Source organism: Dendrobates tinctorius, unplaced genomic scaffold, assembly GCF_039654945.1.
Source record: "Dendrobates tinctorius isolate UK_male_01 unplaced genomic scaffold, ASM3965494v1 ptg000073l, whole genome shotgun sequence".
Taxonomy (NCBI): domain Eukaryota; kingdom Metazoa; phylum Chordata; class Amphibia; order Anura; family Dendrobatidae; genus Dendrobates; species Dendrobates tinctorius.
The window spans coordinates 37,137,029-37,257,500 of NW_027361741.1; the positions used below are offsets into that span (position 1 = coordinate 37,137,029).

The window sequence follows — 120,472 nt, forward strand, 5'->3', positions numbered from 1 at the left end:
TCTATCCCTGTGTGGCACAGTCAAAAGTTTTACCATAACCAGGTTTCCCCGCATCATGTTCCCACATGCTTTATGCATCCATTAGCCCTCTGTGTCTGTACTGTTACACACTTAACATTATGGCTGGTCCGTACAATCAGGGCAACTGTTACCACCCACCTTTCGTGTCTACCTCTTTCCTCATAGACTGTAAGCTTGCGAGCAGGGCCCTCACTCCTCTTGGTATTTGTTATAATCTATGTGATTATTGTTATGCTGTAATGTCTATTGTCTGTACAAATCCCCTCTGAAATGTAAAGTGCTGCGGAATATGTCGGCGCTATAGAAATAAAATGTATTATTATTATTATTATCGTAATCTAGCACTCACTGACAAAATTCTTGGGAACAGTGGGGATCCTGGTCGTCACAAGGGCAGTGATTGGGTAGTTTCTATCCCTTGGAGGATTTTAAACTTGAGACTACCACTTTAATAGAAACGCATCTAGAAATGGAATCATCTGAACAGATTGCTACTGTGTAGGGCTGTATTCTGTCCACTTCAGCTGAGGGCAGAGCGGAGAAGTTACTCCTGGGCTCCCCCGGTGCGGGCTCTGTGCTCAGCCCCTCTCCCACATTCCGCCCTCAGGGCTGACTAGGAATGCCGCGCACACAGGTGCAGACGTGTTGGTGCTGCCTGCAGCAGGCACAGCCCAGCGCTGACCAGCAAGAGACGCCCTGTCCATGGGCAGGAACAGAGGCGGGGCTAAGCTAGGGGGCGGCAGGACACAGGTACGGATTGAGCCTTACCGGTCTCCATAGAGTGACGTCGGCAGGTGATGTCATTGTCGCCGGTGTGTGTATGAGGCGGGAGCGGCCGGAGGAGACCGGAGTGGTCGGTATGTAGGAGGAGACGGGGCTGCCTGCACCCGTGTGCTTAGAACGCTTGTATCATTCCTGTGTAGCTGCAGCCATAGCAGTGCTGTAATATTGAGGCCATCTGCACCATTACTTGTGGGATGTTAGCTATTGCTCTCTTTTATCAGCCAGTTGAGGATGAATCAGAGGCTGACTGCAGTGTAAGCCCTGAAATGCCTGATGGTGCAGCCATATTCAGTATTGCTTTCCAGCGTAAGCGCTCAGTGCCTGTGTGCACGCTCCTGTAGCGGGATGATCATGCTGCTACAATCCATATTTCTGCCCACGCTTTGTTGTATGGGGGACGTTTCTTTGGGGTAAGGGTGCCCGCTGTGCTATGGCGTAGTAGTGTAGGATCAGGATCCCCCCCTGGGCTGGGGTACACATCCTATTTTTCAGGAACAAAGTGAAAATTCCTGATGTTGGAAAGGCTTTGTTGCAGCGCCGCCTGCTGGTGCATTCCTGCCACATCAGGACTGGTTTTAGCGAAAAGCTCCAGTTACCAAGAATGAGCAAATTCTGCTCATTACTAAGCTGCTGCATTACTTGTGGATTTGCTTACGCCTGCCACTGACATTTAGATAAAAGATTTCACTGGGAAAAAACTTGCTTGTATTGTAGTTTTCTCCAGGGTCCAATAATATCATTAGCTGGCTTTCATGTTATGAAATTGCCCTCGATTAGACTAGGGCCCTCATGGCCATGGTATGTACATGCCCCACGTTGTACAGAATTAAGATGTAAGCTATAGCGGTGCTTCTCTGGATGTTGTTTTCTTTGTATTATGTCTCCTGCACCTGGTGACACATTCCTTTTTAAAGGGAATCTGTCATCAGGTTTTTGCTAACACGTCCGAGAGCAGCCTGATGTAGGCAAAGAGATCCTGAATCCAACTAAGTATCACTTGGCTTACTGGGTGCAGCAATTCTGATATAATCTGAGTTTTTAGATCTGGCAATGCAGCAGAGCTGCGAAAGCTAACCCCACCCCCACCAAACTCTGTATGTACATTGTCTATTAACAGTGAGCTGCTTATCACAGGTGGCCAGACAGCTGCTAGTCATAGCAATGGTAATGTCCTGGTGATAAAATCTTCATTGTAAGTAAACAGCACGAAGCCCGATAAGTGACACATCCCTGATTTATGTGTTTTAACCCCTACAGTGTGCTGTTTTTAGACTACATGGCAAAACATGTTGACGGATTCCATTTAAGGGGAATGCTCAGTTCGGTTATAGCTTTGATAGGAAGAAATCTTTAAAATATAGCCCAAACTCTTACTTGCCCCTTTCCGTAGTGCTGACCTCCTGTCATATAAAGTGTATGCTTTTTAATTAAAGACATCATGTATGAGCAAGGTTTGTCCCGCTTGCTCCTCGGGTGTTGAGCAGTGGCTGCGGCCCGATTCTCCAGGTACGGTATATATGGAGCTGTTCTTCATGTATAGCTCATGAGCACCTTCCAAGGAAACCACATGGAGCTTCACATTATTGTGCAAGTCTTGCAAAATGACAAGTAACTGGGCAGCGTTCCAGGGATGACAGTAATAAATGCGGCTGGGGGCAATTATAACGTGGCACGTCGGCAGGCGGCTTGTTCTGTGTTGTTTAGGACAAGTGCCAGTAAAGCTGTCGTAGCTCTACGTCACGTAATGAAGTGTGTCCAATGTGTTGTAGATATCAAGACTTCATTCACAGGAGCGCAGTTCGTGTTTGTCAGTGTTGTAGGCTGCTAAGTATGGAGAGAACTGCTGCATTCACTAATATTCTGTCATTTCTCTATGGAAGTCACTAGACGGAAGAATACATTATTGGCAGGATCCAAAAAGCTCGAAAAGTCACTATAGATACTGTACAGTCAGGCCTCTTTCACACTTCAGTTTTTTGCATCAGTTCAAATCCACCAAAAAGTCATTCAAGCGGATCCGTTGTTAACTGATGTGAACGGATGGCACAGGATCCGTTTTTAGCCGGATCCTGAAAATGGGGAAATTTAAAGGAAATGCTGGCTGGGGAGAGAGAGAGAGAGACAAGCTCCTCCTCAAAAAAAACGGATGCAACGGACAGCAATCCGCCATTAATGCAAGTCAATGGGCAAAAAAACGGATCCTCAAAAAAAATTTGAGGATCCGTTTTTTTCAAAACCTGGCGGATTGTGACTGTAAAAAACGGAAGTGTGAAAGAGGCCTAACATACAGAATACTGCCCAACATCTTCTATGCATCATACATGTGTTTGGAAACACTGTTCACTCCTAAGGCCACCTTCAGTGTTTTGGTCAGTGCTTTACCTCAGTGTTTGGTCAGTGCTTTACCTCAGTGCTTTACCTCAGTGTTTGGTCAGTGCTTTACCTCAGTGCTTTACCTCAGTGTTTGGTGAGTTTTTTACCTCAGTATGTGTAAGCCAAAACCAGGAGTGGGTGATAAATCCAGAAGTGGTGACGTGTTTCTATTATACTTTTCCTCTGATTGTTCCTCTCCTGGTTTTGGCTTACAAATACTGAGGTAAAATACTGGCCAAATACTGAACAGGTGAACGTGGCCTAAGGCTCATATTGGACACTGCCACTTATCTAAGAAAGATGTTTTGTTTTATATTTTAAATACCATGATGACAAGCATAATACCAATAAAGCAACGCTGTCAGCACAGAATGACTGTTTAAACCAAGTACTTCAGCTGGTGCTTCATGGTCGGCCAGTCATTTATACACACCTTCCCACCCACCTCTTCTTTGACAGCTCTGGCTTCACAGAACCAGAGAAGGGGAGAAATGGAGGGCAAGCAGGTGGGAAGATGTGTATAAATTATTGGCGCCTGTACTTGCTTTGAACAGTCATTCTGTGCTGACCGTGTCCCTAGCTAGCTTCTAATCACTGCATTGATGCTGGCCATGATCGCTGGAACCTCATGTTATCTCTAGAGTACTTGGGTATTAAAGGGAACCTGTCACCAGAAAAAATGCTATTAACCTTCAGATATGGGGATAATCTGCAAGTTAATAGCGCTATTAACCTGCCCAGCACCGGCATTTAGCCGAACACTGCGGGTAGAAAATTAAATTTGTACCCCCGGCAGCATTCCGGGTTCAGTCACTACTCTGCGTATACAGTGCGGCCGCTGTAACCACATCCCCCGCACTGACTGACACTGGCTCTGCACTGGGGCTGGCTGTCAGTGCGGAGGACGCGGTTACAGCTGCCATTCTATAAATTCTCAGAGCAATGACTGAACCAGTGCCTCCTCCATGACTGAAACCGGAATGAAGTTCATGTTCTCCCCTCAGCTTTCAATTAAGTGCGGGCACCGGCAGGTTAGTAACGCTATTAACCTGCAGATTAACACATATCTGCAGGTTACTAGCATTTTTTCTGGTGATCGGTTCCCTTTAAGTACTTACAAGTGCACTAGAAAAGAGACTGTGTCGGTCTCCATCGCGGTGGTCGGTCTCCATCGCAACGAGTGGTAATATCTCAAAAAACAGCTGCAAACTTCGGCAGAGCTTGTAAATCTAAACAATTGTGCAATTTGCAGCCTATCTGACAATATCCTTTCTAGTAAAGAAAAAAAACAAACAGTTTTCATACACCGGATCCTTTGTGTAAGGATAAGTTCACACTGGGCGTTGTTGCTGCATTTTTTTTTCTGCAGCAAAACCTGATTTCTTGTTAGGAAAGAAGTTTTGGTAAAAACGTTTTGCTGTTAATGGAAAACGCAGCTGAAAATTAGCATAAAAAAAGCAGCAAAAGCGCCCAGTGTGAACATACCCAAAAGGGTATGTGTACACGATCAGGAATGGCTCAGGATTTGACACAGGTGAAATCTGCACGAAATCTGCATCTGAGGTCACTGGCAGGTCACCTGCGTTTTTAATGCGTTTTTTCCTCATGCCTTTTTAGATGTGTTTTTTTTCACTGCATACCCTTTTTTTTTTTTTTTGTCACTTGAAATAAAGTTAATTGAAAGTTGGCTTCTGGGAAGGAAAAAAAAGTGATTTCCTATCTGCAGATATATTGGGGTTTGTTCCCATGGTCAGTAAACACTGCGGGTTGGACTACAGTAAGCGCTGTTCCCTGGCAGCTGGTGTTGAAAACGGCTCTCATCATTCTCCCCTGCGCTGCCAGCGATCAGCTCGAGCAGAAGAGAATGATGAGCATTATATTAAAGGGAACCTGTCGGCAGTTTTGGCGGATATAAAATGCGGCCAACGCCTTTCAGGGCTTATCTACAACATTCTATAATGCTGTAGATAAGCCTCCGATCCGACCTGAAAGATAGCAAAAATAAGTTTTATTATACTTGCTCAGGGAGGCGATCCGGTCTGATGGGTGTTGCAGGTCCGGGTCCGGCACTTCCTATATTCTTGCGATACCACCCTCCTGCTTGCGTCCTCGTTCCCATCCTCTCACTTCTGTGCAGGCGTAGTTCTCTGCCCTGTTGAGGGCAGAGCAAAGTACTGCAGTGCGCAGGTTCTTGGAAAGGTCGGAGAGGCCAAGTGCCTGTGTACTGCAAGAATTTGCTCTGCTCTCAACAAGGCAGATAAGTACGCCTCTGCAGGAGCGCGATGCTGGGAGCGATGAAGCAAGCAGGATGGCAGCATCGCAAGAAGATGGGAGGCGCCAGACCCGTGACACCCATCGGACCGGACCGCCCCCCGTGTGAGTCAAATAAAACTTATTTTTATCTTTCAGGTCGGACCGGGGGCTTATCTACAGCATTATTATAGAAAGCTGTGTCTGGTCATTAACCGTCCAGCAATGTTAAACTGTGGTTATATATTTCACATACATCTAACCACACATTTTAGCTTATGTCAGTATTCATTTATTGGATCGCATATAATGTCGACCTTGAAACTTGAAGATCGATACCTAATAACTAAATGGAAATTATTCTTCACAAGGCAATCCTGCTTTTAATCTAGCAAGTTATTGGCTTACATGGTCGATCAACATAAATAATCCTATTTCTGAATGCAAATTACATCATTAAATAGATCTTAGACGTAATGAGACTGGTGTACTTTCCATGAAAATTTATATCTGGATAGCTGTGTACAGTAATGCCTGAATGCTTAACATGAGCATACTGTGAGTCCATCAATTTTCATGGTAAATACACTAGCGGTGTGAGAGATCTAATTAATAATTATACAATTTGTATTGTAAAATGTAGTGACTAATCTGCTTTAAAGTGTTATATGTGTTTTGTTTGTTACTCTTATGATGGGGCCCCTACATGCAAGACATAAAATTATGAAATAGGGTTGCTAATTGCTTTACCAGGGAAAACATATCTGGTTCCCTATTTTGTTATTGGAGGTACTTTCTTAGCTCAGCTCAGATTACAGCCGAATAAACAGCTTGGATTCACCCCTCATGAATGGGGAAAGCATCCAGTATAACAAAGGCCAGAAAAGCAAAGCGACAAACTGTATGGACGCCAGGTGACTCCGGATTCGGAACGATGTAATGGAATAGTGAGTGCAGATTCACATTTTCTTCCACAAAACCCTCATGTGATTCTTGTGGACTTGCTGTGAATCTCACACTTTGCAATGCAATTGGTTAGAAATTTTGAGATATTGTGATGTGTGAGGTTCTGTTCATCCCCTTAAGTCCCTTCTGCTCTACGTGTATGGGCTTGTTCCCACATCACTTTTTTAAAGGGAACTTGTCAGCTGATACATGCTGCCCAATTCATGGCATTTCAGAGAAAAACTTCCATTAACAGCCACCTGGGACTGAGACAGCGATGTAAACTGGTGTCTCACCCTGGTGTCTTCTCCCCACCCTCTGCCAGTGTAAGGGAGGGACAGGACTGTAGTCGTGACCTGAATAACCGTAATATCTATGTCCAGTCCTTCCCCTACAGAAAATGGTACTCTTCTCTCCAGCATACCTGTATCTCCAGATTTAGCTTCCTCTGGACACTTCCCAGGCGACGACAGTCCCTCTTTCAGGCGACCCCCAGCAATGGAGACACAGTTCAAGTTAACTTTAACACTTTCTTTACTGAGTACTTCACACGTTACATCCACAGTTGGTATGGGTCGCCCTCCCAGGGCTGTGGGGTACTCGGTACCGGGCCGGTGTCAGCGGGATGTGTCACAGCAGCGGTGACCCGGTCTGTGTCTCTGTGCGCCCAAGTAAAAGGAAGTTTGAATGGTGGAATGTAGTTAATTGAATAATAGTTTGTGACGCCACCAGTGGTGTTCGTCAAGGGAGGTGTTAAGCCGACGCTGCATGCAGATCCGCTGGGACTGATGGTATGGTGCAGCAAAGATGTAAAAGCTCCCCACAGGTGGAGCTGTAGTCCCAGGGCATTGTAGATGTAATTGACACGGGGATATAGCGGTGCCGGAAGGGTAGGAAGCAGACAAGACACAGCGGGGTGCAGTTTCTGTACCTTTACTTGACAAATGCAGTCCAGGGTCCTGATTACAGATGGTACCGGAGCAGGCTAGCCTGGAAGCAACTCAGGGATTCTCTCTCAGCAGATGGGCTGTGCAGTCTCCTTCCTAGCGCTTATTTGGGTGAAGTACTCCTAGTACTGAGTTACACTGAAGTTCCTCCTAATTCTCTTCTACTAGCACTCCTCGTATGGCAGACAGCTGTAGCTGCTATTCCTCTCTTGGCTCACTCCGTGCTGTTGTGCCTCCGAGTCTTAGATGGGGTAGTGCATTTACAGCCTCTTACTCCTCTGGTGTCTGTTGCAGGATCCTTAGTACCCATAGAACCGTGGAGACCAGGCTCCAGTTCATGCACTCTCGCTGGAGATGAGCCTTTCCTCTCTGCTCAATCTCTGCACTTCACCCTCCTCACACTAACTGACTACTCCTTCCTCTTGGCCCTCAGAGAGCACTTCTCCCCTTAATTCTGGTTCAGAGTCCCCCCTGCTGGCCTGGATTGGAACTGTGTTGCATGTATGGGTTAACTGCGAGAGAGACCCTTCTGTGCTTCCAGGCATGACATCACCCTCCCTGGAGGAAGGCAATGCCATTGTGGCGGCCATACTCCTGGGGGCGCCACAGGTACATCGTGACATTTACTTGTTTCCTCACCTTTCCCTTTCTGGCTGTTACTTCTGTGCAGTACACGCCCGGACCGGACCGTCCTAGACTGCTCCCCAGTTCCTTCCTAGCCTGACCTCGCCATGATGACAATTCCTTCTGCCTGTTTCACCCCAGACTCTAAATTATCAGTCACCAGGTTTGGTTGCCTCTGGTAGAGCATCCGGCCCGTCTGTACCGATCTTGTCGACACTCCAACTCCAAGCCCAACCGACTCCTGCCCAGGCGATAAGTCGCCACATCTTTCCTTTCCTACACTTGCCCACTGCTATGACACACAGTGGCCGTGGGTAACGTGGGCTGCAGTGCTTGAGCGTTGCGTGGCTGCCAAGCTGTCCGGGCCTATAGCCTGTGTGGACACTAGGGCACTCTGGCCCCGTCTGACCTAACTTCCTACGAGGTCCCCGCTTACTACCCGGCAGCCCCTCCTACACTTAACCCTCTATGAACGTCCCATCAGCTATACCTATAGAGTCCACTAGTATGGCCCCATCTAGTGGCCCGCAACAAAACTACACTTACCCATGACTATGTAAACTATATACTAAAGTGCCCTCCTCTAATGCCCCCCCCCCAAAAAAGGATGCTCTGACTTACCCTAACTGTATATAAACATTAATCACACATATTTATACCAAAGGAACATAAGGCGATATAAAACAGTAATGGTAACACAGATATACTTGTGGCAATAACATAAACGACGAGCGATAATACATATTTCTATGTAGCAGTACCGCAGGCATTTGTCATAAAGATTATCAATTAGAAATATGTACATATTAACATTCGAAGAGGCAATCCGAGGAAGGGAAGCAAGAAAGACATCATATCTCACTCCCTTACACTAGTGACTTACAGGTCTCTGCTTATACATGCACTTAGGCAGAAACCTGTTAATCCAGGGCGGCTATTAAAGTATGTTTTTCTCTGAAACTTTGTCGCGTTTCAGAATTACACACCTGGCTGAGATGGTACAGCCGGTGTATAATACATGCTGCCAGTGGATTGGGCAGTGTCAGCTGTCGGGTTCACTTTAAATCTACAGCATGTCAATTCTTTCAGCAGTTTTCACCTATTTAAAAGAATGGGGAAAAAAAGCCCTAGTAAAAAAAAATGCATAAAAAAATTCTCATTTTTTTTTTTTTTCCCTGCCAATATTTTGGCTGTGCAAATAGCTTATGACAGCTTTGCTTTTTCTATTAAATTTACATAAAGCGATAGCGCAAGCAGGGTTCGGGTACATCCTCATTGGTTGCATACACTGACAATTACCTGTCTGTATTTTCCTTGCCGAAAATTCCACTTTGTGAATTCGTCTTTACATAGTAACATAGTTATTAAGGTTGAAGGGAGACTTTAAGTCCATCTAGTTCAACCCATATCCTGTTCTAACCTGCCCTAACATGTTGATCCAGAGGAAGGCAAAAAACCCCAGGTGGCATACAGTAAGCTTCACATTGGGGAAAAAAATTCCTTCCCGACTCCACATACGGCAATCAGACTAGCTCCCTGGATCAAGCAATATTAAGGAAACTAGTGTATATACCCTGTAATATTATACTTTTCAAGAAAGGCATCCAGTCCCTTCTTAAATTTTAGTAGGGAATCACTCATTACAACATCATATGGCAGAGAGTTCCATAGTCTCACTGCTCTTATAGTAAAGAATCCGCGTCTGTGAGTATGCTTAAACCTTCTTTCCTCCAGACGTAGAGGATGCCCCCTTGTCCTCGTCACAGGTCTAAGAGTAAAAAGATCATTAGAAAGGTCTTTGTACTGTCCCAGCATATATTTATACATTGTAATAAGATGACCCCCAAGCCTTCGATTCTCCAAACTAAATAACCCCAAGTGTAATAACCTGTCTTGGTATTGCAGACCCCCTAGTTCCCTAATAAACTTGGTCGCTCTTCTCTGCACCCGCTCCAGTTCAGCTTTGTCTTTCTTATGCACCGGAGACCAGAACTGTACACAGTATTCTAAGTGTGGTCGCACTAGTGACTTATATAGAGGTAAAATTATGTTCTCCTCATGAGCATCTGTGCCTCTTTTAATGCATCCCATTATTTTATTTGCCTTTGCAGCAGCTGCCTGACACTGGCCACTAAATGCGAGTTTGTCGTCCACCCATACACCCAGGTCTTTTTCAGTGACCGTTTTGCCCAGTGTTTTACAATTAAGCACATAATTATACATCTTGTTCGTTCTACCCAAGTGCATGACCTTACATTTATCCCCATTAAAGCTCATTTGCCATTTATCAGCCCAAGCTTCTAGTTTACATAAATCCTCCTGTAATATGAACTTGTCCTCCTCTGTATTGATTACCCTGCAGAGTTTAGTGTCATCTGCAAATATTGAAATTCTACAAGGTCATTAATATGTTAAAAAGAAGCGGGCCCAAAACTGACCCCTGTGGTGTACCCCACTGCTAACCGTGACCCAGTCCGAGTGTGCTCCATTAATAACCACCCTTTGTTTCCTATCCCTGAGCCAGCTCTTAACCCTCTTACACATATTTTCCCCTATCCCCATTGTTCTCATTTTATGTATCAACCTTTTGTGTGGCACCGTATCAAAAGCTTTTGAAAAGTCCATGTACACCACGTCCACTGCATTCCCTTGGTCCAGTCCGGAACTTACCTCTTCATAAAAGCTTATCAGATTAGTCTGACAGGAACGGTCTCTTGTAAACCCATGTTGATATTGGGTCACAAGGTTATTCTTCTCCAGATACTCCAGTATAGTATCTCTTAGAAAACCCTCCAGGATTTTACCCACAGTTGAGGTTAAACTTACTGGCCTATAATTTCCGAGTTCAGTTTTTGTCCCTTTTTGAATATTGGCACCACATTTGCTATACGCCAGTCCTGTGGTACAGACCCTGTTATTATGGAATCTTTGAAGATTAAAAATAATGGTCTATCTATGACTGTGCTTAATTCCTGCAGTACTCGGGGGTGAATCCCATCCGGGCCTGGGGATTTGTCAATTTTAGTGATTTTTTTTTTTAGACGCCGCCGTACTTCCTGCTGGGTTAAGCAGGTGACATTTAATGGAGAATTTTTATCTCTGATCGTGTTATCCGTCATGGGATTTGTGTAAATACTGTTAAACAAAAGTCATTTAGCATATTGGCTTTTTCCTCATCCACCATTTCACCCAGACTATTTTTAAGGGGGCCAACACTATCATTTTTTAGTTTCTTACTATTTATGTAGTTAAAGAACATTTTGGGATTATTTTCTCTGGCAATGAGTCTCTCTGTCTCAATCTTTGCTGTCTTGATTTGCTTTTTAGAGAATTTATTTAATCTTCTGTATTTAGTTAATGCCTCATCACTACACATACTTGCTTTAATTCTCTAAATGCTTTATTTTTATCTCTTATTGCGCCCCTTACAGCTCTATTTAGCCATAGTGGTTTCCTCCTATTTCTCGCATGTTTATTCCCATACGGTATATATTGTGCACAGGTCCTATTCAGGATGCTAATAAACGTCCTCCCATTTTCTTTGTGTATTTTTATTGCTCAGGATATCGTCCCAGTTAATTGCACCAAGATCATCTCTCAACCGTTGGAAATTTGCCTTCCTGAACTTTAGTGTCCTTGTAACCCCTCTACTACACATCTTATTAAAGGATACATGAAAACTTATTATTTTGTGATCACTATTACCCAAGTGACCCCCAACCCTTATATTTGATAGGCGGTCTGGCCTGTTGGTTAATATTAGGTCTAGCAGTGCCCCCCCTCTTGTTGGGTCCTGAACCAGTTGTGAAAGGTAATTGTCTCTCATAGTTGTCAAAAACCTATTACCTTTGCTGGAACTGCAGGTTTCGTTTCCCCAATGTATTTCAGGGTAGTTGAAGTCCCCCATAATAATGACTTCTCCTTGAGTCGCTGCTTCATCTATTTGCTTTATGAGGATATTCTCTGTTGCTTCCATTATTTTTGGAGACTTATAACAAACCCCTATCAGTAATTTATTATTTTTCCCCCCTCCCCTTATCTCTACCCACAGGGACTCTACATTTTCATTAGATTCATATATATTATCACGAAGGATGGGTTTTAAGGATGATTTTACATATAAAAACACACATCCGCCTCGCTTATTTTTCGGTCATTTCTGAACAGGCTATAGCCCTGTAAATTAAGCGCCCAGTCGTGGCTCTCATCCAGCCATGTCTCAGATATCCCCACCATGTCATAATTATGTTCCAACAACATTAACGCCAGTTCCTCCATTTTGTTGGCGAGGCTTCTGGCATTAGTATACATGCACTTTATGTATCTCTCTGTACCTCTATTCTTTCTTAAATTATTAACTGTTCTAACCCCACCCCCCAATGTCATTATTTGGGCCCAGGTCTCTATCTGCACTGTCTTCCCCTCCTATAAAAGGAATACCCTGCCCATCCCTAGTTTAAACACTCCTCCAACCTTCTAGCCATTTTCTCCCCAGCACAGCTGCACCCTCCCCATTGAGGTGCAGCCCGTCCCTAGCGTAGAACCTGTAGCCAGCTGAGAAGTCGGCCCAGTTCTGCAGGATCCCAAACCCCTCCTTCCTACACCAATTCCTGAGCCACTTATTAACCTCCCTAATCTCCCGTTGCCTCTCTGGTGTTGCACGTGGTACAGGAAGTATTTCCGAAAATACCACCTTGGAGGTCCTTGCTTTAAGCTTACAGCCTAATTCCCTGAAATCATCTTTAAGGACCTTCCACCTACCTCTAACTTTGTCATTTGTGCCAATGTGCACCATGACCACTGGAACCTCACCAGCCCCTCCCAGTAATCTGTCAACCCGATCAGCGATGTGTCGGACTCGAGCGCCAGGTAGGCAGCACACCGTTCGACGATCCCTGTCTTTGTGACAGGTTGCCCTATCTGTTCCCCTAATAATTGACTCCCCCACTTCCAAAACCTGTCTGGCCTGCCCTGCTCTCCTATTTCCCCCCTTACTGGAGCAGACACTCCTCCGGCTTTCAGAGGACATGCCTTGCTGCAGCAGTGCTACTCCTGCACTAACACTCCCCTCATCTGCCAACTTGGCAAACTTATTGGGGTGTGCCAGATCAGCTGTTCTCATGCACTGGAAAACATTTTGCAGTGGGAACGTTCCCATGGAAAACCAAACTAATTTACATACCGTAAATTCTGAGTGCGGTATGGGATAGCCGCTATGGGGTAAATCGAAAACCTTTTTCTACTACCACCAGTTTATATTTCCCCTAGTATGCACAGAGTACTTGTATATAATAATTAGCAGAGACGGTGCCTTCACCCACCTGCCATTGACGCTTCCAGCTAATTTTTGCTAAAGGGAGGGGGGGGGTGTTATGTTCTTAAAAAAAAAAAAACAAAACAATTTTTTTTTAGAAGAAAAAAATCTCAAAGTGTGGTCAGCTCTTATATCAACCTAGTTGAACCTGGTTGATAGGTGGGCTCCGGCGGTGAGCCCACTTCAAAGCCGCAACATGTCAGCTGTTTTCAACAGCTGACATGTGCCCATAATACGCGCGAGCGGAATCGCGATCCGTTCGCGCCTGTTAACTAGTTAAATCCCGCTGTCAAACGCTGACAGCGGGCTTTAACTAGAGCTTCCGGTCACGCGGCCGGAGATGAGCGCATTACCTACTCCCGTCACGTGATCAGGGGTCAGTGATGCGTTGTTATAACAATCTGAGGTCTCATAGAGACCTCTATGGTTGTTGATGAGGCATTGCTATGAGCACCACCCGGTGGTTGGCGCTCATAGCAATGCTGTTGTTATGCTACATATAGACGATCTGCTCATTGCCTATATGTAGCAGAGCTGATCGAGTTGTGGATTCTTCTAGCCTCCCATAGAGGCTATTGAAGCATGCCAAAATTAAAAAAAAAAAAAAAAAAAAAAAAAATTTTAAAAATATGAAAAAATTAAAAATATAAAAGTTTAAATCACCCCCCTTTCGCCCCATTCAAAATAAAACAATAAAAAAAACACACATATTAGGTATCGCTGTGTTCAGAATCGCCCGATCTATCAATAAAAAAGATTAACCTGATCGCTAAATGGCATAGCGGGAAAAAAAAATTGAAACGATATGCGTTATGCTATACCGATAGCGCTGATGATTCATCAGCGCTAGCGGTGACATGCTATACCACTATCTGTGACGGAGCCTCAGACGCTGCAGGCCGCGTCCGAAGCTCCGTCGGTGCTTAACTGCACATAATGGTGGTGTATGGCAGCATTACCGGACTGCGTTACACCGCGGTTTTACGCAGTCTGTTAAACGGAGTGCCATAGCGCAGTGAGAACCCAGCCTTACTTTTTTTGGTCTCCGCGACATTGCATTAAAATGCAATAACGGGCAATCAAAAGATCGTATCTGCACATAAATGGTATCCTTAAAAATGTCAGCTGGCACGCAACAAATAAGCCCTCACCCAACCCCAGATCACGAAAAATGGAGATGATACAGGTATCGGAAAATGGCGCAATTTTTTTTCTTTTTTATAAGCAAAGTTTGAAAATTTTTTTACCACTTGGGTAAACAACAACCTAGACATGTTTGATGTCTATGAACTCTTAATGACCTGGAGAATCATAATGGCAGGTCAGTTTTAGCATTTAGTGAACCTAGCAAAAAAGCCAAACTAAAAACGAGTGTGGGATTGCACTTTTTTTGCAATTTCACCGCACTTGTAATTTTCTTCCCGATTTAGAGTACAAGACATGGTAAGACCAATGGTGGTGTTCAAAAGTACAACTCGTCCCACAAAAAATAAGCCCTCACATGGCCATATTGACTGAAAAATAAAAAAGTTATGGCTCTGAGAAGGAGAGGGAAAAACGAAAACGCAAAACCGAAAAAGCTCCGGGGGTTAGGGGGTTAAATTGGATTCTATAATGTATGGGCAACCAGTGCAATGACTGCACAGAGTGGAGGCGTCCAATTAACGATTAGCCAGATAGATGACCCTTGCTGCTGCATTAAAGGGAACCTGTCAGCGGGTTATACATAGTAACCTACACATAGTGTCAGGTCGGGGCCGTTATACTGAATAAAATGATACCTTGGTTGATGAAATCCGTCTTGTGGGGGCAGGTCAGTGAAGGATCAATGACCTGTCAGCAGTCTGCATTATGAATACCTAATCGGATCATCACATACAGGAACCCCGCCTCAGAGCCTGAGAATCTCATTAAGGCCGGGGTCAGACTTGCGAGAAACTCGCATGAGTCTCACACATTAATACCTGGCACTGCCGCTGGCACTCGGATCGGAGCGTTCAGCTGCATGTATTTCTATGCAGCTGAAAGCTCTGAACCGAGTGTCGGCGGCAGTGCCAGGTATTGACGTGCGAGTTTCTTGCAAGTCTGGCCCCGACCTAACACAAAAATGCAAATAAAGATTACACAACAGCCACAAGACGGATTTCATCAACCAAGGTATCATTTTAATCAGTGTAATGGTGCAGACCTGACACTGTGTGTAGGTTACTTTGCATAATCCTACTGACAGGTTTCCTTTAACCTCTTTACGACGTTCGGTGTAAATTTATGTGGGCTCTGGCACTGAGCCCACATCTTTCTCGGGACCTATCAGCTGTTTTGAATAGCTGACATGTGCCCGGAATAGCTGCGGGTGGAATCGCGATCCACCTGCGGCTATTAACCTGTTAAATACCGCTATCAAACGCTGACAGAGGCATTTAACTTGCACTTCCGGCCATTGGGCCGGAAACCTGCCCACTGGTGACCCCTGTCACGTGATCGCGGGTCACTGATTTGTTGGAATGACAAACAGAAGTCTTCTGGAGAACTCTATGGTTGTCAGTGCAGGCTTGCTGTGAGCGCCACCCGGTGGTCGACGCTCATAGCAAGTGAGTAATTCTATATAGAGGCGATCTGATCATCGACTCTATGTAGCAGAGCCGATCGGGTTATGGGAACTTCTAGTCTCCCATGGAGACTATTGAAGCATGCCAAAAGTTAAAAAAAAAAAAAAAAAAAGTTCTAATCACCCCCTTTCGCCCCATTCAAAATAAAATAAAGAAACAAACGTACACATATTTGGTATCGCCGCATTCAGAATCTCCCTATTTATCAATAAAAAAAGATTAACCTGATCGCTAAACGGCGTAGTGAGAAAAAAAAGTCACAACGACAGAATTATGTCTTTTTTGGTCGTCGCAACATTGCATTAAAATGCAATAACGGGCGATCAAAAGATAGTATCTGCACCAAAATGGAATCATTAAAACGTAAGCTTGGCACGCAAAAAATAAGCCCGCACCCAACCCCAGATCACTGGAGACACTACGGGTATTGGAAAATGGCACAATTTTTTTTTTTTTTTTTTTAAACAAAGTTTGGAATTTTTTTTTTCACCACTTACCATATATATTTGTTTATAAGCCGAGTTTTTCAGCCCTTTTTTGGGGCTGAAAAAGACCCTCTCGGCTTATACACGAGTCATATGGCGGGGGAGCGGGTGAGCAGGAGACCTAATACTCACCCTCCTGGCGTCTGCATATCCGGCTCTGCTACATCTCAGTCCCGGCGTCTTCTTCCTGTGCAGTCGCATAGTACCGCTCATTAAAGCCATGAATATGGACGTGTCTCCACTCTCATGACTTTTATGAGCGGTACCATGTGACCGCACAGGAAGAAAACAGGAGGAGAGATGCAGATGCCGGGACTGAGATGTAGCAGAGCCTGATATGCAGACACCAGGAGGGTGAGTAGGACTGGGGGAGAGTGAACCATGCCATATTAACCTGTCCTCGTTCCACTGCTGCGCTGTCTTCCGGGTACTCTGGCTGTGACGTTCAGGTCAGAGGGCGCGATGACGTGTTTATTGAGCGCCCTCTGCCTGAACAGTCACTACAGAGAGCCGGCGATGCTTAGGAGCAGCAGGCAGCGTCGAAAGATGAGTATTTCATTTTTTTTTTTTAATCGCAGCAGCAGCATTATATGGGGCATATATTAATATGGAGCATGTTATAGGGCCACCATTAGCCTTTCTGCAGCATTATATGGGGCATATATTAATATGGAACATCTTATGGGGCCACCATTAACCTTTCTGCAGCATTATATGGGGCATATATTAATATGGAGCATGTTATAGGGCCACCATTAACCTTTCTGCAGCATTATATGGGGTGTATTTTAATATGGAGCATCTTTTGGGGCCACCATTTTACTTTTATTAGTTTCTATTTTTATTTTTTAAGTTTACCAGTAGCTGCTGCATTTTCCACTCTTGGCTTATACTCAACAGGGCTGTGGAGTCAGAGTCGGTGCTCATTTTGGTGGAGTCGGAGTTGGTATAAAATGGACCGACTCCGACTCCTAAAATATATAATAAATTGGGTACAGTAGTTCAATGCAGAATGTGCTGAATATTTTTCATAGGAATTTGGGAAAGTTATGAAATGTCCTATAAATCACTGTTCTATTCCTGATCTAAGGCTACATTCACACACAGCGTTTTTCTTTCGTTTTTTGAGGATACGTTTTTCAGTTGCAAAAACCGATCAGCTTTTTAAAAAAGCGCATCACCTGAGCTCATAGATAATGTTTTCAATAGCAGAAGCAGATTAGAAATCATATCTGTCTATCCATATCATATCTGTACTAAAAAGAATGAAAGCCGGATAGCACACTCCTTTTTTTTTTTAGCACCAGTCAGGTACACCTCATAGCTGCCCAAAAGGACGCCCAGGAAAGGCATTGCTCGTCTTCAGTAACATCAACATCAACTGATAGTTGGAATAAATAGACTGCATTCATCACCACATCTTCTAAGGTGCAGGCTTTATTTTCAAGTGTAGGGGTGTGAAGTATGAGGTTCTGCAGCAGCTGAGGTGTTCAGTATGAAATTCTGCGGAACAATATGAGATTCTGCCCCCCCCCCCTAGGTTTGATCCTGGCTACGCCCGTAGTGTGAATGTAGCCTGAGGATCTAGGCTTTATCTTAGCCGAGATAAGTCATAGTGTGTGTGTGTATGTGTGTGTGTATATATATATATATATATATAGTTAGTACAGACCAAAAGTTTGGACACACCTTCTCAATCGAAGCGTTTTCTTTATTTTCATGACTATGAAAATTGTAGATTCACTCTGAAGGCATCAAAACTATGAATTAACGCATGTGGAATTATATAATTAACAAAAAAGTGTAAAACAACTGAAAATACTGTATGTCTTATATTCTAGGTACTTCAAAGTAGCCACCTTTTGCTTTGATTTCTGCTTTGCACACTCTAGGCATTCTCTTGATGAGCTTCAAGAGGTAGTCACCGGAAATGGTTTTCACTTCACAGGTGTGCCCTGTCAGGTTTAATAAGTGTTGTGTTGTGCTGAAGTCTGGTGGATACACAGGTGATAGTCCTACTGAATAGACTGTTAGAATTTGTATTATGGCAAGAAAAAAGCAGCTGAGTAAAGAAAAATGAGTGGCCATCATTACTTTAAGAAATGAAGGTTAGTCAGTCCGAAAAATTGGGAAAACTTTGAAAGTGTCCCCAAGTGCATTGGCAAAAACCATCAAGCGCTACAAAGAAACTGGCTCACATGAGGACCGCTCCAGGAAAGGAAGACCAAGAGTCACCGCTGCTGCGGAGGATAAGTTCATCCTAGCCACCGGCCTCAGAAATCGCAGGTTAACAGTAGCTCAGATTAGAGACCAGGTCAATGCCACACAGAGTTCTAGAGAACACAAGGAATGGACATTAGACCAGTGGAAATCTGTGCTTTGGTCTGATGAGTCCAAATTTGAGATCTTTGGTTCCAACCACCATGTCTTTGTGCAACGCAGAAAAGGTGAACGGATGGACTCTACATGCCTGGTTCCCACCGTGAAGCATGGAGGAGGAGGAGGTGTGGGGGTGCTTTGCTGGTGACACTGTTGGGGATTTATTCAAAATTGAAGGCATACTGAACCAGCATGGCTACCACAGCATCTTGCAGCGGCATGCTATTCCATCCGGTTTGTGTTTAGTTGGACCATCATTTATTTTTCAACAGGACAATGGCCTCAAACACACCTCCAGGCTGCGTAAGGGCTATTTGACCAAGAAGGAGAGTGATGGGGTGCTACACCAGATGACCTGGCCTCCACAGTCACCAGACCTGAACCCAATCGAGATGGTTTGGGGTGAGCTGGACCGCAGAGTGAAGGTAAAAGGGCCAACAAGTGCTAAGCATCTCTGGGAACTCCTTCAAGACTGTTGGAAGACCATTTCTGGTGACTACCTCTTGAAGCTCATCAAGAGAATGCCAAGAGTGTGCAAAGCAGTAATCAAAGCCAAAAGGTGGCTACTTTGAAGAATCTAGAATATAAGACATATTTTCAGTTGTTTCACACTTTAATTATATAATTCCACGTGTTAATTCATTGTTTTGATGCCTTCAAAATGAATCTACAATTTTCATAGTCATGAAAATAAAGAAAACTCTTTGAATGAGAAGGTGTGTCCAAACTTTGGTCTGTACCGTATACATGTACATGTATACAGTGTATTACATATTTACAATTTATTACAGTTTTTTGTGTTCTAAAGTTGTATTCCAATAAATAGATATTATGTTCTATCTAAATATCTTGATTATTGGATCATAGAAATGATTAAAAGTCTGATGTTCACATTGTACTACAATAAATTTTTCACTTAAATATAAGCAATATATGTGGGAGTCGTGGAGTCGGAGTTGGAGTCGGTGTAAGGGAAATTGAGGAGTCGGAGTCGCAGGTTTGGCTTACCGACTCCACAGCCCTGATACTCAAGTCAAGTTTTCCGAGTTTTTTGGGGCAAAATTAGGGGCCTCGGCTTATACTCGCGTATATACGGTAGATAAAGAAACCTAGACATGTTTTGTGTCTATGAACTCGTAATGCAAAATAGAAAAAACACGGCACTCAGTGTGGAGGGAGGTGCACAAGTCGGGTATCCAGCCAACTAACAATTACTACTACCCTAGCCAAATTATCAATAGTAATGCTCACCACAAATTAAGTACAAAAATCCAAGATCACCTCCAATTGGAGTACAGATCAACACCAGAGCATTTCAAATGGTAAAATATAATTACTTTTATTAATACAAATATCAAAACATTAAAAGACATACAAGTTTCCAAGATCAGTGCAAAAAGAGAGGGACCTGCAACTCCCATTATATGTATTTTTCTGCTGCATGGTATAGAACCTCATAGCTAATAAGCAATCAGTTGATGTATGCTCCTGGAAAACTGTACTATAAATGTCTGCTGTTTACTCAAACATGCAGAGTATAATGACTACACAGCACAAGCTCATCGGCTCAGATAAACCAAAGTTATATAATAACATCCATGGTATACCTATGTAAACTAGTTAGCATTAAAGCTACTGAGGCCATTACCTGAATCCTGGCAGTGTTAATAGAAGTCCCCTGGGAGAAAAATCCTGGATGCCTTTTACAATAAAGGAACTGTCAAATCAATTTTTCTTTTGAGTGCCAAGTTTTTGTACTATATTATGAACTCGTAATGATCTGGAGAATCGAAATAGCAGGTCAGTTTTAGCATTTAGTGAACCTAGTGGGAATGCCCTTTTTTGCAATTTCACCACACTTGGAATTTTTTTTCCATTTTCTAATACATGACATGGTAAAACCAATGGTGTTGTTCAGAAGTACAACTCGTCCTACAAAAAACAAGCCCTCACATGGCCATTTTGACCAAAAAATTTAAAAGTTATGGCTCTGGGAAGATGGGGAGCTAAAAATGAAAATGCAAAACCAAAAATAGCTCTGTTCGTTAAGGATGGACTGGGGAGGGGAAAGTGGAGTGAGGGGAGCCAATTAGTAGAGAATTACAATAGTCAAGGTTGGAGTAGATCAGGGCAGCAGTGAGGGTTTTTGTTGTTTCCATGGTGAGATAGGGGCGAATTCTAGAGATGTTCTTCAGGTGCAAGTGACAGTAGCAGTCAAGAGATTGTATGTAAGAGGTGAAGGAAAGGTTGGTATCAAACAAAATGCAGGCAGCCAGCCTGCTGCCTAACCGTTATTGTGGTGCCACCCACGGAGAGTGAGATGTCAGATTTAGGGAGGTACGTAGAGAGCGTGAGCAGAAGTTCAGTTTTGGAAAGGTTGAGTTTCAATTGGAGAGCGGACATTATGTTGGAAACTGTGGGGGGACAGACAGTCACTGGTGTTCTGTAATACAGCAGGGGAAAGTTCAGGGGATGACGTGTATAGTTGTGTGTCATCAGCATAAAGATGGTACTGAAAGCCAAATCTGCTGATGGTCAGCGCAGCCTAAAGGCCCCTTTACATTTAGCGATGCACCAGCGATCCGACCCGGTCAGGATCGCTAGTGAGCTGTCACACAGGCAGATCTCGCAGCGATGCAGCAGCGACGCAGCGCACGATACTCACCTTTCACACACAGCGATCCTGACGTCCTCCCGCCCGCCTCCACGCATCGCTCGTCGGCGCCAGCAGGAAGCGCCCGACGAGAAATGGAGCCAGACATTCTCGCGCGATCAGCGATGGACAGCGGGGGAGCCGGTCGGAGGTAAGTATCACACATAGCGATAACGCTAGCAATATCGCTATAACGTTACAAAATCGGTGACGTTATAGCGATATCGCTATGTGTAAAACCCCCTTTAGAGACGACAGCAGTAGTCACTGAGGCTGTGCAGACTCCCCGCATGACCCGTGGTGAACTTGACAGCTTGGGAAAATGTTCAGAAACTTTCCCACGCTAATGAGTTCATGTCCGGTCAAGTGGGGAGGCTGCGCAGGCAGGTTTTCCTTCATTACACAGTGGTTTACAGCCAGACCGGTTGCATTAGCACTGCTCCTGGTTGTAAACTATTTAACCCCTTGAGATGGATTGCAGTGTGGGACTTGACTGTACGGCAGACAGGTATGGGATATTGTTGCTTTTTTATTTTGGATTTTTTTTTTACAGTCGAACAAGGGCTTTGATTGGATTGGGAGTTTAATAAAGATGGCAAAAATGTGTGTATTTCTTTAAAAGTTTTTATCCTTAATGTGTTTTTTTAACCCTTTCATACTATTGGAGTAATAATGGATAGGTGTCTTATTTACACCTCTCCATTATTAACTAGGCTTAATGTCACCTTACAATAGCAAGGTGACATTAACCCCTTATTACCCCATATGCCACCCGCTACAGGGCAATGGGAAGAGAGAGGTTAAGTACCTGAATAGATGCACCAGATGCACCTTTGGCTGGGGGCAGATGTTTTTAGCTGGGTGGAGGGGGGCAATAACAATGGTACCTCTCTAAGCTATTAATATCTGCCCTCAGTCACTGGATTTCCCTCTCTGGCAGAAGAGAGCTGCAGCTGCCAAATTTTACACACATACACTACTAACATAATTGGTGAGGGACATATAAAAATTAAAAATCTAACGGCTATGCAATGGTTTACTGTATGTAAACCATGTTTCCTATCCTGTCGGGTTCTGTAATGATTTTTACAGATGCCGACAATTGAATTATCACCTATTCTGCTATCTATCTCTATGGAAAAATAAATAAATAAATAAAAAAAATTACATATATATATATATATAAAAACACAAACCAATACTATGTGTAGGCGTGTATACTTGTATTCTATCTATTCTATTTTAACTGTCGGTGTGATTTTACAGTATAGCACACTGGTGCGTATTTCTCGCAAGTCATACCATGGTCCGTGTGTAATCTGTTTTTTTGTCGCACCCATAGACTTGCATTGGCGAGTCTCGGGCATAATATGGTGCAAATGCAATTTCTCCCGCACGTATAATACGGGTGAGAAAAAAAAGGATGATGGGAGCTGCCCCATAGATTAACGTTGGTCTGAGTGCTATGCGATTTTTTTTTTTTTATTTTTTATTTTTTTTTTTATTTTTTTTATTGCATGGCACTCGTCCATATTTCTCTCTAGTGTGACTCTGGCCGAAGAGAGGAGTCTGGAGACTTCTTCTTCTGTGACTGGGTCAAATGTGAAGAGTGAGCCAGAGGAGATGTGGGGAGGGATGGGAATTCTGGCACTTGGTGGCTGGGAGCGGATTTCCTGATGGATATTTTCTCTGTGAAGTGCAAGGCCAGATCATCAGCACAAATGTCTGTGATAAGGGCCTGTGCTTTCGGACTGAGGAGGAAGTGATCAGGGTGGTGTAGTAGGTCTGTTTGGCGAGGTGAAAGGGCAGAGTTATTGATTCTTGGCATACATTTATAATTGATAAAGTTTTCTGGTGTGCAAATTTTTCCTCCAGAGGAGTTCAGCACTCGTAGAGCATCTCTGGAGAAATTTGAGTTTGCGATATGAGCCAAGGCTGTTTTAAGGGCCTGTGACACTAAGTGATATCGCTAGCAATATCGCTATAACATCACTGGTTTTTGTGACATAGCAGCGATATTGCTATGTCTGATACTTGCCTCCGACCGGCTCCTCCGCTGATTATCGCTGAGGGCGCGAGAACGTCCTAGACCGTTTCTCGTTGTCAGCTTCCTGTGGCGCTGACGAGTGACGCGTGGACGCGGGCGGGGGAGACGTCAGGATCGCCTCGTCTGACAGGTAAGTAGCGATCCCCGACCCCTGCTATGTCGCTGGTGAGATCTGCCTGTGTGGCAGCTCACTAGCGACCACTTAGCGATGCACCAGCGATCCTGACCGCGTCATATCGCTGGTCGGGATCGCTGGTGCATCGCTAAGTGTGACAGTACCTTTACTCTGTGTTTGGAGGGTGAGGGGCGCTACTTGCTGCAGGGTGCTCATGAGAGTGTCATTGTATTGATTTATCGCCAGATCAGGACAGGAAAAAGACAGTGTAGGGAGTCTGAAAGTGCATGAGGGTTAATGGCTGATAGATTTCTAAGGCTATGTGCACACACTGCAGATTCACCTGCGGGTTTTTATCTGCAGAACCGTAGGTAAAATACCTGCGGTTTTACCTGCGGTTTGCCACCTGGACAATGGAATAGGTGGCAAACCGCAGCAGAATCCGCAGAAATAATTGACATGTCAATTGTTTCTGCGGATTTAAAACCGCAGCCTTTTCCGTCGATAAAAATCCGCAGCGTGTGCACAGCAGAATGTTAATCCCATAGGATAACATGCTACTGTACACTGTCTGCAGAACTGCTGCAGTCAAAACCGCAGCAAAAACCGCAGCGTGTGCACATAGCCTAAATGTGTGATTGGTAGGAGTGTGAGAGGCCTAGGGAAGTGGTTAGTGATAGAAGCTAGGATGCAGATTGGGAGGTGGGGCTGTTTATGGGGATGTTGAAGCTCCCAGGATAAGGGTTGGTAATTCAGAGGATATGAAGTGTGTCAGCCAGTCAGAGAAATGGTCAAGGAACTGGGTTGGTGAGCCTGGGCTACTCTGAGAGAAAGGATTGAGGAGCTGATGGTGTGAACCTCAAAAGAAGGGGAAAAAAAAGTGGTGGAACTGCGGGGATGACCTGGAAAGTGCATTGTGGGGACAGCAGTATGCCAACTCCACCACCAAGGCTGGTTGCGAGTCTCAGGGAATGGAAAAATTGTAAGCCACCATGAGAAATAGCAGCATGGGGAGACCATGTACTCCTGAACCCAGGTTTCAGGCCAACAGATTAAGAGAGATGAAAATCTAAAGCCCCCGTTACACATAGCGATCTCGCTAACAATATCGCTGTAACGTCACCGATTTTGTGACATAGCAGCGATATTGCTAGCGGTATCGCTATGTCTGATACTTACCTCCGACCGGCTCCCCCGCTGCTCATCACTGGTCGCACGAGAAGGTCCTCGATCATTTCTCGTCGGGCGCTTCCTGCTGGGCTTCCTGTGGCAGCGACACGTGGACGCGGGCGGGAAGACGTCAGGATCGCTGCGTCTGACAGGTAAGTAGCGACCCCCGACCGCTGCTATGTCGCTGGTGAGATCTGCCTGTGTGGCAGCTCACTAGCGACCACTTAGCGATGCACCAGCGTTACCCTTAGTCAAAAATAAACAATGTGTTCTTGACACTTCAGGTTTCTCATTCACCTTGCTGGCATCAGGATTGCTTCAGGTTTTTCTAGAAAATCTGCATGGGAAAAACGCATCAAATCTGCAATGTGTGCACACAGCCATTGGGGTCAGCCCAATTTTTTTTTTTTTTTTTTTAAATCCAGGACCTGTCAGATTCAGTTGCCATTTTTTTTCCAAATGTTGAAATAATATCATATGCACTAAAGCATTGTTTTTCTTTTGAAATCTTTACCATGCATAATCAAAGCGTATTTTAGGCTGGTTTCACATTTGCGTTTTTTAGCGCTGGAAAAAAACGCATATGTGCGCATGCGTTTTTTCCCCTATATTTAACATGGGTGCGCATACCTGCGCGCTTGTAAGCGCATGTATGCGATTTTCATGCGCTGCGTTTTTTTGGGGTGTGCGTTGGTATTTTCCAGACGCAGCATGTTGCATTTTTTGGCCCTGCAAAAAAGCGCATGCGCACGTTTTGCGCTAAAAATGGCCATTATAGCCTATGGATGCGCATATGTGCGCACTGGCATGCTCATGTATGCGTTTTTTTGCATATGCGTTTTTTTTTTTAACCATGGAATTTAGGGGTTTGGGTTAGAGTTAGGGTTAGTTAAGGGGGTTTAGGGTTAGGGTTAGGGTCAGGGTCAGGGTTAGGGTTGGGGTTGGGGTTTGGGTCAGGGTTAGGGTTAAGTATGGTTTGGTTAAGGGTTAGGGTCAGGGTTAGGGTCAGGATTAGGGTTAAGTATGGTTTGGTTAAGGGTCAGGGTTAGGGTTAGGGTCAGGGTCAGGGTTAGGGTTAAGTATGGTTTGGTTAAGGGTCAGGGTTAGGGTCAGGGTCAGGGTTAGGGTCAGGGTTAGGGTTAGGGTCAGGGTTAGGGTTAGTTAGGGTTTAGGGTTTGGGTTAGGGTTAAGTATGATTGGGTTAGGGTCAGGGTTAGGGTCAGGGTTAGGGTTAGTAAAGTCATGGTTTGGGTTAGTGTGAGGGGACATCCAATGTTGGAAAAAAACGCAAACGCGGTAAAAACGCACTAAAAACGCATACAAACGCTTAAAAACGCTGCGTTTTTTTCATGCATGCTCATAAAAATGCTTGAAAAAAACGCAGCAGTTGTATGCTTTTGTATGCGTTTTTCAATGCGTTTTTTTGCGGGAAAAACGCGCTGCAAAAAAAAAGCAAGTGTGAAACTAGCCTCAAGCATTTCTTTTAAATGATGGCGAACCTGCTTCAAAAATTCATGCAAAAAAATTGCCCTCATCTGTCCAGAATCATTTTAACATTAGTCATGAAAACCTCGTCAATTATCTGCTGCTGCAGCAAATAGAATGTCCATACAGTTGGATCTTCACAACCTTAAGGTATCGATACTGAAGTCCTCCTATCTTTAGGCCTCGTTCGGATGTCAGTGATTTTTCACGTATACTTCAAAAACAGACCATTTTTTATCAGATTTCCATCAGTTTTTACCATCAATTATTCTTTTAATTTTTGCCGTATGAGAAGTATTCTCATCTCTTATCAAATATGAAAATCGGACAGAACACGGATTGCACACAGATGGCATATGAGTGCTGTCCCATTTTTTTTTTTCACAGATCCATAGACTTGCAATGCTGAGTTTGATCTGAGATCAAAGTCAGAAATGTCTCCAAAAATACCACCGACATGTATGTGAACAGCCCCATAGACTATAAATGGATACGACTTCTGTCCATGGAAAACTGACATCTGAATGAGCCCTTATAGAGAAGATTGGTCTATAAAGGACTATTGCTTTATGCACACACTTGTGATCTATATTCAGAGATGGAACATCTACCCAGTCATATTTCCCTGTATACCGAACAAGAAGAACTTGTTCATCTTCAAATTCCTGCAATGTTGAGACACCTAAATAGACTTGTGCTTTTACTTGCAGAGAGAACACTTGGAGATAACAGTGGAAACCCCCCAGGATGCCCAAATGGAGGAAAGTGTATCACAGTAAGTGTTTTGCTATGCAAAAAATCAAAACAATAATAATACTAATAGGATAACAACAATGAGCAAATGCCCTGCAGTAAGTAAATAGAAATAGTGCATGTAACTAACATAGGGTGCTTAGTTGACCCTATTTGGATCAAAAAAAGCATAAAAGCCATCCCACAGTTGTACCCATCGGGACTATCCTAACCTGTCTCTAGTATTTCACCTCTATATGAGCCAATAGTCGGGGGCAGAGCAGGACCCAGGCCTGACTGTTTTGCACCTGCCTATGGACAGCTATAAGACAAGAGGTACAGCCCAAAAATAGAGAAACTCCCCTATATATACAGAGTATAAGAAACTAAAGCAAAACCAAAGAAGTGGACCTGTTGGCATAAGTGTAGGTGCATATTCACACTGTGGCCATTAACAGACAAAACCTAGGATAAAAACAATGCGCAAATACTCAGCAATTAGTAAGTGAATAAATATACAGAAAATTATTCAAATTAAAGGGGTTGTCCAATCCCAAATGATAAGTCTGCAGACACTGTGTGACTGCAGACTTATGAATCCCTCCCCCCCCCCCGTGCTCGCACTGTGCAATTTGGGGAGGCGCAAGTTTCTGAGCTGGGAACGGAAGGGTATGTATTATATAACTCATACGTACCCACCTGTCCTGGTTATATATACACTAGATGGTGGCCCGATTCTAATGCATCGGGTATTTTCTCTCTCTCTATCTCTCTCATCTCCCGACGGAGGTGTGCGTCGTTCGAATGCGCTGATTGCTCGCGCCCGGCCGGCCAAGACCAATCGGCGCCGCAGGATTTCTGTGACAGAATAAGACTGTTACATAGTAGATATATACACCCGCCAGCCAGAACCCGACTAGCGCTTCATACACTTGTACTGAGATTGAGTGAGGTTGCGCCCACTGGAGGGCCGCATCACCAGACGGAACATGGCTTCGGTCTATACAAGTGTATGGAGCAATGCCGCGCCCACTAGTTGGGCTCTGGTCGGGGGTACGTATAATACATATGTATCCTCTGGTCCCGGCTCAGAAACCTGTGAATCCCCACAGCGCACAGTACGTAGGTGGGATTCATAAGTCTGCACTCACACAGTGACTGCAGAGTTATCATTTTGGGCAGGACAACCCCTTTAATATGTTGCCTTATGGCGCCCCCTGGTGGTCTTTTGATTTCCACACTGACTCTCCACCTAATATTTCCAGTGCTGGCGAGAAACTGCTTCTAGTGTTCTGATTCTTGTTGGAGATCCTCTACTATAGCAGGACTCGCGACCATCTGACTGACCTACTGAGCATGTGTGACCCGCCCGCACATTGGCTGAATGTTCTAAAAAGGATTGAGGACAGTATGTAACAGCAGTACCCAGACACAGGAGCATTTTTCTTTTAGGACCTCAGTTGATATCGAATATTTTGCCTGATCTAATAGAGTAAATTGTCATTTATTTGAGGGCCCACCCCCAGAAGAGTGGTCATTATATAGTACGAGCCATATTAGTACCTATATAGTACTGGATATAGTAATCATATAATACTGATAGCTGTGGTGTATATACTTCTATGATGTAAGAAATAATTAGCATAATCTGTAGTGTGTATATAATATGCTAGTTATGAAGCCGATATCATACCAACTATAGTCCCTCCTGCTATCACAGCTGCTCCCTTCTCTCATGCATGAGACAAACTGCAGCTGCATCCCCCTCCTCAGCACTCCTCACTGTATTTGGCAGTGAATAGGAATCTGATCATCTGCAAAGAGCCTGCAAGCAGGGTCAGGACTACAGACTGCTTAGAAAGTGAGGATTTTTTTATGTTCTGAGCATTTAAAAAGATTATATTGTTCAGTGTGGCGTGGTTATCCTTTAATGTGCCAAAGAATAAGCGAAAGGAAATCCTGTAAAATCACAAAAGAATTTCATCACAAATGTTCCTGACTGTATGGCCAGGGAGGTGCAGGTGCGTTCTGCATTTATTCTGCCTTGTCTATCAACACCGCTGTGTTACACAATCTAACCACGCTGCCAAGAAATGGAGAAGGTTACAGAGGAATTGTGCTAAAAGTGCCCACATTCACCAGTATTTCCACACTCTGTAAATGTGTATTAACAGTGCATGGGTTTAGGTCACTTTTAGGCTATGTGCACACGCTGCAGATTCACCTGCGGGTTTTTTCCTGCGGAAGCGCAGGTAAAGTGACCTGCGGTTTGGCCTGCGGTTTCACACCTCTACTATGTTAAAGGTGTGAAACCGCAGCAGAATCCGCAGACACAATTGACATGCTGCGGGAAAAAAGCCGCAGCAAAACTGCGTGGAAAAAACCGCAGCGTGAGCACAGCGGTTTTGAAAACCCATAGGGTTACATGGTACTATACCATGTCTGCGGAACTGCTGCGGTTCCGCAGGGCCAAAACCACAGCGGAACCGCAGCAAAAACCGCAGCGTGTGCACATAGCCTTAGTATAAAACTGACCTATCGTTTTGCAGTCTACCTACTTTTTTTTGTTAATTACATGTACAGAAAGTGATATTTTTTTTTTTCTTTTCCAGAATGGACACTCGGGGGTGTTATAATTCATGCCAAAAAATTTGACGCCTGCAGATCTTAAATGGTGCTGTGGAACAATGGTTGGCAATCTCTTAGGGAGTCTTTATTCATTGCATGTTTTTCTTGTATGTAACAGGAAGCCTGACCCAGCTGTACTCTCCCCTGCAGAGGCCTGGACGTCACAGCCCGAGCAGTGTGTGAGCTGCAAACTGAGCCTGACCGGACCAGCCATGGTAATCCCTGCTAGCCCAAACCGCTGTTCATTCAGCACCACATGCATCTTGTGGCAGCCTCATTTTTCTGTAAACAGGGTAATGGCTTTGATTAGGTCCTTAAAGAATATCTATCACCAATCTGGGGCTGCACTGTTTATTTAAAGGGAACCGGTCTCCCAGAACCACCAGCAGTTGTCAGCATACGTAGACACTCTGCCTAACAGGCCCTGTGTTACTTTTTCTCAATATGTTTATATATGTAATGTAAGTCCATTTATAATAAGATAGTGAGGGTTTTGACTAGTCGATGGGTGTTGGTGTTAGTGCAGAGACCTCCGATCATGCGCAGTGCGCCTTCTGAAGTCAGTACACATACACCAGGCTTCAGATCAATGATGAGCGGGGAAGAAGCCACAAGGTAAGTATGGCGCTTGTTATGTCACCAAAGCTTATAAGTTATATTATCATGCGCACAAGGGCGTGATAACATTCTAAGTGGACTGACTAGTCTGGGGACACTAACGACCCCTCGACTAGTCAAAGCCCTCATTTACATATCATAGATGGACTTTAGAAATACTTTCTCTAGAGATCTGTTTATGTATGTAATGTAACACAGGGACTGTTAGGCAGGGTGTCTACATATGCAGTTTCTTTATCCCTGGTCATGTTACAGGCCCCCCTACTTCTTTGATGAACTTTTCTGGCATAATAGACAGATGGAAACCAAGCAGGTGGGAAGATCTATATACCGTATATACTCGAGTATAAGCTGAGGCACCTAATTTTGCCACGGAAAACTGGGTAAGCTTATTGACTCGAGCATAAGCCAGGTATGCATTGTCCCCTCATCCCTGTCCTGCTATGCATTGCTCGGCGTCCTCCCCCTTGTAGGCATGGCTCGGCGTCCTCCCCCTTGTAGGCATGGCTCGGCGTCCTCCCCCTTGTAGGCATGGCTCGGCGTCCTCCCCCTTGTAGGCATGGCTCGGCGTCCTCCCCCTTGTAGGCATGGCTCGGCGTCCTCCCCCTTGTAGGCATGGCTCGGCGTCCTCCCCCTTGTAGGCATGGCTCGGCGTCCTCCCTGTCCTCCTCATCCCCTCTTGGCGCGGTCTCTGCACTTCCCAGCTTCTCTGTTGTTGCGGCGAGGCAGCTTCTTCCGGTGTTCAGCGGTCACGTGGTACCGCTCAATAAAATAATATGCGCTACATGCCTAGGGGAGTGGAGACACGTACATATTCATTACTTTAATGAGTGGTACCACGTGACCGCTGAATACTGGAAGAAGCTGCCTCGCCGGGTCAAAAGAGATGCAGGGAGGACGTGCAGCGATTGCGCCAGGAGGAGGGCGAGTATGATTTGACAGCCGCTGGCTCCTGCCGCTTTCCCTCCCCTGCTAGCTTTCTGGGACAAAGACTCATGTATAAGCCGAGGGGGGCGTTTTCAGCACAAAAAAATGTGCTGAAATTCTCGGCTTATACACGAGTATATATGGTAAATGATTGGCCCCACTGTGATGCACCGAGTGCCTGGACTTTGTTTGAGCAGTCATTCTGTGCTGACAGTCTCTACACTTTTTATTTATTTTAACAAATGTGTTGGGTACATGATTTTGTGATACTTATTAACATTATTACAGGTTTTCTTTTTATTATATTTTATTATACTATGTGGAGACCTCTGGGGAGTGCATTATACTATATGAAGGACCATGGGGGTTGCATTATACTATATGGAAGTCTATGGGGTGTGCATTATATGGTATAGGAGCCTATGAGGAGTGCATTATACTATATTGAGACCTACGGGGAGTGCATTATACTGTATGGAGGCCTATGGGAAGTTCATTATACTATGTGGAGCCCTATGGGGAGTGCATTACTATGTGGAGGTCTATGGGGAGTGCATTATACAGTATAGAAACCTATGGGGAATGCATTATACTATACTAGCTATGTTGATAATTATGATCAGCTGTGAAAAAGTTCCTTGAGAAAGAAACGCGTCGCTGTATGCTTCATGTGCACTCTCACTATTGAGGAATTTGGTGAATTCATTTTATGGATCAATTGCAATTTTAAGGTCCTGGATCATATGCTCTTCATTTTCTTGGATACTACGGTATATGAAGCCCTATGGGGAGTGCATTATACTATAAGGAGGCCTATGGAGAGTACATTATACTATATGGAGCACTGGTATCTACCATTATATGGTCACTATATGTTGGTATTATCAGTGTTTGTCTTTGTATTGCGTTTTTTTTTTAAATTTTTTTTAGTAGAAACGCTGTCATCTGCTGAAGTTCTTTTACATCCACTATTAGGGTGCTCCACCCTAGTTGTAATCAGAGTTGCCTGGTTAGGGGCCCACTCAGAATTTTTGCCCCCCCCCCCACGCTCCTTCTTGCATAGTTGCGTAGGTTCAATAAAGACCTAGGTCTATCAACTGTACATTTCGTCACTAATATAACTATAACCCGCAATGTTATGTGTATCAAGCAAATCATCCAGCCCTTTTTTAACAGCTGATATAGTGTCTGCCACTACTACCTCCTCTGGTAGGGCATTCCACAGTCTGACTGCTCGAACTGTAAAGAACCCTTTTCTGTTTAGTTGCAGGAATCGCCTTTCTTCCCGTAATGAGTGCCCCCTAGTTCTCAGTATGGTCTTCGGAAGGAATAAGACATGTGCCAGTGTTTTGTACTGACCACACATATATTTATATATGTAAATGATATTTCCTCTGATGCGTCTTTTTTTCTAAGCTAAACATGCCCAACTTTTCCAACTTCTCATGAGAGGCCTTCCATCCCTTATAATAATCTAGTTGCCCGTCTTTGAACTGATTCTAACTTCTGAATATCCTTTTTAAAATGTGGAGCTCAAAACTGGATCCCATATTCTAGAGGTGGCCTCACAAGTGATTAATAAAGGTGGTAATACATTGGGATCGCGGGATTTTGTCTCTCTTTTTATAGATCTTAAAATCTTGCTTGCTTTTGCAGCTGCTGCTTGACATTGACTACTGCTGCTCAGCTTACTTGTACCCATGTCCTTCTCTTGATCTGTAGTCCCGAGTATACTCCCATGTAATGTATATGCATTCTGGTGACACCACTCCGTCCAGAATTGGTGTAATGTGTGACTCTGCTCCATCCTCTATATTTCTACTCCCATAGAAATGGACGGAGCAGGGTCACACTTTTCTAAGGGAGCACTACAATGGGACCCACATAGTGCTCCACATCATTTTTGGTGGTAACTGCACTGTGATTTACACGTGCTACGAAGAGCAGCAAGCAGAATAGATCGGAGGAACAGCAATGACAGGAGTGTGGCCGAGACTTCATCCATTGGTGACTATCAGGGCTGCGACCGTGAAGAGCTACGCATGGTGCTTTTGTGCAGAGGCAAAAGTATGAGGGGGATCCATGGAATATGTCTCTCATCCGCTCCCCTTTTATATGGTCTGCGACTAAAAGCTGTTTGATTTTTTTCATCTAATTTCCATGTATTTTAGGTGTGCTGAAAACGAAAAAAATATTCAAAAAAATCCTGGACTTCCGGATTTGCCACAAAATGCAAAATTCTCTTCAAATGTAGTAAATTTTTCTCAATTTTTTTTTTTTTTTTTATCTTAGGGTTTTGAAAGTCAAAATTACTATTAATTAATTCACATCAATGCATTGAAGATATACAATGCCATAAAAATATATCTTTCAAAGAAAAGAACTTGCAGAGTGAGCTAATGAAACCAGCATCAACATGTTGCAAGCTGAACGAGCGGTGTTATGAATGAGTCACCGGAGGAGGAAAAAACAAAAACACAAGCTAAGTCCAGAAAACCGGAGAGGTTGGTAGCTAGCGGATTGCAGACCCCTGATCCTATTCACCACAACTAACAGTAGCCGTGGGGGGTTCCTACGGTGCCCTAGACCCCTCGTCACAGCCGGAGAGCTAAATAAGCCTACAGAAAGAAAGGGGAAATCTAAACTGCCCCAGAGCAGACCCCAAAGCAATAGACAGCCCCCAACATATATTGTCGGTGAAAAACAGATGAAAACACAGACAGGCTGAGCAAATGATGGGGCCCAACTAACTAGATAGGAAAGGACAGAAAAGATGCTGGCTGCAATCACGCAAAAAACCCTGCCAAAAATAATGTCCAACACATCTGATAGAAAAGGCCCTGAAGTCACTAGACTTCAAAATCACTATATCAGCACTCAGGTATATTCTGAAGACAGAGCAAAGAGATCAACTGATCAGAGACAAAAATGGAGTTTAGCCCGTCCCAACCAGGGCAGGCTGAACACAAACACTAAGTAAACAGACAAAATCTCATGGAAAAATAGCAGAGCAAAAACTTAGCTTTTAGTAGACAGGAACTAAACTGGATGCCAGAGCTCAGAGCAGAAAGGATCACCAGAAACCCTGTAGGGCGTCGGCTGCCTTATATCCACTCAGAAATTCCGGATGTCCAATCACACTCCACCTGTTCAGATGACATTTTCTTCCCATCCAGATCAATTTCACTACCTCCTTTCACAAGCAGAGGGAGTTCATCAGACATCAGAGGTGAAGGAGAAAATGAACTCATCACAGAGCGGGCTCTGACATGCCCGGGCTTGTTTCAATTGTTTTATCTTGGTTCTCGCCTGTTCACACTTCTTAATCTCAGTTCGTGTTAGCTCGTCATATTCAACCGTGTTTCCCAAAATTAGCATTATGGCTCAGCGGAAGTGTATTAATTCGCCTGACAGTTTCTGTTACATTTGTGATGAATATACAGTGTTGAAGCAACAGCTGAATATTACAGACTTTGTGAAAAAAGTATACTTCGCATATTTTGGACTAAAGCTTGGAGATCAAGATAAAGCTTGGGCGCCTCATAAAGTGTGCAAACTGTGTGTTGAGGACCTCTGAAATTGGTTCAAGAGTAAGAAAAAAGCTTTCCGTTATGGGATTCCTATGGTATGGTGAGAGCAAAAGAACCATAGTGACGATTGTTACTTTTGTTCATGCGATGTGAAAGGGTATAATTCAAAATGGAAGCATTCCATTTCATACCCCAATATTCACTCAGCAATTCGTCCCATCCCCCATGGCACAGATATATCAGTACCCAAGGCCCCTGCTACGTTGGAAGAGATAACTAGCTCCGATGAAGGTGGAGTCATACCTGAACCAGATGATGAATCAAGTTCTGACTTTGAAGATGATACAAGACCAAAATTGTTTTCCCAGGAGGAGATGAATGATTTGGTAAGAGACTTGAATCTTCCCAAAGATGCCGCTGAGTTACTCGGATCAAGGCTCAAAAGCAAGAATTTATTGTTGCCAGGAGTGTCTTTTTCATGGTTCAGACATCGTGAAGACGAGTTCGTTCCTTACTTTGCCCAGGAAGATAAGTTGGCTTATTGCATCGATGTCAAAGGTTTGATGGGTCAATTCAAAAGCCAATATGATTCAGCGCAATGGTGTCTTTTTATAGATTCTTCAAAATGAAGTCTCAAAGCAGTTTTACTCCACAACGGCGGTTTTTATGCTTCCATCCCTGTAGGTCATTCCATACACCTCAAGGAAACCTACGAGAACTTGGAATTGGTTCTTCGTAAACTTAAATATGAAGACCACGGTTGGCAAGTGTGCGGGGATTTGAAAGTCTTGTGAATGCTGCTCGGGCCACAAACTGGGTATACCAAATACCCTTGTTTTCTGTTTCTATGGGACAGTCGAGACCGACAAAATCACTGGACCAAGAAGAATTGGCAGCCGAGGGTGCTCACAGTTGGTGAAAAAAATGTCCTCCGAGAAACTTTGGTTCCTCCCCATAAAGTTCTTCTACCACCTCTCCACATCAAATTGTGATTGATGAAGCAATTCGTAAAATCACTTCCAAAAGATGGAGAATGCTTCAAATACTTGGTCACCAAGTTTCCAGGCCTCTCGGAGGCAAAATTGAAGGGAAGGTGTGTTCGACGGACCAGACATTAGAAGGCTTATAGCTGATCAAGAGTTTATCAATACCATGACGCATCCTCAAAAAGAAGGGTGGATTGCATTTAAAAAGGTCGTAGAGAAATTTTTAGGCAATAACAAAGACCCTGACTACAAAAAAATGGTCGGACGAATGCTGAAAGCATTTCAAGCTTTAGGTTGCCTGATGAGTTTGAAAGTGCATTTCCCCGATTTCCACCTTGACAACTTTCCTGAAAATTTGGGAGCTGTGAGTGAAGAGCAAGGTGAACGATTCCACCAGGACATTAAAGAGATGTAAAGAAGATACCAGGGAAGATGGAGCATTACAATGATGGCAGACTACTGTTGGACGCTTCAGAGAGACATTACAGATGTTACTCACAAGCGTAAATGTACCAAGAGAAGCCTCACAGGGAAGAAGAATCGATTTTAGTGTGTGTTAGTGAGCTCATTGCAGTTAAAAAAAAATGATTTTCATGAAACATTTGTAATAAAAAATTAATTTTGAGTCTATTTTCATTTATTTTGAGGTATTGTCTTATTTAACATAGTTACTTAAATTGTCAGAAAACGTGATGTCCTATGACAAAACGGAGGTCATTTTCGGATTCAGCGCACTCAAAAACATAAAGATTATGTGGAATAACCAAAACAGCGCTTGAAAAATTTTTTTTTTTTTTTTTTCAGACCTGTGTATGCCATCTCTCTCCCCCCTTTGCATGCTGTCTCTCTCCCCGTCTCACAGCAGCCACACCTACAGCTGTGAATTCGGCAGCACACAGAGGCATACCCAGTTCATTGCTGATGCGGCTACAGTATAAGGGTGTGTGCACACGCTGCGGATTTTGCTGCGGATTTTGCTGCGGATCTGCAGTGTTTCTGGCCCTGCGGGTCCGCAGCAGAATCTGCTGCGTTGTACAGTACCATTTTACTCTATGTAAAATGGAAACCGCAGTGCACATTCTGCGGAATTTTCCACGCGGTTTTGCTGCGGTTTCACATTTGCAGAAAGAAATGACATGTCACTTCTTTTCTGCGGATTCCGCTGCGGTTTACCATCTCCTCCATTGTAGAGTTGATAAACCGCAGGGCAAAACCGCAGCCTAATCCGCAGGTAAACCGCAGGTCTTTTGACCTGAAATTTACCTGCGGATTTTACAAAATCCGCGGGGAGAAATCCGCAGCACGTAAAAACTACGTGTGCACATAGCCTTAGAGATAGGGCTGACCGCTGTCTCCTGATTCTAGGGGCTGCCGTATTTGCCGACTGTGTCAACCAGCGACCCTTACAGACCTGTAAAGTAAGATGGCAGCTCCCAGGGGCTGCATTAAACATTTATAAAGAAAAAAAAAACAAATATAATTTGGTAACTCTTAGGTTCAAACAACATGTTTATGTAAAAGATATTTTTAAAAAAAAACAATAAACACAGCACCTTCCTTAATGTTCTAACTACTAAGATTTTCAAATTTTGCTATTTTCAAGTTGTATGCAAAAATATTCTCTTCTAATAATTCAGTATTTTATTGCTGAAGGGAAAGATTTGTTACATTATTAATTTATGTACATATCTCATTTCCTATAAAGTAGTTTGTAGCAATATATTGGGTGTAAAATCTTGCGGAAATGGCTGCAATGTGTGCTTTGCTGCAAATCGTTCTTACAACGATGTAGGAATCTAAGAACAGTTCAGCTGTGCGTTCACGTCGCATATTGTATACCTTGTGATACTGAAATATTTCCACTGTCCTTCAGGTGGTCTCCCAGTACAAGTTCCACCCTGAATGCTTCTCGTGCTCTGGATGCCGTGCTGTGATTGAGGAGGGGGAGTCATTCAGCTTGGTCGAGAGCACAACTCTGTTCTGGTGAGAAGCCTGTAATGAAATATTCATAGACATATCCATATGCAGAAGTCAAGAGAGCGGCCGCAGCCCTGGCTTCCTAAAGTTCAGTATGTCCAAAGTCAGAGACAGAGGAGCTGGTGCTGATTGGATGCAGGGTTCACATGACATAACCTCACGTAGGTCCTGGGAACACGAGTGCCGACACCACTGGAACAGTTCCAGCAACGTGGTGGGAATAAAGATTTTTTTTTTTATTTTAATGGAGCCAAACATGAGGAATGAGAAGGGGTTGTCCAAGTAGTGGAGGGCCCCTTCAATACATTAAAGTGTCAAATCTGGTTCCTAAAGCATAGCTGATCAAGAGAATGCTGACTGACGGCAAATGGTGAAAAACTCCTGGATAATCCCTTTAATTCTGAAATTAAATGTGTACATTATATGAAGATTTGTACATGTATCATTGGTAGATTTGATTTTGTTCCTTCTGATTTGTCACTTTTCTAGTGGCCCATGTCACAAGCTGCTACTTCTACGACCACAGTTTGAGGGGCTCTGCAACGAATCAGCTAAAGAGCAACATCCCCACACACTAACCCTTTTACGGCTGCCTTCCCATACAGGAGGGAGTAGGGGCTTCTCTGTATCGGTGGAGGACATGAAGGTCACTCAGTGAGTTTCCAGAACATGGTTACTTTTATATTCCTTACATTTCCACCTTATGTATTTATAACATCTTTCTTCAGTGAACAATAAGTGCAAGACCATATTTTCCAATAGGTATATCTAAAAAAAAAAAAAAAAAAACATCTAGCACGGACAGCCAATTGATGAATTTACAGTTTTAACATATTTTCTTTTTATTTACAGGGTGACACTTGAAGCTCGTAATTTGCTGTACCCAGGGGATCGTATCTTAGAGATTAATGGCTCTAGTGTCAGCACAATACCGTCGAAAGAGGTTATGTCCTGTTGTGAGGATAAAGGCTAATGGGTCTCACTATAATATATCAGTAATTTACGGTCTGTTCATTATCGTTTCCTCCTTCACACTTTCCTTAGGCTGATGATTTGCTTACCTGTACAGACCGGGCACTGCAGCTTCTGATAGAACACAACCCCCCGATGACCTCCCCTGTGACTAGAACTCTCCCGAAATCTCCCTCCTTGCACCCACGTGAGGGAAAGGTCATTTCGGAAAGTAATGCCAAACGTGGCTCCATCCGGTTAGCATTTAATTACACGTTACTTTATTCTGCACTCTTATCTTTTATAGTTGCTTCCTTTGGTACGGAAACCATTAATCCAGGTTTTCTAATCCCCTAGCTGTCGTCTTCTCATGTTTCGCCTGTCCTGTTTTTTGCTCCACATCGATTCTCCATGTCACTGAATATTTTTTTTTTTTTTTTTTCTTGTGCTGTTTGTGCACCATTATTTTATTCACATTGTACACGTGTTTAAAGTGAACCTGTCAGCAGTTTTGGCCGATATAAGATGCGGCCACTGCCTTTCGGGCTTATCTACAGCATTCTATAATACAGTCCGGTCCGATGGGTGTCGCAGGTCCAGGTCCAGCACCTCCCATCTTCTTGTGATGCTGCCCTCCTGTTGCTTCATCGCTCCCCGGCGTCGCACTCCTGCGCAGGCGTACTTATCTGCCCTGTTGAGGGCAGAGAAAAGTACTGCAGTGCGCAGGTACCAGGAAAGGTCAGAGAGGCCCAGCACCTGCGCACTGCAGTACTTTGCTCTGCCCTAAAGAGGGAAGATAAGTACGACTGCTCAGGAGCGCGATGCTGGGGAGCGATGAAGCAACAGGAGGACGGCATCGCAAGAAGATGGGAGGAGCCGGACCCGGACTGCACCGGCGGTCCGCCCCCCGGGTGAGTATAATAAAACTTATTTTTATTATCTTTCAGGTCATACCGGGGGCTTATCTGCAGCATTATAAAATGCTGTAGATAATCCCTGAAAGTCAGTGGCTGCATCTTATAGCGGCCAAAACTGCTAACCGGTTTGTTCATCTATTTTTTGTAATATGAAAAAAACACTTAAAGGGAACCTGACAGATTCCCTATGCCTTTCAGCCCATTATCATTTCTATATTTAATAATAATATTATTATTATTATTATTAATAATCTTTATTTATATAGCGCCAACATATTCCGCAGCGCTTTACAGTTTAACAGTTTCAAAACACAAGTCATAAGTAACAACGCTAACAATACAATAATTAAAGCAAAATAAGACGAAATAAGACGACCCTGCTCGTGAGAGCGTACAATCTACAATGAGGTGAGGGAGATACAAAGTACAGGTGTGTATTTACAATGGTGTATTTACAATGAAGGTCCAGCCATCTTGCAGGAGTGAAGGATGGATGGAGATAGTGAATGGGCTACGCACGCAAACTTACACAGAGAATGACTTTGATTAGTGAATGTGATAGGCCGCTCTGAACAGGTGTGTTTTGAGGGAGCGCCTAAAACTATGCAAATTGTGGATAGTCCTGATTTCTTGGGGTATAGCATTCCAGAGGATAGGAGCAGCACGGGAGAAGTCTTGGAGTCGGGAGTGGGAGGTACGGATTAGTGCAGAGGTTAGTCGAAAGTCGTTTGCAGAGCGCAGCGATCGGCTAGGCCGATAGACAGAAATGAGAGAAGAGATGTAAGGGGGTGCTGCACTGTGGAGAGCTTTGTGGGTGAGAACAAGTACTTTGAATTGGATCCTATAATGAATGGGCAGCCAATGTAAGGACTGGCGAAGAGCGGACGCGTCCGAGTACCGATTACCCAGATGGACGATCCTGGCTGCTGCATTGAGTATGGACTGGAGAGGGGATAGTCGAGTGACGGGGAGGCCAATTAATAGAGCGTTGCAGTAATCCAGGCGAGAGTGGATCAATGCAACAGTGAGGGTTTTTGTTGTTTCCATAGTGAGAAAAGGGCAGATTCTAGAGATGTTCTTTAGGTGTAAGCGGCAAGAGCGGGCAAGGGATTGTATATGGGATGTAAAGGAGAGATTGGTGTCAAACATAACACCCAGACAGCGCACCTGCTGCCGGGGTGTTATTGTGGTACCACCCACGGAGAAGGAAATGTCAGATTTAGGGAGGTTAGTAGACGGCGGGAGCAGAAGAAGTTCAGTTTTGAGAGGTTGAGTTTCAGATAGAGAGCGGACATGATATTGGAGACTGCGGACAGACAGTCACTGGCGTTCTGTAGTACAGCGGGGGTAAGGTCGGGGGACGACGTGTATAGTTGTGTGTCATCAGGATAAAGATGGTACTGAAAGCCAAATCTGCTGATGGTCTGTCCAATTGGGGCCGTGTAGAGAGAGAAAAGAAGGGGGCCAAGGACTGAGCCCTGAGGTACCCCGACAGCAAGAGGAAGAGGAGATGACGTGGAGCCAGAGAACAAAACACTGAAGGAGCGGTCAGAGAGATAGGAAGAGAACCAGGAGAGTGCAGTGTCCTTAATGCCTAGTGACTGGAGCCTAGAGAGTAGGAGATGGTGGTCAACAGTATCGAAAGCTGCAGATAGGTCAAGAAGAATGAGCAGAGAGTGGTCACCGTTACGTTTTGCTGTCAGAAGGTCATTGGTCACTTTGATGAGTGCAGTTTCAGTCGAATGTAGGGGGCGGAAGCCGGACTGTGAAGGGTCTAGAAGGGAGTGAATGGAGAGGTAACGGGTAAGGCGGGAGTAAACTAGGCGTTCCAAAAGTTTAGAGATGAAGGGGAGATTGGAGACTGGTCTGTAGTTGTTTGTGCAGGATGGGTCGAGAGCAGGTTTCTTTAGTAATGGAGTAACGATGGCGTGTTTGAAGGAGGATGGGAAAATGCCCGAGGAGAGGGAGAGATTAAAGATTGTAGTTAGGTGGGTTGTGACGACTGGAGAGAGAGACTGGAGGAGATGTGAGGGAATGGGGTCGGTAGTGCATGTAGTCGGACGAGAAGAAGAGAGGAGTCTGGAGACTTCTTCTTCTGTTATGGGATCAAATGTGGAGAGTGAGCCAGGGGAGATGTAGGAAGGGATGGGAGTCACAGCACTTGGTGGTTGGGAGCAGATTTCTTGACGGATATTATCTATTTTTTCTGTATATTTCTTTCTAAATACTCTGCCTAACCAGCTCTTTATACTGTTTGACACATAAATAGAAGTTTTTAAAAAAGTATTTTCTTTATCGCTTCATTGGGGGACACAGGTAACCATGGGTGTGTGCTGTTGTCGCTAGGAGGCTGACACTAGGCAAAAAAGGAAAATAGCTCCTCCTCAACAGTATACACCCACCGACAGGCACAAAGCCCTTCAGTTTTAAGTTTAGTGTCTGTAGGAGGCAGACCTGGATCTGCTAACAGAACCGCATTTTCATTTTCATGTTCCCTGTGTGTGTTTATTAAGCTTTTCACTTTGTCTTGCAGGTTCCCTTTTTCTTAGGGTATCAGGCTGTAATTTCTCACCCTGTTTTCCCGTACCTATGCAACCGAGAGAGAAATGTGGTGTCACCCACATCGCCCACTCTTGGGACTGCAAGGCAGGACCTTATCCCCTGTCACCTTTATGAGTGCTTCAGGGTGATTCCAGGTGGCTGGTCCTTTGTCTTTTCCCCTCTTCGCCCCTCTCCTCGAAGAGGGCTGCGAGGAAGATGGTGGTCACCAGCTGTGGCATCCCCCCTTCTTGTAAGGGGTTGATGCCATCTTCTGCACCTTCTGGAGACAGTGCAGGAAGGAGGATCCCGGATTCCAGCGACCCTCTCCTACCAGAGGGCTCCTGATGTGATCCTCATCGCTGGAGAGGGACTGAGACTCACCGCAAGTATGTCTCTCCCTTCTTCCTCCGCAGCGGCAGGTGTCATCCCGGGGTACACTGTCCCTTCATCGCAAGGGTACAGGGCGGCGTTAGTAGTAGGGTTCACCTTGCAGCCATGGCCATTTTTCCCATGGCCGGGCTCAGCACTTGCTAACACTCCCCTTCCCTTTGCTGGCCGCACCCCTTCCCTGTCTCCCTTTAGCCAGTCACCGTCGCACGTTTAAATCACATGCTCTTTTTGTCCAATAGAAGGCATCTTCCTCCTCCTCTTTTGAGTCTCCCCACTACAGTGCACGCTTTTTCGTTGCGCTTCTTTCGCTACTATCACGGAGCTTCTCCTTCCAGGCTGTTCACGCCCCCGGCGTGTCAGCCTATTGGAGTGGGACCTTCTTTTTCGACGGCTGACAGATTGTCCTGGCTGTTCACGCCCCCAGCGTGTCAGCCAATAGGACGCTTGCTTTATCTTTTGCCAGCCGTCAGACTGCAGTGCTGTGGGACAAGCCGAGGAGACTCTGCAGTCCTACTGGCGCTTTGTACACGGGTTACACGGCTATATCCTGTGCTCTCTGCATTCCTGCGGACGCTCTGCACAAAGGGGGACACAGTTCTTTCTGCTGGTCGTCCCTGGCATTGGGTAGGCTCTGTTCTTTTTGTCTTGGCTCCTCCACAGCAGTATCCCCAAGGCTCAACTTATGCCCAACCCTAGAGAGCATCTTCTTGCTCCTCTAAGCCCACTGTGATTCACTACACCTGAGCCCTTTGCAAAAGAAAGTTGTCTTCAGGCCAATCCTCCCCTTTCTTCCTGTCCTGCATCCCCTCCACCATGTCTTCCCCAAAGGAGCCCTCTAACGCCCAGGATGAGAGCACTCCCCTCCCTCCGGTGTGGGCTGTTGCCTTGTCACAGTCAATCTCTGACCTGACAAAAGTCTCACAGTCCCTGGTCCAGGTCCTGGAACGACTTCCGCATTTGTCTACCGCTACTAGTGCTCTTATAACGCCTCTCATGGTGATTCGCACGCACCTGACCGCGACCTTCTCAGGGACAAATTGGGTACAAAGCAAAGGAAGCTGGCTCTTTCCAGTTATTCCTCTAGTTCTCCGGGCCCCTCTTCATCCTCCTGGATGCATTCTTTACCCCATGCCCCCTCCTCGGAGGCGGCTTTTGGGTCGGATGTGGATTCCCAGTCTGAGTCTGATATGGACCCAGACCTCAAAGATGCAGGGATATGGTCAATTGCCTTATTGTGGCAATTACCCAAAGTCTGAACCTAAAGGACGATGAGGCACCTGCTCAGGAGTACTCCATCTCCTTCAAACGGGTAAAACGCCCCTCCCTGAATTTCCCTCATCACAGGGAATTTTGAGCAATTATGTCCAAACGCTGTGAACAAGATAAGCGCTTCCCAGGAAGGAAGCAGCTCAATATTCTCTATCCCTTTAGCCCAGACCTCGTTGGTAGATGGGCTAAATCCCCTAACGTGTATCCACCGGTTTCTTTTCTAAGACATTCCTGTCTCTACCATATGGTGTATCCCTTAAGGATTCTACGGATAGACAGAATCCTTGACCAAGACTGGTTTCACATTGGGGGTTTTGTGTGCAGTGCATTGTGCACATCCATGCGTACCTATGTTTAACATGGCATACGCATGGTCTTGCGTTTGCATGCGTTTTTTCCAGGTGTGCGTCTGGACGCGCCGGACGCAACATGTTGCATTTTTGGGTCCGTCCAAAGCGTGTAAAAAAAAAAAAAAGCTTGCGCACGGAATGCGTCAAAACAACGCATTAGTCTATGGGAACGCAGGCCTATGCATGGACATGAGTACCCCTGCGTTTGCTTAAGAGTAAACATGTCTAGACACTGGTTTAAACCACCCCTACACAAAGAAGCATTTCACAGGATATTCCTCCTGTGAAATGTGACACCTAGAGAACGCATGAAAATAAAAAAAACGCATGCGCGTTTTTGAACAAAGACACAAATGTGAAACTAGCCTAAGTCAGCTTTTGAAGGAGCTGGCGCCTCCCTCTGTCCCATTTTTGCTTTCACTTAGGTGGCAAAGTCCATGTCTGCCTGGGCAAGAATGCTTTGCCAGGGTATCCTAGGGGCAGCTCTTCCGGATGAGATGGCATATTTGGCAGACCAGATTGCCCATGCCGGCAAATATCTTTTGACCGCTTCCTTGGATACGGACGGATGTTCTGCCAGGGCTACAAGCAATATCGTTGCTATTCGCCGCATTCTCTGCTTGAAATCGTGGAATGCAGATCCACCGTCAAAAAGTCCCTTACTGGCCTTGCTTTCCAAGGCTCTAGACTTTTTGGGTCCTAACTAGATCAAATAATTTCTGATGCTACCGGCGGAAAAAGCACCTCGCTTCCCCAGTCCAAGCCTAAACGTCTTTTTAATAAGAGGAGGTCACTTCAATTTCGTTCCTTTCAGCCCTTTTTTGCTTCAGGAACTTTTTCCCAGCAGGACTGCTCTTCCGCCCAAGGGGAAAGGAAGAAGCCGTCTTTTAAACCTACCCCTCACTGGTGTCCAAAAGGGTCATTCTTCCAAGTCTTCAGGGTCCCGTGCCAACAGATTCTCCTCTACGTGACAGGTCGCCCCCACCCGGGAATCTCTCGGGGTGGGAGGCCGGCTTCTTCTCTTCCGGGGATGCCTGGTTGTCGGTGGTCGACGATGCCTGGGTCAGAGAGATAGTCATGTCCTGTTACAAAATCCACTGGCCCCTGCCCCCCAGAGTGTTCACGAAGGTCATGGCAGCGGTCATGGCCATCACTCGCTCCAAGGGGATTCTCATAATTCCTTACTTGGACGATCTTATGATCAAGGGACCATCCCATCAAGAATGCGACCAGAGTCTACAGATAATTTTGGAGACTCTGGTCTGTCTCGGCTGAATAGTCAACTAGGAGAAATCCTTCCTGACCCCTGCTCAGCTCCTGTTGTTTCTGGGCATGAGGTTTGACACAGCCCAAGCCTGTGTCTTCATTCCAAAGGAAAATTTCTCTCTCTACCAGGGGATCTCATTCTAAAGCGTCCCAACGCCTCTCCCCCCTACAATCCTGCATGAGAGTTCTGGGGAAGATGATTGCCACCATGGAAGCTATGCCTTTTGCCCAGTTCCATACCCGTCCTCTTCAGCTGGCCCTCTTGTATGCTTGGGACAAGAGGACCGTCTCCCTGAACCCGACCCATGTTTCAGCCTCTGAAGGTGAGGCAGTCCCTGACGTGGTGGACGCTATCAGCATCAGTCCTACGAGGGAAGTCCTTCCTTCCTCTCCAGTGGCAGGTCATCACCACCGACGCCAGTCTTCTCGGTTGGGGAGCGTTGTTTCTACATCACCCAACGCAGGGTTGCTGGAACACCCAAGAAGCCACTCTCCCTATCAATCTCCTGGAGATCACGGCTATTTTCTGTGCCTTTCACCGTTAGCAGCTCCTCGTAGGCCGGCCGGTCCGCATATAGTCAGACAACACCGCCGCCGAGGCCTACATAAACCATGAGGGCGGGACTCGCAGCAAACAGGTTATGGTAGAGGTAGCAAGGATTCTGCGATGAGCGGAACGTCACGTTCCCGCCATATCGGCCATGCACATTCCGGGGGTGGAAAATTAGGCAGCCGATCTTCTGAGTCTTCAGGGTCTCGCATCAGGCGAGTGGTCTCTCAGCTCTGCCGTTTTCATCCAGATATGCCAGAAATGGAGCACACCGGACGTCGACCTGATGGTGTCTCTGATGAACCACAAAGTTCCTCAGTACGTAGCCAGGTCCCGGGATCCGCTAGCCATCGGTTGCGATGCTTTAGCAATCCCGTGGTCCCAATTCCAACTGCCTTATCTTTCTTCCCCCTCTCCCCTTGATTCTGAGAGTCGTGAAAAAGATAAAGGCAGAAGGGATTCCCATAATTCTGATAGCTCCAGACTGGCCAAAACGGGCCTGGTACACGGAGCTGATGAACATGCGCATGGACTTTCCCTGGATGCTTCCAGACCGTCCATATCTTCTTTCGCATGGCCCCTTCTTCCACCAGAGTTCACAGTCTCTGAGTTTAATGGCATAGCCGTTGAGGCCGCAGTCCTGAGGGAGGCTGGTTTTTCACATCAGGTCATTCAGACCATGATTAGGGCGAGAAAACCAGCATCCTTGCGTATCAACCACAGATACTGGAAGGCCTTCTTCGGGTGGTGTGAGGACAACAATTTGGTTCCTATGTCCTTTTCCCTTCCTGCCATCCTTGGTTTTCTACAAGCGGGTCTTGACTCGAGTTTATCACTCAGTACTCTTAAGGGGGAAGTTTCCGCTCTGTCAATTCTTTTCCAACGAAATCTGGTGTCTCGTTCCCAGGTAAAGACTTTTCTTCAAGGAGTCGTCCACCTGGCACCTCCTTGTCATCCCCTGATAGATCCATGGGATCTTAACCTTGTCCTTGGAGCACTCTAGCGCGCTCCTTTTGAGCCCATTCAAGACATTCCATTTTCACTCCTGTCTTGGAAACTTGCTTTCTTAGTTGCCATTACATCCATCAGTTGAGTTTCTGAGCTAGCGGCATTATCCTGCTGTTCTCCGATTCTACATCAGGACAAGGTAGTTCTCAGATCTGGTCCTTCCTTCCTACCTAAGGGTGGTCTCTTCATTTCACATTAATGAAGACATTGTCCTTCCTTCTCTGTGCCCCTCTCCGGTCCATCCCTTGGAGAAGTCCCTCCACAAGTTGGATCTGGTAAGAGCTATCCGAGTCTACCTTCAAAGACTGCTTCCTTTCGCCACTCTGTTGCCTTCTTTGTCATCTCTGAAGGTCGTTGCAAGGGGCTCCCAGCTTCTAAGTCCACTATTGCCCGTTGGATTCATTTTGCAATATTGGAGGCATACCACGTACAGGACAAACAGCCTCCTCCGAGGGTGAAAGCTCACTCCTCTCGGGCGGTGGGGTCTTCCTGGGCAGTTCATCACCAGGCTTTGGCTTTACAGATTTGTAAGGCTGCGACCTGGTCATCTTTGCACACCTTTGCGAGGGTTTACAGGGTTCATACTCATGCCTTGTCTGATGCAAGTCTGGGAAGGAAGGTGCTGAAGGCGGCGGTTTCGCATTGGCTGACCTACTGTAAGTCTATCTGTTCCCACCCTTGGGACTGCTTTGGGACATCCCATGGTTACCTGTGTCCCCCAATAAAGCGATAAAGAAAGAAGGATTTTTGGTATTCGCCGTAAAATCTTTCTTGGAGCCTTCATTGGGAGACACAGCACCCTCCCTAACTGTTTGCACACCTATTTGGCCTATGTGCCTTTGTTGTTGGATTGGTACATATGTTGCGTTTTGGTTGCTTCTCCTACTGCTTTAACACTAACTGAAGGGCTTTGTGCCTGTCTGTGGGTGTATACTGCTGAGGAGGAGCTATTTTCCTTTTTTGCCTAGTGTCAGCCTCCTAGCGACAGCAGCATACACCCATGGTTACCTGTGTCCAGAGCCGTATTTGGCCTTTAATCTTCCCTAGGCACTTTTCGTGGCCGCGCCCCTTAGGATATGATATGGATAGGATATGGGTTGAACTAGATGGACTTAAAGTCTCCCTTCAACCTTAATTACTATGTTACTATGTTACTGATGTCACACACTGAGTCTGTGCACATGACATCTATTTAAGGCAGATTTACTATGTAAAACGCTTTAAAAAGTGCTAATTAAACACTAAAAGAATGAACGTCTGCACTTGCTGCGCACAGGTTCAGTCTTTTGAGCATTTTTTTTAACACCTTCAGCTTTTCAAAGTCATCAAGAGATTAAAATAGGTGACCTAACCACTGCTTCAGTGAGAAGAGGCCTAGTGATATAGACATGCTATCTGCTCATTCACCCCTCCTCTTTACTGAAGGTGTTCAAAGGGAAGCCAAGAGCAGACAGGTAGCAGGTGTCAGAGCGAGCCTGCCGCCACATTGTGTGCACCCACACTGACACTTGGAGCGCGCTGCTGCACTCATCCAGTGTCGCTGGTTTCACACTTGCGTTTTTTTTTTTTTTTTTTTCAAATCAGGTAAAATCAGGTTTTTCAGCCATTCAGGATCCAGTTTTTGTCCATTCACTTTAATGGTGTCAGGTAGAATCCAGTCACTTCAGGTTGCTTCCTGGCACCATTAAAGTGAATTGGCAAAAACTGGATCCTGACAGGATCCGAATTTGGCTGAAAAACCTGATTTTGCCAGACTTGAAAAAAACACAAGTGTGAAACCAGCCTCAATGAGTAAGCGCTGATTTTACACAGCACTCACTTTTACTAACAGAGCGCTGACAATAAAGACAAGCTTTAGTATACAAATACGAGAGTGCTGCGAAACACCCTCATTTGCATATTACTGTAGATTTTACTTTATAGCACCAATAAAAACTTATATAGGAATATGCCCCTTAATCCCCATTTTACAGCGTCAGCCTCCCCCAAATCCCCAGCCTGCATAGCACCAGACTCTCCTGTTCACCAGTATATAGCAGCTCCAGCCTCCCCTGTCACTAGTATATAGCAACAGCCTCCCCTGTTCATCAGTATACAGCACAGCCTCCCCTGTTCACCAGTATACAGCACAGCCTCCCCTGTTCACCAGTACACAGCATCAGCCTCCAGTGTCACCAGCCTCCTCTCACCAGCATACAGCAGCAGCCTCCTCACCAGCATACAGCAGCAGCCTCCCCTGTCACCAGCCTCCTCTTACCAGCATACAGAAGCAGCCTCCCCGTCACCAGCCTCCTCTCACCAGTATACAGCAGCAACCTCCCCTGTCACCAGCCTCCTCTCACCAGTATATAGCAGCCTCCCCTGTTCACTAGTATACAGCAGCAGCCTCCCCTGTTCACCAGTATACAGCAGCAGCCTCGTCTCACCAGTATTAGCAGCAGCCTCCCTTCACCAGCCTCCTCTCACCAGTAAACAGCACAGCCTCCCCTGTCACCAGTCTCATTTCACCAGTATACAGAAGCCTCATCTGTCACCAGCCTCCCCCCATTATCAACTCTATGAGCACTCGCCTGCTCCTGTGTCCCCCTCCCATGTCGTCTTCCTCCTGTGCTGTGATGTCTGCAGTGAGAGATGATCGCATCCTCCTCACATGCACAGACGCAGCAGCACCTCGGATGCAGGAACCTCTCTGACCCCGGAAGTTGCGGCGCCACTACTTCCTGGGTCAGTAAGCTCCCTACATCGAGGTGAATATGGCGGTGCGCCCCCTCTCCTCCAAAATGACAACCGATTTCCTGGATTGTCTAACGGAGGTTAAAAAAAAGGGTAAAATAAAAAATTTTCTTCCCTGTCTTGGTGCCGCGCCCTAGGCATGTGCCCTCCAGTGCCTAGTGGCAAATGACAGACACTGTATCAAAAATCCCTCGTATACAGTCCATTTTTATACGAAAATTTCCTTTTGACTAGTTGATCGGGCGTTGGTTTCCCCAGATTAGTTGTCCTACTTGGCTTATCAACCCCTGTGAGCGTGATAACCTGATTTGTAAGAGCCCTCGTCATTGCCTGCTTTCTGTAAACCTTGCATCTTTCTTGGCTACACGTCATAACGCCTCTGAAGCCGGATGTACTCTTCTTGGGTTTAGAGGCGCAATGCGCATATATGGGAGCAATGGAGATGCCATCGTCCATGGAGGAGCCGAAAATCAGCCAGGAACAGAGATTCTTCGCTTCTGGATATGCACAGTACACCTTTGAACCAAGGAAACGTACACCCAGCTTCAGAGGAGCAATGACATGTAGGCAAGAATGTTGCATGCATGCATGAGATTTGCAGAGAGCGATTGATGACACGGGCTCTTGCAAATCATGTTATTACGCCCCCTGTGCATGATAACATGCTGAGTGGGACAACTAGTCTAGAGAAACAATCGCCCTTCGACTAGTCAAAAGATTATTTACATGCTAAAAACGGACTGTAAAAAATACTTTATTAGGCTAGTTTCACACTAGCGTTTATTCGACACGGCGCCGCTAAGCCCCGCCCCCTGCCGGTCCCCTGCCCGCCCTATCCGGTCATCGCCGCCTACTATCGCACATGGACGCTTGCGATCTGCGCACCCTATCTTTAGCATAGTGTGCGCAGATCGTGCGCTGGCCATGCGCTGTTAGGATCTTGGCATGCGCTGCGCACTTTTGAAGGTGCGCCTGTGCGCGCCGAACGCAGCATGTTGCATTTCGGTGCGCACGGCGCACCTTCAAAAGTGCGCAGCGCACGGCAAAATCCTACTAGCGCACGGCCAGCGCACGATCTGCGCACCCTATGCTAAAGATAGAGTGCGCAGATCGCAAGCGTCCATGTGCGATAGTAGGCGGCGATGACCGGATAGGGCGGGCAGGGGGCGGGCAGGGGGCGGGGCTTAGCGGCGCCGTGCTCTGCGCCGAATAAACGCTAGTGTGAAACTAGCCTTAAACATCTGTTAATGTGTCATCCAGGATTAAGGACTTGTCAGGCTGGACATTTATCGAGGAGTATACAAATGCTTGTGGGTTGGAGGGCATGGGGGCTTGTCAGGCAGGGCATTTATAGAGTATACAAATGCAGGAGGGCATGGGGGCTCTGTTAGGTTCCCTTTAATAAAAATATTGTTAGAGCAGATCATACATTTCAGTAGACGTCCATATCTCTCCAGTTTTAAGTGTGTTCATGACAAAGACGTTGACACATCTTTTTGTTCAGGCGCAGTAACAGCAACACTCGCTACTCTGGACCCTGCTCTCCCAAAGACACCCGTTGTGTGTCTCGCTCAGAGTCTCTTCGCTGTGCCGGTGGACCTCAGCAGATCTTCCGACCATGTGAACTTCTTCACGGTGAAGAACTAGGAAAAGGTTTCTTTGGTCGAGCTATAAAGGTAATTTTTAAAAGTTATATTTGTAAAGCGCATTTTGCATCCTGTGGACATAGCTTACTGTATTGCACTGTATTCTTTGCTTCTACAGGTCATACATAGAGCCACTGGCAAAGTGATGGTTATGAAAGAGTTGATACAGTTTGATGAACAGACCCAAAAAACATTCCTTACTGAGGTAGGTAGGATAATGGATCTGGTCTGTGTTACTTATAGTCTTGTTGTAGTTTTTAACCCCTTAACGGATATATTTGTCATGAGCGGGTGGGGTTGTGTGGAGTGGGCCAGGAGCAGATGCCTGGTAAATTTACTAGAGGGCATCTGTGTCTTAACAGCCATGGCCAGACCTCAGCTCTTCTCGCTGCAGTTAACTATTTAGATGCCACTGTCAATCTCTCTAACTGCATGGCTGACAGTGCTTGTGTGCATACTGGATTCCTGCTGAAGGCGCTTGTCGTTACCATCATGGTGAATTATAATGAATGGTTGTTATTGAAAACTACAACTCGTCCTAGAGAAAACAAGCTCCCATATGGCTTTGTCAATAAAAAAGTCACGCCTCTTGAAAGAAGGGAAAAACAATTAATTTGTCACACCAGAAAACAAATTATTTTATCTTTTCTATCTCCCAGGTCAAGGTCATGCGGTCACTGGATCATCCTAATGTTCTGCGTTTTATTGGGGTTCTCTATAAGGATCGGAGGCTGAACCTGCTGACTGAATTTATAGAATGTGGCACCCTAAAGGATTTCCTAAGAGGGGTGAGCCCCAGTGATGGAGTAGAGAGGACCTTTCTAATTAGAATAGTTTTCTTGCAGTAAATATTTAGGTTTTATTTGAGTACACGGTTTTTATGTTTATGTGGCTAATTCTTAAAAGGTTTTTGTTTCCTCCCCTCCATCCTGCCTTGTTTAGGACATGTGTCCTTGGCAGCAGAAGGTCTCCTTTTCCAAGGACATTTCATGTGGCATGGTAAGTCTGAACTCTTTACCTGTTATTTTGTTGTAAGTTTAACCCCTTAGTGACAGAGCCATTTTACAGCTAAATGACCAGGCCAATTTTTACAATTCTGACCACTGTCACTTTGAGGTTATAACTCTGGAACGCTTTAACGGATCCCGTTGATTCTGAGATTGTTTTTTTCATGACATATTGTACTTCATGTTAGTGGTAAAATTTCTTCGATATGTCTTGTGTTTATTTATGAAAAAAATGGAAATATGGCAAAAATTTTGCAATTTTAAAACTTTAAATTTTTATGCCCTTAAATCAGAGAGATGTGTCACATAAATTTCTTAATAAATAACATTTCCCACATGTCTACTTTACATCAGCACAATTTTGGAAACAAAATTTTTTTTTTGTTAGGAAGTTATAAGGGTTAGAAGTTGCCCAGCGATTTCTCATTTTTACAACAAAATTAACAAAACCATTTTTTTTAGGGACCACATCATATTTAAAGTCATTTTGAGGGGTGTACATGACAGAAAATACCCAAAAGTGACACCATTCTAAAAACTAGACCCCTCAAGGTGCTCAAAATCACATTCAAGAAGTTTATTAACCCTTTACGTGCTTCACAGAAACTAAAGCAATGTGGAAGGAAAAAATTAACATTTAACTTTTTTTTGCAAAAAATTTACTTCAGAACCTATTTTTTTTATTTTCACAAGTGGTAAAAGAGAAAATAAACCACAAAATTTGTTGTGCAATTTCTCCTGAATACGCCATACCCCATATTTGGGGGTAAACCACTTTTTCAGCGCACGGCAGAGCTCGCAAGGGATGGAGCGCCGTTTGACTTTTTCAATGCAGAATTGGCTGCAATTGAGATCGGATGCCATGTTGCGTTCGGAGAGCCCCTAATGTTCCTAAACAGTAGAAACCCCCAACAAGTGACTCCATTTTGGAAACTAGACCCCTTAAGGAACTTCTCTAGATGTTTGGTGAGCACTTTGAACCTTCAAGTGCTTCACAGAAGTTTATAACGTAAAGCCGTGAAAATAAAAAAATCATTTTTTTTTCCACAAAAATGATCTTTTCGCCCCCAAATTTTTATTTTTACAAGGGTAACAGGAGAAATCATACCCCCAAAATTGTTGTGCAATTTGTCCTGAGTACGCTGATACCCCATATGTGGGGGTAAACCACTGGGCGCACGGCAGAGCTCAGAAGGGAAGGAGTACCGTTTGACTTTTTCAATGCAGAATTGGCTGGAATTGAGATTGGACGCCATGTCGCTTTTGGAGAGCCCCTGATGTGCCTAAACAGTGAAAAAAAAAAATACAAGTGACACCATTTTGGAAACTAGACCCCTGAAGGAGCTGATCTAGATGTGTGGTGAGCACTTTGAACCCCCAAGTGCTTCACAGAAGTTTATAACGCAGAGCCGTGAAAATAGTTTTTTTTTTTTTTTTTCCACAAGTGATTTTTTTAGCACCCGTTTTTTTATTTTCCCAAGGGTAACAGGAGAAATTACATCCCCAAAGTTGGTAAATAGTGGAAACCCCTCAATTCTTGCTCCACCCCTAACCCCAACCCTAATTCTAACCCAAATTCCAACCCTAACCCGTATTATAACCCTAGCCCGAACCCTAATGGAAAAATGAAAACAAAAATATTTTCTTTATTTCATTGTTTACCTAACTAAGGGGTTGATAAACGGGGGGGCTATTTACTATTTTTTTTTTTTATTTTGATCACTATGATAGTTTATCATAGTGATCAAAATGAATGAATTAATGGAATCTGCCGACCGGAGCCTGCAGATTCCCAGCGGGCGCACTACGCATGCGCCCGCCATTTCCTCCGGATCCAAGATGGCGGCGCCCACCGGAGGAAGCCGCAGGGACCTAGGACCACCGGGAGGTACAGAGGGGGGATCGGGGACCTTATTTCTCTCTCCTCTGATGTGCGATCACATCAGAGGAAAGAGAAATTAAGTGCAAAATCGCGATGTAATAATAATATAGGGTTAATAAAGGCGATCGCAAAAGCGGGGTCGGTAAAAACTGACCCGATTCATGGCTGCCAGGGGTAGCTGAGACCCCGGAGAAAATCCGACACTGGGGGACGCTATTTACTTTCTCCACAGCGCTGTGAATTAACGGCGCTGTGATTTAAGTACCCTTAATTACCGCCGTTAAAAGGCGTATCGGTGGTCGTTTGGTGACATCTGATGAGGCTATTCCTGTTCCATCAGTTTGATCTGTGGCATCCTCTTCTGGGACCCACTCTGATCCTGAGGCTGAAGGGGCAACACTGACATAACAGCGGTGGGCTCCTGACCCATGTAGGGAAATGGGGCCACGCTGAGGTTCCCTGCACAGCAGACACTTGGGCAAAGCTGTGAAGGGGACGCAATGCTAAATGAACCTGGCAACTTTTTTTTATTCTCAGGACTGATGGTCCCGAAAACAGACCCTCAAAAATCACATCCTAGCTATATCGCTTTAAAAGATGGTTATACCCCTTTAAACTAATGTTAGAAATATGTCATTTTCTTTTTAGGCATATCTTCACTCTATGAGTATCATCCATAGAGATCTCAACTCGCACAACTGTCTCATCAAACTGGTAATATTTCATTTTCAGCAAAATTTCCCCCCGTTGCTCTATCTCCAGTTCCACTTTTTATGTTTTCTGTGTATAAATCTTGTTCTCAGCTAGTTTGTGCCCAATTCTTGTAGGATGGCACTGTGGTAGTAGCAGATTTTGGCCTTTCCAGGCTTATTGTGGAAGAGAAACCCAGGCCTCCTCCAGAAAAGCCACCCACAAAAAAGAGAACACTACGGAAGACTAACCGCCGGAAGCGTTATACTGTGGTTGGCAACCCATATTGGATGGCACCAGAAATGTTAAATGGTAATGGTATCAAAACCTTTTTGTGTAAGAAAACCAGGAACAATATAGTGCATATCTTGATTTTACTCTATTATTTAATACTAGGTAAACAGTATGATGAGAAGGTGGACGTGTTTTCATTTGGGATTGTCCTGTGTGAGGTATGAAGACTACTATTCAGGGGTACAATCTCCCAACATTTGCATTTTTTTTTCTTTTATAACTTAGAGACACAAGAACAGCTAATTTTATTATGCAAAAAAAAAAAAAACACGTAAAAGGAAGTTTTTTGTGTCATAGCAATCACACTGACCATCAGAATATAGTAAAATGAATAATGCCTAATTTAAAAAAAATTGTTCACTACTTTTACTCGTATGTTCATGACCTAGAGATGATTATCTGGCATCTAAGACCCCCACCGATCAGCCGTTCTCTTCTCGCCTTCAGATGTGGCTAAATGTCATCTGTGTATTGAATAGAATAGCACAGCGCCGTGCACTGTTTAGTGGCTGCCGCCGGCACTGCAGATCAGCTCCCATTCTCTTCAATAAGTTAAATAACATTTGCTATGTGTCTAGTTTTCATAAACGTCACTAAAGTGATTTAGACAGAAACTTTGACTGAACCTTTCATTATAATATGGCAGATCAAGTCACTTCAGGCTCCAGATGGCTTCAGTTCCAACAGTGGTGATTTAGAGATGTATGTCATGGCCGGACACTGCTGTAACATAGGCCATACGCCGTGCAAAGTGTCTCCATCTGCCTCATTAAAGTGAATAGTCTGCCGGGGCAATTGTCTGAGTCACGTATTTTGGAAATTTAGCTGGAAACCCCAACGTAAGTACTCATTGTAGAGCACAGGATAAATTCATGGCTTACTTTAATTTTTAGACCTAGGAATGGACCAAAAAAACAGCAGTTCAAAAAAAATTTTTATGAATTTTTTTTTTTTTTGTACACCATGAATCATGTTGTGGTAAAAATGATAAGACCGCTTTGTTTAGGTCTACGATTACTACAATGCTAGATTTATTTTACGGTAGTTTTTTTTAATGTGTTGCTACTTTGACATGCTAGAACTTTTTGGAAAAATAAAAATTTCTACCCAACCTAGTAAATCCAAGTGCTTGAATGTGGATTAAGCTGAGCTCTTGCGGTGGTCACTCTGGGCACACAAGCTTACTTATGTCCATGAATGGGAACGTCTTCCCAAATAAGATGTACCTATGTAGGAAATAGGTTAAAAAGTACATGTTCTTTCTGTTTTGGGTTACTGTATTTAGAGTGTTGTGACTTTATTTTTTTCCATCAACAGACCTGTAATGAGGGTGTTTTGTTTTTTTTGTAGAAAAGGCGATTTTTTTTTTTTTTTTTTTTCCAAAGACGCAATGTTTGCGAGACGATCTGATTGGTGAAGTTTACAAACTGTATTGAGGCTTAGGTTTCAGTTACAAAAGTAGAAATCTGCATTGTTGCTGCCTTAAATTTGTTTTTTAAAGAATCATAAAAAAACCTTTACATATAGAAAAGCAAGCACTCTGTACAGACGCTGCTGGTGAATGGGCAGGCACCAGGGCTCCCTTCTGTTCCCTGGCCCTTGCTGTGAAGGGAATATGCAAGGTCCTTGCCCTGACACTTGACTTTGCAATAGATAATTTTTTTTTTTGGCCCACGGTGATTGTCTTGACAGTAAAAAGAACGAGAAGTTGGGTGTGTGCCATGGCGCAATAACAAAGCAAAATCAATAAGTAGTCTACTGAGAGAGGTCTTATTTTTAGCCTCTTCAGCCCTGGTGTCCTATCAGACAAAATGGCTGAAATACCCTGTCACTAGCTCCAGAGTGCCTTTGAGTGCTCTGTAGTATCCATTTGTGCTTTTACAATTATATTTCATGTATGAATTGTTAGTTCTTCCTTAGAGAGCTAAAAGGAACAATTTAATTTTCCAGATTATTGGGCAAGTGTATGCTGACCCAGATTGCCTACCACGAACAATTGACTATGGCCTGAATGTCCGCCTATTCTGGGACAAATTTGTTTCAGAGGATTGTCCCTCGGGATTTTACCCCCTTGCAACATCCTGCTGTCAACTTGAACCTGACCTAAGGTAATGAGTCCCTCTTCTATCTTTGATTTTACTGTCTTTCCTTTTGACCTACAACCCGGTTTCTCTTTTTTTCCCATAGGCCAGACTTTGCATATCTTCATGATACACTTACAGCTATATCTCTCTTCTTGGGGGAGCTGGCAATCCCCTTACCCTCTGAACTCGAGTTTATGGAGCACAACTTCAGGTTGCAATATGGCCTGATAAAAGAACAACCCTCTCCAGTGGATAGCATAAGTCATTGATCTCAGAAGATGGCTGTATCAATTACCACCATTGTCTTCCATGTGAAAATGTTACATTCTGTGTCTCTCTGTGGTCAATTTTTTTTGTATGTTGATGGTTAATTGATTACACAGATCATTAGTCTGCACGATAGAGGCCAAAGCCGTGTACATGTTTCTACAATCCTTGAAGCACTGGCACCATCTTGTAGAGGTTGTCAGAGAACATAAGTTCTTTGATAGTTTAATTTAAAAAACAAATATAGTTTATGCCGTAGTGGCCTCCATATTCTACTCTTAAGGGAATTCGGATGCGATGCCTTATACTATGCTGCTTCCGGCTAAAGATCTCTGTGCTGAAGAGTATCAATGTCCTGGCTCTGGCTAATAGTTGTAGTCGTCAATCACTAATTAGAGACCAATAGAAATGGTCTTCGATCACTCCGACTCCTTAGATGTTGTGGTCAATAGCAAATGATAAATCTAAGTGTTAGACAGGGGTAGGAAGCTCCTTCTGTCAACTTGTCACTTATGGCAGCTAGGAGCCTCACAATCGCTGCTTCAAGTCTCTTAAGGGACTTGTTCACAGTAAAAGAATTCTTATTTGGATCTTCTGAAGTCATTCTGACCTGTAAAATGAAAAAATTAACTTGTTCTTTTTAGTGCATAAAATACCAGAAAAATTCTAAAAAAGAAAATAAAAACCTTAATCATATATACCTACGTCCTGCCAGCCAAATAACATTTTGTATTGTTTTTAAATTGGAAAGGTGCTCAGCAGAAAAAATTATTTTTTTTTTTATCTCGTACACCCAACAAAAAATTATTGAAATATAACCCCAAAACATACCATTTAAAAATAAACTACTGTATTTTGCAACAATACTTCCTTATACGGCTATATAGATGGGGGGAAAAAAAAAGTGATGGCTTAAAAAAAAAAAAATTGTATAGTCCCTATGTCCTAAAGCATTTGCAGTAACTAAAAGGGTTGTCCCAACTTGAGCAATTATTATATGTCCTATGGAAAAGTGATCATTTGTTGTTAGATGTCACAAAGATGGGGCTTGAAGTGTCCCTTTCGAATGGATCGATGGCTGATCAGAGCAGTCAGAAAGTTATCACCTATACTGTGAGTAGGTGGACAACCTCTTAAGTGGGAGTTAGGAAAACTGCACCATTAGGGAAGAGTCAGATTGCCATATAACTTGGACGAGGATCACAACGCAATGCTCGGACTGGCTGCATAGAAATACATGCTGTCACGCTCTGATCTGGAGAGCCGACGGCCAGTTCAGTCTGATGCTGCCCTTATTCCAATTTCAGTACTGGTTCTGCAGTCTAAGAAGCTTTACTTTTGCATTAGTTCCAACACAGAGAGACTCCTCTGTTCCATGGAGAAGGGGGCTGGATGCCTGACTCAGTTTCTAAATTAAGCCAGTCCCCTTTTCTGTCTCACCTGCATCAACAGAGAAGGGGTCTGGCTTAGATAAAGGAACGGAGACAGCCAACACCGCTGAGGAGAAAGCTCACTATCCAGGTTGGAATGAATGCAAGACCAGCACTAAAATATGGACAACAAAACAATTTAAATTGTTCTAGTTAGTTTATTTATATTTACTAAGCAACTCAAATTGCACTGTAAGGCTGTGTGCACACGGTGCGGATTCTGCTGTGGATCCGCAGCGTTTCGGGCTCTGCAGGTCCACAGCAGATTTAGGTGCGTTGTACAGTACCATTGTTTTCAATGGTAAACTGAAAAATGCTGTGCACATGCTGCGGATTTTTCCATGGGTTCAAATCTGCAGCATGTCAATTCTTTGTGCAGATTCACACCTTCTCCATTGTAGAGGTGTGAAACCGCAGGACTAATCCTTTTGACCTGAGAATTAACCTGCGGATTTTTCCAAATCCGCAGGACCAAATCTACGTGTGCACATAGCCTAAATGGGCATGTGTTTAGGCGTGTGGTTGAGGATGCCACTTTTTTTCTGGAATACAGAATTCTACATTACACTACCGTTCAAAAGTTTGGGGTCACCCAGACAATTTTGTGTTTTCCATGAAAACTCATACTTTTATTAATTGAATGAGTTGCCAAATTTAAAATCTAGTCCAGACATTGGACAAGGTTCGAAAAATATTTTTTTATTTGAAATAATAATTTTCTCCTTCAAACTTTGCTTTCGTCAAAGAATGCTCCCTTTGCAGCAATTCCAGCATTGCAGACCTTTGGCATTCTAGCAGTTAATTTGCTGAGGTAATCTGGAGAAATTTCACCCCATGCTTCCAGAAGCCCCTCCCACAAGTTGGTTTGGCTTGATGGGTTATTTTTGCATACCATATGGTCAAGCTGCTCCCACAACAGCTCAATGTGGTTGAGATCTGGTGACTGCACTGGCCACTCTATTACAGATATAATTCCAGCTGCCTGCTTCTTCCCTAAATAGTTCTTGCATCATTTGGAGGTGTGCTTTTGGTCAATGTCATGTTGTAGGATAAAATTGGCTCCAAGCAAGCACTGTCCACAGGGTATGGCATTGCAAAATGGAGTGATAGCCTTCCTTATTCAAAATCCCTTTTACCTTGTACAAATCTCCCATTTTACCAGCACCAAAGCAACCCCAGGCCATCACATTACCTCCACCGTGCTTGACAGATGGCGTCAGGCACTCTTCCAGCATCTTTTCATTTGTTCTGCGTCTCACAAATGTTCTTCTGTGTGATCCAAACACCTCAAACTTGAATTCGTCTCTCCCTAACACTTTTTTTCAATCTTCCTCTGTCCAATGTCTGTGTTCTTTTGCCCATATTAATCTTTTCCTTTTATTAGCCAGTCTCAGATATGGCTTTTTCTTTGCCACTCTGTCCTGAAGGCCAGCATCCCGGAGTTGCATCTTCACTGTAGACATTGACACTGGCATTTTGCGTGTACTATTTAATGAAGCTGCCAGTTGAGGACCTGTGAGGTGTCGATTTCTCAAACTATAGCCTCTAATGTACATGTCTTGTTTCTCAGTTGTGCAGCGGGGCCTCCCACTTCTCTTTCTACTCTAGTTAGAGCCTGTTTGTGCTCTCCTCTGAAGAGAGTAGTACACACCGTTGTAGGAAATCTTCAGTTTCTTAGCAACTTCTTGCATGGAATAACCTTCATTTCTAAGAGCAAGAATAGACTGTTGAGTTTCACATGAAAGTTCTTTTTTTCTTACCATTTTGAGAGCTTAATGGAACCAACAAATGTAATGCTCCAGATTCTCAACTAGCTCAGAGGAAGGTCAGGTTTATAGCGTCTCTAATCAGCCCGACTGTTTTCAGCTGTGCTAACATACTTTCACAAGGGTTTTCAAGGGTAATCTAACCATCCATTAATTAGTCTTCTTACACAGTTGGCAAACAAAAAGTACCATAACAACACTGGAGTGATGGTTGTTGGAAATGGGCGTCTATACACCCATGAACATATCGCATTACCAACTAGAAGTTTGCAGCTAGAATAGTCATTTACCATATTAATGTATAGAATGTATTTCTGATTCATTTAATGTTAGCTTCATTGGAAAAAACTGCTTTTCTTTCAAAAATAAGGAAATTTCTAAGTGACCCTAAACTTTCGAACGATAGTGTAATTAATAAGGATATCTCAGGGGGTTTGCCAAATGCTTGCATATTTATATCCTTCGAACCAAACTGCTTTTCTTTCAAAAATAAGGAAATTTCTAAGTGACCCTAAACTTTCGAACGATAGTGTAATTAATAAGGATATCTCAGGGGGTTTGCCAAATGCTTGCATATTTATATCCTTCGAACCACAGCAGACTTTAGGATTGATATATCACGTAATGTGTTTAAAGCACTTCTCACTCCTTTTACATATTTAGGTCTCCCCTTTCCTGTAGTAAATTAATTTCAGCTGGAAGATTGTTACATATTTATTCAACCAGAAGCGATTAATACAATTTTTGGGAAGTTAATGTGACTCAAAACCACTTTCTTGCATAGCACTTGGTGTAATTGCTGCATTCTTTTTTAATGTTAAAAACTGGAATTTCAATTTTACATTTGTACTTTTTTGACTGCATATTTCTTTTCCTTGATGTATTTACCATTGTTATTTGTATGATGCTTCCCTCAGGACCACCATAGGAATGCATTATCTCTCCTCCCCCCCCTCACAAAAAAAAAAAAAATCTTGTGCTTGAATTATGGCTTATTTCCAATAGCGTTTAGAAAATATATTATGTCCTGTTTTTTTTTTTTTTAAGCACAAATGACTTGGTGAGAAAAATTTAGGGTTAAAATACAGCGTTACAGTGGTGTAAGTGTAGCAATATAGAACAAATGGGGTACATGGCTGCTGCAGTGTGAAAATGATGGTTTTCGCCAACAGATCTTATGAGCGCTCAGCCAAACAATGTTTAGAGGTAAATATATTTGTATAACCACTAGAAAGAAACTCTGATTTTTATCATTTTAAGCTGAAGCCTGCTACCATGGTATGTGCTGAGAGTTGTAGAATCCTAATAGCTGTAGGGCTACACGTCACGGCTCATTGTTTTACAGCAGTGTCTCTAGAGCCTGGCATCTTTGTAATGGATAACAGCCTGGGAAAAAAGAATCAGTATCTGGTTGTCCCCTGCACAGAGTTTAAGCAAAGAATGATTGGAAAATACTCACAGTACTGGGGTAGTCTTCTAAGGGTACATCCATGGATGTCATACACTTAATGCAGAAAATATTTATAAAAAAAAAAAAGCTATACATTGCTGGTGAATTACCCGCCACTCACGGTCAGACCATTTAACGCAACTGCAATGATTGTGAATGTTTGGCAAGACAAGTGACAGCTGCAGCCAGTCACTGTGGGGTGGCACTGGTTTTACACAGAGTATAAAAAATTATTTTATGTTCTCTGATTAAAGACAAAGAAAAAAATCTAGACAACTCTTTTAAAGGGACTCTGGCTGCAGGTTTTTGCTATTTAATCTGAGAGTAGCATAATACAGGGAAAGAAGCCTGATTCCAAGGATGTATCACTTAGTTTACTGGTTGCAGCAGCTGAGAAAGCTAAACCTGCTTTCACTGGATTCTACATACATTGTCAATTAACAGTAAGCTGCTTATCACAGGAGGGGGCGTGGTCAGACCACATCACAAGTGCTGTAGTCCAGCAGTGATTCTCCATAATGAAAGTTTTATGTAGACAACAGCACACAGCCAAAAAAAAGGACAAATCGTTGAATTCATTGTCTTAGCTGCTACCTCATACTGTCCTCAGATTACATAGCAGACAACCTGCTGACAGATTCCCTTTAAGAGCATAGATAGTCAGGCTCAAAGATGGTATGGTTTGATATTCACCTACTGTATGGAGGAGGAATTTATAGATCAGACAGCACTTGTTATACATCAAGGCTATGAATAAGTTACTGTAATCTCCACTGGATTTATACAAGACTGATGTGACTGCCAGGCACTGCCTGAATTTCTTTTTATTTATAGAAAGAAAACAAACACTCATGTACCAAAAACAAAGAGTAATAAACAAGTTTCTTACAGTTTGTACATTATTTGTTCTTTACATACCTCAGCACCACATTAATGTAGGAAGGATAGTCATGTTCACCTATAAGCAAGCACTAAACTATAACCGTACTGGAAGAAGATGGAACTGAGTTACCAGCCAGAGCTTGACATTCACACACGATTGTCTGCTGCAAGCTCCACTCTTCCTTAAAATGTGCAGATTTGTAGTCAGCTTTCATTATGTAGAATACCTTAATCTCCCTGGCTTTCTTTATTCTTTGGAGTCTATGAGACTTAGATGCATAACGGAGAGCAGAGCTGCCCCAGGCAGCCAGAGCTACACAGTTGAATTGTACACACAACCCCCAGAAGTTTGTGACATGTGAAGTGGCCAATCAAGTTAAGGAATCTTTGGCCTCAAATATTTGCCATGAAATGGCAATCTTTACATGTTCAGCAGATATGCAATGTATCACGTCCCTTTTCATCAATAGGGAAGTAGCAGTTTATGGATATAGTTCTCCTGCCACAGTCCACTGGGCCAGTGCCGCAGCACGATGACATGTATGACACATATGACACCGCCATTATCTCTAAAGTGAAGTCCTCAGTCCATATTCAATATCACAAGGGATTTTTTTTCATGCACCTGGGGTTCCTGCACTGTCCATTAGAGGGACAGTACCTTCTTGCACTACATTTGGGGTGTGAGAAGATGACACCTCTATTGTGGTCTCATCTATTAGGTCACATGTAGGGTTTGAGAAGGCGGATAATGGAAGATTTATCCTCTGAAGCCGTCTGTCCTCAATCTCCTGGTCATGCTTTTGCTTTAAATCTCTGCCCCTATAAGGGAACAATGTAAAAGTTGGCACAATAGTACCCATGTATAAGAAACAAAAGTAAGAAAGACAAGTGCAATAAGTTAGGAACTGACCTTTTGTATATGTATCCCACAACAATGCCGCTCCCAATGGCTATGATTATTACAACCATAAGGATTCCCAGGACATAGCCTGTAACAGGAATAGGTAGGATTGGTCAATGACACTCACAATGCTACACAATATTTACCTTATGCACAGATCAGCGTTACCTAGTGTCCCCAGATCCTTCTTGTCACGGGTTTTGACTTGGACTCGCTCGCTGATGCTAATTACAGGCTGTGCCACATTGACTTGATCTGGCGCCTGGAAACTGTCCTGCTCAGCCGTTGTTGATTCCTCTGGCATTGCTGAAGGCTGCAGAGTGGCAGATATTTCCGGAATATCATGGTCATTACTAGGAGCTGTAAGCAGAAAGACTTGGTTTAGCATGTATGCTCTTCAATAAAAGGCACAAAAGTCAAACTGGCACCATGACTAATGACTATAAGGCTTTGTCTAATGGAATGGAGCAAGTAAAAAGAGGCAATAGGAAGCGCAAAACTAAAAAAAAAAAAAAAGCCCAGGTTTACTGTCTCAAAAGAAAATCATTTTGACACTCCCCAGGAGGGCTGATACATCAGAACATTGGCTCTGCCCTAGGCGACTCGTAATCACCCCCAAGGCTATTCACCAACATTTCGCAGTATACAATTTCTGAAAAATCAAAAATAATTGAACAAGATGAGTAAATATTGGTTTCCATCCATTTTTTTTTCACTGATTAAAAAAAAAACAAAAACTCAGCCCCCATCACTCAATGAAAAATTGACATCGCACGGATGGCATTTGAGCGAGTGAAAACCAATGTGTGAAAGAGCCATTAAAAGAATTTTATTCATATACACAACTGGGTATTTTTAGCTATGGACTTGTACCTATATACTGTCCAATCAGTGTAACGATACACACCCATTTGACAATGTGAATGGTAACACTCAATTGTCAACTTTCTAATACATTTCCAAGAGAAATAAACAATGGAAAGACAACTCGGCATTATAAGAATAGATGCAACAGAATTGATCTTTCATAAGGAAAAAAAGTACTAACACAGGCATGTCAGGGAAGCCGATGAGTTTGACACGTGGTCTGAACAATCGTAAATCTAAGGCCTGCTGGCCAAATCTGTCTGGCACCCCATTTTGTGTGGCCAGCAAAAAAGGTAAAGACACAGAAGTGACTTTTCATTTTGCCCATAAGGGAGAGTGGAGAGTCGGTCCTTTAGCAACTAGTGGGCAGCAGAGCATTGTGAAGATGCATGCCATCATCGTGCCTTTGCACAGAGGGAGGCGTCAGAACAGGGAGTGGGCACCATCTTGGATTCTGAGCTGTGTGCTCCTCCACGCCGCTGTTCAGCAATTCATAGGTGGCACAGCTCTGACAGATGTTTTCAGCTATTAATGTAATTAAGACTAAACACAAGTCACACATCACCAGTCTAAATTAAAAATCATATGCATGTCAGCCAAGAAAGCTAGCGAGCTCCATTTTAACCTCACGTTTGATGCTTGTGCTTTCATTTTGAGTTTGTTCTCTTCAGAACATGAACAATGGATGCGAATAGTGTGTGATATGAGGTTTCAGGTTATGGAACCATGTTAAGTAGTTTGAAGGCCACCAGAATGCAGATGTGGCCCTCGGTGACAAAGTTTGACCACCCTTGGTTTGGAGCGATGCTTCTCACAATGCAAGGAGTCTTCCATAGAAGTGATCATCCAGTGTGCAGCCTTTTCTGTGCCTGCAGCTGGATTTAGTTCAGAAACCTAACTAACTAGCTTTCTACTTATGTGATACTGGGACAGAATCCCTTAGTTTGTCACTCATAGTGATTTATGACAACTCCAATATTGGCAGAGTAAGCCATGTCCAGGATGCCTGAACAATGCGTGCTTTCTACACTGTGCCTTGGACATTAAACAGGTCAGTACTACCAGAGAAACGCGCTGCATGCGCAGCAACCCCAGGCAGGCACGCGCGCGCCACACCACACACGCTCGCCAACCCCAGGCAGCCACACACGCTCGCCAACCCCAGGCACGCGCGCCACACACGCTCGCCAACCCCAGGCAGGCACACACGCTCGCCAACCCCAGGCAGGCACACACGCTCGCCAACCCCAGGCAGGCACACACGCTCGCCAACCCCAGGCAGGCACACACGCTCGCCAACCCCAGGCAGGCACACACGCTCGCCAACCCCAGGCAGGCTCGCGCGCGCCACACATGCTCGCCAACCCCAGGCAGGCTCGCGCGCGCCACACATGCTCGCCAACCCCAGGCAGGCTCGCACGCGCCACACATGCTCGCCAACCCCAGGCAGGCTCGCACGCGCCACACATGCTCGCCAACCCCAGGCAGGCTCGCGCGCGCCACACATGCTCGCCAACCCCAGGCAGGCTCGCGCGCGCCACACATGCTCGCCAACCCCAGGCAGGCTCGCGCGCGCCACACATGCTCGCCAACCCCAGGCAGGCTCGCGCGCGCCACACATGCTCGCCAACCCCAGGCAGGCTCGCGCTCGCCAACCTCAGGCAGGCACGCACAGTACACAATGTGGTTCCCAGCACTGGATTGTGGATTTCTAGATTAGTTTTTGATTTTCTGCAGAATCCAGGTGGCCATATCCAGCCCCTATCTAGTTACACGGGGAGCCCTGCTGCTCAGTCCTCAGGAGGTGACAGAAATGCAGTCACCGCAAGCAGCCTCCATGGTGGGGGGCACACTATACAGGAAGTCTGTGGTCGGGGGCTCCAACTCCTCCACCAATAAGAAGTGCAGAAGCATCTCAGAGACAAGGAGCCCAATCCCTCCTCCACAGGGGCGGGGGCCAGCGCTTCTCCCCACCTCCCAAACCTTTCTGCAAAACAAGCTCATGTGACTAGTAGGTAGCCATGCGGGGAACAGGGGGTTAAAGGAGTTTGCAGAAATAAGGAGAGGGGGTACTGTGCAAATCCTCGGTACCGCCCTGGACTGTGTGCCTGCACTGGGTACATTGCTGGGGGAGCAGATAGCAGGGGTGAGAGGGCGCTGTGCCAGGGGTGCTGGCAGCGGACGGTACCTGGTGTGGCGCTCAGCAGCTGGCAGCCCAGGAGCAGGATGAGGAGCCGGGGCAGCACCATGGTCAGCCTGCAGCCTTCTCCACTGTCACTGATAGGACTAGTCTCTGAGTTGTTTTTCTCAGCGGCGGCTCCTCCTCACATCACAGAGGGCGGGGCTCCGGGCCGGAAGCGTCTGCACTCAGTGCACTGTGAGGGGGCGGGGGCCACACGGTCGGGCACATGTGGCGGCTGGGTGATAACAGCAGCGGCCCGTGCACACAGTGCGGCGTCTCCTAGCGTCTAATGTACAGTGAGGCCCTAGTGGCCGCCATGGTGTTTATCACACGCGGCCGGGGCTCGGCGTGTTCTGTTCCGCAGAGCGTTAGCACACCGAGCATAGCAGTCAGCTGGAGCCGGTTTGGACAGGATTGCCGCGCATGCTCAGTGGCTGCGTCTCGGATAGCCGCATTCTCGAGAAGTATTTTCCCTCGGACTCGCCGCATACCGCGCACTGGGCTTATTACCGCGTCCATTCCGGTATAAGACCCCTCTGACACCGGCAGGCCCCATTATAGGCTGTTTGCATACGTTTTGTACCGTCTCTGCTTCACACACTGCTCTCAGGGCTTCTATTCGCAGCAGTCAGGTGACTGATCGGTTTTCAGGCAGCTGGGGGTCAGGATTGTTTGTTCCAGGGAGAAACGGGTCCGGTTGTAGACGCAATGTGGCCCTAAACGCGAACATATTGCACCATGGCACAAACAGGCCATGTTCCTCAGGTACGAAAATGGGATTTTCCTCTGTATTTGCTTGCAAAAAGCAGCGGCAGCAAAGTGCATGAGGCGTGAAAAAACCTCAACATGATGCGAGATATATCCGCAACATAAACTGACAGGAATGGGGTATTGATGCGAGAGACTCACATCACACTCGCAAGTGTGACCCCGGCCTTATCATGGGGATCACTGTGGGACCTTTGCTGCTGGAGGTCCACACAATACATTCTGTGGGAACATAGCCTTAAGGGTCTGTCACACTAAGAGATATCGCTAGCTATATCGCTATAACTAGTGACGTTATAGCGATATCGCTGTGTCTGATACCTACAACCCGCTCCCCCGCTGGTTATCGCTGATCGCACGAGAACTTCCAGGACTGTTTCTCGTCGTCAGCTTCCTGCCGCGCTTCCTGCTGTGAGGACGAGCGACGCGTGGAGCCGGGCGGGAGGACGCAGGATCGCCTAGTGTGACAGGTTAGTAGCGATCCCCGACCCCTGCTATGTCGCTGGTGAGATCTGCCTGTGTGGCAGCTCACTAGCGACCACTTAGCGATGTACCAGCGATCCTGACCGCGTCATATCGCTGGTCGGGATCGCTGGTACATCGCTAAGTGTGACAGTACCATTAGGATGCTTTAGTCAAGCAGATTTCACACCATTAAACATGCGCCATTAGACTATATACGGCCTCTTTCCACAGGCTGACGAGGAATGACGGAAACCCTGCGATGGCTAATACGATCACATAGTCGCACGTTGTCAGCAGCACCTTATGTATAAGTCGCGAATGTGCTGCCAAGAACAATCTATAATAACATAACTCTGTAAGCGTCACTCGTGTCCGAAGCCTTTATAGACTGCGCAAGCGAGCCAGACAGAATGAGGCATCCAGCGGTGAGGAGTGTGTACAGTATGGCGCCGGAGATGGCGGTACCGTACACACCGCATACCGCCATCTCCGACTACATACTTACCTGACCGGGAGGAGCGTTGCCGCGGCGCTTCTCTTCGGCCAGAGACCGGGACAGAAGAGCGGCAGCGGCCGGAATCGCGCATAGTGCGATCCGGCGCCATTTTACTGAAGACACACTTGCAGTGTGTCTTCAGCAATATGGCACCGGACAGCGCTATGGGCATGCGCGATTCCGGCCGCACTCCTGCCCCGACCTCCAGCAGAATGTGTTTTGTTTTTTTTTTATGTGTGTTTTAATAGGAGTGAGGGGACCATGCATACCAGGATAGGGGAGGTGAGAGGACCATGCATACCATGATTGGGGGTGAGGGGACCATGCATACCAGGATAGGGGAGGTGAGAGGACCGTGCATAACAGGATAGGGGAGGTGAGAGGACCATGCATACCAAGATAGGGGGGTGAGGGGACCATGCATACCAGGATAGGGGGTCATACATACCAGGATAGGGGGGTGAGGGGACCGTGCATACCAGGATAGGGGGGTGAGGGGACCGTGCATACCAGGATAGGGGGGTGAGAGGACCATGCATACCAGGATAGGGGGGTGAGAGGACTGTGCATACCAGGATAGGGGATGAGGGGACCATGCATACCAGGATAGAGGGGTGAGAGGACCATGCATATCAGGATAGGGGGGTGAGAGGACCATGCATACTAGGATAGGGGGTGAGGGTTACCATGCATACCAGGATAGGGGGTGAGGGTTACCATGCATACCAGGATAGGGGGTGAGGGTTACCATGCATACCAGGATAGGGGGTGAGGGGACCATGCACACCAGGATAGAGGGGTGAGAGGACCATGCATATCAGGATAGGGGGGGTGAAAGGACCATGCATATCAGGATAGGGGGGTGAGGGCACCATGCATACCAGGATAGAGGGGTGAGGGGACCATGCATACCAGGATAGAGGGGTGAGGGGACCATGCATACCAGGATAGAGGGGTGAGAGGACCATGCATACCAGGATAGAGGGGTGAGGGGACCATGTATACCAGGATAGGGATGAGGGAGTGTGAAGGGTTAAACTAAAATCAAAACTAAAGGCTTCATTTTGTGCTTGTGATTTATATTCTGGCATAAACTTTTCAATCACCTGATGAGTGATCATTCTGCTCCTTTGTTAGGTTGTGGTCAATATGTTTATACCTATTAACACTTTGTGTGCACTGCCAGTAGTTTTACATGTGAATTGTGAGCCTTCGCGGGCAGGGTCCTCTCTCCTCCTGTACCAGTTATGACTTGTATTGTTTAACATTATTGTACTTGTTTTTATTATGAATACCCCTCCTTACATGTAAAGCGCCATGGAATAAATGGTGCTATAACAATAAATAATAATAATAATAATGTGAATGAAATAGCCACACTCCAAGCTACAGTCGTGGCCATAAGTTTTGAAACTGACAAATTTTATTTTTCATGCAGTTTGCTACTTTATTATCTTTTCATGGTTTAGTCAGATGTTCTCTATGGTTACTGACATACAATGATAAGTATTTACTAAGGTTTTAAGCTTCCTTTAACAAATAACATCAAGTTTATCTTTGGTAGAAGTTGCTCTTGGACACCATTCTATATTAATGCGACTTTTCATCCAAGGAAGTGAGCCCACTTCCTTAGTTGAAAAGCAACCCCACACAGGATGCTGTATTGTTGCCATGACACAAGCCCACAATAGCGCTTAACTTCTATCTGGACAATCATTCTTATTAATGTCCAAGTTGGGGGCTTTAGCAGAGGAAATAACTTCACCCCAGTCCTCTGCAGTCCAGTGCCTGTACTTCCTACAGTGTTAGTCTGTCCTTTATGTTTTTTCCTGGAAAGCAGTGGCTTCTCTTCCCTTTTAACACCAGAAGTGTCTCAAAAAGGCTTTGCCTCAATGTGCTTGGAGAAGCGCTGACAACTTTCTGCTGCCAGCTTTACACTGGTGTTGAACTGATTCTGTGGCTGAATGCTCTTTAGTAAACTGTCCTGACATTTGCTTGATTTTCTTGGGCGCCTTGAAGCCTTCTTCACAGCAATTGAACCTTTCTTTTTTTATGATGATCTAATAAATGGTTGATATAGGGTCAATATTACAAGTTAATGTCCTTGCCTGTAAAGCCCTTTTGATGCAATGATCACTGCACATGTTGCATAAGGGTATGTGCACAAGTTGCGGATTGCTGTGTGGAATCTGCGCCTCTTGGCAGAATCCGCAGATCAAAATCCACGCGTTTTTTATGCAGATTTCCAGCGGATTAAGGCCATGTGCACACGTTGCGGATTCTGCTGCGGATCTGCAGCGTGTCAGGCTCTGCGGGTCCACAGCAGATTTAGCTGCGTTGTACAGTACCATTGTTTTCAATGGTAAACTGAAAAACGCTGTGCACATGCTGCGGATTTCCTGTGGGTTCAAATCCGCAGCATGTCATTGTAGAGGTGTGAAACCGCAGGGCTAATCCGCAGGTCTTTTGACCTGCGGATTTTCCCAAATCCGCACAGACAAATCCGCAGCACCTAAAACTACGTGTACACATAGCCTTAGTGCGGATTTGGCATGTGTTTTTACACCTGCCGATTCCTATTTGGCATGAGTGTAAAAACACTACGGAATCCACACAAAGAATTGACATGCTAAACAGCTGCGTTTCTACTCGGATTTTTCCGCAACATGTGCACAGCAAATTTTTTTCCCATAGAATAACATTGTACTGTAAATCACTTGCGGATCTGCAGCAAATCCAAGGCGGATCCGCAGCAAATCTGCAAGGTGTGTACATACCCTAAGTAGTTAACAGAAGAAGACAATGATTTAAATCACCAGCTTCCTCTTAAAGGAACCAGTCTGCTCTTAAAATTCAATCAGTATGATAAAGTGATATCAGAGGTCTTGTCCTCTTTAACACTTTCTCTTGATCTAGACTGTGAGCCCTCGCGGGCAGGGTCCTCTCTCCTGTACTTGTGTGTCCCTTGTCTTACACATGTTTATTATACTTGTCTATATTTCCCCTTTTCACATGTAAAGCGCCATGGAAGAAATGGCGCTATATAAATGCATAATAATAATTAACAAGAGAATGTAAGCCGTTCATTTTGTTGTAGAGCTGAAATTAAGTGAAAATCGGGTTTTAGGAATAAAGTTAGTTTTCATGGAATGACTGCAATTCATCTGATCACTATTCATAGCAATTTACAATTAAAGGGGATCTGTCACCCTTTTTATCCCTTATTAGCTGCCGGCATTGACATCGGGGGCTTATCTACAGCATTCTATAATGCTGTAGATAAGCCCCCGATGTAACCTGAAAGAGAAGAAAAACACGTTATATTATACTCACCGAGGTGGACGGTCCGGTCCGATGGGTGTCGCCATCCCGTCCGGCGCCTCCCTTCTTCATGTGATGACGTCCTCTTCTCCCGTCCTGAAATGGCTCCGGCGCAGGCGCATTGCTCTGCCCTGTTGAGGGCAGAGCAGAATTCTGCAGTGCGCAGGCGCCAGACCTCTCCCGACGCCTGCGCACTGCAGGACTCTGCTCTGCCCTCAACAGGGCAGAGCAGTGCGCCTGCGCCGGAGCCATTACAGGATGGAAGAAGAGGACATCATCGCATGAAGAAGGGAGGCGCCGGACGGGACGGCGACACCCATCGGACCGGACCGCCCACCTCGGTGAGTATAATATAAAGTGTTTTTCTTCTCTTTCAGGTTACATCTGAGGCTTATCTACAGCATTACAGAATGCTATAGATAAGCCCCTGATGTCTATGCCGACAGCTGAAAGGCCAAAAAAAGGTGACAGATTCCCTTTAATGGATTTACCAATGCACACTTTTGAATCTGCAGCTGTGTTGTTGTGGGCCCTTTTAGACATGGTTGCTGTGGACAATTGCCAATTGTGCCCTGTCCCACAACATTGGCTCTGAGGGAAGATAATCCACTGTGAGATGAGTCAGGCAGGAGTTTCTTCCTCCCTCCCTTACCCCCAGGAAACACATGTAGAAGGCTGTATGCATAAGTTAATAACGGCGTTATTAGGCTGCGTGCACACGCTGCGGATTCCGCTGCGTTTCCGCAGTGGTTTTGGCCGCTGCGGACCCGCAGCAGTTTTAGCTGCGGTGTACAGTACCATTCAAATGAATGGTATAAAAAAAACGCTGTGTAGACGTTGCGGAAAAATCCGCGCAGATTTGCTGCGGTTTTGAAACCGCTGCAGGTTCCTATCTCCACCATTGTGGAGATGGTGAATCCGCAGGACCAAACCGCAGGCAAAACCGCAGATAATCCGCAGGTCTTTTGACCTGCGGTTTATCTGCAGTTTTTGCAAAATCCGTGCAGATTAATCCGCAGCGGATTCCGCAGCGTGTGCACGTACCCTTAGAAATGCTTGCCTGGTCAATAGCTGTTTGAGCATGGGCAGCTTTAGGCTAGGGTTACACATCCACACATTGCAGCAGTACATGTAATTATGGGGTTGCATGGCGACCTGCGACATGAGTAAAAAATGCTTCCGAGTATGTTGGGTTTTCTGAGAAACACACTTTATAGACTACAACAGAGATTCCAGCTGACATGTGGCTCATGTGCAACTCGGCAGTTTTATTTACAGCAAAATCAGGTCTAATAAAGTCAGTCGACAGCAAGTCGCAAAGATGTTTTTGTTGTACATCTTTTCTGAGAGCTTCTGTTGCTGGACACGTTGAATTTAGCTTTAGGGTGCAGCACTGAGACAGAGCAGGACCCATACCTGACTGTTTATAGACACTTTTCCATGGAAAGCTAGATAGATAATATTCCCAGACCAAAAAGCGGGATTCATACCCATTTGTGCAAAGTACAAAAATCGAAAGCAAAACCAAACTCCTGGAGCAGTACGTCCACGCTGGACTTTCCTCCCATCACTCATCTAACCTGCTCTTTGACAATCTACAATCTGGTTTCCGCCCCCATCACTCCACTGACAGCCCTGACCAAAATTACTAAAGACCTACCGTATATACTCGTGTATAAGCCGAGATTTTCAGCCCATTTTTTTTGGCTGAAAGTCCCCCTCTCGGCTTATACACGGGTCATATACCTGGGGGTCGGCGGGGGAGGGGGAGCGGCGGTGTCAGATCATATTTACCTTTTCTGCAGCCTCGCTCGCTTCTCCACTGTCTCCCTTCCTGTCTTCAGTGGTCACATGGTGCTGCTCATTACCACTCATGAATATGCGCATATTCATGAGTGGTAATGAGCGGCACCACGTGACCGCTGAAGACAGGAAGGGAAGGGAGACAGTGGAGAAGCGAGCGAGGCTGCAGAGACCGCGGCAGGATGGGTGAGTATAGCGATATTCACCTGTCCCCCGGTCCATCGCTGCCCACCGCTGTCTCTGCGGCATCCTGTGTCAGTGACGTTTAGGCAGCAAGGGGCGCGGTGACGTGATTAGTGCGCGCCGCCCCTCTGCTGGCTGAACAGTCACTGACACAAGAAGCGGCAGACAGCGGCGATGGACCCAGCAGAGGTGAGTATGGCTTTTTTTTTTGCAGCATATGTGGGCATAGTCTGTGGAGCAGCATATGGGGGCATATTCTATGGGGCAGCATATGGGGGCATATTCTATGGGGCAGCATATGGGGGCATATTCTATGGGGCAGCATATGGGGGCATATTCTATGGGGCAGCATATGGGGGCATATTCTATGGGGCAGCATATGGGGGCATATTCTATGGGGCAGCATATGGGGCATATTCTATGGGGCAGCATATGGGGGCATATTCTATGGGGCAGCATATGGGGGCATAGTCTATGGAGCAGTATATGGGGGCATAGTCTATGGGGCAGCATATGGGGGGCATATTCTATGGAGCAGCATATGGGGCATATTCTATGGGGGCATAGTCTATGAAGCAGTATATGAGGGCATAATCTATGGAGCAGTATATGGGGGCATAGTCTATGGAGCAGCATATAGGGGTATAATCTATGGCGCAGCATATGGGGGCATATTCTATTGAGCAGCATATGGGGACATAAATTATGGAGGACTGAAAAAAACCCTATTAAAATATAACTTTTATTAAGTACAAAAATAACAATATAAAATTGCACAGATGTCCCGTATTATAAAGCCTAGTAAAACACGGGCTATTGTATTGCTGGAAAGAGATAAGGTATAACAGTCAAACCAAATCTAACCAGCTGAATCTGCCAATCCAATCATGTGGTCAGAAAAACCTGAATCATAGCAGTTAAAAACTGCATAATACTATTATTGCCCAAAAACCTCAAAAAACGGAAAAAAAAGGCAGCCTCATCAATTGGATTAGTCTCCACTGTCAGACCGCTCTGACCAATATGCATCTCTCCTGATGAACCCGCAGCAAGGGGAAACGCCTTGAGAGTGTGCGGACTAAATCTGAGGAATGATGTTATCATGGACCTTATGGATATCATTATGAAGGAGTATATATTCACAGATAAGTACTGTTTTGTTTTTTTCCCATGAATGGGCTTATTGTTGTCAGTATCTGGTGATTTAAACTAGGGGTATGATATATATCTGATATCTGGAGTGGTTGTAGCACCCCTACTAATTTACACTGAGACTTGAAAATCTGGTACATTCAGTGGTGTCTTTGTTTGCTTTCATGATTTCTGACAATTTGTTATCAGATAAGCCGTTCCTGTTTACCTACCATTGATTCATCATTGTGTCTAAAGCCCCCGTTACACACAGCAAGATCGCTAGCAATATCGCTGTAACGTCACTGGTTTTGTGACGTAGCAGCGATATTGCTAGCGATATCGCTATGTCTGATACTTACCTCCGACCGGCTCCCCCGCTGCTCATCACTGGTCGCGCAAGAACGGCCTGGACCATTTCTCGTCGTCAGCTTCCTGCTGGGCTTCCTGTGGCGCCAACAAGCGACACGTGGACGCAGGCGGGAGGACGTCAGGATCGCCTCGTCTGACAGGTAAGTAGCGACCCCTGACCACTGCTATGTTGCTGGTGAGATCTGCCTGTGTGGCAGCTCACTAGCGACCACTTAGCGATGCACCAGCGATCCATATCGTTGTCGGGATCGCTGGTGCATCGCTTAGTGTAACGGTACCCTAATGGGCAGTTTTTTATCTGGGTACTTGATGTGACAGTTTTTATATATACTTCATACACATAACATAGTGGTTTTGGGAAAGGGCATAATTTGCTACAAATTTATATGTAACTGGTTCTATTGTGTGTGAGTGTTATGCATCTATTCAGACTGGACTTTTTACCTTTCCTCACATGCATATATGATTGTATAAATCTACTTTACTGCATTCATGAAGATATTCTAAGCAAATGGATACAGGCCATCTGCCCCTCTGTTTCTAATCTGTCGTCTTATAGGATGATATAGGAGATTAGGGATAGCCATCGCACGAGCGGGGGCACCATTCTCGTATTTCTTAGGGTGCCAACCTCCGCACCTAGGTAGGTGTTCAGATAGTCATTTTGTATAAGCCAGGTCACTCTTTTCTTCACATCGGCTGAGTGAAATTGTTATCAGATGGTAGCACGTATTATCAATTTTTATACATCTTCTTTATGTCCATTTCCCCTTTTTTTCCGTTTTTTGGGCTATAATAGTATTGTGCAGTTTTTAACTGCTATGATTCAGGTTTTTCTGACCACATGATTGGATTGGCAGATTCAGCTGGTTAGATTTGGTTTGACTGTTATACCTTATCTCTTTCCAGCAATACAATAGCCCGTTTTTTACTAGGCTTTATAATAGGGGACCTCTGTGCAATTTTATATTATTTTTGTACTTAATAAAAGTTATATTTTAATAGGGTTTTTTTCAGTTCGTCGGTTATAGGTAACCCTTGTTCACATTATACTTGTTAGTTGGTGCATAAACTATGGAGCAGCATATGGGGGCAAAATCTATGGATTCCACCCTCAGCTTATACACGAGTCAATAAGTTTTCCCAGTTTTTTTTGTGGCAAAATTAGGGGGTCGGCTTATACACGGGTCGGCTTATAGACGAGTATATACAGTACTTACAGCCAAAACGAACGGCCAATACTCTATACTCCTCCTTCTAGACCTGTCCTCTGCCTTTGACACAATTGACCACTGCCTCCTACTACAGATCCTCTCTTCCTTTGGCATCAAAGACCTCGCCCTATCCTGGATCTCCTCATACCTCTCCAACCGCACATTCAGTGTCTCGCACTCCCACACTCTCTCTGTTGGAGTCCCCCAAGGTTCTGTTCTAGGACCCCTGCTCTTCTCAATCTATACACTTGGCCTGGAGCAACTCATAAAGTCCCACGGATTCCAGTACCACCTTTATGCCGATGATACTTAGATCTACCTCTCTGGCCCAGACGTCACCTCTCTGCTCTCCAAAATCCCGGAGTGTCAGCCATATCCTCCTTCTTCTCCTCCCGCTTTCTCAAACTGAATGTAGACAAATCTGAACTTATCTTTTCCCCATCTCACAGATCTTACTTACCCAACCTATCTATAACAATTGGCGACATCACGCTTTCCCCCGTACCGGAGGTCCGCTGCCTCTGAGTAACCCTTGACTCTGCCCTGTCCTTCAAACTGCACATCCAAGCTCTCTCCACCTCCTGCCGCCTCCAGCTCAAAAATATTTCCAGAATCTGTCCCTTCCTCAACCCTCACTCTACTAAAATGCTTGTGCATGCCCTCATCATCTCCCGTCTCAACTACTGCAACATCCTTTTCTGTGGCCTCCCTGCTAACACCCTCTCACCTCTCCAGTCCATCCTTAACTCTACTACCCAATTCATCTCTCTCCTCGCTACTCCTCCGCTTCTCCCCTCTGCAAATCTCTTCACTGGCTCCGACTCCCTCAGCGTATCCAATTCAAATTATGGATACTGACCAACAAGGCCATCTATAACTTGTCTCCTCCATATATATCTGAACTAATCTCCCGATATCTTCCCTCACGTAATCTCCGATCCTCCCAAGAACTCCTCTCCTCCACACTTATTCGCTCCTCACCCAAACACCTCCAAGACTTCTCCCGAATAGCCCCCCCATCCTCTGGAATTCTTTGCACCAACACATCCGGCTATCAAACACACCCGGATCCTTCAGACGGAACCTGAAAACCCATCTCTTCAGGAAAGCCTACAGCCTGCAATGATCCCCGCTACCGCCTCAGCATCACTGGAGCTGCTGCAACTCCCCAACAGTCTCCTTCCCCACCATCCTGTAGCATGTAAGCCCGAAAAGGCAGGGTCCTCTCTCCACTCTGTATCAGCCTGTGATTGTTAGTTTGTTTACTGTAAGTGATATCTGTAATTCGTATGTAACCCCTTCTTATGTACAGCACCATGGAATCAATGGCGCTATATAAATAAATATTAATAATAAAATAATAAAGAAATGAGCTGGAACACTTTGGTATATGTGCAATGTTTAGGTGCACTTTCACACTGTGGCTGTTTAACAGAAAGAACCTTTGAAAAAAAAACAAAATGAGCAAATACGTTATAGTAAGTTTTCTATATAGCTTTCCATGGGAAGGTGTCTAAACGATCAGGTATGGATCCTGCTCTGCCTCCTTATATTTTGAGGTCTGCTGACACATCACAAGGTGAACTACAAGAGTTGGGGTCCATCCTGATAGGGTACACCTCATCACGGCGGGATGGCTTTTACGCCATTTCGATCAAAATAGTGTTAACTAAGTACTCTATGTTACTTATATGTACGATTTCTATTTATTTACTTCAGTTATTTGCTCATTTTGTTTTCATCCTAGGTTTTGATGTAATTATAGTTTAACCATCTAGACTTTCTTTTTGCTAAAAATTAAAAAAATAAAAAGGTTAAACATTAGTTCTTCTAAATATTATTAAAATAGTTGCATAAAAAGCATTATTACGACGTAACATAACCCTAGTTAGGGTTGGGAAAAGTGTGTAAAAATGTAAAATGCATTATAATTAGTATTTTTTTTTAAATACAAATATTAAAAATGTAAATAAAATGTTAAATATTTACTTTTTACACTTTACATGGGAAACTTCTTTAAATTTGGGACAGCTTTTCCAGCAGGTGCCTGTGAAATTTGCAAGTCAGAAGAGAGGCAGAGAGCATAGTGCAGAACGTGTGCAGTGCACATGATTCATTATCGTCTTGCTCAGCCTCTTCCCATCTCAGTTGCTGCCCATGTAGAGCACAGCAGCCAAAGACAAACTCATCTTGACTACTGCGCTATGCATAGGAACTGGTGTGAGTGACCGAAACGCTGAACTTGTTCCGTTCACTGACTGCTGGACGGGCACGGACTGCGCATATGCATCGCTCAGCTTCTGGTGGTTTTGACCATAAACATGGCTTGGCAGAGGGAAACAACCACTAAGCTATTGATTTTACATGAGACTCCAGAGCATGTTTTACTGAATTTTTTCCACCTACAGTATGTATCAGCTAAGATCGTTCTGCTCTATAACATGATGCTGGCAGACTAAAATGGAACCTGACAGCTTGTTTCCGATAACTGAATTACAAGCAGCATAAATCGGACACTTGCTCTGTCATTTCATCCATGTACAGGTTCTTCTCACAAAATTAGAATATCATCAAAAAGTTAATTTATTTCAGTTCTTCAATACAAAAAGTGAAACTCATACAGAGTCATTACAGAGTGTTCTATTTCAAGTGTTTATTCCTGTTAATGTTGATGATTATGGCTTACAGCCAATGAAAACACAAAAGTCATTATCTCAGTAAGTTATAATAATTAACAAAAACACTTGCAAAGGCTTTCTAAGTGTTTAAAAAGGTCCCATAGGGGTACTTCACACTAAGCGAGATCACTAGCAGATCGCGGATGTGTCACCGATTTTGTGACGCAACAGCGACCTCGTTACATGTGACACTTAGCAGCGACCAGGCCCCCGCTGCAATGTCGCTGATCATGCTCGAATGTCCCGGGCCATTTTTTGATCGCTAGTGTCCCGTTGGCCAGCATGCATCGCTGTTTGACACCAACGAGCGACCTCGTTAGCGACTCAGAAATCATGGACGCAGGCGGGAGTCGTCAGAATCGCTGCTGTGTGACAAGGTCCCAACGACCGCCGAGATCGTTGCTGCATTGTTGAGTAGATCTGACTGTTTGACAGCTTACTAGCGATTATTTAGCGATGCACCAGCGATCCTTACCAGGTCGTATCGTTGTCGGGATCGCTGGTGCGTTGCTTAGTGTAACGGTACCCTTAGTCTATTTCAGTAGGCTCCACAATCATGGGGAGGACTGCTGACTTGACAGATGTCCAGAAGGCCATCATTGACACTCTCCATAAAGGGGGTAAGCCACAAAAGGTCATTGCTAAAGAAGCTGGCTGTTCAGAGTGCTGTATCCAAGAATATTAATGGAAAGTTGAGTGGAAGGAAAAAGTGTGGTAGAAAAAGGTGCACAAGCAACCGGGATAACCGCAGCCTTGAAAGGATTGTTAAGAAAATGTCATTCAAAAATTTGGGGGAGATTCACAAGGAGTGGACTGCTGCTGGAGTCATCGCTTCAAGAGCCACCACACACAGACGTATCCAAGACATGGGCTACAAGTGTCGCATTCCTTGTGTCAAGCCACTCATGACCAATAGACAATGCCAGAGGCATTTTACCCGGGCCATGGAGAAAAAGAACTGGACCGATGCTCAGTGGTCCAAGGTGTTGTTTTCACATGAACGTAAATTTTGCATTTCATTTGGAAATCAAGGTGCCAGAGTCAAGAGGAAGAGTGGAGAGGCACACAATCCAAGTTTCCACAATCAGTGATGGTTTGGGCAGCCATGTCATCTGCTGGTGTAGGTCCACTGTGTTTTATCAAGACCAAAGTCAGCGCAGCCGTCTACCAGAAAATTTTAGAGCACTTATTGCTTCCCTCTGCCAACATTTTGGAGATGGAAATTTCATTCTCCAGCAGGACTTGGCACCCGTCCACACTGACAAGGAACCAATACCTGGTTTAGAAACAACAGTATCACTGTGCTTGATTGGCCAGCACCCAACAATGCAGAGGAGCTGAATGCTGCTATCAAAGCAATCTGGGCTTCCATAACATCTCAGCAGTGCCACAGGCTAACAGAAATAAACACATGAAATAGATCACTCTGTTTGTAATGACTACATAATATGAGTTTCACTTTTTGACATTCTAATTTTGTTAGAAGCACCTTTATTTACTACTCTGAAACACTGTGATGCTTCAGGGAAAACATTTAATATCTGCTGCTTGGTTGACTAGTCCAAGAAGCTGATCCCTGGAGACTTCTCCACACCCCGCTATCCTGGAGTAACAGGTGTCTTCCTATGTGTATGTGTGCACAGGAAGAAACCTGTTACTGAAGGTTAGTGGGGCGAAGTTGATCTTGTCACCTGAGCAGCATGGTCTATGACCGGCTTTTAGGGTATGTGCAGACAATCCGGTACTGGCAGCGCTTTGGATGCAGTGCATGTTCGTGGCATCCAAAGCACTGCCATCTATTGAACGCAGGTGAATAAGCATGTGTTAACTGAATCGTGCGGATTCACCGTGTCCAAAACTTTGTATGGGTGAAATTTCTCTGCATGTCCGTCTCCGTGAGTGAGCCGCGGACATCTGTGGATGCATAGTGGGCATCCGATTTCATGAAATCCCATCCACTATGCTGTAACATCTGGACGCTGCGGGTTGGACGCTGCAGAAGTACACAGCGTCCAACCCGCAGCATTTAGAGATCGGCTGCACATACCACAAAATGTATGTTTTCTTTGAAACTGCAGAGTTCAGAGCAAAAAACACCTGGCCGAAATTACGGAGCCAGTATCTGATCCATGCTGCCCAAAGTTCGGTTATTTTTAAACTGTGTTTTCATAATTACTGGTTCTATTTAAGAAAGGGTTGCCACTTTATATGCTTTTGTATTGTCTTTTAAACAGACAGTGATGTGCAGAAATGTTCTCAATAATTGCCCTTCAATGCAAACCTGATGTCCAATGAGAAAACGCTCACTTGTCGTTCATCATGTTTGTTATGCTGGTAGAAACAAGATTGTTCAACAGCACATCTTGTAGACAGGATTGTGCTTTAGGGAATGAAGAGAACAATTATCTGGGATGGTCCGTGATGGCTTCTCCCTTCACGGATTGAGTAACAGGTCATTGTTTTTTTTAGCTATGCTTTTTCAGAAAAGCTGTAGAGTTTCAAAGTAAAACATAGATGTCATCAAATACGGATCATGTCCTTTATTTATTCTGCCTGTGGTTTAGGCAGCACAAATCACCTCACGGGTTCCCCTTAAAAGCAACATAGTAAAAGTTCCGGTTCTGTTGGGGTTGTCTATCAAATAAGGAAAAAAACGGCCTTCAGCTGCTTGGTGGCCTGAGTAGACCCTACTGATGTCCCAACAGTGTACAATATAATGTAAAAATAGTACAATTTCATACGGTACAAATATCCATACTGAACAGACCCTAATAACATTTACCAATCAAAACTAGTTAAAGAAACAGTTTCTCCCGCTGCATATTCTTAGGCTAAGGCACTAATTGTCAGACGAGGAGTACATTTTCAGGGTGACTGTCCAGGTCGTTGTGCTAGTGTCATCCCCCAGGTCACATTGGGCTAGTGTCATCCCTCAGGTCATTGGGCTAGTGTCATCCCCCAGGTCACTGGGATAGTGTCATCCCCGAGGTCATTGGGCTACTGTCATCCCCCAGGTCATTGGGCTAGTGTCATCCCCCAGGTCATTGGGCTAGTGTCCTCCCCCAGGTCATTGGGCTAGTGTCCTCCCTTCAGTAAGGATAAGTGATGAACCCTTTGCACACTCCTGAGGCTAGCCACACAGTTGCACATATGAGCCCAGCGATGACTTTCTTCTAAGTTAATTTCCAAAGCGAGTGAATATATAGAAGAATAACAGTATATCTGGGAAGCAATTACATGTGAATCTGTTTATTACAATGTTTTCAGCTTTGTGCATTTTCATAATCAGTTTTCAGGAGAGTACAAAACATTCACATAGAAATTTATCATGACCCCATGACACATTGAACCCATAGTTCATTAGGCATTATACAGTTCTGAGATCAGTGTAAGAATGACAGTGCTGGAAAAATACTAAGTGCTTATCTTTCTTGGTATTGTGTCTTCATTGTGCATGTCTCTGAACGTCAGCCGGCACCATTCCTACCATAATCATTAGGTCTTACAGTCTTTTATAGTGCTTTTTTTAGGGGCTCATGCACAGTAATGGTTTTCACATGAATTCGGCACTACCAGTTTTCTCATTTGTCATGTCATATCGCTTTTACTTCCCTTCACCCCCTATTCCCTGCTGTTCTACCTCAGGTTCTACCAGAGAAGAAGCGAAAGCTGACTGTACAATTTGAAAACCAAATGACTCTAGTAGAGACATATTTTGCTGTGGAGAGAAAGGAGATGCCAGTGCAGAGCCTAAAGCTGGCCCAAGAGATGCCCCAAGAGTTGGACCTAGAGAAGGCCCAAGGGCTGGTCCCAGTGCAGGGCCCAAGGTAGGCCCAAGTGCAGGGCCCAATGCTGATCCTATATCACCAAGGGATGCACCAAGAGGTCTGGCATGCACCTTCTGGATGTGTTTATTAAGGTAGGCCTTAGAGCGAAAGAAGCTGCCACATTCTGAACAGGGATACCGCTTCTCTGATTCTGTCTCCATTTTCTTGGGAATCACCAAGTCATATGTTGCATATGATCCATTAGAACTCTGTTTGTCAGGCGATTTGAGGTCACTTCCATCAGATAGGTCACCATAGGAATCAGAACTCTCTTGTTCTCCATGCTGACATTTCTCCCCCTCTGCAAAATAAGAACAATCAGTGAAAAGGCTTGACATCTTATGGTAATGGACAATTGTCTATTCCAAGTAAGTTTCTAGCTCCCTAAATATTTGCAATTGCTAAATAAATAGGTGTATGACGTGCCATGAAAGCTGGACTGAAAGGTCTAGAAGTCATATAAAAAATGGAACAAAAAAATCATTTATGATGCATAACTCAGTAATAATACTGGACATTTGAAAATTTTAATATTCAAGTGAAATATTACCAAATTCGACATTTACGGCATGTTTACAGGATGTGGCATAAATACTGGACAGATGTTTAAGAACAGAGGTTCCCCCAACCGGTCTGATTGGCTTTTTCCAGTGAGCAGAGGAAAAAAAAAGTAAATAGAGCCACATACTGGCATAGACACCTCACCTTTCACTTTCCACCTAAATGCAAAAGCAGTTGCTTTACCAGGCAGATTTGGGGTACCGTATATCTCTCCATTGGTCCCATAGGTGAGAGAACCATTTATCATACATTTATGACATAACCTGGGGACTTACCATGAATGTCAAAGTCACCCCTTTAAAGAGGACCATTCGCCAAATTTTTCACGTTGAACTGGACACAATATAATAGTTACTACAGAGCAGACTAAAAGTTTTTTTCTTTAATTTCGCCTCTCCGTTGCGGAGATAAGAACAATCAAAGTATTTGGCATCTAATGGGTTTACTTTTTTTCAAGTCCAAATAGGTGATAGCAGACAATTTTCATTTGTATCATGTGCTTCTCCCTGTACGAGTTGCTCAATCATAAACAGGCAGCAACACAGCAGAAAGAGAACATGCTCTCTATTTAGCATGCAATGAAGGGAATAAGTATTTGATTCCTTGCTGATTTTGTAAGTTTGCCCACTGACAAAGACATGAACAGTCTATAATTTTAAGGGTAGGTTAATTTTAACATTGAGAGATAGAATATCAAAAATAAGATCCAGAAAATCACAATGTATAAATTATATAAATTTATTTGCATTTTGCAGTGAGAAATAAGTATTTGATCCATCTGGCAAGCAAGAATACATGGTGGCAAAACCCTTGTTGGCAAGCACAGCAGTCAGACGTTTTTTGTAGTTGGTGTTGAGGTTTGTGCACATGTCAGGAGGAATTTTGGTCCACTCCTCTTTGTAGATCATCTCTAAATCCCGAACACCCTAGGCAAACTCAAGTAACGAGCACTTGTGCTCATCACTAGTCAGCATCATACAAAAAGAATGCATACCCTTAGGCCAGGGTCACACTTACGAGTGCAATGTGAGAAACTCGCCTCAGTGCCAGGCACTGCCGCCGCCGGTTCGTAGAAATACATGCAGCCGCATACTCCGGTCCCGAGTGCCGGGGATTGAGGCGAGAGACCCGCACAAGTTTCTCGCATTGCACTCGTACGTGTGACCCCGGCCTTTTTTAGAGAAAAACTATCTGATCATTTTTTTAAAGTCCAAATGGGTGTTAACTCATTAGGTGCCAAATACTTGATTCTTAATATCTCTGCAATGGAGAGGTGAAATAAAAAAAAAAAAAAAAAGTCTAATTCTGCTTTGCAGCTACTATTATACCAGGTGTTCAGTTCAACAAAAATAATTTGGAGAAAGGTCCTCTTATTGTTGTGAAACAAGGAATTCATGCTCCTTGCATTACAGATATGAAAATATTACACAGGTTTTCCAATTTTATGGGAACAAAGCTTACTAATTAGATAATTAGGAATTACACAACTGTCTAGGTTGCTTTTGGTTTCAGTTCCTTCTTTCAGGATGTTTGCTTTCAGTGAATGTATAACTTCCTGTTTAGAATCAGAAACCCATGCAGATACCGGGCTACGCTCATCATTAAAGTGCATACAGTTGTGTCCAGAGTCGGTAATGCTTTAGGCGCTGAACAACATACACTTCAGGCTGCACTCCATTGTGCGCTGATACAAGAGATATGGGACAGAAACTTGTACTGATGCTCACAAAGTAGTAACTGGGTGGATATGTATCAAAGTCTGTGAGCAGGACCAAATCAGTAGGAGGTTTCGGCCTCGGTTCAGCTCCAGTACCCGACAGCCATTTGTTCCCACAGGTCCAGCAGTTGTTGTTTTACAACTTATGCTTCAACATGTAAAAACTATAAAAGGGTATGTGTAACACCCTAGTATCCTTCTAAATTCAGTTACCTTGTATGAGAGAACTCAGCTACCATGGAACCATTATTTGGAGAATGATATTACTCTCCATTGCAAACTGATGGATCAAACAGGTGTTTTTCCCCGTGGAGTTGCAGAACGAAGGAATAGTCTCTGAATTTCCCTGCTTTCTGTCTAGTCTTGTCTTATTTTTTTTCAAATGCCAAGTGAACATTAGCAGCAAACTGGCTCAGTCGCTACTGAATTGTATTGAAGTATTTAATAAATATGCTCTCTTAGAAGAAAAAGTCAGTGTGAAGGGGGAGCTGTGACATCACCTATTGTGAATGGTGGATCCTGTGTGATCTACTGTGTATAGAGAGGCTATCTGTAATTGCAGTCCTTATTATTTTTGCTTTAATCATTGTATTATTGCTAAAGTTGTTACTTTTGACTGTTGTGTTTGAAATTGTTAAATTGTAAAGTGCTGCGGAATATGTTGGCGCTTTATAAATAAAGATTATTATTATTCTCCTGTCTGTGAGGATATTATGACTGCTGAAAAGTCATCTGTAATGATCAGGAATAGTGATGAGCAAGTATACTTGTTGCTCGGGTGACCTCCGAGTATTTTGGTGTGCTCGAAGATTTAGTTTCTGTCGCCGTAGCTGCATGATTTGTGGATGCTGGACAGCCTGAATACATGTGAAGAATGCCTGTTTGTTAGGGAATCCCGACATGTATTCAAAATTATTCAGCTGCGTCGATATAAACTAAATCTCCGAGCACGCCAAAATATTCGTAGGACACCTAAGCAACGAGTATACTTGCTCATCACTAATCAAGAAGTTTAAGTCTAATATTAATGCCACTTGCTACTGTGGAAATTGCATTCTTTTATCTTCAGCTAATGATATGTAAAACCGGAAAAAAATAAAAAATAAAAACCTGATTTAAACATTCCCTTTAACATCAGCTGCTCTCCAACAATTCTAAACTGTAGAGTTTTTACTCTGTTCACACTAGAGATTCACTTCAATCCCTCCCCCATGCTCATAGTATGAGATCACATTGTTTGCCATTTATGTACTATACCCACTGGTTGTTGCTGAATGTGGTCACCCTATGCCCCCTGATGATCAGAGATCTGCACAGTAAACATTTATGAAAAAATATCTGGCTAAGTGTATAAGTTTTCTCACAAATAATTGCCCAAATTATTATATTTTACCCCTGAACAGGTGATAATCCACAGAACATAAAAGGCGTTACCCTAGGTCAAGTTGACAAAACATGTGAAAAATGATATGTGGTTACATACCAGTATATGCTGGTGAGGAAGTCCCAGCCGTCACCTCTGCCCCGACGCGCGTTTCGTACAGCTTCCTCGGGAGACGCCGGGAATCCCCCACCAGCATATACTGGTATGTAGCCACGTATCATTTTTCACATGTTTTGTCAACTTTACCTAGGGTAACACCTTTAGTGAGGGCCAGTGTTAGTCCATTATACAACTCTAGAGTTTTTCATGTATACCCGTGGTGGGCACATGTTCTGTCTAGGAATATACTTGGCCGTGTCTTTCTTGCCCTATGTTATTTGCATATTTGTTACTATCATTATTATTATGTGGATTACATCAGACATATTTTGCCGTGTTGTGGTGGGAGGTTCCATGATTTGAAGTCCCTCCTTATTTTCCAGTATCTTTCTTGTGCACTTTGTTTTCACAAATTTCAATAAAGCATGATATTTTAATTATTGATACACCATTGTGTGGTACTAAGTCCTTTTTTATACACATCCTTGTTACCACAATAGTATAATAAGTGTATAAGTTGTTGAACTTTTCATGCTTGAATGATTAAGCTTTATTTAGATAAAACCAGAAAACCCTTTGACCTCAGATCGGATGGGTCTCCTGTTCTGATCTGACCTGCTTCCATCTGCATAACATTGCTATTTCCATGCATTTTTGTTGGCTCAGATGGAGCTGCTGCATACTCTTTTTAGCATGTTTCCTGTAGCAGTCACATTTTAACTCAGCATGCGCCCCCCATTAACAAAGGTTACCACCAGTCATGTATTAAAAAAAAATATACTGTATATTTTTATAACTGTATAAAGTTATTTTTGTGCAGTCTAAGGCTTTGTTCACGCTGGTATCTACAGGCCACACTATTCTAGGCATCAGGAACAACAGCTACATGATGAAGTGGACCTGTGACTAGTGTGAAAGTCGCTTAGTTATTCCTCTGCACATCTGTATGCATTAATGGTTTATTAGTCCCTAATGTGTACAACCACAATGAACTAAGTAACAACCCATGCTAGCTGACGGATGCGCCCCCCTCTGCACGGACAGCCGGCTGTGCAACGCTTGCCTTTCACGCCACAGGTCCGGACACAGTGGAACAGCGCTGCACCGTTTGGGACGGAGTCCGGCGGGTGAGGGCCCGCGCTGAGGAGGGCGCCATGATGTGTTTTTACATGGACTTTTAAGTATGAGGCGGAGGAGAAACCTAAACAAGATAAAAGCAGGTAAGATGCTGCCACAGACAGACCTCCAGCTGCTTACAACATCAAGATATATGCAGACTACTCAGGTACCTCACAAAAGTATTTTGCATCGTCTTTATCTGCATGGCTAGATAGAAATATTCAGGATTTCACAAGCTTTTGAGCTGGTCAGCGTTTTAACTTTCAATTCACATACTTTCTACATAAGAAATGACTGGTCTTTCAGACGGCGCACTACGGATCTAGACAAGTGCTGTGTATTTTGTGCTAAGAGTGGGCATGGACTCTGCAAGAACAAACCAGTGAAACATTTTCCAAGCAAAAGCTTTAGGGAGGACGATCTGCTTAGTTTTGATCCGATGCCATTCTGCACAGATCCCTATACACTGGCTTTGGGCTGGCGCTATAAAGCAACACTCGTCGCGCAGTCGTAGATCGCTGTATGCTGCAGCCTAATGCAAGTGAATGGAGACGCAGTACGACCTGCAACAAATCCCACTGGATCCAGCTTTTTGGGTCTTGCTTGTCGCAGTCGTGGTACCTTGCAGGGCCACAATGCGACTCCATTCACTTGCATTATGCTGAAATTTAAAATTGGTAGACATTGATCTTAAGCTGCGCGACCCGTGGTGTAACGGCGAAAGCCGGCATGTAGCTACAGCCTAAGAAAACTGTGAAGGGGTGGGGGTTTCGGTAATGCTACCACAAATAGAAAGAATACAAATTGCATATAGCAACTAATTAGTGTGATTTGTTGGTTGCTGCATTTCTTTCTCCTGCCATATCTAGCTATTTAATTTCCATGTCTTCTTTTCCAGAGGTTATGCCTTAAATACAGTACTTTCTTTCTTCCTGATAAACAAGATGTCCACTTCAAAATTTAGAAAAAAATGTCATTATAACTCTATATAGTGGAAATGTGCGTTGTAATCACACATGCAAAGTTGCCAAACAATTTATTATTAAGGGGTTTTTCCAGTTTTACGTAGTTAGTAATCATTGTACAATGAAAAAGCTTACAACTTTGTAATAAGGGTTGTTTGAGTCCCTTACAAAATCAATGATCTCTGCTTGCTATCAGTGAATGCAAACATTCTCGTTTCCAGCCCGAGGCTGAATACCCTGATAGGGCACAATTCACTTCCATAACCAAAGTGAGCAGTGCCAATGATGCTACAACCCCATTCAACTACTGAGAGGTGGCAGCTACTGAATGCTGCAGCATGTGCAATGAAAGATTCACTTCCATAACCAAAGTGAGCAGTGCCAATGATGCTACAACCCCACTGAACTACTGAGAGGTGGCAGCTACTGAATGCTGCAGCATGTGCAATGAAAGATTACATCCTGGCCAGTGCCAACATCAGGAGGTACTTTATGGTCGGAGATAGCACGCAGCAGCCCGTGTTTCCTCCTATGATGTATATATTGCAGACCCTGTGTCGCCTCCTGTGAAGTATATACCGCAGCCCTTGTGCCTCCTCCTGTGATCTATATACAGCAGCCCCTGTGCCTTCTCTTGTGATCTATTTACAGCAGCCCGTGCCTCTTCCTGTGATGATACACCACAGTCCCTGTGCCTCTTCCTATGATGTATATACCACATCCCCTGTGCCTTCTCCTGTGATCTATATACAGTTGACCGTGCCTCCTCCTGTGATTTATATACTGCAGCCCTTGTGCCTCCTCCTGTGATTTACATACTGCAGCCCCATAGGGATACACTAGGGCTCAAGTATGTACATCATAGAAGGCATGGGGGGATGCAGTATATACATCACAGGGGAGACATGGTATATACTGCATCCCCCCATGCCTCCTATGATGTACATACTTGAGCCCTAGTGTATCCCTATGTGGTGTATATATTCCAGCCACGGTTACTCATATGTGATGTAAATGGCAGTCTTGGTGTCTCCTATGTGATATATATACAGCAGTCTTGATGTCTCCTATGTGATATATACAGCAGTCTCAGTATCTCCTACATGATGCGTATACAGCAGACTCTGTGTCTCCTATCTGATTTATACACAACAGTCTCAGTGTCTCTTATGTGACTGCACACCTTCCACTGCTTGATATCAATAAATCTAACATGAGCAGTGATGAATTTCCTACAGTGAGGAGACCTGCAGTGTAATATACCAGTAGTGTAATGTAGTGTCATATACATCTGTATTTGGTACAACTTACTGCTGTGAGTTCTTTACAAAACTTATCGCAAAGCGTCTTCTGCGCTCCAGACTAATGCAAACCTGGAAAAACACTGGTGAAACGTGGACCATTTTTTGCATATGAGAATTATCGCAAGAAGTAGTCCTTAATTCTACACATCTGCTCTCCCTGTGTCATAACCAACTAGTGCTGCAAAAATCACCAGACAGGCTTGTGCTTGGATTCCTGCAAACCCCACTCAGATGAATAGTACGTCACAAAAATGTGTGTCAATATGCCTTAGTAGGCTGTGCATCTGTCTGAGAAGATCATCATCAAGACAGGTGTTTAGACTTAGCAAACAAATGCGTTATTTTTATATTAACAGCAGGCAAAGATCTTAGAAAGGTAAAAAATAAAGAGTACAGCATATCATTGGACAATGATTAAAATTTATTTACATCAAACCAGAAAAACTATCAAAGGGGCAATCTGAAAAAACATACTGGTGGCCTACAATGTGTGACTGTTGGGGTCCAAGCCCTCAGGAACCAGACTGGTCAGGTGAACAAAGGGTTCTTTAATGCTTAGCCAGGCACAGCAGTGCATCTGCTCTAGTGCATAGTTGCATTTGAAGATCAATAGGTTGGTTTTCAAGGAAACTAACAATCTAAGACTAACATCCTTCACAATCCACATTTCATGAAGTTTAGTAGTGGCTAAGATTAACACTGCAGCTTTGCAGATGTGGGGTCCTGGGATCAAAGCCCAGTTTGTATGTCCTCCCCATGTTTGCATGAGTTTTCTTCCCTACACTCAAGGGTAATATGAATAGGAGATTTTGATTGTGAGTCCCAATGGTGATTATAAAGTGCTGCAGAATATATGTCCTATTTAAGAGAGCATAATTAATAATAATCTGGACCTCCCATTTCCATATCCAAGGTTTTTCTCATCCTGCACCAGGTCTCTGGAATGCGCTATCCTAGACAATCAATCCAATTAATTTCCAGTATCTACATTCTAAGATTGCCCCAAAAAGATATCTTTTTAGACAGACCTATAACATTAACTCACTATTTTAGCAGTTCACTTTTCTTCCTTCCTAAATTTTCCTCACAATCTGGTCCCTCCTATCATCTGTTCCTACACCCTCCATGCCCTCAGTAGCACTTTGTATCTGGACATATACAGACAGGGGCTGATGACCGATTCTTGCAGCTTTACATGAATCCCCTTATCATAATATTTGCTGCACCTGTACAATACACGCAGTTTTTACTTTATGTATCTCACCTATTTCCTTATAGATAGTAAGCTCTTGTGAGCAGGGCCCTCACTACTAATGTCTGAGTTGCTGAATTCTGTGTTACTCAGTAATGTCTGACATTGTACAAGTGCCCTCTAAACTTGTGCACTATGGAAATAAATTATTATGGAAAATCTACTTAAATTGAGATTATCTACACTTAGGCCAGATTTATAGTATGGTTTTCCTGGCTTTATATGTGGACACATCTATGGGAAAAATACACATATTAACCAAATTTATATACACAGACTTAGTGAGGACTGTTTCAGCAAAGAACACACAATAAGACTTCAATATATGAGCAATTTCTTGACATGATGTACTGCTTACAATGGATACACCGTGTAGTTACCTCTGTTACAGATGGTGCAAAAGTTGCTAGGTCCTTCACTGTGTTTCTTCAGATGATCGGCCATATAAGCAGCTCGTAAGTATTTCCCACACACCTGACATGGAACTTTATCCTCATGACATGCCAAGTGTGAGCGCAATCGGTCTCGTGTAGCAAAAGAAGCATTACAGGTCTGAAACAGAAATGATATCAGCACTTAACATATTGTTAGATTTACAATGTTGATGCATTTTACATACAAGTCCTTCTCACAAAATTAGAATCAAAAAGTTTATTTCAGTTATTCAATACAAAAAGTGCATCTCATATCAGATAGATCACTCTGTAATTATTTCAAGTGTTTATTCCTGTGAATGTTGATGATTATTGCTTACAGCCAATAAAAATCCAAAAGTTACATTATCTCAATAAATTAGAATACTTTATAACACCAGCTTGAAAAAAATTATTTTAAAATAAAAAAATGTTGGCCTGCTGAAATGTATGTTCAGTAAGTGCACTCAATACTTGGACGGGGGCTCCTTTTGCATCAATTACTGCATCAGTGCAGTGTAACATTGAGGCGATCAGCCTGTGGCACTGCTGAGGTGTTATGGAAGCCCAGGTGGCTTTGATAGCAGTCTTCAGCTCACCTGCATTGTTGGGCCTGGTGTCTCTCATCTTCCTCTTGACAATACCCCATAGATTCTCTATGAGGTTAAAGGGAACCTGTCATCCCCCCAGGGCATTTTTCAGTCAGTTAAAGAGCCACCTTCAGCAGCACTAAGGCTGCATTCTGTGAAGGTGGCTCTTCTTTTTCTGACCCCTAGTAACGCTGAAATATCGACTTTTATAAACAGCTCCTCATACCTGTAATGTGTCCCATAGGTATGTTGTGTCCCCCTGTATCAGCCGCCTACCATCCGTCCATCATGCCTGTCCGGTGTCTTGGCGCCGCCCACCATCTGTTAAGCATGATGCCCGTGTGCGTCAATGCATCCTCCTGTTTTGAATGCCGGCGCCTGCACTGTGACAAGAGTTCTCACAGGCTATTGCGCCTGCGTGCTGCGGAGGCCCCAGCCCCGCAGTGTGAATACATCATAACACATCTGGGGCCTCCACAACACGCAGGCACAATAGCCTGATGTCGGTTCTCGGGCAGCGCGCACGGCGCATGCCCCAGAACTCTTGTCACAGTGCAGGAATTCAAAACAGGAGGATGCTGCTGAAGGTGGCTCTTTAACTGAAACCCCCCCTGGGGGGGGGGGGGGTTACCGGTTCCCTTTACGGTCAGACAAGTTTGCTGGCCAATCAAGCACAGTGATACTGTTGTTTTTAAACCAGGAATTGGTACTTTTGGCAGTGTGGACTGGTGCCAAGTCCTGCTGGAGAGTGAAATTTCCATCTACAAAAAGCTGGTCAGCAGAGGGAAGCATGAAGTGCTCTAAAATGACCTAGTAGACGGCTGCGCTGACTTTGGTCTTGATAAAACACAGTGGACCTACACCAGCAGATGACATGGCTTTCGAAACCATCATTGATTGTGGATACTTCACACTAGACCTTGGAAATCAAGGTCTCAGAGTCTGGAGGAAGAGTGGAGAGACAGACAATCCAAGCTGCTTGAGGTCTAATGTGAAGTTTCCACAATCAGTGATCGGTTGGGGAGCCATGTCATCTGCTGGTGTAGGTCCACTGTGTTTTATCAAGACCAAAGTCAGCACAGCCGTCTACCAGGAAATTTTAGAGCAATTTATGCTTTCCTCTGCCGACAAGCTTTTTGGAGATGGAAATTTCATTCTCCAGCAGGACTTGGCACCTGTCCACACTGCCAAAAGTACCAATACCTGGTTTAAAAACAACAGTATAATTGTGCTTGATTGGCCAGAAAACTCGCCTGACCTTAACCCCATAGGGAATCTATGGGATATTGTCAAGAGGAAGATGAGACACCAGACCCAATAATGCAGACAAGCTAAAAGCTGCTCTGAAAGTAATCTGGGATTCAATAACACCTCAGCAGTGCCACAGGCTGATCGTCTCCATGCCACGGTGCATAGATGCAGTAATTGATGCCAAACCAAAGGAGCCCTGACCAAGTATTGAGAGCATTTACTGAACATACATTTCAGTAGGCCAACATTTCGGATTTTAAAATCATTTTTTCAAGCTGGTGTTATAAAGTATTCTAATTTACTGAGATAATGACTTTTGGGTTTTTATTGGGTGTAAGCCATAATCTTCAACATTACCACAAACAAACACTTAAAATAGATCACTCTGTTTGTAATTACTACATAATATAGGAGTTACACTTTTTGTATTGAAGAACTGAAATAAATTCAATTTTTGATGATATTCTAATTTTGTGAGATCCACCGGTATATTGCTATAATAGCAGCAATATTCTATCTTAGGGTTTGTTCACATTCATGTCAGATGCTCTGTCAAGTGCCTCCTTGGCAGATTTTATCTAATTTTTCAGTGATAGTGCTCTGTACATCCGTATTTATCTTGTCAAAATAGAGCACACCCAGATGGAACCCAAAGGTGCCACTGTTCTCACTGATGAGAAGTGACGAGCCGGCCAGAGGGCACACTGTAACGAGAGAATGATCAAGCAGGGACCAGCCTCGCCCCTGCAAGTGACGTCATTTGTCGGAGCAGGGCTAATCTGTGCTTGCTAAGTTTTCTCTTCACAATCCGCCATGAAAGTGCGCTCTCTTGCAGGCTCGTGCGCATTGTCACTATGCATATTGCACAGTGACAATATCCTACTGTGCATACGTCACAATTGACAACCTATGAGAAGACAGATGTGTCTCAGACAAGCCCAGACTTCCTGAGGATGGTGATGGTAAATTGTAATCACTGACCACAGCTCTGCACTAATGGAAATGAACCAAAAAGCAGCTAAGGAGCAAGATCTGTGGAAAATAAATTGTCTGTAAGCATCCTCTTTACTAAAGGGACTGACGTCAATTTATTTTTTAACTCCTGACAGTCGCTTTAATAAAATTGTATTTTAAAATGTTGGCACCCTTGAAGTTGTTCCAGAAAATTAAGCACCGTTTTTTTTCCGGACTACAAGACGCACTTTTTGGGAGGTGCGTCTTATAGTCCGGATGTCCCTGCTCTGGCTGTGGTGGGGAGGTGAGGGAGCAGCTTCGGCAAAGCAGCGGGTCACAGGGTCAGGAGCCACGGCTGCGGCTAACTCCTGTGCCCGCTGCTAAAGAGAAATTAATATTCACTGCATTCCACACCCATGGGCGTGGAGGGCAATGAATATTCATTTCTTTTTAGCATCTTGTTATGATTGGCCCCCATCCTGGTTCTGGTATGATTGGTCCCATCCTTATTCTTGCATTATTGGCCCCCACCCCCATCCTGGTATGCATTGCCCCATGCTTACCCTGGTATGATGGGCCCCATCCCGGTCCTGCTATGATTGGCCCCATCAGAAAACATTAAAAAGAAAAAAACCTACGTGCGTCTTATGGTCCGGTGCGTCTTAGAGTCCGAAAAATATGTTATTTCTCCCAAAAAATGATTTAATGATTGCAGATACTCATTTTTTTTTATACACGTGTTTATTTTCTTTGTGTGTATTGGAACAACACACACACAAAAAAAAAAATTGGACATAATTTCACACAAAACCCCAAAAATGGGCCGGACAAAATTGTAACATGAATTTGTAACGTGTATAACAAAACGTGTATCTGCAATAATTTTGTGGGACAAATACTTCATTTTCTGTAACAACTTCAAGGGTGCCAACACTTTCGGCCATGACTGTAGCTGTTGCAGACTGATACTTCCTGTAACCCTCGAGTTACACCAGCTAATAACTGCTATTGTTTCTTTAACTGCGGAGTCTGTGACGGCTCAAATATATGCAACTAAATAAATTATGCAGTGACTACTTTTTTTTTTTTTTAGAAACAAAGACTAGGGCACCAATTAATTATTTGCCTTTCACTTTTCTGCTTTGTCTTGTATTCAATGAGCTTTGCCCGCAACAAAATTCTTCAAAATGATGCATGCGGTTCACTAACTTTGTTCAAAGGGTAATATGGTCTTTATTTTTATCTTTTTGTGATTGTCAGCACAAAAGTTGCATGTTTTGCTAAATACAGTGTGTCCACAAAGTCATGGTGCACTTTGGACCAGTCACAGGAAAGTATACAAATATACCACGATCCCCGACTCTGACGCCCTTACTTTTACTTTTGGGGTTATGTGAAGTAACGTGTACATTGAATGTATCAACGACATTAATCACTTAACAGAGAATCACAGACGTTATTCGCTCTGTTACACCAGATGTCCTTACCCGTGTGTGGCAAGACCTTCACTATCGTTTGGATGTGTGTAAGGCAACAAATGAAGCCCACATCAAACTGCACTGAATAGGTATGAAACTGGGAGCGGTTTTCTTTTATTTGGAGCAGATTTCACATTTCTATCGTTTTTTGTTGCTTTACAGTGACTGGTCAAAAGTGCACCATGACTTTACAGACACACTGTATATTGTGTACATAAACTCACTTTAGGGGGTACTGGACTACACTGGCGACACACTGAGACTTTTTGAAAAGTCGCAAATAATTTGTTACGATGGTCCCAGGTCTATGCAGGTCATTCACTAGGTCCCCCCATGTGGTTCTGGGATTTTTGCTCACCGTTCTTGTGATCATTTTAACCCCACAGGGTGAGATCTTGCGTGGAGCCCCAGATCGAGGGAGATTATCAGTAGTCTTGTATGTCTTCCATTTTCTTATTATTGCTCCCACAGTTGATTTCATCACACCAAGCTGCTTGCCTATTGCAGATTCAGTCTTCCCAGCCTGGTGCAGGGCTACAATTTTGTTTCTGGTGTCCTTCGACAGCTCTTTGGTCTTCACCATACTGGAGTTTGGAGTGTGACTGTTTGAGGTTGTGGACAGGTGTCTTTTATACTGATAACAAGTTCAAACAGGTGCCATTACTACAGGTAATGAGTGGAGGACAGAGGAGCCTCTTAAAGAAGAAGTTACAGGTCTGTGAGGGCCAGAAATCTTGATTTTTTTTTTAGACCAAATACTTATTTTCCACCATAATTTGCAAAATAAATCTTGCCAAATCAGACAAGGTGATTTTCTGGATTTGTCATTTTGATTCTCATAGCTGTGGTCTACCTATGATGTCAATTACAGGCCTCTCTCATGTTTTTAAGTGGGAGAGTTTGCACAATTGGTGGCTGACTAAATACTTTTTCCCCACTGTATATTGCTCTATACATAATGGCCCCATATAATGCCCCAGTATATGCTGGACCCCATATAATGTTCCAGTATTTAATGGGCCTCATATAATGCTTCAAACATTAAAAAGAAAAAATAATAATAATCGCCTCTCCTCGCTGGCTACTGCTCTGCTCCGAGCTCCTCAACGTCGCCGTCTTCCGGGTCTCTGCACTGTGACTGTTCAGGCAGAGGGAGCACATTAGTGATGTCATTGCACCCTCTGACCTAAAACGTCACAGTCAGAAGACACGTAAGACGCTGCAGCGCAGAGAAGGGGAGACGTAAGTACTGCAAGTGCCAGGCCCTGAGCAAGCGGGGGAGGGGTTTCCCACTCACAGGCGCTGGTGTCCCTGAAGGCGAGCGGGCCCCCCTGCCGGCTCAGGGCCCCGGCACTTGCCCGGGTGCTGACGCCAGCCCTGGTGCAGTGCGATGTTTCACATGCACATGCACTTATATGGGTGCGTGCGATCCGAATTTGGCATGTAATCGCAGCATGCTGCAATTTTTTTCCTGTCCAATCGTGAGCCAATCAGCGCAGGAAAGAAAAAAAAAAGCCATTGAGAGCAGAAACATTAAATTGGTATAAATGCAATCCAATTTTTAATAGGACTGCATTTGTCTGATTTAATCGCAAGTGTGAGTGAGCCCAAAACTTTTGGGGTTTTCTGGGCTGGACACTAATTTCCACAGTCATTCTATTTGACTACAAGTAGATGATCTGCATAAGTGTGGTGATGTTCCCACTAGACTCTCATCTGCATCTCTCATTAGAACCTTTAGGGCATGTTTCCATGGTCAGGATTCCAAGCGCTTTGGACGCAGTGGACACCCGCTCCGCCCAAAGCGCTGCCCTCTTTTCTACGCGCGGTGATTCCGCATGTGTTCATTGAACACATGCGGAATGTACCGCATCCTATACATTAGACTGTGTTATTTATCTTGTGGAAACTGAGCGTCTCCGGAGGAGACATGCAGCGGTCTATAAAGACGTGCCGCATGTGTGTATACGCAGGTCTGGCACCTGCGTGTTTGTACGCATAGTGGAGATGGGATTTCATAAAATTCCCTCCACTATGCTATAACATCTGGACGCTGCGGAAGTACGCAGCGTCCAATCTGCAGCAAATCCTGACCATGGAACCATACCCTTAGGGAAGTGGATGAGAATCTAGTTGGTACGTGATGCAGTTATGCGAATCGCCTACTTGCAGTCACATGGTCGCCCACTGTGACAGTGTGCTTAAAGGACACTCACAATTTGGTAATCTGGAATCACATAGAGAGACTGCAAAAATGTATCTAGAATTTGGAAATGCCATTAAAGGAAATCTGTCAGCAGGTCTTTGCTAACCCATCTGAGAGCAGCATAATGTAGCGGCTGAGACCCGATTACAGCAATATGTGTATTACTGATCTGCTTAATGTCATTTTGATAAAATCACTGTTTTCTTGCTGCAGGAAAGATATATATCTTAGTACCGTGTTAGCCAGTAGATAGAATATGTATAAATAGTTGATTCTTCAGATGTTGTATTAGTATAGCCTGATGAAGAGACCTGAGAAGTCTTGAAAGCTTGCAATGTTACCATCTTTTCAGTTAGCCATTAAAAGGTATCAACCACTGAGGACTCTCAATTCTAAATATTCTGTTTTCTTGCTAGAGATTCTGCAGATCTAGAAATTCTCTGTATGACTGTATGTTGAACTCTGTATGACCCACTCACACCACTGATTGGCAGCTTTTTGTGTACACTGTGCATAGGCAGAAAGCTGCCAATCAGTGGTGGGGACGAGTCATACAGAGCTCATGAATATTCTTGACTGCCTGGCAGCAGGTTTAACTGTCCTCTAGTGATAATCTCTTGCTGATAAAACAGTGATTTCATCACAACTACACTAAGCAGCCCAGTGGTGACAGATTCCCTTTCAAGTGCACTTAACGTCACCGCTGCATATATTTCAATGCAGCTTTGACGCTCTGGGTCGGGAGAGGCGCAGCCGGTCTGAGCATTGTGGTTCGATCTCAGTCCAAACATACTGAGGTACTGCAGTTATGTTATAAGCAATCAGATGATCACATAGTCAAGTGCCCTAAGGAAACTAAGAAATCATGTAAGTAAAAAAAAAAAAAAAAAAAAAAATAGTTTTACAAATATAAAAAGTTAAAATCGCCCCTAGTTTCCATTACAAACAGAGAAATAATAATTAAAAAAAAAAGTGTTTGTCATCTCTGTGTCCATAAAATGCGTATCTATAGAGATATCAAATTAATTAGAACTTATCCATGAAAGAAAATAAAGTCCTCATACAGCGTTAACAGAAAAAATAAAATAATACACGTTTTGGGCTTTATTATGAAGAGGGGAGAAAAAACAAAAGGGCAAAAATTAAAAATTGCCTGGGCCTGATGAGGTTAATATAGAAGGTCAGCTGTTTTTTTTTTTCAGGCTTGTCTAGCATTGGCTATCACGATATGGCAACGGTTTCAATGTGTGCAAACCATGTGAGTGCGGTAGTGGGTCTTCTAGAACATGTGGTGTGTACGGGAGTTCAGCATTATATACAGTACAGACCAAAAGTTTGGACACACCTCATTCAAAGAGTTTTCTTTATTTTCATGACTATGAAAATTGTAGATTCACTCTGAAGGCATCAAAACTATGAATTAACACATGTGGAATTATATAATTAACAAAAAAGTGTGAAACTACTGAAAATATGTCTTATATTCCAGGTTCTTCAAAGTAGCCACCTTTTGCTTTGATTTCTGCTTTGCACACTCTTGGCAGGCATTCTCTTGATGAGCTTCAAGCGGTAGTCAACGGAAATGGTTTTCACTTCACAGGTGTGCCCTGTCAGGTTTAATAAGTGGGATTTCTTGCCTTATAAATAGGGTTGGGACCATCAGTTGTGTTGTGCAGAAGTCTGGTGGATACACAGCTGATAGTCCTACTGAATAGACTGTTAGAATTTGTATTATGGCAAGGAAAAAGCAACTAAGTAAAGAAAAACGAGTGGCCATCATTCCTTTAAGAAATGAAGGTCAGTCAGTCCAAAAAATTGGGAAAACTTTGAAAGTGTCCCCAAGTGCAGTGGCAAAAACCATCAAGCGCTACAAAGAAACTGGCTCACATGAGGACCGCCCCAGGAAAGGAAGACCAAGAGTCACCTCAGCTGCGGAGGATAAGTTCATCCGAGTCTGAGTCACCAGCCTCAGAAATTGCAGATTAACAGCAGCTCAGATTAGAGACCAGGTCAATGCCACACAGAGTTCTAGCAGCAGACACATCTCTACAATAACTGTTAAGAGGAGACTTTGTGCAGCATGCCTTCATGGTAAAATAGCTGCTAGGAAACCACTGCTAAGGACAGGCAACAAGCAGAAGAGACTTGTTTGAGCTGAAGAACACAAGGAATGGACATTAGACCACTGGAAATCTGTGCTTTGGTCTGATGAGTCCAAAATTGAGATCCTTGGTTCCAACGACCTTGTCTTTGTGCGACACAGAAAAGGTGAACGGATGGACTCTACATGCCTGGTTCCCACCGTGAAGCATGGAGGAGGAGGTGTGATGGTGTGGGGGTGCTTTGCTGGTGACACTGTTGGGGAGTTATTCAAAACTGAAGGCATACTGAACCAGCATGGCTACCACAGCATCTTGCAGCGGCATGCTATTCCATCCGGTTTGCGTTTAGTTGGACCATCATATAATAATAATAATAATAATAATAATATTTCTATAGTGCCAACATATTCCGTAGCACTTTACATTATAGAGGGGACTTCTACAGACGATAGACATTACAGCATAGCATAGCAATAAACACATAGATCAAAACAGATACCAAGAGGAATGAGGGCCCTGCTCGCAAGCTTACAATCTATAAGGGAAAAGGGGAGACCCGAAAGGTGGATGGTAACAATTGCTTTTATTGTTTTTATGGTTTGGACCTTCCCTAGTGTAAGAATCCGGTGTTCCTGTTGCTGCATGAACCAGTTAACAGTCTAAATATGTAACAGTACAGACACAGAAGGCTATTAAATGCATAAAGCGTGTGAGAACATGATGCGAGGAACCTGGTTATGGTAAAAAAATTTAGAAATGAGCCACACAGGGATATTGACATTAATGCATTGAGGCGATAGGCCAGTCTGAACAAATGAGTTTTTAAGGCACGCTTAAAACTGTGAGGTTTGGGGATTAATCGTACTAACCTGGGTAGTGCATTCCAAAGAATTGGCGCGGCTCGTGAAAAGTCTTGGAGACGGGAGTGGGAGGTTCTGATTAATGAGGATGTTAACCTCAGGTCATTAGCAGAACGGAGGGTACGGGTAGGGTGGTAGGCTGAGACGAGGGAGGAGATGTAGGGTGGTGCTGAGCCATGGAGGGCATTGTGGGTGAGGGTAATAAGTTTATACTGAATTCTGGAGTGGATGGGTAGCCAGTGTAAGGACTGGCACAAGGTAGAGGCATCGGTATAACGATTGGTGAGGAATATGATCCTAGCTGCTGCATTCAGGACGGATTGGAGAGGGGAGAGTTTGTTAAGAGGGAGACCGATTAGTAGAGAGTTACAATAGTCCAGATAAGAATGAATAAGAGAAACAGTAAGAGTTTTTGCAGAGTCAAAAGTAAGAAAGGATCGAATTCTAGAAATGTTTTTGAGGTGCAGATAACAAGAGCGAGCCAATGATCGGATGTGGGGGGTGCATGAAAGCTCTGAATCAAGTATGACCCCAAGACAGCGGGCATGTTGCTGGGGAGTAATGGTGGAACCACACATGAGAATGGCAATGTCGGGCATAGGTAGGTTAATAGAGGGAGGAAACACAAGGAGTTCAGTTTTTGACAGGTTCAGTTTCAGATAGAGGGAGAACATGATGTTAGTTTTTTAAACAGGACAATGACCCCAAAACATACTTCCAGGCTGTGTAAGGGCTATTTGACCAAGAAGGAGAGTGATGGGGTGCTACGCCAGATGACCTGGGGTCTAATATGGCACCCCTCTATGCGAACATCTACATGGCGCAATTTGAAGAGTCTTGTATACACTCACCCTTTGTTCATCTCTTATGCAATATATTGGAAACGTTACATAGATGACGTTTTTACAATTTGGACGGGAAGTGTAGAAACCTTGATAAGTTTCTTCAATGATTTGAATACATGTGTCACAGGACTTACCTTTTCCCTACATCATGATGGCCAATCAATCAACTTTCTTGACACTTTTGTATCTATCAAATCTGATGGTACAATTGAGACAGATCTGTATATCAAGCCCACAGACAAGAATAGTCTACTTCATTTTAAAAGCAGCCATCCATTACATATTAAGCGGGTACTACCAAAATCTCAACATGTGAGGATCGATCAGATCGTCTCGGATCCTATGACTAGAGAAATTAGACATCAAGAGATGGACACACGTTTTAGAAATAGAGGCTATCCTACACATATATTCAAACCATATCGGGAATCTCCAGTTCGTTTGAATAAAACAAAAAGAGTAGCTTTTGTGAGCACATTTCATCCTTTTAACAATCTGGTGAACCGATGTATATTTAAACATTGGGATGTCTTAAAAAATTCATATCCCTCTATCTCTGAGTTTCGTCTTAAACCGCTTATATGTTTTAGGAGACCCGATAACATTAGGAGTCTTGTTGTCAGAGCAGATATTGGCTCTGGCAAAGGGTAACTTATTCAGAAGACGTTGTCCACATCCCGGAGAGGGAGCTTTCCCTGTCTGGGATGTTTGCAGTTTGCAGTGTTCGAATGTTACTAAGGGGGATTCTTTCACACATCCCCGATCGGGACGGCGATACTCGATCAATGGATTTTTCACGTGTGACTCGTCCTTTGTGGTATATCTAGTGAAGTGCCCGTGTGGTCTCGGATATGTTGGGGAGACAACCCAACATGTCCGGGACCGCATTTCACAACACAAATCAACAATTAGATGTGGGCGTACATTATTACCAATCCCTGCTCATTTTTTGTCTTGTGGTCACTCGGTAGCGCAATTGAAATATCAAGTTATAGATCATGTACCAGTAGCAAGGAGAGGGGGATAGGGTTAAAAAATTGAAAGAACGAGAGTCGTATTGGATACATACATTACAGACCCTTACTCCATTGGGACTGAACAGAGAATATGAAGTAATTTACTGAGTTATATCTTTTACGTATACTACAGATCCTAACATTGTTGGGATTTAGGAGAGAGTATGAAATATTTTATTGAATATAACTTGGTTGGATTTATGGGACCTGGTTTTTCCTTTTTTCTCTTCCCTTTCTCTCCCCGTTTTGTGTATATAAGGATTATTGATCCCTGTATCTTTTAGGGCCATGTAATAATTATATCAATGTTTAGACTTTATCATTATTGTATTCTGCCAACACGAACGTACAGTGCTTTCCTTGTTAAAGTGAATTATTATACCTGAATTATTATACCTGGATCATATGATATCGATAGGATTTGATACTGTGACTGTTTTGAGAGTTATATTTTATCTTTAATAAAACAATTTTTCTTTATTTTTCTTTTTAGTTATAGCCTGACACCACCCGTGATAAACCAACCACATGATTGTCACAACGTTAGTTAATAGCGCACTCCATCTTTTCGGACACCGGCAGTGGTTCTTCAGTCTCGGGAATTTCTGTTTCTCTTCGGGCATTCAGCGCCGATTCAGTGTGAGGTGACTCGGCTTTTTCCGTCAGACTTCGTTAGCGCATGCGCGCTACACTGCCCGTGACACCGGCATAGACCCGGAAGTGTTCCTCCTCCATGACATATAAGGAACGCTCCCTTTCACAGTGGTTACCGCAACTCTCCCTGGCATCCGCAGGTGCGCCTCTCTGACGGTCATTCTTGGTGGTAGGCTATATCGGGTTTCTAACCCTTCACTGGATATGATTTACACTTTCTTTAGGGATATTTACATGTGGTGTTTTTCCTTTGTAGAAAGTTTTTTTTTTTTTACACATTTCCTATATGGGCTGAGTTAATGAGAATCCAAATGGCAATATATGTGGACCATTTTCTATACAGGTATGGGAACTTTTTCCATGTATATTTCTGTGGTATCTTCTTGTCGGATTTCCACATGATATGTAATTGAGCATTGCGAAGGATAATTAATATTAATTATTTTTTCTCTATGGAATTATTTTTTCTATTTTTTTTATCTGTGCCTATTCCTTACTGAATAAAATAAATGCAATAAAGGTTGTCACAGGATTAAATAATATTTTCCTTTTATTGTTTTTGTTTTATACGTGTATGAGACTATTATGTGATACCAATTTCTGTAAAGGAAGCTTATATTGGCTGTCTTGTTGTTTTCTGTCTTATAGATAAAATCTTGAGGAAGGCTTAACAGCCAAAACGTTGATTGTTTGTCTGTATATTATTGGTCTCATAACAACATATCATGCCCTTTTTTTGGATGAATAAACAATAGATTCATATTATACTGTGTGCCGAGGTTTTTTCTAAGTATAGATGACCTGGCCTCCACAGTCACAAGACCTGAACCCAATCGAGATGGTTTGGGGTGAGCTGGACCGCAGAGTGAAGGCAAAAGGGCCAACAAGTGCTAAGCATCTCTGGGAACTCCTTCGAGACTGTTGGAAGACCATTTCTGGTGACTACCTCTTGAAGCTCATCAAGAGAATGCCAAGCGTGTGCAAAGCAGAAATCAAAGCAAAAGGTGGCTACTTTGAAGAACCTAGAATATAAGACATATTTTCAGTTGTTTCACACTTTTTTGTTAATTATATAATTCCACATGTGTTAATTCATAGTTTTGATGCCTTCAGAGTGAATTTACAATTTTCATAGTCATGAAAATAAAGAAAACTCTTTGAATGCGAAGGTGTGTCCAAACTTTTGGTCTGTACTGTAAACCAACAACAATCTTTCCCTACTGTGATTATTAGCCCCCTTCCAAACTCCATACCTCACACTTGTGGGGTCTCTCTGATGTATGAACTTGCTTTATATGCCCATTCAGATGGTCCGGCCTGCAAAGAAAGACAAATCACACAGACGTAAAAGTCAGAATAGCAAAAGCCGATTTCCGGGACGTGTCATGCATTATTAATACAAGCACGATAGGTCACTTTTTACCCAAATACAGAAGAGGATGGATATTCACATCTCCAGAACTTGTGGCCTCATGAGGATGCATGTCCTAGGACTAAGGAACTGCCAAAAACGCTCCACCCACGCTCCACCCTAAAGAAACCCTCCAGCAGACAGACACTGGTGTTTAAGATGTCAGGAAAAATTGTAACAAAAACGATCAAAATAGCACATACAAGATAACATGTAACGTGCTAGGCATGTCAGGCACATTTTTCTCCCTTGGGGTACAAGCACACGCTGCAAATTTGTTGTGGATCTTCAGCAGCGATATAACAGATAGCTATGATTTCAATAGGACATTTAGGATAGGTGCACAATACCCGATGTGGGAGTGTGTGAGCCGGCAGATACCTGTACCGGTTATGTTACCAGTCTCACGGCTTTAAAACCATAACATGTCTGCTTTTTATGTGCAGTTTCATTGAAGTATAGGGGGAAATCTGCAATAAACTTTCTATGGAACACATGTATCTTTAGGCCATATTCATATGCAGCATTTTTATCTGCAGCCAAAACCTGCTCTCTTGCCAGTAAAAACACCCTTTTTACAGTGTTTTGTTGATTTTTGCAGCTTTTTTTTTTTTCTTTTAAATTTGTGCTTTATGTACAGAACAGGTTTTATTCACCAAAAATGCTTCATTAAACACTGCGAAAAATGCTGCAAAAACATCTATTGTGACTTTTTTGCACCTTTATTTTTGATGCTTCCTGGTATTTAGCTTTGACAAAAGTTTATTGACTCAATCCTTCATGGATTACATGGGTTTATAGTGCGTTGTCGCAGAGGAAATACACTAACAATACATATGCAATTCTGTGGGGCAGATCCACACATAAAACTCTGATTTCTACAAATCTATTCTGCTCTGCTGGAACTGTAAGACACTGCGTCTTTTATACAAACTCATTGTGTGAACTTAGCCTTACACTGTAATATGGATACCAGCACATGCAGAGGATTTGATGGATTTTCCTGTTTTTTGCAGCAAAAAATGTAGGCGTTACTGACAGTTTTTATTGCAGACTTCATCCTGTGCATTGCAATGGGTAAATAAGCAATGAAGCTCTACAAAGAATCGATATGCTGTGGATTTAAAAATCTGCACAATAGGTAAATTTATGCCCATATAATGTCCACAACATGCAGATGAGATTTTTAAAATCTCCTCATTTAGCTGGTGCTTAATTAGCTTGTGGATTTTCCGCACATAAATTTGCACTGTGGCAATCCTTATTAGCGTGCAGAAGCATCAGATACAGGGGTACATGTGCAAACATTGGTCCTTCTGCCAACTCGAACCTCCATCAACTCTCTCCTTCAACCACTAACCAACACCAAATCCAGACCTAATGTTACCTGGGGAAAACTGGGCTTCTACACAGCCATGTATTGTTCTTCCAAATCCACAGACATCCTGTTCCTTTGATTTTGATATTTTCCATACCACGGTCTATAGGTATGGCACTTTTTCCTGGAAGCATTGCTTCTATCGCACAATACGTTTCTCTATCAGGCGATTAATGAATTATGGATCTTGTGTACTCTGATACAGGCTCCATGCCCATGCTTTGCAAACAAGCTACAAGGGGCACTTGGACAATGGCATACCTCCCAACTTTCCGGATCCAGTGGGACAGTGCCATATTTGGGATGCTGGAGCTGTCTTGATGTGCCAGTAGGTCAGGGTATGTCCTGAGGACACAGATGCAGTTGGGCAAGAAGCCCACTGATCCCTGCTCTACTATTCCATCTCAGTAGAGACTGAACAGCCTACAAGATCTTTCAGGTCACAGGACTGGGCAGTTCACTCTCAGAGGAGCAGGGATGTGAAAGGACACATAGGCACTTCGTCCTCTAGGGTATTATACTGGTGTGAGGCACTGTGGAGAATTCATATGCATTATACTGTTGGCTGGTCTGGGAGCATTATACTGCGTGGGGCTGCATTGTGGGGGCATCATGCAGTGTATGGTGAACACTATGGGAGAATTATATTTTGTGGGGGGGGATTGTGGGAGCAATATACTGTGGAGGTGAGAACCATACTGTGCCTGGTCGTATTATACTGTGTAAGTGAGCACCATACTGTGCGTGGGAGCATTATAATAATCTTTATTTTTATATAGCGCTAACATATTCCGCAGCGCTTTACAGTTTGCGCACATTATCATCACTGTTCCCGATGGGGCTCACAATCTAAATTCCCTATCAGTATGTCTTTGGAATGTGGGAGGAAACCGGAGAACCCGGAGGAAACCCACGCAAACAAGGGGAGAACATACAAACTACTTGCAGATGTTGTCCTTGGTGGGATTTGAACCCAGGACCCCAGCGCTGCATTATACTGTGTAAGTGAGCACCATACTGTGCGTGGGAGCATTATACTGTGTAGGTGGAAAAATATTCAGAATTGAGAGTCCTCAGTGGTTGATACCTTTTAATGGCTAACTGAAAAGATGGTAACACATTGCAAGCTTTCGAGACTACTCAGGTCTCTTCATCAGGCATAGACTAATACAAAATCTGAAGAGTCACATATTTATGCACAATATAGCACAGAAAAAATGCAATAGATGAGACAAGTGACGTGAAGCAGAATTATGATCATGGGAGAGGGAGAAACATAAATATTGGACCAGTTCATAGATAAGGAGTCTGGATGTTTTATTGTCCTCTGATTGGGGTCTCCTAATGTGTTGTGATGCCCTCACAAGGTCTTAGGAGCAAATTCCTTAATTGATGTAAAAAGACATAAATCCATGCGACACATTCATTCCAGCATTGAGAGTGTCAAAGGTCATCATAAATTTATACTCACAGACTCTTCTCTCTCTCTGAGATGTGAAGTTACCTTTCAATACCAGTAATTTCATATCCCTGGTGTTGTGGTCCATCATACAAAAATGTTTTGCCACAGGTAGATCCATTCTTTTTTCTCTTATTGTGTGACGATGAGCATTCATCCTTGGCAAAACATTTTTGTATGATGGACCACAACACCAGGGATATGAAATTACTGGTATTGAGAGGTAACTTCACATCTCAAAGAGAGAAGAGTCTGTGAGTATAAATTTATGACGACCTTTGACACTGTCAATGCTGGAATGAATGTGTCGCATGGATTTATGTCTTTTTACATCAATTAAGGAATTTGCTCCTAAGACCTTGTGGGGGGCATCACAACACATTAGGAGACCCCAATCAGAGGACAATAAAACATCCAGACTCCTTATCTATGAATTGATCCAGTATTTATGTTTCTCCCTCTCCCATAATCATAATTCTGCTTCACGTCACTTGTCTCATCTATTGCATTTTTTCTGTGCTGTATTGTGCATAAATATGTGACTCTTCAGATTTTGTATTAGTCTATTCCTGATGAAGAGACCTGAGTAGCCTCGAAAGCTTGCAATGTGTTACCATCTTTTCAGTTAGCCATTAAAAGGTATCAACCACTGAGGACTCCCAATTCTGAATATTTTTCTATCTACTGGCTAACACGGTGCAAAGATATACATCTTTCCTGTATCACTGTGTAGGTGAGCACCATACTGTGCGTGGGAGCATTGTACTATGTAGGTGAGTACCATACTGTGCGTGGGAGCATTATATTGTATAGGTGAGCACCATACTGTGCGTGGGAGCGTTATACTGTGTAGGTGAGCACCATACTGTGTGTGGGAGAGTTATACTATGTAGGTGAGCCCCATTCTGTGCGTGGGCATATTATACTCTGTAGGTGAGTACCATACTGTGCGTGGGAGCGTTATATTGTGTAGGTGAGCACCACACTGTACGTGGGAGCATTATACTGTGTAGGTGAGCACCATACTGTGCGTGGGCACATTATATTGTGTAGGTGAGCAATATACTGTGCGTGGGAGCATTATACTGTGTAGTTGAGCACCATACTGTGCGTGGGAGGGTTATCCTATGTAGGTGAGCACCATTCTGTGCGTGGGCGTATTATACTCTGTAGGTGAGCACCATACTGTGCGTGGGTGCATTATACCATGTAGGTGAGCACCATACTGTGCGTGGAAGCATTATACTATGGAGGTGAGCACCATTCTGTGCGTGGGAGCACTATACCGTGAAGGTGAGCACCATTCTGTGCCTGGGAGCATTATACCGTGTAGGTGAGCACCATACTGTGCGTGGGAGCATTATACTGTGTAGGTGAGCACCATACTGTGCGTGGGAGCATTATACTATGTAGGTGAGCACCATTCCGTGCGTGGGAGCATTATATTGTGTAGGTGAGCACCATACTGTGCGTGGGAGCATTATACTGTGTAGTTGAGCACCATACTGTGCGTGGGAGCATTATACTATGTAGGTGAGCACCATTCTGTGCATGGGAGCATTATACCGTGTAGGTGAGCACCATATTGTGCGTGGGATCATTGTACTGTGTAGGTGAGCACCATTCTGTGCGTGGGAGCATTATACTGTGTAGGTGAGCACCATTCTGGGCGTTGGGAGCATTATACTGTGTAGGTGAGCACCATACTGTGCGTGGGAGCATTTTACTGTGTAGGTGAGCACCATACTGTGCGTGGGAGCATTATACTGTGTAGGTGAGCACCATACTGTGCGTGGGAGCATTATACTGTGTAGGTGAGCACCATAGTATGTGTGGGATCATTGTACTGTGTAGGTGAGCACCATACTGTGCGTGGGAGCATTATACTGTGTAGGTGAGCACCATTCTGGGCGTTGGGAGCATTATACTGTGTAGGTGAGCACCATAGTATGTGTGGGATCATTATACTGTGTAGGTGAGCACTATTCTGTGCGTGGGAGCATTATACTGTGTAGGTGAGCACCATACTGTGCATGGGATTATTAAACTGTGTGGAGGGTATGTTGGGGGCAATATAGGGGCATCATATTCTATGTAGCGATAGTATGAATTATAATGTGTGGAGGCACAGGATGTATCTTAATGTATGTTGTGCAATGTAGGGGCATGATACTTTGAGTTTAGGGTCAATGTGGATGTATCATACTGTAAAGTGTGGGGGACCGTGGGGCACTATAATGAGTGTGCGGACCACTGTGGGCATCTTAGCATGTGAGCAGCACTGTGAGGGCACTCATAGAGAGTAGGGGGCACTCTGGGAGCATCATATAGTGCTTGTGGTGGGCACTGTGGGGGCATCCATACAGTCTTATTTAATGAGCACTGTGTGGTTGTCACTGTGGGCCATGAAAGAGGTTTTATACTGTGTGGTAAAACTAATGGGCTTCTGTGTGGGCGCATAAAAAAGACTAGATAAGGTTAGGCACATGTTTAACGCAAAATAGAAATTGCAGTACGTGTCCCTGTCCAAATTGGGAGGTATGCAATGGAATCAGTCACAGTAATCTCTAGCAGGAAGCAAAAAAAACAACAACCCCACAATGAATTTGGAATCTGGTTAATATTTTGGAACGGAGGTTAATAATTGACTGCCGCTATGCCGCACAGCGACACATGGCAGGTGCTGGGGTGAAATATCGGTGTAGATAGAGAGGAGAGGGTAAAAAACTTGTCATTGACACTTGATATAGTAATACAAGACATGACATTGAAAAGATAAATTCTAGCAGATGAACCCGAGAATAAAATCCCACCAATAAAGATGCTGTGGCCACATTATTATATTATGGATATTCCTCCACACATGTTCAGTGATCGTTGCAGCCCTTCTGTAACACCCTCCCCTATATTTCTGTGTCCCTCTGTCCTTTGCATAGAGGAGCGTATACTATACACCACATTTTCCTGATGGGGAGGAGAGTGTCTTTGTAGTTCTTCTGTCACCCCTCCCTATGTCACTCTGACCAATCAGTGAATGCAGGCTGCAATCCTCCATTTGGGTGGGGGCCCCTAGTGCAAACGTTCTGAGATGGCGTCCCATGGGCACATGAATAAGGGGGTGTGGGGAGCTGACAGGGTTTTTCATGCAAACAACTGATATACAAACAGCAGAGAAGAATAATCACAATGTACACATCTATTCAAATATCGGCCACGATAATATAATGTTCAGGTATCGTATACATCCAGATAAATTTTTATCATGACCCTTATACATTGCAAAGCAGATGCTACACATAAGAACTCTATGTAACAGCACATCAGATTTCTATGGGTGAAATAGGAGCAGCCTTTAGCAAACACTAAATCTCTGATAGTTTCCTATAATGAAACCTAAAAGCGACATATTCACCTAGAATGAGGAATGTCCGGAATCTAATGTACTTTCTATAGAACCTTAGCAAAACTCTGCCACCTAACCACAGCACCCCTCCCTTCTCACAGCCTTTCATCTGAACCTAAGAAAGTGGCTTGTGTTGTGCATGGTATGGGACAGAAAATTGCTGCTGGTAACACTAGTAATGCCCCAGGACTAGCAAACTACTACCATTACTAGCAAAATATTCAGAATTGAGAGTCCTCAGTTGTTGATACCTTTTAATGGCTAACTGAAAAGATGGTAACACATTGCAAGCTTTCGAGAATACTCAGGTCTCTTCATCAGGCATAGACTAATACAAAATCTGAAGAGTCACATATTTATGCACAATACAGCACAGAAAAAATGCAATAGATGAGACAAGTGACGTGAAGCAGAATTATGATTATGGGAGAGGGAGAAACATAAATATTGGGCCAGTTCATAGATAAGGAGTCCGGATGTTTTATTGTCCTCTGATTGGGGTCTCCTAATGTGTTGTGATGCCCCCACAAGGTCTTAGGAGCAAATTCCTTAAGTGATGTAAAAAGACATAAATCCATGCAACACATTCATTCCAGCATTGAGAGTGTCAAAGGTCGTCATAAATTTATACTCACAGACTCTTCTCTCTCTCTGAGATGTGAAGTTACCTTTCAATACCAGTAATTTCATATCCCTGGTGTTGTGGTCCATCATACAAAAATGTTTTGCCACAGGTAGATCCATTCTTTTTTCTCTTATTGTGTGACGATGAGCATTCATCCTTGGCAAAACATTTTTGTATGATGGACCACAACACCAGGGATATGAAATTGAAACCTAGGTTATGGTAACTAGCAGATACCTGGCATTATACTGAATGGTTGGCCTTGGGACCCAGAGTATTTAACTATTTATCAAAATGACCCATTGTCTTTGTTTTGTTATCAGTGTCTGGTTGTTCAGACTTTTTAATTGTTTTTAAACAAAGTGTCTGTTTGTTGTGTCCATTAATAAAATTGATACTTTTTGATTATCATATCCTTGTGGTGATCCCTATTTGTGTGCATATACTTTTTTTCTTTATGTGTTTTCATGTCAATCCATTTATATGCACTAGGTGATCCCACCCAAATTGACATTGTGAATGGTGCCCGTTTATTCTATATCTTGTCAGACATTGGTATTGAAAGGTAACTTCACATCTCAGAGAGAGAGAAGAGTCTGTGAGTATACATCCAGATAAAGTTTTCATCATGGATTTGTCTTTTTACATCAATTAAGGAATTTGCTCCTAAGACCTTGTGGGGGCATCACAACACATTAGGAGACCCCAATCAGAGGACAATAAAACATCCGGACTCCTTATCTATGAACTGGTCCAATATTTATGTTTCTCCCTCTCCCATAATCATAATTCTGCTTCACGTCACTCTTCTCATCTATTGCATTTTTTCTGTGCTGTATTAATAGTGCATAAATATGTGACTCTTCAGATTTTGTATTAGTCTATGCCTGATGAAGAGACCTGAGTAGTCTCGAAAGCTTGCAATGTGTTACCATCTTTTCAGTTAGCCATTAAAAGGTATCAACCATTGAGGACTCTCAATTCTAAATATTTTTCTATCTACTGGCTAACACGGTACAAAGATATACATCTTTCCTGTACCATTACTAGCCTATTCAATACACAATATTAGGGTTAGCTGGCAAGAAGCAAAGAGGAAATGGAGTACAGCCCCACTGGATTTAAGGGGTGCTTCTGTAATGCTGCTGAATTTAAAGGGGTGGTCCACTATTCGGACAACTCCTTCTCACCTGTGCTTGGTTTGAATAATCTTTTTAGGGCTGAGAGACTCCCTTTATTAGACAAGATTTAGAACCACTGTTTGAAGCACAGCCACTCCAAGACAGTGGGATTCTAAAAACTTCAGCATTTCGAATGCTCTCACTTTGGAGGTCACAACTTTCCAAACTTATATATAAAGTGCAAAAACTAGTCACAATTGTCATTTAAGTAAATCTAATTTAAATCATCCCAGTAAAGGAATAGAGCATCTTTATCAAATGGAATGCGCCAGAAGTGTGGGATCATGTGCGTTAGTATAATGGTACAAGTGCCATTTACTGTATTTGTCGGATTATAAGACGCCCTTTTTTTCCCAAAACTTTTTTGGGAAAATGGGGGTGCGTCTTATAATGCGGATATACCTTATCAGCCGTGGTGGAGCAGGGTCCCAGGGCCGCTGCTGGAGGAGGCAAGAGTGGAGTGTTGCTGCAGGCCGCAGGCTGGGATGAGGGGGTGCTCTGATGTGCGCCGCGGCAGGTGTTCGGTGGTGCGGGGGCTCTGCCGACATTTTGTGAAAGCCCAGAGCCCCTGCACTTACATGGTTTATTATGCGGTGGACTCTGGAAAAATGGCTACCGGGGCATGCACAAATGGAGATCTCATCACCAAGATCTCGGGAGATAAGCTCCTCCTCCAGCAGCGACCCTGGGACCAAGCTTCACCGCAGCCACCACCCCCGGTAAGCAATAAGACGCATGGATTATAAGAAGCGCCATCATTTTATTAAAAAAAAAGTTTTTTTCCTATTTTTCTCCTCAAAATTTGGGGTGCGTCTTATAATCCGGTGTGTTTTATAATCCGCAAAACACTGTATATACTAGTTATATTATATACTAGTAATGTACCAAATTGTATCAGCATTGGCCCAAAGACCATGTTGGATGGACTCACCTAGAGAATCCTTTTCCACAGCTCTGACAGATGTAAGGCTTCCCCACCGAACCGTCATGCGAGCGGACATGGTAGGACATTCTGTCTTTACGTTTGAACCGCAATCCACATACAGGACAAGAATATGGCTTCTCCCCAGAGTGAGACAGCTTGTGTCTATTAAGGTGGTACACATCTCGAAAAATCTTGCCACACAAATCACAAGCTACCTGCTTTCTTGCTCGGTTCCTTTTTCTAGGGGTCCCGGTTTCATCTTGGGTTAGCCCATTCTCTCCATTACGAGGTGCTTGTAGGTCTCCGTAGCCTAACTGTAGGCTGGTAACTCCATGCTGTGCCTCATGCTGGCGCAGTCGCATAGGATCTGTGAAAACTTTATCGCAAAGTCCACAAGGAAGTACCCCCGTCTCCCGCAAACCCCCCACTGTTCCGAACAGAACAGAGTCTAAAACACTGGGTTTCCTCGGCCTGCCCCGGCCTCGTTTATTTCCAAGTCCTTGTACTCCCACTTGGTATGGAGACGGTAGAATTTGTGAGGAAGCGCCAAGTGCTAGAAGAGAAGCTTGACTTGGCACAGCTGGACCTGGACGAACAGAATCTTCTTCATCATCCCCTAAGGATCCAGCAATACCCGAGCCACTCATAACAGTCCCATTAGTCATGTCTAAGGGAAAGCCAAGGTCAGAAGCTCCTGATCGAAAAAGCATGAGTTCTGGTCGAGCAGGGGGCACCAAGATTTGGACATTGGACTGTTTGATGACTTCTTGGCAAATATCTATAACTGAGCGCATTAGTAGAAACTTGGCAGCAGTCATTAGTTCTGGAAAACTCTCCAGGCGGATAATTATACGAGCGGTATATGCAAAGTCCAAAATGTCCCCAAAAACCTTGGAGCTGATTGTGTGCATTTCAAGCTCTCGGGGAGTTGGCCCCTCTGTATCTCCCAGCACAGACTCAAAGTACTGACTGCAGGCAGCTAAAACGGCCCGGTGGGCAGGAAAACTATCCTCTCCAACACGTAGTATCACATCACAAAAGCGCCCACCACTCTTGCGTTGCTGGTTCAGCTGATTGAGGACATCGGCGCTGTGCTGACGCACCTGATAGGTGAAGCATGATGGCCCGCAGCCCTCTGCCAAACGCTCCATCGTTAACAGGACGTGGATCCAAAGTCAAATAATTCTAGACCTAAGGGAGGATGTGAAAACTAATGCAATAAGGTCATTGAAATAGTTCTGAATATGCAAGCACATATAGATTAACCATCACATGATACTAAAGATTAATTTGAATCTGACACCAAGGTTTTTGCTATCTCATCAGGAACAGAGACCCTAATTCCAGTGATATGTCCCTTACTGGGCTGCTTGCTGCAGTCTTGATAAAATCACTGTATTATCTGCTGCTGAATGCTGAGCTCTGATTTGCACCTATTGCGTCCACTATGCATAGGCAGAAAGCTGACGATCAGTGGTGGCGGTGGGGTTATACAAAGCTCATGAGTATGGAGGACTACATGGCAGTAGGTTTACCAGTCCTCTAATGATAAATGAGTGATTTTATTAAAACTACACTAAGCAAGCCTGGTAAGTGACACCTCACTGGAATCAGGGTCTCTATCTCTACAGAGTTCAGGAATATGAAGGACTACATGGCAGCAGGTTTACTTGTCTTTTAGTGATTTTTTGCGACTGATTAAACAGCGATTTTACTAAAATTACAGCAAGGAGCCCAGTAAATGGTATCACTGGAATCAGGGTCTCTGTATTTACATTATGCTGCTCTGAGACTAGTTGGCATAAATCTGGTAAGAAATTTCCATTCTTCAAGGCTTCACATATCCTTATCTGGCAATATGTCTACCCCGCTGGCACCGATTTTTAAGATAATAACAAGTAGTGGTTATCTGGGGAAGCTACAGGGCTGTTTGCCAACTTCAATGCGGGCACATATCAGGCTAGGGCTAGGTGTAGGGACAGGGTAATCATTTTTTTATTTATAAAATGTTATGTCGGATTTCAGCAAAAAGTAGAAGAAAAACGGCAAACATCTGTAATTACCTAAGATACAATACAAGTGCTTGTGGGATACGGGGTTCAGCCCAAGCTGGGGGGCACAGAACACTTCCTACCCCCAGGTGCTGACAACAGACACCCTCTTAACGCCACTAAGGCTGGTTTCACACTTCAAAAAACGCATACGCACGTTAGCACATGGAATGCGCAAAAAAAAACAACACTACAGTCTATGGGATTGCACGCGTGCGCTAGTACATGCGCACACATGTGTTTAAAATCGCATGCGTTTTTAGAGTTAACATGGCGACAAACTGGTTAAATCGCATGCGCAAAAAAACAGCAAAGGCATGCGAAACGCTTAATGCGTTATTTGCATGCGTTTGGAAAGTGCACGAGGCGCAGCGCAAAAAATGCAAGTGTGAAAGCAGCCTAAAAAGGATGTGATGAAACCAAATGTGTCAGGGTTATCAGACGTACCCGTGAGGGGAGCCTGGCACAACAGGGGGCACGCCATGCTTCATGTTTCCTGGTTAGTGGGCACACAGCCTGGCAGGACAGGGGGTCTGCAGGGGGGCCACCTGCCACTAGAGAAACATGCATCCATTCCTGATTTGTGGCTAACATGACAACACAAGGCGGTAGGCGCAGTGTGCCCACGTCCGTCCTGCAGGGCTAGAGGGGGCTGTGGTGGGAATGTGGGGGCGCAGCTCTCCTCAGGGGGCGGGACACACTGAGTGCCGGGAGGTGCTCTCTCTACAGGAAGGCCTGAGCATGCAGCAGCAGCACACGGCTACTGAGGGGAGCTCTACAGGGCCCCCTACAATATATCGGGGGTTCAGGGTGATGTCACCTGGTGCGCGTACCCGCGTAGCTCCTCCCCTTGCCCTCCGCGGGTGCGCGCTGCGCGGGCCGATGCTTTCAGGACTCAGCCTCGGTGCTGGTTCCCGGTGTGTTACCGCGCTCTCCAATCTGCTTCTCAACCCCGGAAACCGAGACCCCCCAACCGGATACCGGAGCCCCCCCACACCGGACACTGGGGTAGCTCTGACCGGATCCTCCGCAGCCTCTTTGTGTCTGATCCCCCCCCAGGCTGAGAATCTGTGTCCGCCCCCCGGTCCCCCCTCCCTGTGAGCACTCCCCCCACCCGCCCCTGTGAGCAGCCTGGGAGACCCCGCACATGCCGACCCCCCCACTCCTACCCCTCCCGAAATAATAAGCATATTCACTAGTGACACACGGTAGTCCACATCCACAGTGATCTGTTACCACACGGAGGAATGCCCACTGTCCCCCAGGAAGAGGCTAATGGCTGACCTGAGGAAAGTCCACAAAATGCCCTCTAGTTCCTATCAAGTCACATTCCACAGTGTGATAGTCCTGCCATAGCCGGGAGCAGCCTCATCCCTGTGTGCTGTCATCTGCCCATCTACCTGTGTGTGTGTGTATATATATGTATATCATCTGTCCACCCATCTACCTGTGTGCTACGTATACATCACCTGTGTGTATATATATATATATATGTATCTCTATCATCTGTCCACCCATCTACCTGTGTGCTACGTATACATCACCTGTGTGTATATATATATATATATCATCTGTCCATCCATCTACCTGTGTGCTACGTATACATCACCTGTGTGTGTATATATATATATATCATCTGTCCACCCATCTACCTGTGTGCTATGTATACATCACCTGTGTATATATATATATATATATATATCATCTGTCCATCCATCTACCTGTGTGCTATGTATACATCACCTGTGTGTATATATATATATATGTATCTCTATCATCTGTCCACCCATCTACCTGTGTGCTACGTATACATCACCTGTGTGTATATATATATATATATCATCTGTCCATCCATCTACCTGTGTGCTACGTATACATCACCTGTGTGTATATATATATATATATATGTATCTCTATCATCTGTCCATCCATCTACCTGTGTGCTACGTATACATCACCTGTGTGTGTATATATATATATATCATCTGTCCACCCATCTACCTGTGTGCTACGTATACATCACCTGTGTGTGTATATATATATATATCATCTGTCCATCCATCTACCTGTGTGCTATGTATACATCACCTGTGTGTATATATATATATATGTATCTCTATCATCTGTCCACCCATCTACCTGTGTGCTACGTATACATCACCTGTGTGTATATATATATATATCATCTGTCCACCCATCTACCTGTGTGCTATGTATACATCACCTGTGTGTATATATATATATATATATGTATCTCTATCATCTGTCCATCCATCTACCTGTGTGCTACGTATACATCACCTGTGTGTGTATATATATATATATCATCTGTCCACCCATCTACCTGTGTGCTACGTATACATCACCTGTGTGTGTATATATATATATATCATCTGTCCATCCATCTACCTGTGTGCTATGTATACATCACCTGTGTGTATATATATATATATGTATCTCTATCATCTGTCCACCCATCTACCTGTGTGCTACGTATACATCACCTGTGTGTATATATATATATATGTATCATCTGTCCATCCATCTACCTGTGTGCTACGTATACATCACCTGTGTGTATATATATATATATATCATCTGTCCATCCATCTACCTGTGTGCTACGTATACATCACCTGTGTGTATATATATATATATCATCTGTCCATCCATCTACCTGTGTGCTACGTATACATCACCTGTGTGTATACATATATATATATATATCATCTGTCCATCCATCTACCTGTGTGCTGCGTATACATCACCTGTGTGTATATATATATATCATCTGTCCATCCATCTACCAGTGTGCTACGTATACATCACCTGTGTGTATATATATATATATATATCATCTGTCCATCCATCTACCTGTGTGCTACGTATACATCACCTGTGTGTGTATATATATATATGTATCTCTATCATCTGTCCACCCATCTACCTGTGTGCTACTTATACATCACCTGTGTGTATATATATATATATCTATATACAATGCCTACAAGTAGTATTCAACCCCCTGCAGATTTAGCAGGTTTACACATTCGGAATTAACTTGGCATTGTGACATTTGGACTGTAGATCAGCCTGGAAGTGTGAAATGCACTGCAGCAAAAAAGAATGTTATTTCTTTGTTTAATTTTTTTTTAAATTGTGAAAAGTTTATTCAGAGGGTCATTTATTATTCAACCCCTCAAACCACCAGAATTCTGTTTGGTTCCCCTAAAGTATTAAGAAGTATTTCAGGCACAAAGAACAATGAGCTTCATATGTTTGGATTAATTATCTATTTTTCCAGCCTTTTCTGACTATTTAAGACCCTCCCCAAACTTGTGAACAGCACTCATACATGGTCAACATGGGAAAGACGAAGGAGCATTCCAAGGCCATCAGAGACAAGATCGTGGAGGGTCACAAGGCTGGCAAGGGGTACAAAACCCTTTCCAAGGAGTTGGGCCTACCTGTCTCCACTGTTGGGAGCATCATCCAGAAGTGGAAGGCTTATGGAACTACTGTTAGCCTTCCACGGCCTGGACAGCCTTTGAAAGTTTCCTCCCGTGCCGAGGCCAGGCTTGTCCGAAGAGTCAAGGCTAACCCAAGGACAACAAGGAAGGAGCTCCGGGAAGATCTCATGGCAGTGGGGAGATTGGTTTCAGTCAATACCATAAGTAACGTACTCCACCGCAATGGTCTCCATTCCAGACGAGCCCGTAAGGTACCTTTACTTTCAAAGCGTCATGTCAAGGCTCGTCTACAGTTTGCTCATGATCACTTGGAGGACTCTGAGACAGACTGGTTCAAGGTTCTCTGGTCTGATGAGACCAAGATCGAGATCTTTGGTGCCAACCACACACGTGACGTTTGGAGACTGGATGGCACTGCATACGACCCCAAGAATACCATCCCTACAGTCAAGCATGGTGGTGGCAGCATCATGCTGTGGGGCTGTTTCTCAGCCAAGGGGCCTGGCCATCTGGTCCGCATCCATGGGAAGATGGATAGCACGGCCAACCTGGAGATTTTGGCCAAGAACCTCCGCTCCTCCATCAAGGATCTTAAGATGGGTCGTCATTTCATCTTC

The 120,472-nt window shown here is 44.1% G+C and overlaps 3 protein-coding genes across 14 annotated transcripts; 1 reads left to right on the forward strand and 2 right to left on the reverse strand.

The window, feature by feature from the left end:
• The first annotated feature begins 633 nt into the window (after positions 1–633).
• On the forward strand, positions 634–62,982 carry LIMK2 (LIM domain kinase 2). 5 transcript variants are annotated; one of them, XM_073582780.1, is made up of 17 exons: positions 803–878; positions 26,911–26,975; positions 29,545–29,622; positions 29,711–29,775; positions 37,495–37,604; positions 38,088–38,252; positions 38,451–38,541; positions 38,643–38,806; positions 51,078–51,249; positions 51,338–51,424; positions 51,879–52,007; positions 52,162–52,218; positions 54,757–54,822; positions 54,936–55,110; positions 55,195–55,250; positions 57,043–57,200; positions 57,280–62,982. In XM_073582780.1, the coding sequence occupies exons 3-17, from the start codon at positions 29,604–29,606 to the stop codon at positions 57,443–57,445; spliced, it is 1,680 nt and encodes a 559-aa protein (XP_073438881.1). In that variant the 5' UTR covers positions 803–878; positions 26,911–26,975; positions 29,545–29,603; the 3' UTR covers positions 57,446–62,982. The 5 variants fall into 5 exon arrangements, with proteins under 5 accessions (XP_073438877.1, XP_073438880.1, XP_073438881.1 ...); XM_073582776.1 differs by lacking the exons at positions 803–878; positions 29,545–29,622 and adding an exon at positions 634–771 and having other exon boundaries at positions 29,679–29,775; XM_073582779.1 differs by lacking the exon at positions 29,545–29,622 and having other exon boundaries at positions 755–878; positions 29,679–29,775.
• PIK3IP1 (phosphoinositide-3-kinase interacting protein 1) lies at positions 62,885–67,279 on the reverse strand. Its single transcript, XM_073582781.1, has 4 exons — positions 66,931–67,279; positions 64,044–64,235; positions 63,885–63,963; positions 62,885–63,793 (listed from the first exon to the last, which is right to left on the reverse strand). The coding sequence occupies exons 1-4, from the start codon at positions 66,989–66,991 to the stop codon at positions 63,589–63,591; spliced, it is 537 nt and encodes a 178-aa protein (XP_073438882.1). The 5' UTR covers positions 66,992–67,279; the 3' UTR covers positions 62,885–63,588.
• A 15,309-nt stretch (positions 67,280–82,588) lies between these two features.
• PATZ1 (POZ/BTB and AT hook containing zinc finger 1) lies at positions 82,589–117,749 on the reverse strand. Of its 8 annotated transcripts, none has more exons than XM_073582786.1 (7): positions 117,670–117,749; positions 114,341–115,525; positions 105,206–105,269; positions 96,628–96,903; positions 91,964–92,135; positions 88,007–88,144; positions 82,589–83,483 (listed from the first exon to the last, which is right to left on the reverse strand). In XM_073582786.1, exons 2-7 carry the CDS (start codon positions 115,483–115,485, stop codon positions 82,960–82,962), a joined length of 2,319 nt encoding a protein of 772 aa, XP_073438887.1. In that variant the 5' UTR covers positions 115,486–115,525; positions 117,670–117,749; the 3' UTR covers positions 82,589–82,959. The 8 variants fall into 8 exon arrangements, with proteins under 8 accessions (XP_073438887.1, XP_073438883.1, XP_073438886.1 ...); XM_073582782.1 differs by lacking the exon at positions 117,670–117,749 and adding an exon at positions 117,219–117,454; XM_073582785.1 differs by lacking the exon at positions 117,670–117,749 and adding an exon at positions 117,219–117,454 and having other exon boundaries at positions 114,341–115,544.
• Positions 117,750–120,472: the final 2,723 nt, after the last annotated feature.

Bases quoted from the DNA above. Each gene is read 5' to 3' on its own strand.
- LIMK2 (XM_073582775.1), top strand. From the start codon at position 999: ATGTTAGCTATTGCTCTCTTTTATCAGCCAGTTGAGGATGAATCAGAG. The intron at 52,008-52,161 runs GTGAGCCCCAGT...TGCCTTGTTTAG, and splicing joins TAAAGGATTTCCTAAGAGGG to GACATGTGTCCTTGGCAGCA. The intron at 57,201-57,279 runs GTAATGAGTCCC...TTTTTCCCATAG, and splicing joins CAACTTGAACCTGACCTAAG to GCCAGACTTTGCATATCTTC.
- PATZ1 (XM_073582786.1), bottom strand. From the start codon at position 115,485: ATGGAGCGTTTGGCAGAGGGCTGCGGGCCATCATGCTTCACCTATCAG. The intron at 105,270-114,340 runs GTGAGTCCATCC...CTTTCTTTGCAG, and splicing joins TGTGGAAAAGGATTCTCTAG to GCCGGACCATCTGAATGGGC. The intron at 92,136-96,627 runs GTGAGCAAAAAT...TTTCTGTTTCAG, and splicing joins TTAAAATGATCACAAGAACG to ACCTGTAATGCTTCTTTTGC.
- PIK3IP1 (XM_073582781.1), bottom strand. From the start codon at position 66,991: ATGGTGCTGCCCCGGCTCCTCATCCTGCTCCTGGGCTGCCAGCTGCTG. The intron at 63,964-64,043 runs GTAACGCTGATC...TTCCTGTTACAG, and splicing joins GAAGGATCTGGGGACACTAG to GCTATGTCCTGGGAATCCTT. The intron at 63,794-63,884 runs GTCAGTTCCTAA...GTTCCCTTATAG, and splicing joins GTGGGATACATATACAAAAG to GGGCAGAGATTTAAAGCAAA.